At 39.1% G+C, this 144,179-nt stretch overlaps 1 protein-coding gene and 1 long non-coding RNA gene across 2 annotated transcripts; one reads left to right on the top strand and one right to left on the bottom strand.

Annotated features, from left to right (window-relative positions):
• The first annotated feature begins 68,187 nt into the window (after positions 1-68,187).
• On the top strand, positions 68,188-75,081 carry LOC131382570 (uncharacterized). The gene is made up of 3 exons (XR_009212139.1): positions 68,188-68,261; positions 70,985-71,025; positions 74,936-75,081. It is a non-coding gene; the product is annotated as an uncharacterized LOC131382570 (long non-coding RNA).
• A 12,769-nt stretch (positions 75,082-87,850) lies between these two features.
• Positions 87,851-126,315, bottom strand: LOC116463778 (TOX high mobility group box family member 3). The gene is made up of 7 exons (XM_058434842.1): positions 126,305-126,315; positions 119,944-120,091; positions 115,372-115,626; positions 101,729-101,998; positions 97,446-97,673; positions 95,714-95,794; positions 87,851-91,406 (listed from the first exon to the last, which is right to left on the bottom strand). The coding sequence occupies exons 1-7, from the start codon at positions 126,313-126,315 to the stop codon at positions 90,666-90,668; spliced, it is 1,734 nt and encodes a 577-aa protein (XP_058290825.1). The 3' UTR covers positions 87,851-90,665.
• Between the last annotated feature and the right edge of the window lie 17,864 nt (positions 126,316-144,179).

Here is a 144,179-nt window from a genome sequence, read left to right as displayed (position 1 = left end):
CCTATAAATAATGCCTTGTCTCTGTGGTTGCTTTAAAGATTTTTTTCTTTGTCTTTACTTTTCAGAAGCTTAATTATGATATATGTTAGTGTGGACCTGTTTGTACTTATTCTGTTTGGGGTTATCCCAGCTTCTTGAATGTGTAGTTTTATGATTTTTACCAAATTTAGACAGTTTTAAGCCGTTATTTTTCCTCAAATACTTTTTCAGTACTACTCTCTTTCCTCTCCTTCTGGTACTCCAATGATATAAATGTCAACTTTTTTGTTATTACTCCACAGACCCTGAGACTTTGTTCATTATTCTTTCATTCTATTTTCTTTCTGTTGTTTAGATTGGGTAAACTTTATTGATCTATACTTAAGTTTACAGAGTCTATCCCCTATCATTTCTCTGCAATACCATTTAGCCCATCTAGTGAGCCTTTCATTACCATATTTTTCAGTTCTATAATTTCCATTTTGCCCTTTTTATAACTTCTAATTTCTTTGCTGAGATTTTCTACTTGTTTATTTGTTTCAAGAGAATTCATAACTGCCTGTTAAAGCATTTTTAAGATCGCTGCTCAAAAATCCTTATCAGATAATTCCAGCATCTAATTCATCTTGATATTAATATCTATTGATTGTCTTTTCTCCTTCAAGTTGTAATTTTCCTCTTTCTTGGTGTGATGAGTAATTTGTATTATGTCTTGGACATTTTTGATATTATATTATGAGGCTCTAGATTCTATTTACTCTTCTGTTTTAAGAAGGAAGACCTCTCATGGCAGTGTAGTGCAAAGGCTGGGTGAATGTGTTTGTTCAGCTTTCCCCTGGGTTCCTTCCTTCAACACTACCCCAAAAATGAAGAAATGATTAATACTACCTCACTGCAGACAGATGGGGTAAAAGTTCAGTTTTGTCCTCAAACCACTGACATCTTCCTGGCAAAAATAAGGCTCCATTTCAAATCAACTTATTGCTTTTAAGTTGAAGTGTAAGCTCAGATCCCTGTTGGGCCCCACTGACACAGAGGGGAAGAAGGAGACAGATGGTTGAAGTGCCACTTTGTTGTTACAGCATAAGAATGGAAGCTCTGCTTCTTGCTGGTTACTGAGGAACCATGAGGAGTGAAATAATTAGCTCCATGGTCTACCACCGCATTCCATCATATTGATGACAATTGCGGGTGAAGACCCATAAGAGGGGAGCAGAAACCAGAGTGCTGACTGGCCCTGCCTCACACTGCCTCATTCGGTCTTCTTGTTGCAGGTGGGTGTGGAGATTCAGCTCTCCACTGAACCTTATTGACATTGGGAGTTGGGAGAAGTGGAGGTGGGATGCTGACTAGCTCCAATACATGCTACCTTATTCAGTCTCATTGATGCTGGGTGTGGGTAGAGATTCAGCTTACCACTGGACCAAGTCAAACACTGTAATTTGACCCCCAGTGGTTTATTTAAGAAGGGACGTAAATTAGTCCAAGAGAACACATTATTGGGATTTTGTGGGAACAATTGGGAAATATAGGGTTGTTAAGAAGTCCTCCCTCTTTCTGCTTCACTTGAACCTATGAAGACATCACCTGGTGACTGAAGAGACTATAGACTCATTTGGCTGCTTTATGTAGCAAACATAGAGGTTAGGCACACAGATTTGATTTCAAAGTCTAGCTCAATTATGAGACTGTGGGCACAATATACTACTGAATAAAATGGAGATAGTGAGGGTACATCTCTTACAGTATTATTTCAATTACTTGATAAATTCATATATGTACAGCGGTTCCACCAATGCTTGGCATGTCTTGAATTCTCACCAAATGGAGGTCATGATGAATAATTGACAATGTTGTTAATAGCAGGCTCAGGTCTTCCACTTTCTTTTATCTCTCATAGGACTGAGTTCATGGTAAGTGCTTAATAAATATACCAGCATGAACCAATGTATCAGAAAGGACCAGTTTAAACCCGGCCAACTCAATTTCCTCTCCCACTGCAATACTTGTTTTAATGTAAAGATTAGAGCTGGATGAAAAATTGCGTTCTCATAATCTGCTGTCACACAACATAACATCACTCTGTCTTCCACATTGGTCTCTCCAGAGATTCCTGTATCAAAAGAAATTTCCCGTGGGACTGACATGTATTTCTGATCTTTTAGATATCATGGAATTTCTTTTTCTACTGCACTAACACCCTATTAATCTATTTTGCAGAGTGTGACAGCTTACTTGTTCCCATTCCTATTTATCCTATCATGCTTTTGTTAACCTTGAGTAGTACTTCTCAACTAGAGGCAATTTTGTATATTTGGCAATGACTGAAAATACTTTTGATTGCCACAACCAGTCGGGGAGGGTAGGAGTTGACACTATTGGGATCTAGTAGTAGGGGCCAAGGATGCAGCTAAATATCCTACAATGCACAAGATGCTTCACATCCCCCATCAAGGAAGTATTTGGTCTAAAATGCCAATAGTGTTGAGGTTGTGAATCCTTCCATAGGGGCTAAAAACAAGATTATATTTTCAAGACATGCTTGAAGCTAAAGTTCTACTTGTAGTCAATTGAAAAGGAGAAGTGAGATCCATGAGACCACAGTTGTAAAGTCCTCCTATAAACTCATCAACAGAGATGTTTAGTTCTGCCAAAACCATAATTCTATTTCTAGTATTTGGTCCTTAGTTTCTGAGTGTTCAGTGTTAGATAACAGCATCAAGGTTTCTACTGAAAGTATCCCGCCTTATGTGATTCTTTTTTTACTCGGGTTCTTTGCTCCCAGCTGTGTGCCTTTAATCTTGTTTCTCTGGCCCTTCTAGAAATTCTTAATAACCTATAATAAATCCTTTGCTTCTTAAACTAGTTAGAGTGTATTGTCTGCAGTTAAGGACCTTAAGTGATACAATAAATTATTATAGACAATCAATCTTCAAGAAATTGAGAATAAGAGATTGATTATAGGAACACGTTGAGTTTGAAGTCAATGCAAATCCAGTTAGCATTAGAAGATGAAACTCTTGTAAGGTTTTGGAGGACTAAGTGTCAGCTGCTATAGACTACTGCAAGGCGCAAGGAATGGCAAGACGTGAAGTGGGTTGGTGTGGTGGAATAAAGATGATCACAAATTATTTGTCACTCACCCATCTATTCCTTCATTCCCTTGAAACTGGGCTATCCCCATTACTTGACCCAATGAATAGAAATATGACAAGATTAATTCTTTGTAACTTCAAAGGCTAAGCCTTAAGAAATCTATAATACCTACCTTTACTTCTTGGAGCACTCCTTTTTGGGACCTAGCCACCATGCTATCAGGAATCTCAAGCAACCATGTTGAGACGCTATAGGAAGTAGAACCGAGATATCCCTAGCTGACAATCTCACCTGAACCCTTAACCAACACCCACCATCAATTCCCAGATATTTTTGTCATTTATCTTGAATATTTCAGCCTCTGTTAACTCTCAGATGATTGTAGCACCAGTGGTCACCACTAAGCCCAGTCAATACACAAAATTGTGAGAGAAGAACTGGTTACTGTTTTAAACCACTAAGTTTTGGAGCAGTTTGTTACAAAGCACTATATAACCAAAATAGCTGACGACTTTTTTTTTTTTTTTTTTGAGATGGAGTCTTGCTCTGTTGCCCAGGCTGGAGTACAGTGGCGCAATCTCAGCTCACTGCAAGCTCCGCCTCCGGGTTCACACCATTCTCCTGCCTCAGCCTCTCCGAGTAGCTGGGACTACAGGCGCCCGCCTACACGCCTGGCTAATTTTTTGTATTTTTAGTAGAGACAGGGTTTCACCGTGGTCTCGATCTCCTGACCTCGTGATCTGCCCACCTCGGCCTCCCAAAGTGCTGGGATTACAAGCGTGAGCCACCGCGCCTGGCCAATAGCTGACTACTTTTAATTGCACTGACAATCTCAAAAAATGAAACAAGTTCACTTTTAAATTTGCTATTCAACGCACAGTCAGAAAATCTGAAGTTTTCTATGACTAACCTGAAAGAATGTGGGTACAAAAATAAGATGCTAATCCTAATCCTGTGGGTCGCTCAAAATTTCACATAGATTGAATAAACAGCCTCACTGGATGACTTGAATACAGGCTAGATAATTGTTTGAGAAATAATAAGATGTTGAGAACAAGAATCATGACATTTGGGGAAGATCTGCATAATTCTGAGAACCTCTGACCTTCCAAATCTGACCATTTATTGTAAACAGAAGCAGCCCCTCTTTCCCTGTCTGAAAAACCTGGCCCTGCCTCCTAGAATAACCAATACAGATGTCATATAAGATATTTACCCTCACAAGAATATCAATTATAATTTTACATCATATAAGATATTTACTCTCACAAGAATATCAATTATAATTTGCTTCAATGTACTACCTCTTATAGGATCCAGACTAAAACTAGAGTCAGATCTCAACAAGCCCTGAGGCATCAGTTATAGAATAAAACCAGGAAAAAAAAAAAAGAGATGCACTAAAAGAACTGAAAGCTTATGCTAAATTAGGTCAGAAAAAAACTTGGAAAATATATGTGATAAGATCATACATCACAGAGGGAATAACATAATTCTGAATGATGCTGAATTTCATGCTATTAGTTTATTTACCAGAGATTCTAAAGTCAGTGGGCTCACTCAAGCAGATATGAGTGGTTCCAAATAGCTGATAGAAATCTTGACTCAGTGGTGGCCTATTATAAATAAAGTTGATAGTCATGTAATTCCTTGGTATAATGTAGAAGGAAGACTCCAAAGATAGAGATAAAGGAACGTTTGAGCAAATTTATTATATTTCTTTCACTCACCCACTTTTGAGAGGGTTCAAAAACATTCCGTTTAGCAAAGCATTGAGAAACACACTGATGAAAGGAGTGACAGAGTCGTAAGAAGCACTTTAGTGGCTGCACTCTGTAAGCCAAATGTGAGAATTCAAGATGCTGCCATTGAAATGGACTTTCTGATTTCAGTAGAGAAGACAGAATGGCAGAACAAGCAGAAGCAAAATGGGCATGACTACAATAATAGTCACTGTCTTCGTCTATTTTGTGTTACTGTAACAGAATACATGAGACTGGGTTACTTATAAACAATAGAACTTTATTTGGCTTGTGATTCTGGAGGCTGGAAAGTCCAAGAGCATGGTGCTGGCATCTGGTCGGGGTTTTAATGTTGTATCATCCCACAGTGGAAGGCAGAGGGTAAAAGAGTACAAGAGCAAGGGAGCAAGAGGGGGCCAATCTTACTTTTACAAGTCCATTCTCATGATAACTAACCTACTCCCAGTCATGATATTAATTCATTCATGAGAGCAGAGTCCTTATGTCCTAATCCCCACTTATCAAGTTTCACCTCCCAACACTGTAGCTTTGGGGATTAAGTGTCCAACACATGAACGTTTGACACATTTAAATCATGGCAGGCACCATGATCATGAGGAGATGATAAGAATGGTTGGATCCATTGAACTCTAGCAATGACCAATTGATCATGGGGTTCTTAAGAGAGTTCATTAAGATCCAATTTGATCTGTATCATTGAAAAATTCCACATCTGGTATTAGAAGCTCAACTTGCATTCGCATGACAGAAGATAAAGTTTATGACCCAATTCTGTGGCCTAATTCTGTTTACAGACCCAGAATCCTTTGAATAAAAGAGAGACCCAGTATATTTGATGAAGAAGCCTACAATTATATCCACAACTGTGTATTGCAAGTCTTACCTCTATTGTTCCCCAATGGAAACTTTGGCCTCAAACATTATACTATGCAGTGGAAAAAGGAAGATACACAGACCCTTGCAGTAGCACTGGACTGAGTTATTGCGAATTATTATGAATTCCTGAGGACTAATTTTGGACCAAAGGTTGGACTGAAACTGATAAACAGTTTAGGCCTGAGCCATCTAACAGTGGGTTCATTGGATACATTAACCCAATTTAGTTATTTTCCCAGTTCCTGAGTTCATAGTAGGAATAATATTCTCAGAATGCCTGTGGAATGAGAGGTTTCTCAGAGAAGGACCAAAGGGAAGTTCCTAGAGCCCTCTGCCATATAATAATAGGTAGCCAAAAATAGTTCCAATTCCTACTAGAATGCAAAGATCAGGGCCATCAACTAAATCTTAGAAGATCTACCTTATCATTGTACCATGTACATTGCCTATTTAATCTGTGCAGAAGATAGATGGATCTGGAATAATTACAGTGGATTATTCTAAACTTAATAAGGTTTTTACTTCAATTATAGCTACTGTTCCAGATGTAGTCTGTATTAGTCAAAGTTCTCCAGAAAACAAAATATATAGGATATATTGTTAATATTGCATTATAGTACTTAAGTTACTGGATGTGAATAAATGTAAACATAACTCAAAGACTTTATCTCCTCTTTTGGGGAAGGAGTTCATGTGTTTTCAGTTGCATGCAGGATAGTTGTATCGTGTTATGTGGAATTATGACCTTATTATTGCCTATTTGGAGTCTAAGTATGATTTAAGGGATGCATATGAGTGCCAAGTTAACAAGAAGTGGACTTCTAAGAGTTAACTTTATGTTTCAACTTGACTGGATCATGGAATGCTCAGATATCTGGTTAAACATTATTTCTGGGTGTGTCTGTGAGGATATTTTCACATAACATTAGCATTTGAATTGATAGACTGAGTAGCAGTTTGGCCTCCTAAATACAGGCATCATCCAATCTGTTGAAAGCCTAAGCAGAACAAAAAGGTGAATGAAGGGAGAATTTGCTCTGGCTCTTGACTCTGACTCTGTCACCCTAGTGCTTGAGCTAGGGCTTGAATCTTCTCCTGCCCTTGGCACTCATGGTTCTCAGGTCTTCAGACTCAAACTAGAATCTATACCATTGGCTCTCCATCTCTCAGGACTTCTAGCTACAGCATCAGCCTTCCTGGGTCACCAGCTTGCAGAGAATAGATTGTGGGAATTATCAGCCTCCATAATCACTGAGGGTAAATGTGAACAAATATATGTGAATACACACACACATGGGCACACACACACTTCTATTGGATCTGTTTCTCCAAAGAACTCTGACAAATACTGATATTGGTACTGAGAAGTGGGGTGGTGCTATAACAAATACCTAAAAATGTGGAGGCAGTTTTGGAACTTGGTATTGGGTAGAGACTGGAAGAGTTTTGCGATGCATGCAAGAAAAAGCCAACATTGCTGTGAAAGGACTTTAAAGGTAATTCTGGTGAGGGCTCAGAGAGAAAAGAGTAGAGCTGTAGAGAAAGCCTCCATCTTCTTAGATAATACATAAATAATCATATACAGAATGTGGATAGAAATATGAACAGTTAAGGCCATACTTTTGGGATCTTGATAAAAATGAGAAGCACGTTATTGGACAATAGAGAAAAGGAGATCCTTGTTATAAAGTGGCAAAGAGTTTGGGTGAATTGTGTATGTGTTCTAATGTTTTGTGGAAAGCAGAAAGAGATAAAATTGGAAATTTAGCTGAGATTTCTTAGCAAAGTGTTGAAAGAGCAGTCTGACTCCTCCTGACTGTTTATTATAAAATGTGAGAAGAGAGAAATTTCTTGAAGACAGAATTGTTAAACAAAAAGACACTAGAACTTAAAAATTTGGAAAATTCTCAGCTTGTTCATATAACAAAAAGTAAGAAAGTGTGTTCAGAAAAGAACACCAAGCAGGTGGCTGATTGAACTTTCCATAGGGAGATTAGCATGGATATGAACCACTAACCTAATCAGCCACCTCAACAGGGGCCAGGAATAGAGATGGGGTTATACCAGCAAAGACACTGTTCATTTGAACTAAAGGGGACAGAAAAACCAGGATGAAATGGAAAAAAAAGCTGTCGAAATTCTTAAATTCTACAGGACCAGACCACAGGGATGTTTGGCTGCAAATATTCTTCAAGACAAGGGAAGAATAACCTTGAAGGCAATTCAGAGATCATCGAGGCTGCTGCTCTCACCACAGGCCCAAAGTGTATATGCCTTGGGAGAGTACAGATGCCTCCAGCTCAATTGCAAAGGCCAAGACCAACACCCAGGAGTGTGCGAGTGGGGCCATCATCTGCATCCGAGCAGGTCACACAGAGATGTCCAGAAGCTATAGAGGTGGGACCACTTGGATCCATGGAGCAGAGCCATAGGCATGTGAATTCCGACCCAGCAGAGCTGTGAAGGTGGGACTGCTGCCCAGTGGGCCCAGAGGACAGAGTATTTAACCAAAAAAGATTATTCTCACTCCTCAAGATATAATGGAATTTATCTTTCTGAGTTTTAGAACCCCAGCCCATCATCACCCCTTCTTTCTTTCCTATTTTTCCTTTTCAAAATGGGAATGTCTATCTTATGCCTGTTCTACCATTGTATTTGGAAGCACATAACTTGTTTGGTTTTACAGGTTCACAGCTAGGCAAGAATTTTGCCTCGAAATGGATCATACCTCAAGTATCAACCATAACTGATTTAAATAATATTTAGGGAGAATTTGTACATAAGGTTTTAGAGTCACTGGGCTGTTAAGATAGGATGAATGTATTTTGCATGTGAGAAGAACATAAATTTTGGGAGGGTGAAATGTTATGGTCTACATCTTTGTGCCATCTCCCAAATTCATCTGTTGAAATTCTAATTCCCAAAAGGATAGTATTCGAAGGTGAAGCCTTTGGGAGGTAATTAGGTTTAGATAGAATCATGAGAGTGGAGCACCCATGAGAAGATTAATGTCCTTATAAGAGGAGAAAGAAATAAGAGCACTTTTTCTTGACCATGTGAGCTGATTGTGCATCATGAGTTATGGAGTGAGAAGGCAGCTATCCACAAGCCAGAAAGCAGGCCCTCACCAGACACTGTGTCTGTCAGCACCTTCATCTTGGACTTCCCAGCCTCCAGAACTATGAGAAATAAAGTGTTTGTTGTATAAGTCACCCACTGTATGATATTTTTGTTACAGCAGCCTGAACTCACTAAGACAGAGTCTTTTTAGTGGAATAAATCAATACAGCCCCTGGCACCTATTGTGTAGATATCGATCTGTCTAATGCATTTTGCTCTATCTCAATTAGCAGAAAATACCAGAAGCAATTACTAAGTAACTCGTAAAACTGACAATTTATAAGAAGATTCAGAGCAAGAGAAGGCTCTCCAGCTAGTCCAGCTCAGCCAGTTAAACTTTATGATTCTGCAGACCCAGTGATGTTTGATTTGTGGTGGCTTCAGATGCTATATAAGGCTTGAGTCAAGACATGTTAGGAGAATCATAGTTGCAGCCCTTAGAGGTTGGTAGCAAAGACAGTCTCTTTTCAGAAAGTTGATGCTCTCCTTTTAGGAAGTTCTTTCTCAAAGCTCCTGAATGTCAAGAAGCCATGCAAACTGAGCTGTCTTCATGAAGTAGGAGTTGTCAGCTCCACCAAGCTATAGTGTCAAGAAGACTCTGCTGCATTCTATCATCCAGTAAATGTGGTACCTCTGGAATTGGACTTGAGGAGATCTTTAAGGTATACGTTATTCATAGGAGCCTCACACTCCCAGTATATTTACTCCTGCCCATTGCAGCCTCAAGACTCATGAGAAATCCCTATAATCAGTTGGCTGAGAAGGAAAATCGAGTCTAATCTTTGGTGCAAGTGAGAAATGGATTGCCGTGGCTTGTATTCCCACTAAAGGATGGCCTTGAAGGACAATGGAGAAAGGAAAGTTTTCTTGTAGAAAGAATTTTAAGTAGTCAATCTCATAATGTGAAGTCCAGGCTTTCAAAAAGAATAAGATTACAGGATCAATAACAAGTACGTTTTAATGAAGAAAGGGCATCTCTAAATGGATCCAGAATATGAAAGTACTTGTGTCCCATATTAAAGCTCAGCAAAGAGCCCCATTGTGTAGGAGGTTCTCAATAGTCATGTGGTAAATCAAACCCCTGTAGATATCTGTCAGCCTCTTTCCAGACACTCTTGTGAATGGGTTGATGGATAATGTAGCCATGGTGGCAAAGACAGAGGTGATGTACAGGTTCAAGAGCACAAAGTTAGTTTCAGGGATCACCATTACTGAGTGTACCAGGGTCCTAAACACTACATAACTGCCTGAGGACCAGCCTGCTGCCTGGTGGCAATTGATTACCTTAGATCCCTTCCTTTGGGAAGGGACAGACATTTGTCCTCTGGACTAGATACTTATTCTCTATATAAGTTTTGCGTTGTGTTCATAATGTCTCCCACAATCCCAAAAGGCATGCAGTCACTCAATGCTTTGTTCATGATCATAGTAGTACACACAATGCTGCCTCCTCGTTTTATAGCAAAAGTAATAAAGTATTATCTAATGTTCATGGCGTTTACTTGTCTTTCCCAGTACCTTACCTCCTAGAAGTAGTTGGTCTTGCAGAATTATGGAGTGGCTCATGGAAGTATAGGCTGTTAGAGACGACAATCTCTTGGGAGACTGAATAATTTTCCTAGGTAATACGTGTTCTGAACAAATGACAGACCAATGTATGATATCATTTCTCTCATAGCCACACTACAAGGCAGCAGGAAACAGTGGGTAGGAGGATGTGTGGCTCCTCTTACTAGCACAACTCACAATCTAAAAAAGTATTTCCGTTATATTTACACAATTCTGGACTTTGCTGGCTTACGGGTCTTGATACCTAAAGATGAAACGCTTTCTTCCACAAAGGTAATGGTTGGTCCATTGAATAGAAATGAGACTTCCTGCTGGCCACTTCATGGTCTTCGAAAGAAAAGTGTTGGCTAAGATAATCTTTCCTTATTACAAAGGAAATGCCACATAATGGGAATCAGGGAAAATAAAATGGAAGCCAGATGTTTCTAGTGCTGACATTTGTAGAGGTCAGTATTAATGGAAAATGGCAGAAACACTAAATTGATCATATTTCCAAGGTTCAAACCCCTAGAAATGAATGACCCTCCCAGAAGACCCCAAGAAGCTGGATGCTGATAGAGGCAAAGGAATATGAAATGGGACATGGAGGAAGGAAGTTTTAAATGCCAACCAAACCTCATGACCCATCTCAGAAACAAACACTGAAGAAGCTATCCACATTTTTCACTTGCCCTGGTATCTAGATATTTTTTTATTTATATTAACTATTTTTATTTTTCCCTACTGTTTCATATGGGATATGTACTTGGTGATTACCTTTACAAATTACACTTTAGCTTGCCAGTGTTAAGATAGAATTAAGACTAGAAAGTCTATTACTTAACTTGGAAATGGATGCGATGACTGATAAGAATTTGAGTCTTCCTTTTTTGGAAGTAAGGGTGAGGTTTTTTTGTTCATTCAAGAGGCAGGTTTAATTATATTAAGCAAGAGCATATTATTGATGCTATTCTTATTTTCTGGAAGCTTAAGGGGAATAGGAAGAGTAGGTATGGCGTTGAGTAACAAACGTGATGGACTGAGACAGAAAATGCAGAATAGCTCACTCGTTACTACTCCAAACACCTTCTCGCATTCCTTCTTCACAGCAGAAGCCACAAAGCTAAAGATGACATTTCCTTAGCTCTCTTGAAGCTATGGTTCTGCAAGTAGCCTTACTTCATCAAGTAGATGCATCATTATGAAATTAGAAGGCTGAAACAATATCGCATGTGTCTGAGGACACTTGGCTTTTCTGGCATGGTGTGAGCAAATCTTCCTTCTGTGGTAGTTGTATCAGTGTTTCTCATGTTCACTCCCTAGCTTCATGGGTGCTGAGATCAAACCAGTAGCAGAGGCAAGGGATCAGCTGGAATAGCCATTTGGTAGGGTAGATAGATTATTTCTCCCTGTGTATAGTATCCATGCCAGGTTTCCTAGCTCTCCCAGACCCAGGCCTTAAATAAACTACCTCATACCATGTACTATATCAGAATGGATCTGTCGTATGCAACTAAATCTCAAATATTCAAACAGAAACTATTAACAATATCTTTCTCTAGAAAGGCTCACTTCCTCTTCTTTGCACTCAGTGCCTGCTGTATGCTCTCATAGTTCATCATTTTTCTCACTGTAATATTTTTTATTATTGCTCAACTCTCTCTTACCTCACCCTCTAGAATGGACATATTCTGATGACAGTCCCCTGTAATTTATCCATATTCTGATAAAAGTATATTATGTTGCCTTTGCGAAACTCCACTCTCCCAATCTCAGCCCAGGTGGTTAGGGCATGTGACCCAAACATGGCCAATCAGCATACTCTATGACCTTGGTTCAGGAGTAAATTGTGATGCAGGGTCAGACCAAGGAGAGTATGCTTGGGACTTCATGTTAGAACTATTACAAATATGGTGTTCTTGCACTGGGCTCCCGTGGGTGACAGAACATAAGTCTGGGAGATCTTGACATATTAGTATCATTTAAGAAGAAATTGAAAATTAAACCAACAGAAAGCAGAACTTGGTGGTGGTGAAAGAAACATTAATTCTGATGACATTATTTGACCATATTTTGGAAAAAAAAAGTACAAACGAAATGTAAACATCACCTGAAATCCTACCACTCAGAGATAATCTAAGTTAACATGTTTATGACCAGGCTTTCATGTATCTCTAGGTAAAAACATACACATATAGTTTTTCCTAAATGCAACCATATTATGTATTATTTTTATTATAAGTGTTTTTCATTTTATTCTATAATTTAATTTTATTTACATCTTGCTATTCCCTCTTTTTCTCTCCCCAATTTCATTTCTCCACCCTACCTTCCAGCCACAAATGCTAAGGGCCCAGTGTTTTTGTTTCTATATATTTCTTCCTGACCAAAAAAATATAAATAACCGTTAATATACTTATTAGAATTATATTGTTATTGCTGTTTTTCTTGTTATAACAATGGCATTATATTGTATACCTACCTTTGCATGTAGCTTTTCTCCTATAACAATACATTATGGAAATATTTCAGGTTAAATGACACAAATTTAATTCATTACAGGTGCTCCTCAACTTACAATGTGGTTATGTCCTGATAAACCCATTATAAGTTGAAAATATCATAAGTCCAAAATGTACTTAATGCACCTAACCTACTAAACATCATAGCCTATCCTGTCCTACTTTAAACATGCCTAGAAGACTTACATTAATCGATAATTGGGCAAAATCATCTAACACAAAGCTTATTTTATAATAAGGCATTGAACATCTCATGTAGTTAATTGAATACTACACTAAAAGTGAAAAACAGAATGGTTGTAAAAGTACCTGAGATAGAATTTCTACTGAAGGTGTGTTGCTTTTGCACCACCGTAAAGCTGAAAACTCTTAAGCAGAACCATCGTAAGTCAGGGACTGTCTATTTTTTAATGATTGCAAAATATTACCCACTGTGGATGTACCATGTTTCATTCAGCCCTTCCTCTATCACTTGGTATTTAGTTTGTTTCATTTCATTTGTTTCATTCTTTTCTCTCTCTTCCACTGAAAAACATGCTAGAATAAAGATATCATTATATCCTGGTGTCTTTTTTTAATCAGCCAAATTCCCAGAAGTGGGATTGCAGGGTCAAAAGATCTGTATGTTTCACTTTAAAGGCATATTGCCAGATTGCTTTCCAAAGGGCTGAAATAATTTCCATCTCCATCAGCAATGTGTGATGCCTCTTTCTCTTTGGCATATCACCAGGTCTGAGTGATAATGCACTTAAAATATTTGCATTGTATCTTTAATTAGAAATGTTCCTGATTAGTATTGAGGTTAAGCATCTTTTCATATGCTTATTGACCATTTGGATTTGCTCTTCTCTAAATAAGCTCTTCATATACTTTTCTGTTGAACTGTCTTTCTTTATTACTAATGTGATGATACACAAGATGCAATCAAAATCACAAGATATTATTTTAGGAAAATATGCAACATACATATGTATGTGTATATTTGTGTGTATGTGTGTAGGACAGATAAATGGCTAATACTTATACTAAGAGGGTCTTTGTGATTCTAAACTTTTGCCCTTAGACAATAGAACATGGCATGGAGAAGAATAAAAAAGCTGGTTGATTTGCTCAAAAATCTATAACTGTCACAACAGCATATTTGAGAATTTGGAAGCCCAATGAAAAGCCCAGTGAAGAAGAGAAAGTTCATTCCAAAAATGAGAACAGAATAGGAAATGTGAACTGAAAATGATGAAGAGAAAAGAAGAGGCTGCAGCTTTAAATAATAATGAGCCAAGGCAGGGCTGTTCAGGCTCAAAGTCAAGGGCAGGGGTGAAACCCAGTCTGATAAAGTTCACCCCCCACCCTTTTATTCTGTGCCTCCTATGCTGTTCACCACTTTTAACCACAGTGGGGGCATCTCATCAACTACACCATGCAGAGGCCCAGGTCTTCACTTGCTTGTTATTCCACAGCAGATCTAAAAGGTAGAGCACCTTTGTGATCTGTACACTTGGCAAGAAGACCAGAGTCACAAAAGTGTTCGCAGTAACTCTCAGAGCCTGCTCCATTCTCTCTATAGCTGACAAGATTTGCTCATTGCCAGTCTGTTTTCCATTGTTCAAGTTACCATGACAATATACCATTCTTCGATATAAAGATTACCTTACTGATCCCCCCTTCTTCACATGGCAGTTTAAAATGGTTTCTTGCATGTAAAATGGGTTGTTGAGACATAATCACAGATATTAGATATGGAAGAAACTTAGAAACCAGCCAGGTTAATACATAGCATGCGCACGCACACACTCTTCCTGTCCACATCCATGGCAGACATCACCAATTGACCACAGAACCCTCTTCTTTAGAGCCTGAATATAGCTCCAAATTTCTCTTTCATTTGGTGTTCTTTAAAAATGGATCCAACTTCATATGTGAGATGAATACGATTTGCCTTCCCTGACCAACTTTATCTAGAGATAGTAAAGGTGAGGATCAGAGGGGAAATTGTCTAGTAGCACAAAAGAAGTAACCGGTAGAACCAGGGAGAATGGCATAGGGAGAGGTTTGGAAAAGGAAAGAAATTCAACTTACTGAATGTGTTTGTGCCATGTTTATTGAGGTGTTGTGCTTGCAGTTTTGAACATGTTATCTCAAGACAGAAAACAGTTCTACTCTGAGTGTGCTTCATTAGTTACTCTCTTGATCAGTGTCCTTTACAGATATACAAGACAAAGTGCCAAGATCATGGCTCCAGCTGTGGCCAGGGGCTGAATGATGCTAACTAGGACATGAATGCAGTGTGATGGAAGCCACAACCTCATTCCCCCTATCTCTGTGCTCCCAACACCTACTTCCACTTCAGTATTATGATTTTGAGCCTATGCCCAGAAAGAATGGCACTCTTAAAGGAAGCTGCTATGCCTCATCTGGTGATGAGCTCAGCCATGTACAGACTTAATATGTATGAGAGCCAGTTAGCTTGGCCTAGAAAAACGTGCTCTAGAACCACATGTTGTATTAATGGAAAGTACTGTACTTTCCACTTTGGCCAATAACTACCCTTTATCACAAAGAGCCAAATAAGAAAATGAGTAGCTCAGTACAACCCATCTGGTCTACCAGACACTGTCTAATCCTCTCCCTGACACAAAACATTACCACCATCGCCATTGCTGATATGTGGCAAGATTATGGCATAGATATAAGATTGCCATTGGTGATGACATTAAAGTTATCTAACTAATAGGCACTCTGTTCCTCCACTGTTTCATAGAATTTAATCACCATTTTCCCTATACTCTGCAATATCAGAGAGAGATATTTGGGGAAGAAATTCAACAGCTTATAGGTAATAAATATGCATGGACTTCGAGGTCAGACAGACATGGGTGTACATCCTGACTCTGCCACTTAATTATGTGACCTTAGATAAGTAACTTAACTTCTCTGAGTCTCAAGTGTTTCAACTGTAAAATAAAATGTGGGTAACAATGAGATAATGAAAGGAAGATATGAGGCACAATTCTTGGCATATAGTAAACTTTTCATGAATGCTTAATATTATTAAATATTTTCATATTAAGACTAAAAAGTAATGAATGGTAATAATTTCTACTATTGCTACTAGTAATAGTAATAGATATTTGCTTGTCTCCCTCAGCCCCCATAATTATTTATCTTCACCACCCTTGCAACCCATTCATAGCAAACTTCCCCAAATGAGCTTTAATTCATTCCATTTCTCAAAGAAAAGCCATCCTTCCTCCAGCCAGCCATAAGATGTCCTCTGGAGAGTCAAGTTCAATGTCTGCTTCTGAGAAGCTCTCTCTCACCACCTAGGAGATGCCCTTTGTTCCTGATCTTCTGTACCATGCCCTCTGGCACTTCTTTCAGTCCAGATACGCTTATTACATGTCTGTGTTGTGATAAGCATTATAATCACGCTCTCTGCTATCAAGTGAGATTGCATTTGGGCCTTTGATTTGCTGGTCTGTATTTGCTGTGTTTTCCTGCCTCCCCCACAAATTCACATGGTTAGATCTTCTCAGTTTTGCAGACGTCAGGTTAAGTGTTGCCTCTGCAGAGCAGCCTTCCTTTATCCTGCTCTTCCAGTAGCATTCCCCACCTCTCCACCAGTTACTCTTCAATCTTCTTACTTTCTTTTTTTTATATATATAACTTTTTAGTTATTTACTTTTTAGGCACAGGGTCTGGCTCTGTTGCTCAGGCTGGAGTGCAGTGGCACAATCATTGCCCACTGCAGCCTTGAACTTCTTGGTTCGAGTGATCCTCCTACCTCAGCAACTCAAAGTGCTGGCATTACAGGCATGAGGCACTACGCCCAGCTCAGTCTGATTTTCTCATTTGTTTTCATTTTTCCATATTTCTTTCCTATTGGAAGATAAACTTCATTAGAATAAGAATCTTGTGGACCGGGTGCCATGGCTCAAGCCTGTAATCCCAGCACTTTGGGAGGCCAAGGCGGGTGGATCATCAGGACAGGAGTTTGAGACCAGCCCGGTCAATATGGTGAAACCCCGTCTCTACTAAAAATACAAAAATTAGCTGGGCATGGTGGCACATGCCTGTAGTCCCAGCTACTTGGGGGGCTGAGGTAGAAGAATTGCTTGAACCCAGGAGGCGGAAGTTGCAGTGAGCCAAGATCACGTCACTGCAGTCCAGCCTGGGCCGCAGAGTGAGACTCCATCTCAAAAAAAAAAAAAAAAAAAAAAAACGAATCTTGTCTATCTTGTTCATTGCTGTACCTGTACCCCCAGCATGTAGAACATTACCTAACATATATAATGAGCTCAATAAATAGCTGCTGGGTAAATAAATAATTTTTGCTTTTTCCTTAAATATTATTAGAAGCTTCAGGACAATACCATCTAGAACAGGTATTACTTTTATAGTCAGTTTACTGTGCTTGAGACAGTATTACTCAACAGTTGAATAAAATAGCTGGCAATAACTAAATTCAATGGGAAGTATTGTTAGGATATGAATCCTTGGCATATTCTCACTAGATTATAAGCTCCTTGGGGGTAAAAGTCAACTCTTTTTTATTGCTGTGCTTCCTGTAGTGCCCAGCAAGCATCATTAAATGCACTTTTATAATAAGAGCTTAGCTATGTCAAATGGAATTGAACAGAATAGCACAAGCATCTGCAGAAATGTTCAAACACCCGCAAGAGGCAACAATAAAACTGCAAACTCATACCCGCTTCCTCTGCAGCATTGGCTTAGATCTTAGAAAAGCACTATCTATAATTAGGATTTTGTTCTTTTTATATCTGCAGTACAAGAAAGGAGCTCTTACTTTCTGGGTGGCTGGAAAAACAGAAAATAAACAACCATGTGAAACAAAAATGAAGATGCTCAAATTATTTTCATTTTATTACCGGATCCCTGATTAAATGTGCCTGTCTGCATTTCCATATTCTTCAATAGACCCTATTTCTAATCTAAGCCTTGTCATACCTGACCAAATATATCTTTTACCACTGGAAATTTAGGCTGATAACAAAGATAAGATAGGTTAGTGTCTAGGAAGCATCTTTCAGTTGCTGGGGCTAATGACCTTCTCATTAACTCATAACTCATAATAAAGAGGAAGGTGGTGGCTTCTATTTATTAAGTACATACTGTGTGGCCAGTGCCAATAATATGGTAAGTGAGCCACGTGTATTAACCACGTAGTATTTTACATATATTAAAAAAGAAAACGCCAAACCTGATACTGGTGAAATCTGAATACTGCCTAATAGTTTGGTTGATGTTATTGTACCAATGTCAGTTTCTGGTATTGATAATGTACTAATTTATCTAATACATTACATGTTAGGAAGCTGGCAGAAAGGTGCAAGAAAACTCTCTACTCTTCTTATAACTTTCTATGGATCTAGAATTATTTCAAAATAAAAAGTTTTTTTAAAAAATAAAAAAACAAAAGCAAATACTGGGATGGACACAAGGAGGTTAAATACCTTGCCTAGATCACAAAGCTCAAATGTGAAGGGGTGGGTTCATTTGAACCCAGGTTCACCTGGTTGGAGCCCATGGGTTAACTGCCATTCACTACTTACAGGCCATGCTCTCAATTTCTCCCCCTTATTTCTCTCAAATAACACAAGCTCCTTAGCTCCATGTTGTTCCTCACCTTGGCTACCAGGAAGCTCAGAGCTAAGTGATACTAAATTACATCATCTCTTCACTATTACTGGAATATCAGTTTCATTCCTCTTGGGTCAGTTTCCTTCTAACAGCCACCCACCTTGGACTTTCTTAGATTCATTTTTATCTTTTTATTTTTTTTTTGCTTTTGGTAAGTTGCAACTCCTTTGAAAAATGATTCCAGATTACAAATAAAGTTAAGGCTTTCTCCACAAGCTGTAACAATACCCTTACCTTCAAGTTTGTTTCTGAACCTAGAGATCAATTCATACCACTCGGCCAGTATCCCACAGTACTGATCCTAACACTAGAAATGTAACCAAGGCAGAAGACTAGGTATAAACCAACGGCTGTGTGATTGCAAAAGGTGACAGCCCTTTCCTATCTTTATTTTATTGTCTCAAAATTAAATACTTGGCAGGGTTTTCCTTAAGCTAATTAGCATCTCTTCTTAACATTTTAAGTAACTGCTCATTTAAAGCAGTGAATGATTGCTCTGAGATTAGAGTGTAGGGAAAATCTTTCTGTTGGGAATAATCTACTTATGAGGCTGTTTGTTTGAAGCAGAGATAAACAGAGATTTTTTTTTTCCTTCTCAACATGCCAGGCATAAGAGAACAGGGTGATTAATGAAACTCTGCTTTTCGCCAATAAATTTCTGACTTCAGATACAAGCTCACAGTTGCTGAATTTTTTGAGTCAATAAATTTTTTTAACCCACAGGAAAAAGAAAATGGCACCATGTAGATTCTAGAGCCCATTTAAATCTGTTACATTGTGAACTATTTTTGGTTCTTAAAATGGTTTAGGTAATTTTTCATTGGCTCTACTGGGAATGCCACTTTGTGCTCTGTTATTTATAATCTGCAGAAATTAATTATGCTGCTAATTAACAGCTTGCAAACAAATTATTGCTCAAGGAGGTATTTATTCAGTTATGAAAGCACAACTTCAGGGTTCTATGTAGATCCTTTCTGACAGCTCTTTTATTTCTGCTTTTGTTTCTGAATTTTTCTGCTTCTAAGATTCAGTGAAGTTCTACTTGGAGGGGTGGGGATTAGTCAGGATCTCAGCAGCCAGAAAGTATGTCAACTACTCTACTGGGAGGAGGAGAAAGGCAAAAGGGTTGCACAGCCGGCCTAGTGTGTACCCTGGGGTTGATAAAGAAATTCCTTATGTGAGTGGTGGTTCCTCTAACAACCACTACAAGGCTTCACACCTCCACTTTTGCATTTCCCAGGCTCGCAAGAGAGCTCTGGAGACAATACTGGCATCAGATAAGGGGAAGGTAGAAATGTAAGCATGTGCCACATAGATGACTACACCCCGTGCACATGCTCATGGCAGACAATAACTGATCAGATTCAGTTCCAGACTCTGAATCCTTCTTGACACAGTGTTCCAGGTAGGCATTACCTGCAGTAGGAGGAAAGCACCAGTGAGAGTGGGTGGCTTGATATTTCTAACTCATGCAAACAACTCTCCATCCATAACTAGGCTGTGGGATTGACCAGCGGGACGGGGAAAGTTGTAGATTAAAAAGCTCTTTTTCTCTCTTGGCAAGATCTCAAAGGGCCAATAAGGACACTGCCCAACTCTAACTGACCCCGCCGTGCCCAAAGAGACACAAAATTATTGGGTCCTGGCAAGAACATAAAGAGCTGGTATTAGTCTGTTCTCGCATTGCTATAAACAAAATCTGAGGCTGGGTAATTTGTAAAAAAAAATAAGTTTAATTGGATCATGGTTCTGCAGGCTGTACAGAAAGCATGATGCTGGCATCTGCTCAGCTTCTGGGGAGGCCTCAGGAAGCTTACAATCATGGCAGAAGACAAAGAGGGAGCCAGCCCTTCACATGGCCAAAGCAGCAAGGAGGGGAAGAGGAGGTACTACACACTTTTAAACAACTAGATCTCACGAGAACTCACTATTGCCAATGACTGCACCAAGGAGGATAGTGTTAAACCATGAGAAACCACCTGCCCCCATGATCCCATTACCTCCCATGAGGCCCCACCTCCAACATTGAGGATTACAATTCAACATGAGATTTGGGTGGGACACAGATCTAAACCACAGATGAGCTAGTCCCAGGGGATGGGCAAGTGGAACAGGCCATGACCCTGCAAGGGGCAAGGAGGCCACAAGAAAAAGTAAAAAGAACTCTGGGCAGGAGTTAGTCTATCTGGTTCTGAGTCCTTGCATGCCATTCAGTGGCTGTGAGACCCTGAGTAAGTTACTTCCCTATCTGACCCTTAGTCTTTCTCCCTCTGCCAAATGAGGGAAGTGGGCTCAGGGCCTCTGGGATCCTTCCAGCTCTGCTGTCCAATGTTCCAATGCTGCCGCCGATGTTGGATGCACCTGGAGCCACCCAAGGCCGAGTCAGTAAAATGAAGATGCTAATGAAGATTGTTCTGGCACCTAGATAAGGGAGCACAGAGCTGGGCTTGTGGATCAAATTGAAGAATGTTGAGGACAATAGGAGAAAAGCAGGTGCAAGTGTGAAGGTCACCATGTTGTCTTTGATGGTTGGCACAAATGTAGCAGCATTTACCCCCAAATTCAAAGGAACCAAATGCACCTTGTGGTGCTGGAGACACTTAGTCTCTGAAACTCCCTTCACTTCAGCATCCCTCCAAGCACATCTTGCTCTTTCTAACTAAGCAGCCCACCTTTCTTCCAATCTAGAACTCAAGGCCTTACCTATTCTAAGCAAATGGATTGGCTGCCTTTCAGCATCTGTCTTAAAGCCAAGAAACAAGGACCCATATTTACTTTATCAGAAAAACCCAGAACCTTGGTCACTTGTCGCTGCAGTTAGACGCTTCCATGCTGCCAGGACCAGAATTCTGCCACAAGCGAGACCAGATGTCCCTGCAGCATAAGCCATCCTCTCGCATCTCACAGAATTCAAGGCTGCAGGTCCCTGAGACAGTGCCCTCTTCCTGCTTTCAGACCTTAACTCTCCATGTTCAAGGAAACCAGATTTACTCTGGAAGAGTATTCTCTCCAGCTTACAGGTGACAAATTGTCAAGAGTCAAAAACTGAGTGACATTTTCTGAATTCCAACCAACAGATTTAACAATGTCCATGAATACAGCACATTTTTATCATAAAATTTTCCCCTATACATTATCTTCCTTGAAGTTCACAACCAGCCTATGAGCTGAGAATGTCATAACCCCCATTTCAGAGATGACCTTCGGAAAGGTGAAGCAAGGGCCTCAAGTTCCAAAGCTGGGAGGTCACAAAGCTGGGTCTTGACTCCATGACTTATGAGAGTCGATCCTGTTCTGACCCCACACCATGGGCCCGTCTGATGTGTCATTGCTCAATAACTGGCACTGGGAAATTGAGGAGCAAATTTCAGGCCAGTGAAGCATCCACGACACCTCCTTTTTCAGATCCCCCTCCAAGCAGTACCCCCGCTGTCTGGAGGGCCTTCCAGCCAAATGTAGCAAAGCAATGAATATGGACTGGATTTGAACTCTGGCCCTTACTTGATTAACTGACTGATGTCAGACAAGTTTCTTAAATGCTTTGAGTCAGTTTTCTTTTCTGGAAAATGGCAACGATAAACTCTTACCATGCACAGAGAAAAATGTACAAAGACATTGGTCACAGTCTTGTTTACTATAGTAAAAACAGGAAACAATGTAATTATACATCAGTAGGAGACTGAACAAATAGACTGATGTTTAGTCATAAAATGGAATACTCTGCCACATTTAAAATGAACAAACTAGATAGAGAGAGAGAGAGAGAGAGAGAGAGAGAGAGAGAGATGATAGATAAAATTAGGTGGATAAATCTAAAAAACCAGGAGTCAATACAGCAAAATGAAAACAATAGGAGGTATATAATATAATATATGGCATATATCCCATATTTTAACGTTTATATGTCTATCTACTAAAAGAATAAAAATATGATTGTGAATGATACTCAACAACCTACGGATATTGTCTCCTCTGTGGAGGGAAAAAGGTAAAAGCACATGAGTGGAAATGTTAATGTTTCTGACATAAGCACTGCACGATTGCCTTTAGGTCCGGTTCATGTTTCCAGTAAAGTTTCGGTAATTTGGGATTTTTCACGCTGAATCCTATTTTAGATGTACCATGTAAGATCAATATTTAAAGAAACCTTTGATAATTTCAGCCTTAGCAAAGAATCTTTCTGTTATATAATTAGTCAGCCCCTAATTCTGTCTATAGCTTAAACTAATACTTCAAAACTGTTTTCCAAAAGATACTCATTCATTCAATGTATATTTAGTGAAGGCAAACTGTGCCAGTCACTGGGCTAGGAGAGACATACAGAGATAAATAAAGTAAATATGGATCCTGCAGTCTGAGAGCTTACAGTTGGGGAAAAATTTAACAAGTAAACAAATTGTGCAAAATTCTGTGAAAGAAGTGAATACGATGTTATAATTTTATATATTAAATACATATATATTATTTTAGGTGGATAAATCCCAAAAACTAAGAGTGAGTAAGGCAAAATGCAAACAATAAGAGGTGTATAATACAACATATGGTAAAAAAAATCTCGTACTTTAACATGGCAGAGTCTCAGTTATCTATTGTTTGTAATAAATGACCTCAAAATTTAATGTCTTAAAATAGCAACTTTACTATGTCTCACAATTCTGTAGGTTGACTGGATGGTTCTGCTTTCTGAGGTGTTGGTTGGGATGTGGAGATGGCTGGAAGGTCCAAAGTGGCCTCACCCATAAGCTGGGCAGTTAGTGCTGGCTGCCAGCTGGGAACTCAACTGGGTCTACCAGCCAGGGCCCCAGTTCTTGCCCACAAACGCCTTCCTATGAGGCTGCCTGAGCTTCACCAGCATGGTGGTTGGGTTCAAGAAGGAGTGTTCCAAGTAGAAAAAATAGAAGCTTTGTACCTCCTAAGGTCCAGCCCCAAAATGACACTGGGTCACTTTTGCCACATTCTATTTATTAAAATAAGTCATGGGCCCATCCCAGATTCAAAGGTACGGAAATTCGGCTCTACTTGTTCATGGAAAGACACACAAAGACTTGATGGCCACCTTTAGTCCACCACCCAGAGGTAACGATTGCTTGTACTTAAGAAACACTGGGTACCATATCTTTTTCTTAGATATTAACCATGTTTATTATCAAAATGAAGTTTCTAAGAAGTCCTGAAGTAAAGATCATTATTTTACTTATCTTTATAAAAATATGTTTCATTTATTTCAACCTGTATGTATTTTTTACTTTTCTAACCCAGTATTTTCCAAAGTTAGTTGACCAAGGTGCTCTTTTTATTCACAGAATGCCTAGAACTAGCATTTTTGCACTCAGTATGAGAAATGACTGTTTTAAATGAAATAGATTTTTGTAGTTTAGAGTTGCTTAAAGCAGGGTCCAAATGACAGGTATCTTGTGTTCCTTGGAGTAAACGTTCTTCTGCATAAATCAGAAAAATTAATAAACACTGTGACACAGTCTGCACGACAAAGCCCAGACCTGAGACAGGGAGGGGCCTTCAGCAAAGGGGGAAGGAAGGGGATCTGGGTTTTGTCACCTGCTCAGGCCTCCCCGGACTTTCAGCATTTCTCTGTTAATGCCTCTGGCCTAGAAATGACAAACTCTAGAATTTAATTTGCATCTGGAATAAAAATCTACGAGTAAAATGCCATCAACCTGTAATACTACAACCACCTGGACAATTATTAGATATGAACTGCTGTGAGTCACATGGAAGACCACTGTACCCCTCTTGAACTCAATCCAGCATCCAGCAGACAGGCTGTGATGTTCAGCAGCCTCAGCGGCCGTGTTACAATTGAATTACAAGGGGGAAAACAGCTCTGTGCTGATTTCATAATTATCATGATCTACTATTATGATTCATCACCAACAGAGCAGTCAGCGAAGCCACAATAAATCATCGTTACTTATATTGCAACAAATCACGTGGAAGTATCATCGAGAATCATAATTCACCCTCGCTTCAGATCATAATTACCTATATATGACTGTCTAGGTATGTCATGAAGGTAACACCAGAAAAAAAAAATTATAACCCGTGCTGTCTTGAAGACTTGGTTTCTCTAAACAAGTTTTTAAGCTTTGCAAGGAGGAGAGCCAAGTTTTGCTATTTCTTTCCCCCAATATCTTTTCTGGGTTTTAGGGGATCACATCAGAAGTGGGCTGAGTTCTAGGATCCACCTTTAAAAGGAACACTGGCCAACATTATAAGTTCTTAGACTTGATACTATTCTTGTGAAAAACAGCTAGAGAGATTGGGAATATTTATCCTGGGGGAAATATGACTTGCAAGAATGAAATATTTGGAGGATTGTCCTACAACTGTGCTGCCTCAAGAGGAGTCAAGCTCTGTCTCCATCGGGTGTGCAAGTAGGGACTAGACAGGATTATGGCTCCAGATAAAAGCTGGTTAGATAAAACATTTTCACATATTTTGTAGCCACCAAATTCTCAGAATCAGTGACAGTGCTGTGCTGGCAATATTGGAGACTGATGAAAAATGAAATACCGATAATACTGATCTTATCTTCACTTAAAATATTACAACAAAATTGTGATATTTTGTTCATCTTTTTGCATTAATTTTAACGTGTAAAAATATTTCGGTGAAGTATTACTTATCTAAATTACTGGTTCTGAGGTGCTCCCTTAGATTTTGCAACCTAGATGAGTGCCACAGGTATTCATGCTAGTCCTATCCTGTTGAATTTTCTCAACAATTCCATAAAGTAGATACGATTATAATCCCTACTGTAGAGATGAGAAATCTGAGGCCCTGGCAGGTTACGTGACGCCTAAGCCATGCTCTGGACAGCCCTGAAACTTGCTAGAGTAAGAACAACTCACAGACTTCTTTTGTCTCCTTTACTTCTACACTATATTGCTGAATAATGAAGCTGAATTAGAGTGATTTTCAGTCCAAAGGAAGAGACCTAGAGTAACAATGGACCATAAATTAGAGGAAGAGATTGGCCGTACGTGCAGCACACTTCATTATTCACCATAGAGCAGGAACGCTTAACAAAGGGTCTACTACCTTTACGGGGTCCAGCAAAGAACAACTCCCCCAGTGTTATCTAAAAAGGTGTGTGTGGTGTGTGTGTGTGTGTGTGTGTGTGTGTGTGTGTGTGTGTGTTGGCAGGAGGGGGTCTATAGGTGTCATCAAATTCTCAAAGTGATCCTTGACTTCTGAAAGTTTAGAATCACAACTATAAGGATTTGGATAACTTTCACTATGAAGTCTTACATTAAATGATCTGGAAACAATCTTCAAATTGTATCTATCACAACCAAGGTGTCTCCAGGAGAGCAACATGCAGTTATTGGAACCAAATATTGTTCCTCTCTACAAGCTTAGTTGGGCATAAGTTATTAACAGTCCCCCAATAAAATAACCGTAGAGATCACCTAGTCTTAAAACCCAATCTTAAATTCATTTTATTTAAATGTCAATAAAATGCAGCTCAGATAAATGGTGTGACCTGTCCCCTGTCCCAGCTGAGTCATCACAGGGCTGAGTTAAATCTAAAGCTAGGCCCCTGAGCACCCTTCTCCATTCAAGCATCTGGCTTCCACTGGATGAGCACACCTAGGGCCCAGTTAACACAGGTGTGACTGACCAACAATACTGACATGCTCTAAGGTCTGAGCCGCTGGTGCACATAAGCTAACGCTTTATGTACCTTAGCCCCAACTCACCTGGCACTCAAACCCTAAGCCTCCACTTCTTTGCATCTTCTTTCACATATAGACAATTGTGAAGCTTTTGTGAAGACCTTCTGCACTAAACCAGAGACTCCCTTTAGTTTGGGATTTGGAACCAACTACCCTGTAATTGGCACCACTCCCCAGAATCTTATGACAGCCCTCTCAGGGCCCAATTTCTAAAGAATTCCTCTCTGAAGCCAACATGTATAGTGATGATTATTCTTTAAAAATAAAGAGAATCTGGCTTCGGAGAGTGCACGTGAAGCCTGGTCTCAGAAATGGTAAATGATCTCATTTGGAAATAAAATGGCTTGATAGCATGGTTTTCCAATAATTAAATTAAGGAATGCAAAAAGAAACAGAGCTGAAGATGGCAGGACTGGACAGATAAGCTTTAATGGGGTCTCAGGCCTCAAGAAAGAAAAACGATTTAACAAGGTATAAAAAAGGTATCAGACAAAAATCACTAATAAACATTATCAACAATTCGAAAGTGGTGAAGTTCCCGCCTGTCATGTGTTCAAGCTCATTGTGAGCCAAAAACTTCTGGGCACACTGTGGGACACACAGAGAGAGAAGAAATAGCCACTGTTGGCCAGGTGCAGTGACTCATGCCTGTAATCCAAGCACTTTGGGAGGCCAAGGTGGGTGGATCACCTGAGATCAGGAGTTCAACACTAGACTGGCCAACATGGTGAAACCCTGTCTTTACTGAAAATGCACTGTTGGCTGGGCATGGTGGTGGGCACCTGTAACCCCAGCTACTAGGGAGACTGAGGCAGGAGAATTGCTTGAATCCAGGAGGCAGAGGTTGCAGTGATCTGAGATCATGCCATTGCACTCCAGCATGGGCAACAGGAGTGAAACTCAGTCTCAAAAAAAGAAATAGTCACTGTCCTTGGGGAGTTTACAATCTAGTTGCATTGTTAAGCATAAAGCATAGCAATCAATCAGTGAATAATGTGACATAATACATAAACATGGTGCCATTGTCTTGGAGAAGAGAGTACCAGTATGAGTTGAAATGGCAATGGGAGGTAAGGCCTCCAATTAAGTAAGCCCTAACTATAATCTGCTAGGAAGGTATTTACCACCTCCCGTCCTGTGCCTGCACTTCTGCACTCTATTACAGTCCGAAGCTGTCTTCCAGTATCAGGTTAATTCAGGATGAACTTGTTGTATCAGTTGGTGCAAAAGCAATTGCAAAACTGAAGTTTTTATATATCCAAAGGCCAGAAAAGGGAAAAATGTGTTATAAGACTACAGGTATTCTGCTAGGTAGGACTGCATGGAGATTAAAATACAGCATTAGACCATTTTTTGAGAATTGTCTATTCATGTCCTTTGCTCACTTGTTAATGGGATTATTTGTTTTTCTTTTTTTTTTTTTATTTTGTAGATATAGGAGACCCCTATGTTACTCAGGCTGGTCTCTAACTCCTGGGCTCAAGTGATCTTCCCACCTTGGCCTCGCAAAGTGCTGGGATTACAGGCATGAGCCACTATGCCCAGCCTGTTTGATTTTTTTAATTGTTGAGTTATTTGGGTTTCTTGTATAGTCTGGAAATTAGTTTCTGGTCAGATAAACAGTTTGCAAATATTTTCTCCCATTCAATAGGCTGAAATGATAAATATTCAAAGTGCTAGATACCTCAAATACCCTGATTTGATCATTACATGTTATGCATGTAACAAAGTATCACATTTACCCTAGAAATGCATGAAATATCATGTATCAATTTTTAATGCATACAAAAATATTAGGCAGTCAGAGGTATTTTGAATTTCTTTCTCATATCTTTGAGATGATAAAGGAAAATAGAAAGTTGGCTGTATACCTGGAATAGAGCATTGCACCAATATATTTCTTTTTTTTTTTTTTTTTTTTTTTTGAGACAGGGTCTTTTTCCCATTGCCGAAGCTGGAGGGCAGTGGCATGATCATGGTTCACTGAAGCCTTGACTTCCTGGGCTCAGGAGATCCTCCCACCTCAGCCTCCCGAGTGGCTGGAACTACAGGCCTACACCACCACATCCAGCTATCTTTTTGTGTTCATATTTTTAGTAGAAATGGGGTCTCACCAGCCGGGCGCGGTGGCTCATGCCTGTAATCTCAGCGCTTTGGGAGGCTGAGGCAGGCGGATCATGAGGTCAGGAGGTCGAGACCATCCTGGCTAACACAGTGAAACCCCGTCTCTACTAAAAATACAAAAAAATTAGCTGGGTGTGGTGGCAGGCACCTGTAGTCCCAGCTACTCGGGAGGCTGAGACAGGAGAATGGTGTGAATGCAGGAAGCGGAGCTTGCAGTGAGCTGAGATCGCGCCACTGCACTCCATCCTGGGCGACAAAGTAAGCCTCCATCTCAAAAAAAATAAATAAATAAATAAAATAAAATTTTAAAAAAGATATGGGGTCTCACCATGTTGCCCAGGCTGGTCTTGAACTCCTGGGCTCAAGTGATCCTCCCTTCTCAGCTTCCCAAAGGGCAAGGATTATAGGCATGAGCCACCACACCCAGCCCCAACATATTTCTTGAAAGTGCCCCCTCACACTCACACCTAGAAGTAGAAATGTATAAACAGGAGGCTGGGAGAACCATGGACACCAGAGGAGGGTTGGGCCTACCACAGCTGGAGGAAAGCCAGTAAACCAGGAAGGAGGAGACACTGGAAAAAATGGAGAATTCTAGAGGAGAGAAAGAGTTAAAAAGACAGAGACACTGAAAAGGGAAGAGAGACATAGAGGGGAACTCAACAGGGCACGTGCTGGCCTCAGGTCTTGGTAGTGAGGCCACTGTGACTTCACAGAGCACAAACCAAAGCATGGATTGATTGGAGCACCACCACAGGCAGTTTTATCACCCTCTGCTGTCCCCTCTAAATGCCATCTTGCCCCTGTATGATGTAAATTTTTATCACTAGAAATATCAACAACTGAAGAGATTTCTGAACCTCTGTTTTTGTGTCTATGAGGTATGTGCAGCAAAAGTGATGAAAACACAATAGCTGAAGTTTTTTTATTGAGTTGGGTAAGTGCTCTCCATGAAATAACTCATTGAATCATCCTAGGGATCAACTAAGAGGGGGCAAATCACTGCCTCTTTCTCCATCAATGATCAGAAATTGAGATCTCTTTAGTGGGAAATTTTGGGGAAAAGGGTTCACTCTTAAAAGAGCCTCATCTAGAAATAAAAAAACAGTAAGATGATGGTCTTGTTTTCCTCCCTTCCTCATCTCTCTCCAAAGCATCCCCACCAATAAAGAAAAGCTTTAGAATCCCTATGGCCAAATAAAGAGCCTGGTACCAACTTAAACTCACAATTCCAGCCGCCTGCTCCACCCTGAGCCAATGTAAGCATTCCTCTGGTCTGTGAAACAAACAAATCAACAAATACTCCCTTGATCGAGACATACATACTTTGTAAAAATGTCCTTGACATAAACTCAAGTTTTCCTTTGCACGTGTGCACACACACACACACACACACACACACTCCCCTTATTGAATAAGAGTATCCTCCAGCCCTTGGAAATTTACTGTACAGCTCATCTTTTCTTATACCTGATCATTCCTAGAGTGGTCCTTATAGTTACCTTGCAGATAATGCCAAGATCTTACCAGCCCACTCCAAAGTGGTGTCCCAGTCACCCCATCTCTCTTCCACATCTCGATACTCTCAGCCAACACTGGGGACTGCACAGTCAAAAATGAGTACAGTTCATGTTCCTGACCATTGATCTGCCATCAATTTTTTCCAAGCCTGAGGCATGCGATTATCTGCAAAGCTGACTTACAAGATAAAATCCCCAGGCCTCTCCCCTCCCCCTCCTCCTCCAACAAGCAGACATTGATTTTACACAGAATGTGCATGGCTTTGATGGTGTTATTGCAATCAAGATGAAAAATACCACCACAGTGCTTATCCGGACGTCTCAGTTGTTTTGCCTCGTAGCACAAGTGATTGTTTAAAGAGGCTTGACACTGTTGGAGTCTTTTGTTTTATGGATTTTGCAAAGCATTGCTCTTTGTCTTTTGGGCTAGCAGAAGAGAGAGCTCTTTTTTCAAGGCAATGGGCAGTGCTTTTAGAAAACAGGATCCAAGGTGTGGACTGCTTCGGGGGTATCTTTAGCTCTCACACTTATGTGCAATTTTTCCTAAGGAAAGGCTGCACCTACCTGGTCTGTACATTTAACTTCCTTCCTCTGGCCAGATTACCCTCTAAACGTTTACCCCCATCTGTTCACCATGATATTCTGCCATCCTTATTCCATCCTGATCCTAAGCAACTAAATGGGCTGTCTTTGCCCCCTCTCAGTTTTCTCTCTCTACCTCTCTCTTTCTCTACCTCACAGCTGACCAATTATCTGACTCATCTGATCCCTAGCAAAAGTAAACAAAGAAACTTGGCACAAGCACCATTCACGTGCTACCCCTCCCATGCAGGCAAAAAGCCAGAGGCTGAAACTCCCCCATCTCTTCCCTGCCTGTAGCAACACAGGCACTTGTACCATTCTGTTCACCCACCTCTCCCATCAGAATAGGACCCCCAGAAGGCAGAAACTGTTCAACATGTTTTCTGCACTTTTCTTGGCTTGTTGCCCAATTAGTGCTGACTTTGAATTACAGGGAGAAATAGGGTGAAGGTAAGGATTTAATTGGAAAATTGTGAGGCCATATATCAGAGAACGATTGCTAAATTCTCAAGAAGGTTATTTCAACATAGGCACTATTGACACATAGGACCAGATACCTTTTTGTTGTGGGAGGATGTTCTGTGCATTATAAGACATTTTATCAACATCTAAAAATGTCTTCAGATATTACCAAATATCCCATGGGGGGCAAAATCACCCTGGTAAGAACCACTGCCCTAGTGTATCATGGGCATATGAAACTGACAATGCTAACACCATGTTCGTGAAAAGACGTTAGCGTTAGGAGAAAATGAGCTGTAGGGTTTCCAACATAGGATCATTTCACACCATGCCTTTCCCTACCTCTAGTCACCACATGACTCCCTACCAAACCACATAATGATTTTGACCCACCCACCCTTCTGAGAATCAGCATGAAACCATGCATTCCTATTGACCCATGGAACATCAAAACTTCCGGCTTTAAATTTCATCCCTGAATTTATTAGTCGGTGTTTGGGTCCAACTTAGGGTTCACAGTTTCTTAGAGTAGATGTAGAGAGCAAAGCTGGAAATTCCTGGGTAATAGCCTTAGAGAAACAGATCTAGGCTTAGAATCAAGGCAAGTGGCTATGGGGCCCAGATCTGACCCTGGGTGCCATGGGGCAGCTCCTCTTCCCTCCATGGGCTAGGCTTCTTTAGCTTTCATTCCACAGAAAAGGGCAGAAAAAGAAGAGGATGGATCAGATCAAGAGTTTGCTAAAGGTTATCTCAGGAGCCACATTAGGAGATGAGAGAAAACATGAGATGAAAGATTCCAGGCTGCCCCTTGAATCAAAGCCAATCAGAGTAATTTTCCTCTTAACTATTCTACATACTGGGCTTCTGGGTTAAACGTCCTTTCCACCCAAAAGAGTGTTTTAAGATTAAACATGCCCGTGTATGTGCGTGTATGTGTGTTTATACATACATATGTTATTGTTATTAAAGACTTAAAACCACTAGACTTGATAACCTCAATGAACCCGTCTAGTTGCAATATTCTAGAAAATCTCTCAACATAGAAATAATTTTATGTACAAAAATACTTCAATGGCCACTAGAAGTCAGACTTGGGGAGTGCAGGAATTTGACCCATTCCTCCTTCACTTTACCCATGGCCACAAAATCCCTAGGTGGCCCCATGGAAAAGGACCGAAAATAAGGTGCATTTTGGAAATCCTGAATTTAAAGAAAATGGGGGAGGGCAGTGAGGGTAGAGAGGGAGAGTTGAGGGTTTACCATATTTTTCTCCTCCACCATACTTCTCTCCCCCAGCGCCTTTACCTATTTGCTCAGAGCTTGCAGCCTCCATCTAGCAGTGCAGGCAACGTTTCAGCTTCCCCTAGCCCCTCCAAGCCTCTGAAGAGGACTGGAGCCCTCAAACTTATTTCTGAAGCCTGAGCTCTTGATAGCAGGCCAGCCGGACAGCCCTGACTCCACAGACTTTTCCCTGAACCCCGTGGTCCTCCTGTTTTATTTATACTGCACATAACGAGCAGATGCAGCCTGAGTGGCAGCTACAAAGACACTCATCTCCTAAAATGTGATATTTGATCACAGGAGGATTTTGCAGTGGGATAGCTTATAATCCCAAATTTAAATCCTTCCTGAATTTCAGAGGTTCCAGTATTAAAATCCTTTTAGGATTTTTCAAAGTGTGTAATCTGTTTAGAATTTTTTAAGAACTCTCTGGCCCATTCTTTCTCCAAAAATAGGCCTGTTACATTTTTAACTTCCTTTTAAAAAAAAAAAAAAGACAGAAATGTCTTTTTAAAAAATTATTTTGTTGTTTATTTGACTTAAGGGGCAACCGTTTCTAAGACATCCAATGAGATATTCTTACTAAAATAAAGTGAAACTTCTTTCAGTGACTGCAAATAAAACTAGAAGAAACATTTATTTTAAAAGGGATTAAGGAGAGAGAGAAACAAGAAGTTATGCTAAGGGAAAACAAAAAAATAGAAGTACACCAGAAACAAATACAGAACTCTCTTCTTCCGTCCTCTAAAACTCCCCATAACACCATGGAAAAGAGCAGGCTGGTGGCTTATTATAACTGAAGTGATACAGATTAAAGTGTGCAGAATAAGTGTTCCCTTGAGTCCAAGAGGTGCTGAATGAATGAAAGGGAGGAGGAAGCGGGGGGAGCAGAGAATGAAGATGAAGGGAGAGATAACCAAGGAGACTAGGCAGCTATTGCCCATGCTCAGCTATCTGAGCAAACCTCAACCCAGGGTAGACCTGGGACTTTCCTGGCTACTGAACGATTTAGAAAAGTGTCCCCGAAGACAGTCTACAGGTAGAGATTTCCTCAGAATGGCTGAACCTCATGGACAAATTTTTCCATGTGATTTTCATTCCATTTTCATCATCTGTTATAACATAAAATTTCATCAACTGTAAATGTCAGTTCTTCCCTTTATTATTTGCTAATGTCATAAAAATCTGAATTGTTTGCTTTGTTAAAGGGCTTGCTGGGCATTGACTTTTCCTTATTTGTACTTTACTACCCCAACTGTGTGGGGGTTATTTATTAAAAAAAAATAACATCCCTTTTGAAATGGGATTTAAATAACAGAGCAAGGTTTGCCATTATCATAAATGTATAAAGTGCTTCGTGAGTAATAAAATGGATCATGGATTCAGGATAATTCAAACTGAAATGTTATGTTCAGTATCAAGATTAGATTACGTTAATGCAGTTCATTTTAAATGGTTTAAAGGCCATCAGATGCATGTGAAAAGAATCTGTATCATAACTTAGAATAAATAGACTGAGACATTTGTTTATAATGTCAGTGCTAAACAAATCTATTACTACATTTCTGCATGTAGCGTTATATTACCACTGCTATTAAACAAACAGAGCATGAAGATAAATTATAGCTTTAATTATAAACATTACCTTTGCGTATTTATTAATTTAAAATGGAACAATGTTCAATAACCTTAGGTTATTTATATCAGCTAACATTTTAATTAACTTTGTTGTATTTATGCGACTTGGTAATTGTTGCTACCAGGCTCGTGTAGCTCCTTGAATGATGGAGGCAATCTAACCTATCCCTGTGAATATTACCCATTAAATGAGATGGTAACATTGTAACTCCTGCCAGGGAGTCAGACTCTGCTGCTCAGGCTCCCTGGGTGAGGAGCCCTAAGGCTACAAAACTTGCCTTTCTCCTTGGAAACCACTGACGGGGAGCACCTTGAATTCCTGGACAGACTATAAAGAAAGGTGGCAGAGGGGACAGACTATAATTATCCTGTGAATTAAGAATAGTAAGTATCTTTCAAAGAGGTTGAGCTGGAGAACCATCCTCGTTGAGCAAGTGTCCAGAGACCATGGTCCTTCCACAATTGTGTTCCAATTAAATATACCCATCACAGGCATGAATCTCAGTCATAAACCTCAGACAGGCAATGACTATCACAATTCTGTATTTTTCATTAATCATCTTAAATTTTTCCCCTAAGCCCTCATTGCATGATTGATGGACAAGCCTTTCTCAGTCTTGGCTGGAGTTATACCACAATTCTGAAAGTAGAACAAAAAGCGGGGAAGCGCTTAGACGACAGCCCACCGTGTTCTCTGCTGATAATCTCTTTGCTTGCCTTTCCATTGGTTTTTTTTGGAGCCTGGTTGCTACCCACTTTCATGCCATGAAAGGTCTGTGAAAGCCGTACAGTGACTGAGAACCCTATTCTTCCTAGTGAGATCCTGTACAGTCACACACGGCACAACGGTGTTTCGGTTAATGATGGACCACATATATGTCAGTGATTCTGTAAGATTATAATACTGTATTTTTACTGTACCTTTTCTGTGGTTAGATATACAAATACTACAATTGTGTTACAATTGCCTACAGGATTCAGTACAGTCGCATGCCTAAGAGCAATAGGCTACACCACACAGCCTAGGGGTGTAGTAGGCTACACCATCCATGTTCATTAAGTGCACTCTATGATGTTCACACCATGACAAAATCTAAAGATGCATTTCTCAGAGCACATCCCCCTCGTTAAATGACACATGACAGTAGTCATGCCCTCTAAGGCTTGCCTACTCCTTGAGGGCTGAATCGGAGCAGCACTTGGGTCAACCCTCCCAGGCCACATCCACAGCTCTCTCCTCCATCCAAACCCAGGGGAATAATCTCCACTCTCTCCTGTGTTCCCAAAGCTTTCTGCTTCTTTCCTAAAACATGCTTTTATTTTGTCATTTTCATGATAGATGCATCAGCCCATTAAATGTGAAGACCAAAGTATTCAAAACACAAAAATGTGTTCCCTGTTCTCAAGGGCAATGGGGACTTAATCTTTATATTTTTAAATTTTTAACTTTTTAAACTTTTATTTCAGGTTCGGGGTACATATGGAGGTTTCTTATATAGGTAAACTCATGGCACTGGGGTCTGTTGTACAGATTATTTTGTCACCCAGGTACTAAGCCTAGTACCCAATAGTTATTTTTCCTGATCCTCCCACCCTGCACCCTCAGGTTGGCCCCAGTGTCAGTCGTTCCCCTCTTTGCATCCATGTGTTCTTGTTATTTAACTCTTATTTATAAGTGAGAACATGTGGTATTTGGTTTTCTATTCCTGCATTACTTTGCTAATCATAATGGCCTCCAGCTCCATCTGCGTTCCTGCAAAGCACAGGATCTCTTTCTTTTTTATGGAGGGCTTAATCTTCATATGCCACGTCAAACTCCCAAGTAACCAGGGGAGAGAAGAATGTATGACTCTGCAGGAATAGGAAAAAAAAGCCTCTCTCTAAACCTTTGTCTGTCGCATTTGTGTCCCACCACATCCTTTACTCTCTCAACCCCAGTAGCTGCAACTCTACCCAAAGGGCCTCTGGATAGGGAGCCCATTGAAGGGAGGAATTCTTCCTTTTCTAAGAGTATGTCTCTAGAACTCAGCACACAGCTAAGCACATGGAGAATGCACAATATGGATTAGTTAAAAATTCTAGATAAAAGGTAATTCTCTTCAACGATAAAAAAACAAACAACCCAATTCAAAAATGGGCAAAAACTTGAATAGAAATTTCTCCAGAGAAGATATGCAAATGGACAATAAGCCTATGAAAAGATGTTTAACATCACTAATCATTAGAGCAATGAAAATCAAAACCACAGTGAGATACTACCTCACACCCATTAGGATGGCTACTGTTTAAAAACACATACACACACACACACATAGTCAACAAGTGTTGGTGAGGTTGTGGGAAATTGGAGTCCTTGTATACTGTTAATGGGAATGGAAAATGGTACAGCTGTTGTGGAAAACAGTATGATGTATCCTCCAAAAATTAAAAATAGTATCACCATACAATTCAGCAGTTTCCCATCTAGGTATAGACCCAAAAGAATTGAGAGTCTCAAAGAGATATTTAAATACCAATGTTCATAGTAACATTATTCACAGTAGCTAAAACATGAAAGCAACCCAAGTGCCTATCAGCAGATGAATGAATAAGCAAACTGTAGTTTATACAATGAATACAATGAAATATTATTCTGTCTTAAAAAGGAAGGAAATTCAGATATATGCTACAATATGGATGAATCTTAAGAACATAATGCTAAGTGATATAAGGCAGTCACAAAAAGACAAATCCTGTATGATTGCACTTGTATGAGGTCGTTTGAGTGGTTAAATTCATAGAGGCAGAAAATAGTGTGGTGGTTGCCAGGGCTGGAGGGAGGGAGAAATGTGGAGTAGTTAGTGCTTAATGGGTACAGAGTTTCAGTTTTACAAGATGAAAAGAGTTCTGGAAATGAATGGTGGTGATGATTGTACAATATTATGAATGCATTTAATACCACTAAACAATACATTTAAAAATAGTTAAGATGTTAAATTTTATGTTGTTGTATTTTACCATAATAAAAAATAAATTGAGCTCCTAACTCTCACCATATATGAAAATGAACTCTAAATAGATTAAAGACTTAAAACTATGAAACCACTAGAAGAAAACAGGGGAAACACTTCATGACATTGGACTAGGCAAGGATTTTTTGGGTAAGACTTCAAAAGCACAGGCAACAAATGCAAAAATAGACAAATGGGATTATATCAAACTAAAAAGCTTCTCCACAGCAAAAGAAAGAATCAACAAAATGAGAGATAACCTAAAAATTGGGAGAAAATATTTGCAAACTATGCATCTGATAAAAGGTTAATATGCAGAATACATAAGGGACACAAACAATTCAATAACAATAAAGCAAATAATCCAATTTTTAAAATGGGCAAAGGACTTGACTAGACATTCCTCAAAGAAGACATACAAATAACCAAGAGGCACATGAAAAAAATGCTCATCACTAATCATCAGGGAAGTGCAAATCAAACCAACAATGAGCTATCATCTCACTGCGATTGGAATGGCTGTTTTCAAAACAAAAATCGCAAATGCCAATGTGGATATAGAGAAAAGGGAAGCCTTATACACTGTTGGTGGGAATGTAAATTGGTATAGCCATTATGGAAAATACTATGGAAGTTCCTCAAAAAATTAAAAATAAAACTACTGTATGGTCCAGCAATCCCACAACTGGGTATATATACAAAGGACATGAAATCAGTATGTTGGAGATCTATCTGCACTCCCATGTTTACTGAACACTATTCACAAGAGCCAAGAGATGGAATCAGTCTAAATGTCTATCAACAGATGAATGGATAAAGAAAATGTAGTATATATAACAATGGATTGCTATTAGCTATAAAAAGAGAATAAAATCCTGTCATTTGCGGTGGCATGGATGAATCTCGAAGACATTGTGATAAGTGAAATAAGCTAGGTGCAGAAAGACAAATACCACATGATCTTACTTTTATGTGGAATACAAAAAAATTGATCTCATAGAAGTAGAGAGTAGAACAGTGGTTACCAGAGGATCGGGAGGGGAGGGCGGAGGGAAGATGGGAAGAGGTTGATCAGTTAGATAGGAGCAATAATTTCTGGTGCTCTATAGCATAGTAGTGTGACTATAGCTAATAACAATGTATTGTATATTTCAAGTTTGCTTAGAAAAGATGATTGGAGATGTTAGCACTACAAAGAAATAATAAATGTTGAAGGTGATGGTTGAAGGTGATGGATATGTCAACTACCTTGATTCGGTCATTATACAATGTAGACCTGTATTGAAACATCACACTGTATCCCATAAACCTGTACAACTATTATGCGTCAATTTTAAACAAAATTTTAAAAAATAATAATTTTAAAAAAAATTAATGACTCCTACCACAGGTATCAGTCAGTCCTGATAGTGTAATATAATCTGCAACAATCATGTCTCCACCTTCAGAAAACAAGCGGGTCAGTCCTAAAGTTCAGCATATCCCAGTGATCTGTAATGGTTCTCACTCTAGTCCTGATATTACAATAATGTCCAGGGCCAAAATGTCCAAAATTCCATAACAAGATTGTGAGGAGATCAAAATGGGACCTCTTTTAAAAGACCCACAAGAAGTATTTAAATAAGCAGTCTTTTTTACCTACATATTTTTCATTCCTTTTTCTCCCATCCCTATAAAAAATTCAGCCAAATGATGGAAATGCATATACATTCACACACACTCCAGTTCTCTTCTCCACCCTCCCACTCTCCCTGTTGACTTTATTATCATTACCTCCAGCTAGAAGGTCTGAATTTCATTTTTTCTGCCACTGGCCAATTAGGCAACCTCTGAACATCTTCGTTCTAAGATTCTATTTGTTCATCTATGGAATAACATCAATAATTTAATTCTTACCTACCTTCCCAGAAGGATCACTGTATCCAATGAAATGTGGATATGAACGTATTTAGGCAGAAATAATAACCCATCTAAATAAAAGCAGTTATTTTACTAAAAACAAAAAATCATTAGGAGGGCTCCTGAAGAGAGTTAGGAAGTTGAGGCTTTATGCTGAATTGAAAATTCTTACTAGAATTGAGAAGTTCTAGAAAGACTCAGTGTAGATTATCCACTGCTTGCTGAGTTATTTATTAAAGATCTATTTTCCAGAAATAATGACAAAATCAGTATTTTCAGATGCTCCCCACCCCGTAGAGTTTTGTTTTTTCAGAACACAAGCATTGGCTCTTGCCAATTGGTGGCTCTTGCCAATTGGTGGCTCTTGGGTCCATTTGCCTGCTAGTTACAGTACATCTCTAGGTGTGACTCACTACTCATTTCTGCCTGGCTTCACCCAGTGGGAGACCCTGGAAGATACAGGAGGGCAGGACAGAGAGAATTCAGGGTATTCCCTGCCTCTAACTTTACTTTCAGTGATGTCTCCAACAGGGATTACATCTCTCTCTGTGGCCCTAGTTCCCAGCTGGGCAGCCTCTGCCGTGGCTTCAGCCTCCATGGACAATCCTGGCACTGGGGCTTTGGTACTGCCACCTGCTCCCATTATTCTTCTAGCCCTAGGAGTGAAGGCAGTTTTCTGTTGTTGCTACTGTCTGGATTGCCTCAACTTTCTCTGTTTGTCTTTGATACTCTCCCAACCTCCTTATAACTAGTTGCCATTATTAATGTCTTCTGTTAGACTACGTGGCGTTGGTTGTAATTTATGAATGGATCTTGAGTGTCAGTTTCTCACTTCTGAGCAAGAAGGGAAGAATTACAAATGTAAATTGGGGATCCCCAACATTACACAGAAAGAAAAGTGGTCCTGAAAGGACATGGAAAGGGAGCTATCAACAAGCCAGAAGAGAAGCAGAAAACTCCATTCAGTGTTCCTGTGATTCGTCCTCTTTCTCCCATAGTAAATTTATATTTTAATCAATTCCTTCAAGAAATAGAATGTTTAGAAGCCAAATGAATACAGAGCAGCATGGTAGGGAGAAATTTGGAGGATGCCTCTCAAATGCCATCACATGAACACGGCCATCTGCCAGCACCCAGGACACTAGCTGTCTCTTGGACACAGGGGACCCTCAGCCAGGCATATTTTACTCAGTGGCTGGGCCAGGCTGTGTTTATAATCTTAATAACACAGCAGCTTAATCAAGTCAGCCTTACTGCCTTAGCTATCATTTAATTGCCTGTGGTTTATATCTTGCATATTCAGTGGTTATGTGATTGAAAACTTAACGATTGAGCCACTTAAGAAAGGAAAAAAAGAAGACAAATATTAACACACATTGCATGAGAAATTCAGATTAAATAGAGTAATTTTACATTTCATCAGATTTTTTTCCAAACTACTGAATAAAGCTTGTGCACACATGCTGAGAGAATATTCTTTCCAACCTGAGCTTAACAGTGTACTTTTCTCCCATCAATAAATCTGCATAGCAGTGCTTATAAAATCATCTAAGCGCACCTCATTAACCTATATTTATCTGTGTTGAGTACCTGGTGATCACTGATGTTTCTAGAATTGATTATCTCCTTCCAGGTGATTCTGAAAGAACCCTGAGCTGTGAAAACTTTAATAGATCTGTTGACATTTCCAAAGGATTTTGAATTCCAATTTCCCTTCCTTGACCACCAGTTCCCAATCATTTTACTTGTTTCCCTGGAAGTTTCAAATCGCTTTATCTTTGCCCCCAAGCAGAATCTGTGACCTAACAGACACATTTGACCTCCCTAGAACCGCCCCAGAACTTCTGCAGCCCATCAAAATGTGTGGTGGTCTCAATGACAGATGATGCTTACTGTAGTCAGGAGGTGAGTAAAAATTAATTGTGCTTTCAGGAACTGTGAGGTGACAGCAGGCTGAACCCAAGGCAGAGTCCATGAAACAAACACCCACTGGCTCAGTTTACGGCCACTCAAGCTTCCTTGGCAGTGTTCACGGCTGACTTAGCAGTTGGATGCTCCATGAGAGCAGGGACCCTTTCTGTTCCCCGCAGTGCTCAAACATCACTCATTGAATGAACTAATGAAACTTAAATAGTACGAATGTAACATAAATATGTTATGTAATATAAATATATGAATGGGAATACTAAACATTGACTACAAACTTTCCAATCCAAAGAGACTTAGAAATCATCTATGCCCCTACCTTCCCTTTGGAGGTAATTACGGCATCAGAATTAGCCACTGGAATCAAACAACTTGCTGCACATATAAAAGCTATGTCTCTGGGTGAGCGAGTCAACTTTTCTAAGACTCAGTTTCCTCATCTTTGAAATGGGCATAATAATGGTAGATAATAGCATATGTTAAACAAAAAGAAGAGTGGCCAGCCCTCAATATCTGTTAATTACTGTTACCTACGTCAGTAGGTAATCAGGTCAGGGAATTTGGTTTACTTTAGTTTAGATTTTTTTAAAAAAACATAGAAACTTATTTTTCCCAGACAAAGTCTTGATAGAGAAAGAGCTCATAATATAAAGCAGATTGAAGCAGAATTACCCTGGTAGATACCAATGGGGGTGAGGAGGCTTCGAACACTAGTCAGTTTTCTTCTTGTACCCTGAGGTGACCCCAGGTTCATCTCCAGTAAGACCTGGAGAAAATCAAATACTGTATTTGCCTGGATCACTCCTCTCATTCCACAGACAGGGACACTGATGTTCCGAGAGAGGAAGTTATCTGCTTAACATCACACAGCAAGTTTCTGACCCAAGTTTCCTGAATCTTTCTATCCACCTTCCACCACCTCCAGAATCTCATAGCTGGCAGGGCCTTTGAGAGTGGAACAATGTGGTCCTCTCCCTCTGTAATATGCCTTGTTCATGTTGGATGTCTCCCTTATTAAGAATTCTAACGCTAGAGAATTCTGGCTGAAATCTGCCTGACTGCAACTTTTGCTCATATGCAGTTTTTATTTCAGTACATTATACCAAATAACATCCTGAGATGTGTAAAGATAAGTCAATACCTCTCATTTAGCAGTGAGGAGACATCCAGGTCCAATGTGAGGAACTGCCCTTTTCTAGTATTTGTAGTTATGCAAATAAAGCAAAATGAAAAAGTCACACCCAAGTATCCATTGACAGAAGAATGGATAAACAAAATGTGGTAAATACATACAAAAAAATATTATTCAGCCTTAAAAAGCAAGCACATTCTGACATAATCTACAGTGTGAATGGATCTTGAGGACATTATGCCAAATGAAATGAGCCAGTCTCAAAAAGACAAATGTTGTACGATTCCACTTACATGAGGTACCTAGAGTAATCAAATTCGTAGAAACAAAAAATAGAATGGAGACTACCAACAGCTTGGGGGAAGATGGAATGGAGAGTTATTTTTTAATGGGTACAGAGTTTCAGTTTGGGAAGATGAAAGCGTTCTGGAGATGGATGGTGGTGATGGTTGTACAGCAATGTAAATGCACTTAATTGTACATTTAACAATGGTTAAAATAGGATATTACATATTATGTATATTTTACTGCAATAAAAAATATTAAGTTTCTTTTTCAATCCATATCACTGGAGTACACAATGGGAGAAAAATGCAAGTGCCTCTCCAACAATAAATCAACTATAGTTCTTTTTTTTTTTTTTTTTTTTGATACGGAGTCTCGCTCTCTCTCCCAAGTTGGAGTGCAGTGGCGCCATCTCGGTTCACTACAAGCTCCGCCTCCCGGGTTCACGCCATTCTCCTGGCTCAGCCTCCCGAGTAGCTGGGACTACAGGCGCCCGCATCACGCCCAGCTAATTTTTTGTGTTTTTAGTAGAGACAGGGTTTCACTGTGTTAGCCAGTATGGTCTCGATCTCCTGACCTCATGATCCACCCACCTCGGCCTCCCAAAGTGCTGGGATTACAAGCGTGAGCCACCGCGCCCGGCCGATCAACTATATTTCTACCCAAGACTGCAATAGGGGTTAGATGAAGTGTACTAGCTGCCAATGCACCTTCCACTAAGTCAAGTCCCCACGAGGAAGGAAGAGCAGAAAGAGCCTGGTCCACTGCTAAACCACCAGAAGGCATGTACCAGGGTCACAAGTTCTCCAAGCAAGAATTGGGGCTACTTGTTTCTCCCTTATGTGTATGATGATTTTTACCATCCCCGGACACATGACTACGAAGGAGCTGGATCAGCCTCAACTGGTAATCATTTTTCAGTGTTCATTACTGTAAGACCATTTCTCCAGAAACAACACCAGTCCCCAGCCCCTGTTGAACTTCTCTAGAGAAGCATAATATAATTGTACACCCTCCCTTCTGTAAGTCCAAATGATCTATCAAAGAACTCAGAATTTAACCTCTTCCAGGAAATCTTCCTGGCTTAATCAGAGAAGAAAAAAACGAGACAATCCAGTGGATATTCAATTTGCTTTTCCTCCCAAGTTGCAATAATGCCTCAATTAATTAGATTCTAAAAAGTTGTGCCATATTTGAGCGGCCACTGGGGCTAAAACATGAACAATACAAAATTTCTACCCCTAAGGAGGCAGGTTAGAAAGAAAGGGAGATAAATAAGCCATTTCTAAACAAGAGATTTTAAAACTGAGCTAGGGAGCTGAGGGGAAGAAGCACCTCACAGTGCTGCCTCTAAAAAGGGATTCACAATGGGACATCACAAGGGTATCATACTGGCTCCGTGCTGATCACAGAGTAGAAGCTTGGTCAATACTTGCTGATTATCTCTTCTGCTACCTTTAAGTAAGTTTAGAATATGCCCTCCCCTTAAGTGAGTCTCCTCGAAAATTTAAATGGCTGTTTTTCTATGTTTACCTTTCCCAATAATGTTTAGTATCACCTTGAGTCTTGCTCCAAAACAATATACCCCCAAAAAGTTCTTATTGGAATTTTCATTGAAATTGTATGCAATATATGGATTAATGTGGAAGAAACTGAACACTATCAGTTCTTCTCATTAAAGAGTCAAGTATGATATCCCATTTATTCAAATCTTTTCTAAACTACAAAGTTTCTATGCTAAGAAATTGTATGGTTTTCTTAGAGAGATGTTGCATATTTGTTATTATCTTTATTTCTTGTTTATTTGTGTAAATGTGGTTAATTGTTGTTATTTTAACTGATTATTTCCCAAATTTAGGAAAGCACATAATTATTTTTATTCTAGTCTGATATTTGTATTGAACTCTATTATTGGTCTTGATAGATTTTTATTTGCTTTATATCTGAGATGTTTTATGTATGTAATAATATTATATTATGCATATGTATATATGGATGTATTATACAAAGGATGATTATATTCTTTGCAATATTTATACCTCATTTCTTTTTCATATCTTGTTTCATTTGCCAAGATTCCCAAATATTGAATAATATTGGTGATTGCCAACATCTTTAACTTATTGTTGATTTTAATGGGACTATCTAGTGTTTTACTGTGAAATCTATTACCCATTGTTTGTTTTAAAGCTTTCTATATATTTGCATTTATGTTACTCAACTGTAGGAAGAGAAAATTATGCATAGAATTTAGAGCAATAACACTATAATACCCTCACTTTTCTGACAAGACATAAGTTATGGTATTTCCCTGGACTTGCTAAGATGAGAAAATAACACATACTCCTTAGGAAACATTTCAAAAATAAAAAGTTAAAAAGCAATAGAATTTTCCAAATGATCCTTATTTAATTCAGAAGTTTAAAATATGTAGAATTAGCCAACTGTTGATGCCGCCAAACAGGAAAAACTTGTCTCCTTGAGCAAATTACTGATTCTCTGAACCATAAATTTTTCACAATTGAAAAATAGTACTATCCCACCTCCTATGATTGTTTTTAAGATTACCCACCTCCTAAGATTGTTTTTAAGATTACTCACCTCCTATGATTGTTTTTAAGATTAAGTGAGATACAAGACATTTATATATATATATTGCTCATACTAAGCACACAATACATTTTAGCTCTTTTCCTTTGGTCAAGGTTCTTATATATAATAATCACTGTATAAATATGTATGGAAAGAAATAGAATTTACCATTCAATACATTTAACCTTGGTAGACTCGAATTACTCACCATCCATTTTTTTCTACAATAGACTCAGATTCAACACACACATTTTGAGCAGCTGTTACATTCCAAGTACGCTATACTAGTCCATTTAACATGTGTTCTCTAACAAAAACCTAACAGTAGATTTTAGATTACATAGTTGGAGAGATATATTAGTCCATGCTCATGCTGCTATGAAGAAATACCAGAGATTGGGTAATTTATAAAGAAAAGAGGTTTAATTGACTCACAGTTCTGCATGGCTGGGGAGGCCTCAAGAAACTTAAAATCATGGTAGGAGGCATCTCTTCACAGGGCGGCAGAAGAGAGAAATGACAGCAAGCAAGGAAAATGCCAGATGCTTATAAAACCATCAGATCTCGTGAGAACTCACTCAGTATCATGAGAACAGCATGGAGGAAACTGTCCCCATGATTCAATTACCTCCATCTGGTCCTGCCTTTGACCTATGGGAATTATTACAATTCAAGGTGAGATTTGGGTATGCACACAGAATCAAACCATATCAAGAGGTCTCCATGATTCTTCCTGTATGTTGTTCAGTACTGAATTGTTTGCTATTAAGAAATCAATGCTTTTTGGATGACAATCATTTGGAAAGCTCAGAGAATCTGAGTTGGAAGGGATGAAGAAAAAACTAGAGGAAAGGGGAGTTGTCCCCATTGTATCACAATTGATGTGGGTGTTAATAAGTGTGCATTTACTTTTGAAATGCAAAAAGACATTTGTTAAGCATCTGTCATTTGTTATGTGCCTGGCAATGTCTAGGCACTAGACATGTAGCTCTATTCAACAGTGACAAGGTTCCTGCTCTCTCAGAGCTTAACTCTTGTGCAAGAGACATCCGAAAATGCATAAAGAATTGAACAAGATAATCTAGATAGCAATAAATGTTGTAAAGAAAACAAAACAGGGTGGTGTGATGAAGAGTGCCAGAGGGATGTTTCATGAAAGGCCCCTTAAAGAGTGCAATCTGAGCAGAGACCAAGGAGACGACAATAATTTGGAGGGTTCTTGGACAAGTGTGACTCAGCCAGAAAAAAAGTATAAAAAACTTAAGGAAGGAAAGAGACTGGCATGTTACAAGAATATATAGAGGTCTTTAGAATGAGAAACCATTATTTGCAACATGCCTGGGCTTTTGGCATGTCAACTCAAGAGCCACAAGTGTCATAGGTCAGACTGTATCAATATTTTGCTCATAACCCTCTTAGAGCACCTTCTTTCACCCAGGGTAAAGGCCAAAGCGCTTCAATGCTCTCCACGTGACTTGCTCCACTGGGAGCTCTCTGACCTCATATCTACTGCTCTCATTCTCTTGTTTACATGACTCTAGCCATGCAGGCCTCCTTATTGTTTCCTGAGCATGTCAGGCAAGCATCTACCTCAGGATCTTCACACTTCCTGTTTCTAATATCTGGAAATCCCTTCTCCAAGATATTCATTTGGCTCCCTCTTTTAGTGTCCTTTAGGTCTCTACTCAAACATTATATTCTCAAAGAAGTCCTCCCTATTAGTTTGTCTAGAGGCCAATATGCCTTGGTCTGATCTTCGTCATGTGTCTAAATTTTTTAACATGCTATTGGTTCATATTAAACCTATGGACAGCCAAAACTCTAGGGCCTTTTTTCATATAGACGGTTTTGTCAGGCCTCTGAGCCCAAGCTAAGCCATCACGCCCCTGTGACCTGCACGTACACATCCAGATGGCCGGTTCCTGCCTTAAATGATGACATTCCACCACAAAAGAAGTGAAAATGGCCTGTTCCTGCCTTAACTGATGACATTGTCTTGTGAAATTCCTTCTCCTGGCTCATCCTGGCTCAAAAGCTCCCCCACTGAGTACCCTGTGACCCCCACTGCTGCCCACCAGAGAACAACCCCCTTTGACTGTAATTTTCCTTTACCTACCCAAATCCTATAAAACGGCCTCACCCCATCTCCCTTCACTGACTCTCTTTGCGGACTCAGCCCGCCTGCAACCAGGTGAAATAAACAGCCATGTTGCTCACACAAAGCCTGTTTGGTGGTCTCTTCACAGGGACGCGCATGAAATTTGGTGCCAAAACCCGAGATGAAATTTGGTGCCGTGACTCGGATTGGGGGACCTCCCTTGGGAGATCAATCCCCCGTCCTCCTGCTCTTTGCTCCGTGAGAAAGATCCACCTACGACCTCAGGTCCTCAGACTGACCAGCCCAAGAAACATCTCACCAATTTCAAATCCGGTAAGTGGCCTCTTTTTACTCTCTTCTCCAACCTCCCTCACTATCCCTCAACCTCTTTCTCCTTTCAATCTTGGCACCACACTTCAATCTCTCCCTTCTCTTAATTTCAATTCCTTTCCTTTTCTGATAGGGACAAAGGAGACACGTTTTATCCATGGACCCAAAACTCTGGCGCCGGTCACGGGCTGGGAAGGCAGCCTTCCTTTGGTGTTTAATCATTGCAGGGATGCCTCTCTGATTGTTCACTCACATTTCAGAGGTGTTGGACCATGCAGGGACGCCTGCCTTGGTCCTTCACCCTTAGCGTCAAGTCCTGCTTTTCTGGGGAAGAGGCAAGTACCCTAACCCCTTCTCTCCATGTCTCTACTCCTTCTCTGCTTTTCTGGGACAGGGGCAAGAACCCCTCAACCCCTTCTCCTTCACCCTTAGCGGCAAGTCCTGCTTTTCTGTGGGAGGGGCAAGTACCCCAAACCCTTCTCTCCGTGTCTCTACCCCTTTTCTGCTTTTCTGGGGCAGGAGCAAGAACCCCTCAACCCCTTCTCCTTCACCCTTAGCAGCAAGTCCCGCTTTTCTAGGGGGCAAGAACCCCCAATCGCTTATTTCCACACCCCGACCTCTTATCTCTGCACCCCAATTGCTTATTTCTGCACCCCAACTTCATCTCTGCACCCCGATCCCTTATTTCCGTGCCCCAACCTCTTATATCTCTGTGCCCCAATCCCTTATTTCAGTGCCTCAACCCCTTCTCTGCTTTTCTGGAGGGCAAGAACCCCCCACCCCTTCTCCGTGTCTCTACTCTTTTCTCTAGGATTGCCTCCTTCACTATGGGCAAGCTTCCACCTTCCATTCCTCCTTCTTCTCCCTTAGCCTGTGTTCTTAAGAACTTAAAACCCTTCAACTCTCACCTGACCTAAAATCTAAGTGTCTTATTTTCTTCTGCAATGCCGCTTGACCCCAATACAAACTTAACAGTAGTTCCAAATAGCCGGAAAATGGCACTTTCAATTTTTCCATCCTACAAGATCTAAATAATTCTTATCGTAAAATGGGCAAATGGTCTGAGGTGTCTGATGTCCAGGCACTCTTTTACAGATTGGTCCCTCTCTAGTCTCTGTTCCCAATGCAACTCATCCCAAATCTTCCTTCTTTCCCTCCCACCTGTCCCCTCAGTCCCAACCCCAAGCGTCACTGAGTCTTTCTAATCTTCCTCCCCAGGCTGCTCCTCGCCAGGCCAAGCTAGGTCCCAATTCTTCCTCAGCCTCCGCTCCTCCACCCTGTAATCTTTTTATCACCTCCCCTCCTCACACCCAGTCTGGTTTATAGTTTCATTCCGTGAGTAGCCCTCCCCCACCTGCCCAGCAGTTTCCTCTTAAAAAGGTGGCTGAAGCTAAAGGCATAGTCAAGGTTAATGCTCCTTTTTCTTTATCAGACCTCTCCCAAATCAGTGAGCATTTAGGCTCTTTCATCAAATATGAAAAACCCAGCCCAGTTCATGGCTCATTCGGCAGCAACCCTGAGATGCTTTACAGCCCTAGACCCTAAAATGTCAAAAGGCTGTCTTAGTCTCAATATACATTTTATTACCCAATCTGCTCCCGACATTAAATAAAACTCCAAAAATTAAATTCTGGCCCTCAAACCCCACAAGAGGATTTAATTAACATTGCCTTCAAGGTGTACAATAACAGAAAAAAGTTGCAATTCCTTGCCTCCACTGTGAGACAAACCCCAGCCACATCTCCAGTACACAAGAACTTCCAAACGCCTGAACCACAGTGGCCAGGCATTCCTCCAGAACCTCCTCCCCCAGGAGCTTGCTACAAGTGCCAGAAATCTGGCCACCAGGCCAAGGAATGCCCACAGCCCAGGATTCCTCCTAAGCCATGTCCCATCTATGCGGGACCCCACTGGAAATCAGACGTTCAACTCACCTGGCAGCCACTCCCAGAGCCCCTGGAACTCTGGCCCAAGGCTCTCTGACTGACTCCTTCCCAGATCTTCTCGGCTTAGCAGATGAAGACGACTAATGCTGCCCAATTGTCTCAGAAGCCCCATAGACCATCACGGATGCCGAGCTTTAGGTAATGCTCACAGTGGAGGGTAAGTCCGTCCTCTTCTTAATCAATACGGAGGCTACCCACTCCACATTACCTTCTTTTCAAGGGCCTGTTTCCCTTGCCTCCATAACTGTTGTGGGTATTGACAGCCAGGCTTCTAAACCTCTTAAAACTCCCCAACTCTGTTGCTAACTTAGACAATACTCTTTTAAGCACTCCTTTTTAATTATCCCCACCTGCCTAGTTCCCTTATTAGGCTGAAACACTTTAACTAAATTATCTGCTTCCCTGACTATTCCTGGGCTAAAGCCACACCTCATTGCTGCCTCTTCCCCCAGTGCAAAGCCTCCTTCACATCCTCCCCTTGTATCTCCCCACCTTAACCCACAAGTATAAGACACCTCTATTCCCTCCTTAATGACCGATCATGCACCCCTTACCATCCCATTAAAACCTAATCACTCTTACCTGGCTCAATGCCAATATCCCATCCCACAACATGCTTTAAAAGGATTAAAGCCTGTTATCACTCGCCTGTTACAGCATGGCCTTTTAAAGCCTATAAACTCTTCTTACCATTCCCCCATTTTACCTGTCCTAAAACCAGACAAGGCTTACAGGTTAGTTCAGAATCTGCACCTTATCGACCAAATTGTTTTGTCTATCCACCCTGTGGTGCCAAACCCATATACTCTCCTATCCTCAACACCTCCCTCTACAACCCATTATTCTGTTCTGGATCTCAAACATGCTTTCTTTACTATTCCTTTGCACCCTTCATCCCAGCCTCTCTTTGCTTTCACTTAGACTGACATTGACACCCATTAGGCTCAGCAAATTACCTGGGCTGTACTGCCGCAAGCCTTCACAGACAGCCCCCATTACTTCAGTCAAGCCCAAATTTCATCCTCATCTGTTGCCTATCTCGGCATAATTCTCATAAAAACACACGTGCTCTCCCTGCTGATTGTGTCAGATTAATCTCCCAACTCTCAATCCCTTACAAAACAACAACTCCTTTCCTTCCTAGGCATGGTTAGTGCAGTCAAAATTCTTACACGAGAGCCAGGACCGCACCCTGTAGCCTTTCTGTCCAAACAACTTGACCTTACTGTTTTAGCCTAGCCATCATGTCTCCATGCAGCAGCTCCTGCTGCCCTAATACTTTTAGAGGCCCTCAAAATCACAAACTATGCTCAACTCACTCTCTACATTTCTCATAACTTCCAAAATCTATTTTCTTCCTCACACCTGACGCATATACTTTCTGCTCCCCAGCTCCTTCAGCTGTACTCACTCTTTGTTAAGTCCCACAATTACCATTGTTCCTGGCCCAGATTTCAATCCAGCCTCCCACATTATTCCTGATACCACACCTGACCCCCATGACTGTATCTCTCTGATCCACCTGATATTCACCCCATTTCCCCGTATTTCCTTCTTTCTTGTTCCTCACCCTGATCACGCTTGATTTATTGATGGCAGTTCCACCAGGTCTAATTGCCACATACCAGCAAAGGCAGGCTATGCTATAGTACAAGCCACTAGCCCGCCTCTTAGAACCTCTCATTTTCTTTCCATCGTGGAAATCTATCCTCAAAGAAATAACTTCTCAGTGTTCCATCTGCTATTCTACTACTACTCAGGGATTATTCAGGCCCCCTCCCTTCCCTACACATCAAGCTCGAGGATTTGCCCCCACCCAGGACTGGCAAATTAGCTTTACTCAACATGCCCCGAGTCAGATAACTAAACTACCTCTTAGTCTAGGCAGACACTTTCACTGGATAGGTAGAGGCCTTTCCTATAGGGTCTGAGAAGGCCACCGCAGTCATTTCTTCCCTTCTGTCAGACATAATTCCTCAGTTTAGCCTTCCCACCTCTATACAGTCTGATAACAGACCAGCCTTTATTAGTCAAATAAGCTAAGCAGTTTTTCAGGCTCTTAGTATTCAGTGAAACCTTTATATCCCTTACGGTTCTCCATCTTCAGGAAAAGTAGAACAGACTAATGGTCTTTTAAAAACACACCTCACCAAGCTCAGCCACCAACTTAAAAAGGACTGGACAATACTTTTACCACTTTCCCTTCTCAGAAGTCAGACCTGTCCTCAGAATGCTACAGGGTACAGCCCATTTGAGCTCCTGTATAGATGCTCCTTTTAATTAGGCCCCAGTCTCATTCCAGACATCAGACCAACTTAGACTGTGCCCCAGAAAATCTTGTCATCCCTACTATCTTCTGTCTAGTCATACTCCTATTCACCGTTCTCAACTACTCATACATGCCCTGCTCTTTTTACACTGCCAGTTTACACTGTTTCTCCAAGCCATCACAGCTGATATCTCCTGGTGCTATCCCCAAACTGCCACTCTTAACTCTTGAAGTAAATAAATAATCTTTGTTGGCAGGACTATGCCGAATCTCCTTAGGCACTCTCTAATCAGATGTCCTGGGTCCTCCCAATTCTTAGAGCTTTTATACCTGTTTTTCTCCTTCTCTTATTCCATTTAGTTTTTCAATTCATACAAAACTGTATCCAGGCCATCACCAATAATTCTTCACAACAAATGTTCCTTCTAACAACCCCACAATATCACCCCTTAACACAAAGTCTTCCTTCAGCTTAATCTCTCCCACTCTAGATTCCCACACCGCCCCTAATCCCGCTCAAAGCAGCCCTGAGAAACATTGCCAATTATCTCTCCATACCACCCCCAAAAATTTTCACAATCCCAACACTTTACCACTATTTCGTTTTATTTTTCTTATTAATATAAGAAGACGGGAATGTCAGGCCTCTGAGCCCAAGCTAAGCCATCATACCCCTGTGACCTGCACGTACACATCCAGATGGCCGGTTCCTGCCTTAACTGGTGACATTCCACCACAAAAGAAGTGAAAATGACCTGTTCCTGCCTTAACTGATGACATTGTCTTGTGAAATTCCTTCTCCTGGCTCATCCTGGCTCAAAAGCTCCCCCACTGAGTACCTTGTGACCTCCACTGCTGCCCGCCAGAGAACAACCCCCTTTGACTGTAATTTTCCTTTACCTACCCAAATCCTATAAAACGGCCCCACCCCATCTCCCTTCGCTGCCTCTCTTTTCGGACTCAGCCTGCCTGCGCCCAGGTGAAATAAACAGCCATGTTGCTCATACAAAGCCTGTTTGGTGGTCTCTTCACACGGACGCGCACGAAAAGTCTCTCTCTCTTGCTGTACTTACAACCCCGAGATCACCATATGAGCAAGCTCAAGCCTAGCCCCCTGGAAGATGAGAGACCACATGAAGCAGAGAGAAGCTATCCCAGCTAAGGCCCCCTAGACTATCCAGTTTGCCAAACACCAGACACATGAGGAAGCCCGTCCTAGACCATCCAGCTGCAAACCAAAATGTGAGCTGACCTCAGACACCAGAGATCCAAACAGAGGTCAGCCAAGCCAGTTCGGACCAGAACCACCCACAGCCAGTTCATAGAATCATGAACTAAATAAAATGGTTATTGTTCTGGGCTACATTGTAGGGCTAGTTTTTATCAGAAAAAGCTAACTAATGCAGGTTGACTCAAGTTTTCTGGTTTTAGAAGCAGTGCTTTAAGGAATGTCTTTGCATATATATCCTGGTGCACCTGATAGACAGCAAGCCCTCATAATTGTGACTAAGGTAACTTAGGAAGTTGCACAGATGAGGAAACTGACACACAGCTAAAGTAAACAGTAATACCAAACTCACACATGGGGAGGAAGATATTTGGAATTAGTAGCCAGGTCTTCAAATCCCAATTTAACATTCATTCAAACCTAACATCCTCTTATTGATGGAGAAAAAGCAACACGTTTTTCAAAGTCAAATATTAAAGCTAGGCATGGTGGACTCATACCTTTAATCCCAGCACTTTGGAAGGCCAAACCAGGAGGACTGCTTGAGCCCAGGAATTTGAGACTAGCCTGGGCAACAAAGCAAGATCCCATCTCTACAAAAATAAAATAAAATAATTAGCCATGTTTAGTGGCTCACATGTGTAGTCCTGGCTACTCGGGAGGCCAAGGCAGGAAGATCACTTGAGCCCAGGAGATCTAGGCTGCAGTGAGCCATGATCTTGCCACTGTACTCCAGCCTGGGCAACAGAATGAGACTTCATCTCAAAAAAAAATTAAAGAAGTTCAAATTCAGTTTGCTGGGCTATAACAAGCCTACATTTTTTAACGTGTGTCCTTTAATCTTGACAACAAACTTGAGCTTGTCAGGCTTTTAGGAAAAGAGTTCCAATAAGAAAGACCACTGGGAAGGCTGGATTCAATTTCAATACAGCAATATTGCTGTCCCCTAGGAACAAAATGTAATTGACATAATTTCCCTGACCTGATTGGTCTAATACTGGCCACGCATTGTAAAGGGCTAAACAAAGATTACAAGCTCTCTTTAGCAGGGGATGGTAAAGTTTATTATTTTTTTTGCCCAGTCTGAGGAAGTACAAAAATATTATTTTCCTGGAACTTGGAAGGAGAGTTTGGCAGACAGTATGAATTTCAGGAAAATATTTTTGCCATTAATTATGTCATAAGCAAAAGAGTAAAATAAACTGTTTATTATCACATATAAAATGCTTTTGATCAGTCAACTGAAAAACTAATTTCATTTTCTCATTACACTGCCTCAGGCATCCTTTAACGTCAATTTTTATTATAGCAAAAGCAAGGAAATTAAAATGATCAGTATGGTACAGAGAGAAACATTTGCTTCAAAAATTTTAAAGGTAAGAATAACAAAGCACTGAATCTCTTTATCATTCATAATAATCACAACTCATCTGCAGGGGGGGGTAATTCTACTCCAAGGGTCTAGAAGATCATCTAATCATAACCCTCTTTGAACCCCATGGGATCCTCGGGGTTAGTCGGTACTGAGACAGATGCTAGGGGTCCTGTTATGTGTCTAGAAAAAAAAATGGAGTTAAATTTCCAGCCCAATTGGGCCTCCATAGATGGATCAGGGCAGAAGGGTGCTATATTAACACCCAGAGAAGCTAAAGAAGAATGCTATGCAAAGGGTTGAGGAAGGATCGGCTTGATTTCCATCCATTGGCCCAGCAGTTTATGTTATGGAAAGAAATAATTTTAAAAAGAAAAAATTTTAGGTGACAGGTTTTCCAAACTTGTCCCAGTCCCTTAAAAACTCTGTGAGGTGGGGGGCGTGGCAGGGGGCATTCTGAGACTGAGTGTCCTGGCTCAACACAGTGTTCTGAAGCACCAACAAGGCTATGTATGTGAAAGCACTTTGTAAAGTGATAATCAAAGGCTGTTTAACAATGACCATTAGCATCCTAGAATGCCTTGGCTGAGGCGGACCTGGGACTTGGGTGCTTCTTGTGGAGAACTGTTGACATTGAATGGCTCTCTTGCTTTTTAGCTATAGGAAGAGGAAGGTATTCTGGTGAAGGGTTGATGGGAAGAAGATAAAGAAGTCTTTGGTAATGGTGTGACAGCAGAGTCTGTGGCCCCTCATCAGCTTGAATGATCTGATTGACAGCCCTATGGAAGAAGGAATAGGAAAAACTAAAAGAGCTACGTCTCCATGAGATGTGGAGTGAAAGTCCTAATCCAGGGCATGGATAGTAAGGTTGTTGAGGGTCCCTAGTCCTTTCTGAGCCACTGCTCCATGCATAGCGTGGAACAGACAGCCTGACATGGTTGCATTTCATGAAACAGAGGTGGTGATGGAAATCTTGAGAAGATGGCAAAGGCAGGAAAAATGAGTTCACTTGCTCTTGATTAAACAAATTTTCTGCCCCAAATCTGGGCATGCCCTAAAAAGCTCAGTTAGATTTCCCTTATTATGACTGTTATGACTGTAAGACTTATTACCTAAGGCCAAGCAACTTGTACACTCTAGCTACCCACAGACACTGTGGAGAAGGCACTGTCTTCTGTAGAGAGGATTGAACAGGCCTCCCCACTTTCCCAAGACTCCAGAGATAAGGGATTTCAAGCCTATATGCTCTAAGCAGCTCTGCCTGCCAGGTGAGAGAAAGTAAGTCTCAAATAGACTTTGCTTTTAAGGATAAGTCAATCCACCAGGGAGTCCAAATGTAGCGAGCAAAGAGAAAACACTGTATAACTGTGTGGCTCCAGGTAAGAAAGAGGGACAATGTTGGGGAGGGTCTTCTGGGAGGAAATTTGGCTTAAAGAAGGATAAAGCACATTCTAGCATATAATATCTTATTCTTTCTGTTTCTGAGTTTTTTCACTTAAAATAATGACCTCTAATTCGATCTATGTTGCTGCAAAAGACATGATTTTATTCTTTTTCATGGCTGAATAATATTTCTTTGGGTATATACGCCGTGTTTTCTTTATCCAGTCATCCACTGGTGGACATTCAGGTTAATTCCAATCTTTGCTGCTGCGAATAGTGCTGCAATGAATATACAAGTGCATGTACTTGCACAGCATAAGATTATACAAATAAAATTTAAAAATCTGTATGTGCAAACTTTTCACAATAAATCCAAGGCAGAAAAAAGACCTTATTCTATTCTTGATAGCGATTTATTTTATTTTCCTTTTGTCCCACTTGCCTCTGAGAAGTCTGTGTTGATTGTACTCTTACCATGAACTCTAACGAGGAACTTGCCGATGAATCACTATATCCAGCCACTCAAGTGATAAGGCCAGTTAGGTGTCCTTATCTCTCAGCTTTGCCTTCCTCACCATTGGCTCCATTCTCGGGCACATTCTCCCATGTGTAAGTAAGAGGGCACCAGGAGTTCCAATATGGCATGATTCCAGCATCAAGAGAAAGAGGGCTTCTCTTTTCTAACAGTTCAAACACAAGTTCTAGAATCCAGTCCCTTTGGGCCTGGATGACCTCACTCGCATGGGTCAGGTGCTCATAAGAACCAATTGCTAGTCCAGGACAACATGATATCCTGATTGGCCAGGCGCAGGTCACCTGACCTTTTCTGGGCTGGGGTAGAGATAGGTCCTCCACAAAATAAATGAAAAGACGACCCTATACAATTGACAATAAAATTCTACACAAATTGTACAGAGGAAAAATGGAGAAAAGGTTCAATGGAAAGATGGCATCTGAAGAAGGCACCCATCAAAGGCCCTTCTTGCTAAATCAGGCCTGTTTGACGACAGCTAATTGCCTGGAGTTCAGGGTTTTCCCTCAGACCAGGTCAAGACTCAGATCCTCCTAATAGCATCATAAACCGTACTCCTTAGGCCATTTGTGAACAATTAGACATTATTATTTAGCAGTAAACTATTGATGTACTGGAACTGTTTTCAAATTTGGAAGCGCTTGGGCTTGTCTTGCCTTCTTAAGTTAATCATGACATGTATGGATACATATGGACTAAAACTAAGAAAAGGGTGGTTCCTCAAGAAAAATAAGAGTGCCCTTACTGGGAAAGGATGGCAGAGAAGCAAAAATCAGCAGATGGTTCTGTAAGCACCGACAGCTATGTTTAACCTTTTCCAAGCTTTCTTTAGGGCTTGGTTTGGAGCAGGGAGGAGGTCTCAGGGCAGATCCTGGATCTCCTCATGCTTGTGGCATTTGACAGGCACAGGCAGGTACCAGGTAAGTACAGGATAGCCCTGTTTTCCTCCAGCCAAGATAACCCAGCCAGATGAAAGGACAAGGCATCCAGCTGCCTCTCAGTAATCCCTCAGCCCATTTGGTAACCATCTGTCCTTCTCATTTCCAAATTTGGCCCAAATTAAAGGGGCCTGTATTTGCTTTTTTGGAAAATGTTATGATTTTTTCAAGTAAACAGTAGAAAGTGTATAAAGCCATGAGATTTATTGAAACTGCCAAACTGTCTGGACTTGATCAAACTGGTTTATGCTGGTTTAAATGTGTGTTCTATTCTCTCCATTTTATTATCATAAACAACAATTCCTATTTATTTAGACAGGACCAGAACTTCTCTTTATGTTTTTCACATATTATTTCATTTGATCCCACATACGGAACAAAGGTCAGTACTACTGTCAGGCCCAGTTTATGGATGGCAGCATTGGCAACCTAAATGATTAAGCGTTTCCAGAACTCAATTTAGTGGCAGCATGCAGGGTTTTGAGCCCAGCTCTTCTGGTAGAAGACTGTGTTCCTTCTGGTGTATCCTGTCATACCTGGACTCAGCCCACAACCATAACACCAATCACATACCCTCTGCCTCATTCTTTACCAATTCAATATTAAAAAGAAGAAAAGAAGGAATAAATTTAACAATCATTCACTCATTGTCCACACCTAGGGTTTGTGCTACTTACAACCTGGACAGCCCAGGTCATTATATTCAATGGACAGTTTTATTGCTTCTGTGGAAAAAACAAAAACCACTGTCCTAGATACTCTGTTAAGATACACAGATAAATAAGAAATGTTACTTATCTTCAAAATCTTGATGTCTAGTTGTGGACACAAGACTCATGTGAGAAAAAGATTAAAAATCTAAAGACAGTTTAAAATTTTATTGAAAAAAATAAAAATTTAGATAGGTAGACAGATTGATCCATACACACAGAGAGGTAAAAGAGCTTGAGACAAAATAAATGAAATGGCTACCTTACATGATTTGTGATAAAATCCCACACAAACTATACAGAGGAAAAATGGAGAAAGGGTTGAATGGCAAGATGGCATCTGACAAAGCCACCCTTCAAAGGCCCTTCTTGCCAAATCGAACCTGTTCGATGACAGCTAATTGCTTGAATTCAGGATTTCTCAAAGATCAGGTCAAAAACTGGACCCTCCTAAATGCATTATAAACCCTAGTCCTTAGGTCATTTGTGAACAATTAGACATTGTTATTTAGCAGTTAGTTAATGATGTCCTGGACTGTTCCCAAATTTGGAAGTGCTTGGGCTCGTCTTATTAATCATAAGCCTCAGCAGTTCAGAAACTTTGTTCTCTATCTTCCCTGCCCCTTTCTCACCATGCCTAGCAAGAGTTTATATTCATAGCCAAAGCTAAATACTATAAACTGGTATTAATATTTACTGGAAATAAAGTTAATTTAGCTAATGAGCTCTAAATACAGTATATAGCTTTTTAACCATGCAGTGTTTAGGAAACACTCCCTGAAATCCTGGCATAACTGAGAACTAGATGGGACCAAAGAGCAGCTGGGAAATAGCACATTGTAAGTGCAGGCTACCCTCAGTAGCAGATTCTCATTTTTCTTACCTTTGATTTTCCACCAGTAAACCATGGATTACCTTGAAAGAAAGGGAGGGATGAGTAGCTTGGCAGAAAAGAGAGTTACCTCAGACCCTTAGGGCTGGGGATATCTTTAATACCTCTCTGTGACCTCTATTCTACCCTAGTGATCTTTGTTTCATGGTCTTTTGAACCAAGAAAGGAACCCATTTCCAATGGACAGGCAATTGGAAACAGTATTGAGCACCATGGACTCTAAGAAGATGCACCTGAACAGGAACCAGCACACAGAAAAAATAAAATAATTGGAATTTTTTAAATTCCATGCTTCAAAGACTTCAGTTTTTTCCCCTCTTCTGCCGTGTTAGAAGCTTCCACTTGTGCTTGTAAGATTCCTGACTGAAACTGCTTTAATAAGTTATTTCTTTTCCAAGCAATGAGTTGATCCAGCCTTGTTTGGTACATCTATTATAACACATCACAGACTCTCATAATTATTCTTTTATTTAATTCTACACATTCTGATTAGCTGTGTCTGTTCCAGGCAAGCAGTAGGAGTGTGCTAAATGCCCTTCATTCAAAAAGAGTTCTTCAAAACACTATGAAGTGAAATTAAAGTAATTATTAAGTTATAGAAACTAAACACAATTCCATAATAGGCAGAGGGCTGGCAAATAACTAGCACACTGCAGTCAGAGAAATGTGTTTAGGGCTGCTCTCTGAAATACTTCCTGGTATCGGGTTCTTGGTAATGACACAGAGTGAGTGAAGAGGAAGGAAAACAGATTCGAGGGCAACTTTAAGATTTAAAAGGAGCTTTCTCCTCAACACTGATGGGGAACTCAAGAAGCAGTGTTCGAGAAGAAGAGATGTGTGCCATAGTATGTCCAGAAAATCCTGTCTTCTTGAGCTCATCTCTTTAGCTCTCACGCATATTCCGCGGACCAAGAAGTTTTTAGTATAGAAGAGACAATTAAATTCCAGCTTTTCACCATTGTATCTCTTGCACCAGAGTGAGCGATAGGGCATAGTGCAATAGACTTAAATTAGATTGCAGCAGAACATGTGTACTGACCTTTTCTCAGAGCAGATCTATTTACTTTATAATGCAGTTCAACTTGTAGGAACTGATGTACTCCTAGCTGGAGTAAAGGTTAAGAAATATGTGCATCTTAATTCATCTGGATTTCAACTCTGCTCTAGTCTTCTGCTTACTGTATAGACCAACATGTGTTGGCCCCAACAAAATGGAGAAAGCAACATGATTTGGAAGTTAGTAATGCATGGGCCCCTCTATCACTTAGTGCAGTGGTTTTCAAAGTGTGGTTTTAGGCAGGATTGTCAGTGTTACCTGGGGTCTTGTTAGGAATGTAAATGTTGAGGTCCTGTGCCAAACCTACTGAGTCAGAAACCCTTTGTTGTAACAAGCCCTTCTGATGCATGCTAATATTTGAGAACTACGTGTGTGTGTGTGTGTGTGTGTGTGTGTATGTCCCCACCAGGTGCTTTTGATGTGTCGCCAGAGTCAATAGTCACTGATGTAGTTTCCTGTCTCCTAAAAAATGGAATGCAGCAGGTACCACCGGTGACACACAAATGTTAAGTGGTAGACAAGTAACTTCGCATGATCTGGAAGGTGTGATTTAAAATGGCAGTGGAATGTAATTTTAGATAATATTGAATCTCTTGGTGAAAAAGTGAATCTTTTTCTACCCTTGTCATTGTTCAAAAAACTTTGTTTGTTATGAACAGAGACTCTATTATCTCTCTAACCCTTGTTAATCTCCCTTTTAAAATAAAGACAGAGCAGGGCCCAGGCTCAGAACCTCTAGTATTTAACAGCATCAAGACATAATACGATTAATATTATTAAATGTTATTTGAGTTATGTTTATGGATTGCTTTTTATTTATGTCAAATGAGACTGTTTTCCACGATATGATAGTGATGTATATTTTTCCTTTTAATTAACTTTTTCTCAAAGAAGTATGAAACATTTAAATATAAATATTTAGTAAGTCATTCAAATAATATATGGCTATCAGGAACTCACTTACAAGACAGAGAGGGAAGGCAATTTCTTTGGCAGTGTTCAGTTATTACATATTATGCCTAATTTCCAGCACTGGCTCCATCTCTATCTCCAGGCCTCGACCCTCAGAAAGATGACCTGAAGCCTGAGATATTTGCCGTCAGTGAAGAAAAATTTCATTATGTTTACTACACAATTTACTAAGATAGAAAAGTGACTCATACATTTCAGAACAATGTGTCATCACAAAATTTGAAATCAAAAGGGTTCTGAATTACCCAGACGATTAAAATGTCAAAAATAGCCCATTCCTCAAAATTCAGGGTAATTGAATTTGGGTTGATCTTGAAAAAAGAACTTAGCTTTTTTCATTTTTATAAAAGCAATGAGATTTTTCAATACAATATTTGGAAAAAATAGAAAGAAGAAATGTATCACATCATCCATTGTTATATTCCTTAAAAAGACAGTTGTACTATTAAGATTTTGGCCAGTTTTCTTCCAGTCCTTTTTTCTCCATTGAATTGTGACACGCACACACACACACACATATGTATATACACACACAATTCTATGCCTTACTTTAGCATGAGAGTATAACATTTTCTTTTATATTTTAATTAGGGTTTTATTGTATAGATAATAGAAGAATAAATAAATCAGTTTTAATAAGGGTCTCTATGTCCACAATTTCAGTACAAAAAGTACATCTCTTAGGTTGCTTTTGGCTGCAAGTAACAGAAAACCCAACTCAAAGTGGCTGAAACAATAAAGATATGTATTACCTCACATAACAGAAAACCCAAAGTGGAGTAGATTATTCTACAATGACCAGCTTGACAGTGACAATAGGACCTGGGTTCCTACATCTTCCTAGTGTGAGCTTCATCCTCAGACTGGTAGTTAAAGGGTTCAGCAGTTCTAGGTATCAAGGCCAGCTTCCCATGGGAAAAGAAAAAATAATATTTTTACTTATACCTGTCTTAGAAAAGAGAAAATGTTCTGCAGAAATTCCCCAACAGACTTCCCCTTACCTCTCATGAGATGGAGTTGGGTGACATGCTCACCACTTCTGACCCAGTCAAGGGTCAGGGAAAAGAACTTTACCTGATTGGCTTACCTCAAATTCCTTAGGAGGTGAATCAAGTACCTTTCCCTCCAAAAAAAAAAAAAGGAAAACAGATAGGGAGGTCTTTTTACCACATTGACATAGCAAATAGTGTGGTGCAATGTTTAAAGAAGATATTTAACATTTCTCAGTGGCTAATTGATTTTACATAGTGCATAAAATCTAATGAGCTTCTAGTTTAACTCCTAGTCCCCCTGTGTTTTAGTCCATTCTGCCTCTTTATCTTTATTTATTCACCATTTCCAAGATAATTTTACGTTCTAATCAGTCACTATTTTCCCTTGTTTCATAAGTACACATTTTCTTCCCCAGTGATGTCCTAATCAAGTTTTACTTCAACTCCCATTCCATATCCAACTCCTGATACTTCCTTATATTTGTAGAGCATCTCTTAGGTAAGCAGAATTTCCCTTCTACATTTATTGGTTTACCTCCTACAGTAAACATATCTTGCATTTGTCTGTCCAACATTTACTCCTCTAGTGTCTTGCTGATTGAACCCCAAATTTCCATGGAGAAATACACTTCCCCTACTTTCAATCCATATGACTTAAATCTCCAGTCAACAGAGAATCATGATCAGACAACAACAATGAATACTTCAAAGATGGACAATTGGGTTGATTAAAGTCTATTAGCCTGAATTCCGGGACTTTTAGAACTGATTTGCTTTTGGTTTGGGTTGCTAATGGGATTTAAATCTGGAAATCCTGGCAGCCATCTTGCCACCAAAGAGATGGCCTGCCTGGGAATGAAGCCAACATAAGTTAAAGAAGATACAAACCAATAGGTGGAGAAGATGAGACCAAACTCTTGGAACAACACTGGATTCCATGGAACCAGCCATGCTCGAAACACATTCACCTCTGGACTTTTCAGATATGAACAAAGGCGTTCCCTTTTTCACTTAAGCTAGTTTGAATATAATTCTATCTCCTGCAAACAAGAGAGCTATGGTTAATATGGCTCCTTCTCCCTCATTCTAATTCTATTCATCCTTCATCATTCTAATTCTATTTATCTTTAAAGGAGCAATTCAAATGGCATCTTCTCTAAGAAGTCTTCCCTATCCACCCATCTTTACTTCTCTCTCTTTTTCTGAACAATTTCATCTGTTTATTGCCTATTTGATTTTTTTGAATGAGTTTCAACCCTAAGTACAATATTGCAATTAGGGGCCATGTTTTATGTTTCTTTTTTATTCACCTCAAAACCTGAAACAGAGTTTAAAACACAGTAGGTACTTCCTAATTTATTATGTGACATTTCTCAAAAAACTGAACTAGAGATGCTTATTATGCAGAGTTCTTGGGAAGGGGTCAAGATGCTATTGAACTTTGAAAATACCATGTTGTAAGTTTCTGTCATTTGTCTGCTATGACCCAAGAGGACATATCTATTATTTGGGTCTCTGAGGGAGGTCTCTCAAACTAGAATCCCTCAAACTCAACTGACTTCTACATACTTTGAAAAAAACAAAGAAAATAAATGAAGGCCAAAATATCAGTCATAAATTAATACAGACCAGCATGGAAGATGACCCATCAGGAATGATCGTCATGTGAGCTTACTAATACTGAATCCCCAAATCAGGAAGACTTAATTTCCTAGTGTTGGCAGCACTGAACCAGGGATGCTTCACCTCCCCACTTCTTCTAGGGTAGAAGGAGAAGCAGAGAAATTATGCTCCCTGTGGACAGCTCACTTCCAAGATAAATAAAGTCAGGATGGAGCCAACTATACCCGGTTATTCCATTAACATTTACAATCAAACGGCATTCCACCTCCCCAGGCAAAGGATAGAGAGGGTAAGACCATAAGTGCCATACCTAAGGAGTTTCCTCTGCCTTGAAGGAAACATCAAGAGTAGAGAAGAAGCATTCCTATCTCTGAACACATACTCCCAGCCACTTGCTCTAGTCATACCTTAGATACATGCGACTGATGGGTGCTAATGGTCTCCTCTTATGTTCCCAGTGACAAAAAAAGAAGCCACAAAGAGATTGTGAGGAAATGATCTAAGAGACTGGGTAATATCATCCAGGAGAAGTAGACATGGTGTTACTTTATTAAAAAAAAAAAAAAATCTCTTTTTTCATTATTTCAGTCCTGACTTTTTCTTACCCAAAGTTTCTTTCTAAATCTTTTTTTTCTCATGTTTTTGGGACTATGCTGAAGTGGAATTTTATGCTTCAAGAAGAGAGTTGATGATTCATGGAAAGTGTAATTGACAAAGAGTTGGCATGTTTTTCACTCTTCTTTTTTCTGCATCAACTGAATAAGATTAGTGTTTTACATGGATTATTTTTTCAATAATAGGGAAGGCTATGTTGGCAACAAAAATTGCAAAACAGCAACATCATAAGCTTGCCTAACCATCCAGTGGAAGAGAATTTTCAACTTGAAAAACACTCTTGGTCTAGCAATCCAAGGACCTGAGTAACAATTACAACTGAAATCATTAAGCATCCACGTTTTCTCCTATGGAGAAATTGGATCCTCTAGGGTTCTTAGAGGGAAAATCAGAAACATTAGGGGAAGACCTTACATAATAACCTTTCTGTAAAGCTTGGATGGCACAAATGATTTTATAAGACATTCAAGTCACATGTCATTAATCAGAAATGACAGTCTTTATTCACATATATTTGACTGAGCTGCATAATTTTAGACTCCAATAGGTCTAGATAAATGACCCTAAGTATTGTACTATTTCAAATTGACAATGATTGATGATAGAGGGAAAAAACGAATGCTGAAAAGGGACCCTGAAGTAAACATTGAAAATCAGTCGCACTACTTTGGGGAAAAGAAGTTTTGGAATTTTCTTCTTCAAGACTTTTCCTCTTTCTTAACATCTCTGTCTCCTTAACTCTCAGTTTAATCAGTTATATATTGTCGGGATTTCACACTGCAGTGAAAAACAGACTCATTTAGTTATTTTTGTCCAAATAGGCAGAAGAGAAGATAATGATTAATAAAAATGTGTCTGCTCTGTAAATATTTCCTGAACCTTTTATATATCAGGCATTGTTCTAGGCACTAGGGCTTCAGCAGATACAGTTCTTGCTCTCTAAGAACACTCATCTTAGTGGAAAGAGATAGGCAATAGCCAAGTGAACAAATAAATAAATGAGATTATTTCAGAGAGTTCTATGTTGTATAAAGAAAATAAAACAGGATGATTTAATAGAAAGTGATAGAGATGGAGATTTCACTTGGAAGGTCAAGAAAAAACTTGCTGGCCAGGTGCAGTGGCTCACACCTGTAATCCTAGCACTTTGGGAGGCCAAGGCAGGCAGATCATTTGAACCCAGGAGTTCAAGACCACCCTGGGCAATGTGGCAAAACCCTGTCTCTACAAAAATTAATCTACAAAAATTAAGCAGGCATGGTGGCATGTGTTAGTAGTCCCAGCTACTAGGGAGGCTTAGGTGGGATGATTACCTGAGTCTAGGAGTTTGAGGCTGCAGTGAACCATGATCATGCCACTGCACCCCAGCTTGGGCAACAGAGTGAGATCCTGTCTCAAAAAAAAAATTTAAAAAAAGAGAGAGAGGCCTTGATAAATAGATGACATTTTAGCTGAATAGAAGCCAGTTTTTCAAAGAATATATTAGGCAGTGAGAGCAGCAAATGCAATGGCCCTGAGGCAGGGACAGCTTGGTCCATGGAAAGAAGAGACAAGAGGCAAACATGCCCCTTTTCCTGGTAAGAAGGGAGAGGTAGTAAGCCAGGACAGAGAGACCATCAGGGCCAGATTATATAAGGCCTTTCAGGTCGTTTTAAGGAGTTTGAATGTTGGGCTACATGAGGTTTTAATTAAGCAGAAGGAAACCTCAGTTTCACCAAAATAAGATCTATCATTGCTTAAACCCTCCTGAGCAAGGCATTGTGTCTCGTATACTACATTTCATTATACAACCTCCTTGCAAAGAAAAGTTATTGTGTTTTAAAGACAGGGAAACAACAAGCTCTTATCAAGGTTGCAGAGCTAGTAAGTAATAAAGCCCAGATTCAGATTCAAACCTCAGGCCATCTATTTCCAAAGTAAAATACTGCCCACTACCCCCCATCATATTTTCTTATTTTCTCAAAATATTAAAGGAACAAACACACAATTATATTCTTGGCCCCAATGAAGACATGATAATGTTTACTAGTAGTGCATAATAAAATAATTCATAATGTCTATGTCAAATGTTTATGTGCATTTTGATCCTTTTTAAAATTTTCTTAATAATTGCATGAGGCTATTTCTCGCTAATTCTCCCTGGTGAGTAGCTTTCCTTAGAAATAGCTTTCTGAGTAGAAGCCTGTGACGCGCAGGTGTTATCCAATGGCTATTGATTCAATCATTCAAAGATTCATGGAGTGGCCACTATGGTTCTAGATATGAGGGATACAACAGTGAATAGAACAGCAAAAACATATCTCTCCTCACGAAGCTACATTCTAACAGAGGAAACATCTATGTGTCACAATAAAACCGAAATTACTTTTCCACCAATGATCCCCACAGTACTAGTGTTCTGCCTTTCTTTTCTTTAAAAAAATAAAACTCATTCTTATTTTTTGTTATTATACATTAAGTTCTGGGGTACATGTGCAGAACATGCTATTTTGTTACATAGGTATACACGTGCCATGGTGGTTTGCTGCACCCACCAACCCATCATCTACATTAAGTATTTGTCCTAATGTTTTCCCTCCCCAAGCCCCCTAATCCCCCGACTGGCACTGTGTGTGATGTTCCCTTCCCTGCGTCCATGTGTTCTCATTGTTCAGCTCCCACTTATGAGTGAGAACATGCAGTGTTTGGTTTTCTGTTCTTGTGTTAGTTTGCTGAGAATGATGATGGTTTCCAGCTTCATCTATGTCCCTGCAAAGGACATGAACTAATCCTCTTTTATGGTTGCATAGTATTCCATGGTGTATATGTGCCATATTTTCTTTATCGAGTCTATTACTGATAGGCAATTGGGTTGGTTCCAAGTCTTTGCTATTGTGAATGGTGCCACAGTAAACCTAAGTGTGCATGTGTCTTTATAATAGAATGATTTCTAATCCTTTGGGTATATACCCAGTAATGGGATTGCTGGGTCAAATGATATTTCTGCTTCTAGATCCTTGAGGAATCACTACACTGTCTTCCACAATGGTTGAACTAATTTACACTCCCACCAATAGTGTAAAAGTGTTCCTATTTCTCCACATCCTCTCCGGCATCTGTTGTTTCCTGACTTTTTAATGATGACCATTCTAACTGGTGCGAGATGGTATCTCATTGTGGTTTTGATTTTCATTTCTCTAATGACCAGTGATGATGAGCTTTTTTTCATATGTCTGTTGGCTGCACAAATGTCTTCTTTTGAGAAGTGTCTGTTCATATCCTTTGCCCACTTTTTGATGGGATTGTTTGTTTGTGTTTCTTGTAACTATCATTTCTCTGAAAAAATATTTATCTGCTAAACATCCTTGGCTGAAAACAAAACAAAACAAAAACAAAAAAGCTACAACAATACCAAAAATCCTTACCTGATAGTGGCAGAATATTCATTAAAAAGTAACAAATTTGATTTATCAATTTTCTTTTTTTTTTTTTTTTTTTGAGACGGAGTCTCGCTCTGTCGCCCAGGCTAGAGTGCAGTGGCGCAATCTCGGCTCACTGCAAGCTCCGCCTCCCGGGTTCACGCCATTCTCCTGCCTCAGCCTCTCCGAGTAGCTGGGACTACAGGCGCCCGCCACTGCGCCCGGCTAATTTTTTGTATTTTTAGTAGAGACGGGGTTTCACCGTGGTCTCGATCTCCTGACCTCGTGATCCGCCCGCCTCGGCCTCCCAAAGTGCTGGGATTACAAGCGTGAGCCACCGCGCCCGGCATCAATTTTCTAATATTGTTACCAAGCAAAACGGGCTCACTGCCTGATGCTCTAGAAGCCAGTACAATGACACTGGGTTTTTGAGAAAAGAAAAGCTTTTTTTTGAAGGTCAACCAAAAAGGAGACAGGAGTCCAGCTCAAATCTGTCTCCTGGTGCCAGCTTCAAGGCAGTATTTTTATTAGAAAACGTTCAAGGGTGGATTCTGGCTTTAATACGTGATTGGGGGAGGGAAAGAGGAGGTCTGGAGAGTCCTCAAGCATGTACTGTTATCTCTTCATGCCTCCTCATGAGTCACACATGCAATTTCAGGAGAAGATAGTATGAACCATGTGGTGGGAATTTGGACTGTGATGTCAGCAAGTTCATTCTGCATAGACTCTAGTCAGCCATATTGGTTCCAATCAATTTCAGCCAGTTTTGTTATCCTACAACAGAGGGAGTTCCAGAATTTCAGCAAGTTGTTGTTTTTTTCATCTGTCATCCTACAAACTCAAGAATCTGTTAGGCATTTATTTCTTTAACTCTTTGGAGTACAATTTTAATATCAATTATAAATTAACATTTTTAAAGCACATATGGCTAAAAGTGCTACAAAAAAGCTACAGAGAAATGAATAATACATAGTCCTTGCCTTCTATGAGCTTACAAATCCGCCAAGAATTGGAAAGAACAAATAAAAAACTGAAAAGTTCAAAGATAAGGTGACTATTGGAGTTTCCAGTGCCAAGATTCCAAATCAGAACACTGGAATTATTTCATAGAGTAGCTATGTTTAAATCTCACTCAGTGGCATAGTCAAATACAGAGAGTATTACCTGGATTGTGTGGCATTAAAAGAGTAAGGTCAATAAAGGAAACAGAAGTCAGGTAAGATAGAGAGATGTGGTCTTAAATTATCTACTATGAGCACCATTGATAGGGATTCTCTTAGTTTTTATTGGGCCTACAAATACCTTTGTTTTTCTTCCTTTTTGAAGGATATTTTCTCTTGACAGAGAATCCTAGGTTAATGGGGAAGTTTTTGTTTGTTTGTTTGTTTGTTGGCATTTTGAAGATGTCATTCTATTGTCTTCTGGCCAGCATTGTTTCTGATGAGAAGTCAGCATTCATTCTTACCTTGGATCCCCTATATACAATGTATACTTTTTTCTCTTGCTGCTTTTAAGAGTTTCCCTTTATCACTGGTTTCCAGCAATTTGACTTTTTGTAGCTTGATGCAGTTTTCTTTGCATTTACCCTGCTTTTGGTTTGTTGAATTTGTTGGATCTGTAAATTTCAAGTTGTTATCAAATTTGAAAATTTGTAGGCATCTTTTCTTAAAACATTTTTTCTGTTCCTTTCCCTTTTCTGGGACTTCAGTAACACATATTAGGATTTTGTATATTGCCCCATAGGTCAATGAGGCTTTCTTATTTTGATTTTTATTATTTTTTCTCTGTTTCAGTTTGATTTGTTTCTATTGCTATAACTTCAAGTTCATGAATATTTTTCATCAGTGTCTAATTAAGCCAATCCATTGAATTTTTTATTTTCAATATTGTATTTTTCAATAAAAATATTTCAATATGTTTTATTCTTTTTTATATCTTTCATTTCCCTCTTCAACTGTGTGCATATTTTTATCTAAACTTTTGGGCCTATATATAAGACCTGTTTTAAAGTCTTGTCTGCTATTTAGGTCTTCTCTGTCACTTCTGAGTCTATTTCTATTGATTGATTTCTTGTAGTTATGGGTCACATTCCCGTTTTTCTTATCATTTCTATTATTTTGTAATTGGATTCCAGAAATTATCAATGTTACAATATTGAGTTTCTAGATTTTGATTGTCTTCGAACAGTGTTGAATTTTGTTTTACTAGGAAGTTTCATGTACATTTGCTTGTTCCTTTTGAGATTTGTTTGTAATTTTTGTTATAGAGAGTATAGAGAAGGCTTTACTTGAGGGCTACATCCCACTTTTAAGCTGTGGCCCTCTGGGCTGTCTACTGAGTGTAAATATTCAACAAATTTTTTCCATGTGATATGGGAAAAGTTGAACGTCTCTCAGTCCAGTGTGAGATCTAGGAATTGTTCAGCTTCAGTAGTTTTTCTGGGTTAATCTCATGAAGTTTCTTACTGTGTACATGCAGTTTAGTATTTAATCAAAAGGCTCAAGAACTCCTATGAAAATTTTGAGAGCTCTTTCTAAGCATACCTCCTCTTCTTCTGTACTCTGGCCCACAAATTCCAGCTGCCTAGGCCTCCCCAGTCTCCTTCTCCTGAACTCAGGGGGTCTGATTTGCTTCCACTGGGCTTTCCAAATTTATTGTAATCCATAAAACTTCTCAAGCAGAAAGTTTTGGTGATCATTGGTCTCACTTCATTGGTCTCGCTTCTTCCAGAACTCACAATCCTGTGCATTTATTGCCCAGTATCTGAAACCACGGTTAGATAGCAATTACTTTCTCATGGTCAGAAGTGGAAGTTCAGCACCATTAATATGAGAGAACAGTTTGAAACAGGGATAAATAATATTTGACAGAGAAAAGGATAGGTAAGAGGATCTCTACGGGAAGTAGTACAGAATTCCAGTAAAGGAAATAATTTTTAATGTCTGACAGATCTTTGTTCAAATGCTAGATTTGCAATGTGAATGGGTAAAGGGAGGATTAAATGAGATAATGCATGCTAAATCCATAGTATAATACTATCATAGAGAAAAACCCAATCAATATTGTGAGAAATAATAATGGAAAGAATAACTGGGTAATATCTGAAGAATTCAGAGTCTTATGGAATGCCTCAAATAGTGAGGAAATAAAGAATTGCACATGCACACAAAAGAAGAAATTGGTATAACATACAAATGAGAGATGACTTTAAAATCTTTTTTAACTAGATCAGTTTTCCCACATATTGCCTCTGATCCTGTTACTCACACTAGTGAAATATTAGTAACATGATGTTTCAATGATGAGGAAAATAAGAAAACAAGCAAAGAAAACAGCTTCCTAAAGAATAAGCAACTGGAGATCAAGAGTCATCTCTTGTTCATATGGCATGATTTCTAATTTAAAGCTGGGACACTATAAATAGCATTTAATATAAAAAGTACACACTAAAATCTATCATTTATGCATGCATTCAGTGAGTGTTTAATAAGCATCTTCTCTAGCCTACAACTACAGACCACATATGAATAGGCATTCTAATCCCCCTTCACTCTTGTCCAGTCCCATGACAGAAGCTATTATATAAATGTCTGATCTCTACTGTAGCAGGTTCCCTGGCAGCTGGGTGTGGTCATGTGATAAAGATCTGATATGAGAGAAAATTAATTTTTCCCTTCTTCCTTTGGATATTCTCATGTGAGAACTTGACACTTAGAGTACATACTCCATCTTGCAAATCTGAAGTGACAACTTTGAGTATGCAAAACCAAGAAACTATAGATAGCAGGATGGATGAACAGAAAGAGCTAGAGGTCTATGTATACCATTAAACAACCAAGCCATCCGTGAATCACTGACCTCCAGAACTCTTGTTATGTGAGAAAAGTAAACGTCTTCAGCTTTTAATCCAGTGTTAACTAGGATTTTCTTTCATTTCAGCTAAAATCATCCACATACCATCGAGACTACCAAGATGTCAGGTCAGTCAGATACTTTGATGGGGACCTTGAAACAGGAAGCTAAGGAATGCAGGCAAATAGCAATAAAGTTTAAATACAGGTTTTGAGTAAAATACAGGTTTTTAGGTAAAAAACAAAATGTCCTTCTGGGTCAGTCTTGGAAATCTTAGTGGAATACATACGGTTTAAACTAGAATTCTTGTTGAACCTCTAATATAATTCATGCAACATAGAAATAAGAAGTGCGGCACTATTCACAATAGCAAAGACTTGGAACCAACCCAAATGTCCAACAATGATAGACTGGATTAAGAAAATGTGGCACATATACACCATGGAATACTATGCAGCCATAAAAAATGATGTGTTCATGTCCTTTGTAGGGACATGGATGAAGCTGGAAACCATCATTCTCAGCAAACTATCGCAAGGACAAAAAACCAAACACGGCATGTTCTTACTCATAGGTGGGAATTGAACAATGAGAACTCATGGACACAGGAAGGGGAACATCACACACCAGGGCCTGTTGTGGGGTGGGGAGAGGGGGGAGGGATAGCATTAGGAGATATACCTTATGTTAAATGACTAGTTAATGGGTACAGCACACCAACATGGCACATGTATACATATGTAACAAACCTGCACTTTGTGCACATGTACCCTAAAACTTAAAGTATAATAATAATTAAAAAAGAAGTGCCACAAAGAAGTACAAATAATTATGTGTAAAGTTGGAAAAGGGAAAACTGTATACTTGGCACTTTTCAAGGCACTATGGAGCACAGAAAAAGAAAAATGTTCACTAACCTCAGGCAACTTTAAGTCCATACTGGCAGTTTATCAATGCCAGTACATTTGAAGAAAGAAAGATTAAAACATGTCAATTTTCAGAGTAAGACTATAAAGGGTTTATTCCCTTGAAGGTGAGATCTGAGAAGTCAGTTCAACAATTCAAACTGGGCAGTTTCTAGGAAAGTTTTATTGAGTTCTCAGCCAGTGGTCTCCTGCTTGCAGCCTTGGTCTATGGCACCTCAGTGAACTTCTCTACCATCCAGTGGGGTAGAACCACCTGCTCTGCATCAGGTGTGAATCTCATCCTATATTCTTTCTAGTTCTCTTTATTCCTCATTAACCAGTCCCCTGACACTTGTTAATAACAATTTTGTATTAAACCTTTCCAGTTCAAATGACGTTGTAGCTTCTGTCTCTTCACTGGACCCTGACTGATACCCATGACATTTTATGTCCACATCTCCCCACATCTTGCCCACGCTGTTACGTTGTTTCTTAGTTTAATAAATGCTCTAAGAGGCACTAGGTTAATTTGTTTAACTAGGAGTTTCCTAGGTTTGCTGGACCACAAGACATTTTTATAGCTAAGCACCTGTTATTTGAGTACCTTAAGTACACTGGTATTTAATGGATCAGTTTGGGAAATGTTGCTTAGGGGACTCATGGCTAATCTAATTGTTTCCTAAGAAGGTGAAAAGTGCTTGCAGCCTCCAAAGACACTAATTTTGATTCACTACATTATTGAATATCTACAGTGTTCAGGACACAGCATCACCAGAAAGCTTATAATAAATGGAAATGTGAATGTCAAAAAATGTCATGGGGAATTTTAGGATGCTGTGGAAAAATAAAGGAGTGAGAAATTCAATTTATTAGGGGAAGTACTAGGGAAAACTTTCTGGAAGCAAGGACATGTGAATTCAATCTTTGAGAATAAGCAGATTTTGATGGAGATGCATATAATGGAGTGAGCCAGGGTAAGAAAAATAGGCAGATGGGGTAGGAGGCAAAGACCTGTGGTTATTAGGACTCCCATGCTACCACTGACAAAAATCCAACTCAATGACTTAAGCAGAAAAATGAATTTATTGGCATGAATAATTAAGAAGTCCAATTCATGCTGCAGGCACAGCTGGATCCAGAGACTTAAATCATGTCACCAGACTCAGGTTTACTCTTTGATTTCCTGGTTTCACTTTTCTCAATTGGACACCATTTCCACTCATGGAATGTCTCTCCTAGAGTTAGTTGTTATGTTCGATTCTGAGCAACCTTAGAAAAACTAAGGATTATCTTTTTCCTAAGAGATCTAGAAAAAAAAAGCCTCACAGAATTCAGTTCCATAAACTGTGACTGAGTCACATGTCCATCTGTAAGCCTATTCTTGTGAGCAATAAGACGTGATGCTCTCAGTGGCCAGGCCTGGTTCACACATCTATCCTTGGGCCAAAAACGGAGTCGGCAACATCCATGCCACATAAATGAAGGAACACCAGGAGGCAGTTATCAAAAAAGAAGAATAGCTAACAGACAAGCAAAAAGAAAAAGAAAAAGGAGAGCTTATACTTCCATAGGGAAAGAGTAGAAGAGGGAATTTCATGATGCTGAAAAAAACTTGATGCTGAAACCAATGACCCAAAAAATTCAGATTGATCAGGTTTGTAAGTGAAATCATTTGATACTTGAAAAATAGAAAAGTCTTGCCTAACTCTAAGGCACACACATTAATCTTCTCAGATTAGCAAAACTAAGTAAAGATCTAAAGTCATTTTCCCTACATCAGAGGAGACATCAGGAAGGTTTGGATTTTCCAGAATGCCTGGAGAGAACATCACTCAGGTATTTTGTGAGCAACTTTAATGTTCACAAGGAGAGAAGTCACTAAAAATAGAACAAGAGATGGCATTGCTTCCTGACAGTGGGTTCGTACAGCTGATATTAGATACCAATGTACAATGCAAAAATAAGGACACCAAACATTACCCAATTTGAATGAGGTTTTTTCTCAATTTCTCATTACCTAGGAGGCTTAATATCACATTAAGCAACTAAAGCTGCCACAATGCTGATGGGCCCTGGTGAGGAACTGCTAACAAGATCTGAACATGCTTAATAAAATGACCAACTCTCACTGATTTATAGCCAACTAATTACCTGGCAAATATCCAGGCTGTGTTCTCCCTGCTGGAATTGATAGCAGGCTGTCAATGTGAGAAGGGACAAAAAGGCAGTTCACAGTTGAAAAATAAGAAGAAATGTTTGATATATTAGAGTGGACACTGTTACTCTCTATCAACTTATCTTGGGGTGTCTAGAGTCATACTGTCAGCCAAGTGCAAACTGGTATTTTTAGGGAAATCTAGAGTTACCTAGAATCCCATCCACATACAAAATATTGGAAAGGGGTGGTAAAGGCTATTTGTAAAGTTTGGCTCTCAAGAAAAAAGAAAACAGAAAGCATACTAGGGCTGTAGAAGTCAGTTGCCTTACTACAGAGATCCCTTATTTCTTACAAAGAATGTGCATTTGGGAAACCTCTGTCTGTGGCATTATTATTCATTTGGGGAACACTGCGTCACAAATTTTCTAATGCTCAAGACTGAAGTTTAAATGAAATATTTCTGGTTAAATAAAAGACTACCCAAGCAACTGACCACTAAAGTTTGGTGCTTTTGCAAGAACATCTATGTATGTTAGTAGACACATCTGACTTAAGCAGGCAGAAGCTAGCTACCAGTGGCTTGGAATTAAGAGACTGAACAAAAACAGAACATCTCACTGACTGTGTGCTCAAAAGCAAAACAAAACAAAACCAAAAAACCATTTGACCTGGCCTTTCTTGACCCAGCTGTCAAAGGGATCATGACAGGGGATCATGGTGCTTTTCCAATTTAGCCTCATTTATCTCATATATCAATGTTACATCTAAAGATGAACACAGGGCATCCTTGCACAAAGGGGATATTGACCAAGAAGGCTTGGGGCATTGGCAAGTTTCTGAAAATTAAATGATAGGAAAAAAATAAGGCGTCAGGCATATAATAGGTCACATAGATCTGCAAAAACAATAGCTACAGCTTGTTAATTTTCTTAAAAGGCCAGAGTCCCTCATTTATTATGTTTTTCTCCTTTCCAGGGAAAATGAATGTAGAGCATATTCTAGTATGAAGTCTTCCCCCACTCAGCTATGAGCTTTATTCAATTAGCTCATCTACTTCTGGCGTATGAATCTACGGTTTCTTTCCTCTTCTGATATCAACATGTAATACCCTTTGTCTGGTCCCTCAAGAAATGATATATTTTCAAATTCATAGTCTTTTATTGTAAGCAATAGAAATGAACACTAGTAAAGTAAATAAATAAAGACAAAAGAGGAGGTAGTAGGCTTATTTATGAAATGAAGAGTGGAAAAATTGCAAGGACTTGGGAAGGAAGGACCAAGCCTGCTAAGGAAATCCCACAGTGAAGATTCCTAAACCTTCTCTAACAAGTGTTTTCCAAGTCAATTGATGATAGGACTCACTTAGAAGTGTTTTGTTAAAACACTGATTGCTGGGTCTAACCCACACCTGCTGAATCAGAACTTTGGGCGGGGAAGGTATGCTGGAATCTGTACATTTTATAGAAAAGACCAAGAAACACTGAAGAAAGTGCTAATATTAACTCCACTCCATTGAACCTCAGGCTCTGCTCCAACTGGCAAGTTCCAGGAAGGGATAAGCTGATTGGCTCACCCAGGGACAGGTGTCTGCCCCTGAGTCCGTCAGCTATGGCCAGAAAGACTGTGTATTGAAAAACACTGTCCAGTGTATCGGGGGCCAGTGCCAGAGAAGGAGAAATCACCAAGAGCAGAGAATCACTGCTAAGTAGTGTCTATTACCAACAAAATAATCCAAAGCTACGTACATTTCACTATCCAGTCTTTAAATCTCATTTAGGGTTCTGAAATATTATATCAACTATTTTTTGAAATTATAAGATTATGCTGTGCTGGAAAATTGGAGGAAGTATCCTGGTGGCAAATCCAACCTTGATCAAGAGTTTGCATGGAGCAAGAGGAAAACAGCCAAGACACAGAGGCTTACAGTGATGAATGCTACATCTAAGACATCTAGGACACCACTTACACTATGGAAGGCTACCCCTCTTCCCAACTTCCAAGCCCACACCCTGAAATGTCCCCAAATTGGAGTGCAATCAAGTCATTAAGTCAGTGTACAAGCTTGGGAAAGCCCCAGCACCCCGCTCCTGGCTGGTTTTTGGGGGTTACCATCCATGTCTTCTGCTCTTCCCCCAGAGGCCCCATGGCCACTGATTTTGCCAAATGATGGCAGCTTAACAGACAGTCTTCTTTGTCCACAAGGTCTTAGTCACTGTGAAAATTCAATAGATAGTTTTGCTGCAGGCATATTTTCAAATGCCAGGAAAGCATCTGACAGTGTTGGATGTTTGGAGGGCTATTGTTAGGAAGATTAAGTGCTGCCCTATGTTCAATCATTTATTCAACAGCCACACGGGGAAGTTAACAAGAGGAGGCAAGTGTGATATGGATGTTTGGTGGGTTTTGCAAAGGAGAGTTTTTCTCCTTATTTTATGCATAAAGCCAAGGACAGGGAATCTGAACAAGAAGTGGGTCATATGGCCTTACTTTGAAGAATAGACTGTTGGAGTTGACTCTAGGCAATGTCCTCACATAAAAGGCAGGCTGAGAGTAAGAGAACACCTTCCAAAAGCCATAAAACTAATTATTTTGGCCTAAACCAAAAGTGAGTTTTTCCTTTTCCCAGACTCCTGAGAAATGCTTTGTTATCAGCCAACTCTCTGAAAAGAATTTTCTTTGCAAAAAGTGTGTCACATGCACTGTTAATGTCACCCAGCATCCACTCACTTTTCTTCTGACAACAGGGGTCTCGTTTTTCACAGGAGAAGCACTTCTCTCTGTTCTTACCCCATGTACTTCTCGTGGAGTTGAACCCATCCTCAGTTCTGGGGATGAGCATGTGACTTGAACCTAACCAATTAGATCAGTACCCTACACTAGCTCATCGTCATTGCTTTATACTTGAGCACAAGACCCAATTAGACCCAGCTAAACACAGAGATTTTATTGAGATGGTGAGAGAAGAGACCATTCTCTTTTCTGCTGGAAATGCTAGCAGTACGGATATTTGAGCTGGGCTTCCAGAAGTCATTGAGTGAAAACAGAGAATGGAAACACCCCAGTAGAAGTCAGAACAAAGATATAGAGAGAAAATTAGTGCTGATGACATGTTTGCACTCTTGGCACCAGTTGTGTCTGAAGCTACTTATGTCCCTGGACTTCACAGTTATACAAGCAAATAAATGCGCTTACTTTCCCTCATCCAATTTGATTTGGGTTTTTATCTCTTGTAATTGAGAGTACTAATTAAAACAGGAATAAACAGAATAATGCATTGTCTTAATTCTGTTTCTTTTAAAACTATTGAGCATGTGCTTTGGGCTTCTGAAGAAGTAGAAGGCATTGTCCTTCTGAGGTGCTAAAGGAAAAGACAGTGTTTATACATGCACAAAGTATAGCATAACATCAACTTATAGCAATAAAAAGGGGTTTATGTAGCAAATGAAATACAGAAGGGCTGAGGTGGTCCAAAGAGAAAAGTCAACATGGAAGGCAGAGGTATAGTTTTCTTGGAGGAGAGATAAGCTGGGTCAATGTCAAATTTGGTTATTTCTTCCCCCCTTAGCCAGATGGGCTTGGGCCAAAGGGTTTATGCTTGAGAAAGCAGTAAGAGTCTTGGCCAACACCACAGTCCTCTTAGATGCCACTGGGAAATCTAACAATTCAGCTTCCCCTCCCACGTGCTTTTTGGTGTGTTGGATTTGGAGAGCTCTCCAGATGCTCCAGGGTTAAGTCAGATCAGCTATAGTCATCTGAATATCCCCCTACAATAACTTTGAAGATGCACTATTCTTGAACTGTGCATCCTATTATTGACTTCACATAAAAATTATGTAGAAATCCGTCAATTAACATCTTTAAGCATCTACTGTGGGCCCACCTTGTGATGAGGGGAATGTAAACATTCATGTGTAAGACAAGGACCCTGTATTCCACGAGCTTTACAATCAGTAGTGACCTACATAACAAATTAGATTATCAGCAAATGCTTGTATGTGTACCCAATAAAGTGCAATGGTTAGTGTGAAAAGAGGGAGGATCAGAATGTAAGCTCCCTACATGATTCAGCCATAAAAAAGAATGAAATCACATCTTTTGCAGCAACATGGATGGAACTGGACGTCATTATCTTCAGTTAAATAAACCAAGCACAGGAAGTCAACCATCATATGTTCTCACTCATAAGTGGGTGCTAAAAAATGTGTGCACATGTGCATAGAGAGTGGAGTGATAGATAGTGGAGACTGGGATGGATGAGGGGATGGGAGAGAGGTACATGATGAGAAGTTGTTAATGGGTACGACGTATGTTAATCGGGTGATGAATACCCTAAAAGCCTTGACTTGACTGCTATGCAAACCATGCATTTAATAAAATTGTACATATACCCCATCAACTTGTACAAATAAAATAATAATAATAGCAATGATCATACATGTTAAAAAGCTACCTGAAAGCAAAACTTGCATTTCAGGCAATTTGTTCCCTGCTAGATCCAATACAGAACCTTACAAAGGCTCACTCCATATATTGCTGGGGATTATAGAAGATTTACTGAAGAAGGTGTCTGGCAGTAATATTTGGAATATACAGCCCAGAGTGATGGGCAATGCTCTGCTTCTAAATGTGGAAGATTTCATCGTGTGGGGAAAATGCCATAACTGACATTGAAGACTGTGGTTTGAATGGTTTGGCTGGACTTCCAAAGCCTTCTGTACATTCACAATTGAGTGAAAGATGAGAGGCTAAGTTTCTGTATATTGGACTCTGAAAACATTTCTTCTTTCTACCCCTCCTAGTCTTGTCCTATTCATTAAAAATCAGAAATAAGAGTGAAGATTGGACAAAAAACTGCAATGCATTAATTACTTTGGGTAAAGGAAATCAAAGGTCTTTAAGATCAAGTGACTTTCCCCTGCAATGGGAGGTTTCCTAGGTCATCTCACTCTCTCGCATACTATATTCTATCCAAGGCCAGAAATATCATTACTCCTTCACAGTACATCATCCCAGCATATTTTGGAATGTCCCTCTTTGCTGAGCAGTGGCTGGGTGGATTGACAATATGTGTGTTCAGCCCACCTTTCTATGTGCCCTATGTTCTCTCCTATCGCAGCCCTCACCAAACTGTTTTGTAATTACTTTTGTCTATAATTTGCTGGATCTGCCGGCCTCTGCACTTGTTCCTCTATGGTTTATCCTCAACCCAGCAGCCAGAATGATCTGTCTCAAACAAAAGGCAGATTGTGTCAGTCGACTGTTCAGAATTCTCCATTGACTTCATTTCTCACTCACAGTAAAATCCCAAGCCCTAAGAATGACCTAGAAGACCCTATACCTGTGGTTCTCCTACTAATAGGAAATTAACAAAACCTAGAGAGGCTTATGAAAAACAAACAAGCAAGCAATGTCAATGCTGCACCCAAAACTAATTACATCAATTCCTGGAGCTGTTATTTTTCTAAAAGTCCCCCAGGTAATTCTTTTTAATGTTATTATTATGGAGAATTTTGAACATACACTAAAGTAGACAAGCTAGCACTTTGACCTCTGTGTATCCATCATCCAGCCATCTCTCAACCCATGGCCAATCCTGCCCCCTCCACATCCCCATCCAGTTCCCCTGTCTTGTATTACTATGGAGCAAATTCAGACATCATCGCATTATCCAGATAGTCATTATCTAGATTATCGATATCTATAAATATTTCAGAATGCAACTCAATAAATTAAGAATTCATTTTTCTTCCAACGTAACCACAATGTCATTAACACATCTAAGGAAGAATGTACAGCTATTGCGATCCACTGCAAGGATGGAGAACCACTGCCCTACGCAGCCTGCCTTGGGGCTTCCCATTTAGACCTCATCCACTGCTTTTTCTCTCTTTCATTCCTCTCAAATCACAGGCGCTGCCTTGCAGCATCTCAAACACTGCATACCTGGGAGCCTTTAGTCACCTTTTCTCTGTCTAGGATGATCTTCTCCCAGATAAACACACAGAATCATCCTTCATCCATTGTCACCTTTTCAATAAGCCCCTCCTTGCCTACCCTATTTAAACTTGTAGCTCATCCCCTATCCACCCCATACCCTCTTTCTCTCCCTTCCGTGCTTATTTTTATTTATGGCATTTATTGGGTGCCCAAATACTTACTGAATAAAACTGCATTCCCCCATCAGAATATAACTCCATGAGAGAAGGCTCCATGTAAATATTTGCTAAATGAATGCATAAGTGAATGACTCAATTGGATAATATTATTTTGGCATGTAAGCCAATGAGATGATGGGATAAAGGGTAAAAAGTCAAATAAATAGATACTATATTTTATAAAGCTTAGAGAAAAACAGCAACGTTTGTAAACATGACAAGGTGAGAATAATTAATAGGTAATGCATTCACAGCAAGCTATTAATGGAAGCTAGAATGTTTGAAATAAAATCCTAAGCACTGAGGGTGACATCAGAAAGCACAATGGTTCTCTTTTATTAACAGTCCCTTGGGCTGCTTGCACCACAGAATTAAGCCAGGTTGGTAAAAAGTGGTACTATACAATCATAAAGAAAAAGTTGTAAAGTGTAGGTCAAACTTAGCAGTACATAAATATGTATGCGTGTGTGCCACCTGCAAAAAAATATTAGAGTGAGCGAGTCCAGACTCAGGTAGGTGAAACTCCAAGCATCCTTGCTCACTAAGCATTCACATTCTCTTTCTCAGGAACTCTGATCCTAGAGTTTACTGTGTGTGTTGTTGCTCTCATTGAGTCAGTAGCCTTCTTGGCCATCTTCCAGGTGTAGGAAACAGCAAGATAGCTGAGAATCTCTGAAAGGCTGAAGCTACACACTCAGGTGTAAAGGTACTAAAGCCATACTTCACTGCCTCCCTCCTCCAGGGCCAAGGAGGACATTTGGAAGCATTCTCTTTGGAAACCATACCTAAGACAGGTTGTTTCAGTTCAGGCTTGGAACATTAAGTCTTGGCTTCCAATGTAACGAGAGCTTACTCTCACTCTCCCAGGCTGCTAAGGCACAAGATGTCCTGTTTGTCATCTGGCAGATAAATATTCAAGGGCACCATCATTATGACAACAGAAGATGGGCTTGCACGAGTAATGGCCTCCAGCCTGGCATGTGCTCCTCTGCATTAGGAATCATGGAAATTGGAGAGGGGTCCAGACAATAAAGATGCTTCTCACTCTCAATGCTAACATAGCACATATTGGACATCTCTTGAAACTACTGTGTCATCAAAGCTTAGCAATTAGCCTCCAGAGTAACAGGCAAAAGTTTAGCAAAGGATGCCACCCATAAGTAGGAGCAAAGGACTGCATGATTTCCATTCCCATTACAGGTGTGTTGGAAAACAAAACTATCACAAAGTCATTTGTTCTAAAGTTCGCTTTCTGTGCTCTACTGTTCCCTGCATGAAGAGTTGCCATGCTTATGAACACAGACCTGTTTTGTATATGCAATTAAAAAGAAATGAAGTTTCACTTAAAACTCTAATGAATTTTATTTTTGGTTTTTTTGTAGCTTGGGGGTGATAGGGACATAGGCTTATCTTTCTATTAGAAAACATAGGAGATTATGCATATAACAATTAGACACTATAGATTCACCAATTTCATCCAGAAATATTAAAATAAGCATTATGCTCATGTGCCAATTGCCACAATTTGGCCCAACAGAACTCTCCTTTGCTGACTTGGAAAAAGCTAGAGAACTGTGTATTTTCCACAGAACATGCCCGTTCTTCTCTTCTCTTTTGTATCTGCCAAAATATTGTTATCCACATTCATTCACTCATTTGGGTGGTCCAATGCAGTTGACTTCTCAAGTCCGTAGGTGACTAGAAGGAGAGCTTGCTACTAAGGGTGAGTAAGGGCAGCTGATTCCCCTAAGGATGCCAGAAAGAGAACCCAGCCTTTTATATTTGCAACTTCGCCAAATCTTGTGTAAGTTTGTAAACACCATAAAATATGTTACGATGTTTACAGCATATGTCTCTTATTGTTAAGAACTATCGTGGAAGTATGAGTGAGTCTACTTCTTAAAATATTTTTTATATAATAGTTATGGCATTCAATTATACAATAGTAATTGTGAATAATTATACCAAACCCCAGTCTGTTTTATGACTACTTCTCACGCTGAGCTCACATACTCTATATAAACACCATCTGTATCAAACATAAAACTCTTAGTTGTTGTAAGAATACGGGCTTACAAAATGTAGCTTATTAGTTCTGGGGCCAAGCAGTTTCATGGCTATTGCCTAGGCTTCCACAATCCACATGAATCCAATGACCTTCTCCAGCTGTGTTCCGTTTCTTTGACTTGAAGCCTGATTACCTTGATAGCTTAGGATCACGGCAGAAATCATGGCCCACATGCCTGGAATGTTGACACACCTCTGCAGTTCTGTTCAGCATTAAGTGCACTTACTTTGTGCTACAGATTTCTGCTCATTTCCTATATGTGTGGTACAGATTTAGGTCCTTAAATTTGGCCAACAGGAATGCTTCCTAAATTTCCCTTCATGAAGTGCTATCAGGGTCTTTCGGTGCCCCTTCCAAGCTGTTCCTCCAGAATTCTCCAAATGAAGTTTTCCCCCTGAAGAGGCCCCCTCACTATGTAAAAAGTTTTAACAATTAAAGAGAACAGCAACTTTTGAAATATGACTGATCTCTGAACAATCTTTGGTCTAAGAATTTAAACCTCTATTGACAGCTATTTAACCTACTCAAGACAGCCTGACTTTGAGAGGACTGAACAAAGTAAACATTTTGTCTCCAATAGATAAGTGGTTCTTCAGCAGGAAACAAACTTCAGATACAACCTACAAATAAACAAAAATATCTTTGCAGAAATTTAACCCAATCTAAGAAAGATAAGTTGTGCCCATTCTCAAAAGTCATTCTGCTCAGATTTGTTGCTTGTCTTTAGCCATTGACTGAGCCCAATGAGCACATCTCCGGGTGTTTGATGATCTAGAAGTCAGTATCATTGTCACCTTTATAGCATTTTTTTTTTTTTTTTTTTTGAGATGTTTTCTCTCTCTGTCACCCAGGCTGGAGTGCGGTGGCACGATCTCGGCTCACTGCAAGCTCCACCTCCCGGGTTCACACCATTCTCCTGCCTCAGCCTCCGTAGTAGCTGGGACTACAGGTGCCCACCACCATGCCCGGCTAATTTTTTGTATTTTTAGTAGAGACGGGGTTTCACCGTGTTAGCCAGGATGATCTCGATCTCCTGACCTCGTGATCCGCCCGCCTCGGCCTCTCAAAGTGCTGGGATTACAGGAGTGAGCCACCGCGCCTGGCCTTTAGCATATTTTAGTCTTGAAAATTTTCCTTATTAGAAGGCCTGATCTCCCTGCCAACTAAGACTTTAGGATTTAAGGTACGAAAAAACATACTGTTTCTTCTCTCTTTTTTTTGTTACAAAATTTCTACCTCCAAGCAGCATAAACAATGGTTTTGTTGCATGCAAAAGGATATTGCAGTTCCCCCACGGAATTAGTTTCTGATTTGGAAAGAACTATAGCTATATTCACATTCTTTGGCCAAAATATTCTGAGCATCGTTTAAAAGTTACAAGCTAGGTATGCCAGCATTTGGACACAATTTATGAAAGTGTTATTATGGACAAAATGGTGCCATTCCTTCCAGGTAACAGTCCAAATATCGAAAAACGGATGTCTTAATTTGGCATCCAAAATACACACACGGGGTCAGACTGTATGTGGGTAATTTCCTCAGATGCTATTATTTGTCCCCTGGGATCCCACATACGCAATATCAATTATAGAGGAGAGGATTAAGAATAGGCAAAAAGGGTGAGGGCTGCAACAGCAGGCCTGAATGATTTGGACTAAGATCTTATATCAAATTTGCAAATTACCAATTAAGGCAGGTTTAGAACATGGCATCATTTTCGCTCACTGTGACAAACTGGAAATTAAGGCTCTCTCTGCATGTCAGAAGGATGACAGTAATGACACAACAAGAAATGCTATCAGAAGCCTCTTTCCTGGTAACAATATATCCTTAGACACAAGGCAAACTGCCTGGTAAGAAAAAATAGGCCAAAAATCTGAAAATAAACGTAAGACCTGAATCTCAAAAAAACCACTACTCAGTTGCCTCTGGATAAGTCACTCAAATACCTTGCAAATGAAAGCCTTAAATACCAGAATGCTCATACCTGGTGTCTGGATGAATATGTTCAAAACTGTCATTCACCTCTACTCAATTTTAGCAAGTGACCATTTGCAAGGTAGCTTTAGTGCACTGTTCATTTAAAACTAAGACAATAATAAAATCTTGTGGACTTGGGACATATCTCCTTTGACAAATGAGTGGTAGCATGCACCGCACTTAGTAAGGGGCATGTGGTCTCAGAAATTGAATGGTAACTCATGAAGCAGTATACAGTGTTGTTACTGCATAATTCCTGGGAAGATACATCCCCTATACTGTCTTAGATTTTTCATGCTCGACATTGGAGCGGTTCATTGGATTCCTTAAATAATGTTTAACAATGAACACCTACCCGATGCTCACCCATCTCAAGCTTCCTTAAATCTTGTTTTTCTTTTCAAACGTATAGAGGGATACTATGCCTTGGCACTTTTGTAGTACCTCCAGCCGTAACACTTGAACGCCACAAGGCAAAGCTGTTTGCTTGAATATAAAAGAATGACAGAGAGGTACGGAAAATAGACTGGAAAGCATTCACACCAAAAAAAGTGCCATGTGGCATTAAGCCCCACTGAGAACGTTGGCTACTACTTGTGGCACTCACTCTGCCTTACTGCCTGCCTCACCATGAGGAAAGCACGGAGTAATGTTTCTGTTCAGTGTTGTGATGGATGTGTCATCTAGCTAGCTACAAACACAAACATATATTTACACATCTTATATACAAATATATGATAGGCATAAATCTATATCAAATATATATGTCATACATATACGAATATTTGACCTAGAGCAAGGACATATCCATTCCATTTCTGGCTGTCCCTCTTAAAAACAAAGAGATATTGAAACAAGCTGCCACCACCCCTCTGTGCCTCAGTTTCCTAATTTGTTACATGAGGTTAACTCTACCCTATCTAGAAAGGGAACCAAATGAAGTAATACACAGAAAACTGCTTTGAAAAGTCCAGAGTGCTATACAAATGCCAGGGATAATGATATGTTTCACAAAAGAGCATTATTCCTTTGCTAAGAAGGGTACATCCACATTCACATTTTCTGTGAAGGTTCTTCTTTGAAATTAAATTGAGACCGTAACCAACATCTCTCCCAGTGCTGCCTGAGGTTTTACTCAGCAACAAAGCAAGGGCTTCTTTCATCCTTCATCACATTTGAGTTCAAGCACCAAGAGGTACTTTTTACCAGTGGTGAAAATAGCTTTCTTTTCACAGCAGAAACACAGAAAATGATCTCTCTCGATACTAATGGAAGGATAAGGCTTATTCTACAGTTGCCACCACACACACACACACACGCACACACACACACAAAAAAAAAACACCTTGATTGATTTGATTTGGCTTTGTTGATGGTGTGTTCTTGCACCAGGAAGATGGGAGTGGCATGAGAAAGAGGACAAAGCACATGAAGCGATGGCTTCATTTATCCATATGAATAATTAAATATTGAGATACATTTTCAAGTGGTCATCTTGTTCCATTTTTCTTTCAGCTTTCAGTGTCCCCTGGACACTCCCTTCGAAAAAAAATAGATTAAACACTTCAGCCTTCATACATTCAATTAATTCTCATCATACCTGCCTTACTTGGATGCCTTCAGTGCTTTTGGAGTTCATCATAATTCCCCAGCAGATTTTCTACAAATCTGACCCCACACTTCCTCTCCAGTGCTTTTCCTACTCACCTCCACAAAAGCTGTTTGTCCAGTTTTGTTTGATTCTCTTCGGCGGTTTTGAGGTGCCTGTGCTTTCAACCTGAATGGATTTTCTCTGCTCTCCCTTTGGCTGCAGATGTCGTCTACTTCTACCAGGATGACTTTTATCTTGGCCTGTTCAGATCCTACACAATCTCCAAGGCACATCTTAAATGTCCATAATTTCATGTAGCTTTCCTTAATACCCCTAACCAATGGCAATCTCTCCCCTTTCTAAATACATTTTAATTTTCTCAGATTAAAAAACACACTTTAAAAATGGCTCTTATGGGCACACAAATCATTGTGTCTGGTGGGTATCTTTTCCACCTCAATAAAAAATGAAAGCTCCTGAAGTTCAGAATGGCTTTATTTTATTTTTTAAACATTTATTATGAAAAATTTCAAACATATACAAAATAAACAGAAGGCACTTCTGTTTTTGCATCTCTTTGGGACCTATCACAGTGTTTTGCATGTAGCAGAGGTAAATTTAAGTAATTAGGGCCTTAGGCAAATGGAGCTCTCTGTCTGCATATCTGATGCCGTTGTCTTCTGGATGGTTAAGCTTTTCCTCAGTCACACACACACACAACCCACACACCTGTAGGATCACAACCTACAAGGATTAAACATGCTCACTGGCTTTAAAATTCAGGGAAAGTCTTTATTCTGAGGTCAGTTCAGATCATCAGTAAAGCTAACTGCATTCAAGGGGATGGGGAGAAAACATTTATATATTTAAGAATATTTTCTAAGAGAATTCAAGTTGGGTTGTATATCTGTTTGATTTTCTTAGTAAGGCACATTTTTTTATAAATGTGTAATACCTGAAGAATAATGTACAAATATGGAGGGCTTTCTATTAATACCAGGTTTTCATCACTTTGCATTCACATTTTTCAATGTCTTCCCTTCCCAAAACCTCAGACTCCTAAAAGTCTATTTTATGTATTTTTTTAACTTGCGCCTACTTAGCCCATTATTTGCTACTGAGTGTGTGTGTGTGTGTGTGTGTGTGTGTGTGTATTTGGGAGAGAAGTCAGATCCTTAAAGTGAACCAGAATTCAGGAGTGATAGATTACATGTCCATGCTGTGTCATATCCAATTATCTCAAATTGACTGTACACTGCATTATTCTGTTAGTGCATGGAAGATCAATAAATATGGGGAAAAGCCACCCCAGCTCTCCACTTTCCCATCCGATTCTAGTAGGTCTGAGACGGATCATGCTACTGTGATGTGTACGCCACAGCTAAGGCAGGCAGGTGGTGCATAGACACCATTCAAACTTGGCCTATTCAATCCCAACTCCTCTAACTCTCCATTCATGCATAGCAAAACACCATCTGGTCCTATTTTGCCTCCAGCAATCACAGCTGACCAAAAACGATAATAACAGCTGTTGCAAAACAAAAGCCAAACAAAGGGGGGTGGGGGGGCAGGGAGGAAAGGTTATATTGAAGTCCAGTGCTGAAAAATGCTCCATGAAGTGAGAAATGGGAAAGAAACCATTCAGATGTCTAAAGCTCACTGAATGGACACAGTGGAGGACTTCTACTTAAACTTGAGATATTAATCCATCTGTCTAGAAAGCCTTCAAACCTCCGTCAGGTGGTAATATATTGCAGAAATTATGCTGCACGAAGGCATTTAAGCTTTTGTTCTTTGACTCGGGAACTAATGACCCCATGTCAGCTAAAAATGAAAATGCCTTATGTTCTCTCATCATACAGCAGTATGGGTTAATGCAAAGAGAGCACATGTTTAGCCAGAGTAATAAAATAATGTCTACATGGCATTGGGAGAGACAAGGGGCATGTGTGTGTGTGTGTGTGTGTGTGTGTGTGTGTGTGTGTGTGTGTGAAATGGAGGTGGTGGGGGTGGGGGAGTGTCTGTAGACCACTTAAAAGGGAAGGCATTTAGGCCATTTAGGTATGACACTAATCAGATACCACATTTCTCATGTCTATTTTTCATTATCCTGATTTATTTCTGACCTGTAACAAAAGAAAAAGTGCACCAAGTACTTACTTAAGTCTCAGGAATAGAAACCAGTCATATGTATAAACTGAAATATAAATGGATATATAACATGCTTTGTGAATCCTGAAAACAATAATTTGGTAACAAGGTTGAGGAATTCTTTTCATGATTCAAGCCTTTTGACATTTTAAATGTATAATTTTGCCTGGTGATTAATTTTATAAACTGTAGTCATTAAACTTTTTTTTTCCTCTGGAATTGACCGTCAGTGGCTTAGCAGCATTTAATCAAATGTGATAAAACCTAAGATTTATAAAATCATTTAATAGATGTTACAACACCTGCTTCTAACTGCAAACAGTTGAAAACAGACTTCACTTGCAATTAAGTCTTATCACTAGTGACATTTTTTTCCAAGCAATACTTCATGGGTTTTCAAAATGACAATTACAGAACTAATACACAATTACTGTCATATGTAGTTTAGCAATTAATTTTGAAGACATTTGTCTAAAGGTTTCACAACAGAATATAAAATGGTTATTGTTATGTAATGTTAGTTTCAATTCACAGAAAATCTTTTACCATTCGAGCTCTACTTCTGATGGGTCTGATGCTAGCACATCATTTCTTTGTGGAATACAATCACTCCCTTGTAGATGTAATTAGGCATCATTCTAAGGCTGTTTGAACACTGATACCTGTCAACTAATACATCTTATGAAAAGCTTCAATTTAGACATAAATTTTTCTACAGCAAGAAATCCATAAATTTATAATTAGAATCTCTTGCTGTTCAATATTTGTACATAATACAGAGTAGGAGAGGATTATGAAATATTGAAAGCTGAATTCATTATTCATAACCCACAACATACAGTAAATACTCTCTGAAATACAACAACTTTGAGGGATCCGTATTCCATTATTTTTGAATGTCTTGCACAAAGTAGCTGTGGAGCGCACCACGCACACCCTCATTCTTTCCAGATTAGGATTCTGGTCAGGGTTGACACTTGCTGTTTTTAATTTTCATTTTATCATAAGCAGTTTAAGACTGTTGCCAGTGGTAATTTGCAATTTTTATCAAGACCTCTTCATTATAGCTTCTGACAGGACAGATGCTGTAATTAATCATGCAAGACAACTGGGGATAGTGGTCACACTGCTCTCAAAGAGGAACCGCTACAGAGCAAGAAAAGGGGGGAATAAATGGGCACCAAAATAATTATTTTGGCTTGAGAATTAGCATTCACCATCCATTTTAATAGCAATAACATCACAATACCCAGCTAGCTCTAGCCCCCTCAAAAAAGCTATTACTTTTTTCTCTATACTTACCTTGTACTTGCATCTTAAAAAAAAAAAAAAAAAAAAAAAAGACAATTACACAAATACTTCCAATACGTTGTTTTGGTTTTTTCAAGGATCTTCATTTCAGGCTATGCAATGCATATTCTTGGCCATAAATATCATATTTCCAATTGAAAAATGGAAGATGATGCTTGGGCTCAAATGAAACTTGGTATGTGGTGTATTTCCCCATCTTACATGTATTCAAGGAACCAAAAATGAAATCTGACATATCATTTTATTTGAAAAGTGAACAGTTTCCTTGTTGTTGCATCAAAATACAGTCCACAGTTTTTACTGAAATGTGTTTATTCTATAGCAAGATAAAAGCATTTTTGTTTTAGTTAAGCAAAATACAAACAACTTAATTGCTGCTATCATAACTCATAAAAAAGTATAAAACAGCATAAAAACACAATAAGCAACGTAGCAGTGAATGGTTTATGTCACCAGTGTTTACGTTAAAGCCTCATTTAGGAAAACTTTACAGCACATAATATGAAAACTTACAACTTTGAAAGAAAATATTTACATTGATTATTCAGATGTGGTGTGCCTTTTAAATATTCTACTGGTATTACATCATAATAAAAACTCTTGCTTTTTCTTTTTAAATCTTAACTTTTGTAATAACTGTTTTCATTTAAGTGCATTTCCCTTTTAAAAATACAGTGTTTTTATTTTTTGAAACTTGTCACTCAAAACACGGAATATAATATTCACATTTCTTTTCTTCTAATTGGAATGAATATAATGGGCTAACAGTGGTCATAGATATTGTTACAACATATACTGTGGTTTGTTTGATTTGGAGAAGTCATGGATAAAAAGTGGAAATTAGTCAATAATTGAATTTAATCACTTGCATTTTTTTTCTGGAGAGATTTAGGAAAAAAATAAGAGCTTTGGCAAAAGTCTGTGATTTACATTATTTTTTTCATGACAAAAAAATGCCATCAACTATTCACGTCATACAAATGTTTGTATGAAACTGGATCTTCATATTTCAGGTAGTTACAACTGTGCTTTTTATTTTTAGGGCTTCAGAAGTTCAGATAGCCTGGAAGTGTGGTTTACTCACTTCTGGAAAAATAAGGCCATTTTCTATGACTCAGAGAGGCCAGTTTATAGTCATCAGTATGTCCCAGGATTCATTAAACAGTTTGATTCACATATTGTAGGTATAGCCTGAATAAATAAAAAAGGCATCACATAAAAGAGCACAGCTTTTCTTGTTTAAAAACAAAGTGATTTATAGTCAGCTAAAAGATGTTACTCAGCTACACTGTAGTTCTTATTGCCTATCTAATAGACACTTGAGAGGACCGTTTGATCTGTTACACATTTCTGCATAACCAACACCAACTTACAGGTTTCAGCCACATATGCTTTTCCCTCCTATGCCACTCTCCTCGGTATATGCAAATCCGTCTGCCAAATGCGTCTTCAGAAAATACTGACCTGCGATAATACTTGAGTCTGTGTCTGAGACTGTATTTGCGACTGGTGCTGCTGAGAGGCTGGCTGGGGGCTCCCGATGGCAGGGATGGGGGATGTTATCTGAGAGGCGACAGGGGAGTGCTGCCGAGGAGAAGGCTGGGACTGGTGCTGCATGTGTTGCAGCTGCTGCAGCTGGAGGCGCTGCTGCAGCTGCTGCTGCAGCTGCTGTTGATTAATTTGCTGCTGGAGATGCTGCTGCTGCTGCTGCAGGTGCTGCTGCATGTGGTGCTGGAAATGCTGCTGCTGCATCTGCTGCTGGATTTGCTGATGCATTTGGTGCTGCTGGAGTTGCTGCTGCTGCATCTGTTGCATCTGTTGTTGTTGCTGCTGCTGCTGCTGCAATTGCATCTGATGCTGCTGGGTTTGCACCGAAGGACTCACTTGGGTGGAGGGTGCTGAGCCAACCATGGTCGTTCCCATGGAGCTTATCAGTGGAGCCCCAATGTTCGAGGGCATGTTGGCTGCAATGGTGACTGATGTGACAATCTGGTTCATGGGGAGTCTCATGGTTAAGGGTTTGGGAGCGATTGACCTAGGGAGGGATTGCTGGAGAGTCTGAGATGATGCTGACACTGTTCCATGTTGAGACAGTGGAGTGTTGAGAAGGAGAGAGGATGTTAGATTGGTCGACGCCAGGGTCTGCTGAACAGAACGGATGGTCTGGGCTTCTGCTGACTCAGCAGCAGCCTGCATTTTGGGGGAGAAAATTCCAGACTGTTACAACACATAAGTATTTAAAATATTTAAGCATTTTTAGATATTATACATTGATTTTTTTTAATGGCCACCATTATTCATGCCCTCCTGTATCTGTACTCTTTGTCTTGTGACTCTTTCACTCCTCCCAGAAGTGGAGTCAAATCCCCTACCTCCTTGAGTCTGGGCGGTTCTTGCGCCTTTGCTTTAGCTAACAGAACGTGATGACAGTGATACTGCTCCAGTTCCAAGATGAGGCTTCAAGCCTGCCCCTGCCATGTGCATGATGACAGACATGTGGCCCAATTACCCCCCTCAAGAGTCAGTTCACTGACAGCCAGCCAACTGTGATCAATGTGAATGAGTCCAGCCTCGTCCAACATGCAAGCTGACCCCAGACAGAAAAGCAAGACTAGCTGGTTCTACCAAGCCTGGCCTAGATCTGAAGAACCAGCCAACCAATTGGCACTCTCTGAGGATAAATGCTCGTCTTGTATCACATCACTGAGCTTTGGGGATGGTTGTTACACAGCATTATTGTGGCAAAAGATAACTGATACACATATTTAAGAGCAACAATTCTTCTGCATTTAAGTCTGTACTAACGACTTTACCATTGAGTACCATATGTTTAAAGACAACAGAGTACAGGCTGCCTGAGTTCAATTGCAGTTCTCTGACTTAACAACTTTGTGACACTGGGCAAGTTAATTTACTCATCTGTTCCTGTTTCCTTATCTGTAACATTGGGTTATACGGCATTTTTCTTTCTTTCTCTTTTTTTTTTTTTTTTTGAGGTGGAGTCTCACTGTGTCACCCAGGCTGGAGTGCAGTGGCGCAATCTCAGCTCACTGCAACCTCTGCCTCCCAGGTTTGTGCCATTCTCCTGCCTCAGCCTCCTGAGTAGCTGGCACTACAGGCGCCCACCACCACACCTGGCTAATTTTTTGTATTTTTTAGTAGAGACAGGGTTTTACCATGTTAGCCAGGATGGTCTCAATCTCCTGACCTCGTGATCCACCCACCTCGGCCTCCCAAAGTGCTGAGATTACAGGCGTGAGCCACCACCCCTGGCCAGGTTATATGGTATTTTTCTTGTGCAGAGGTCGTGAGAATTAAATGAACTGACATGTTAAGCATTTAGGAAAGTGCCTGGTCCATAGGAAGCAATAAATATTAGCTATTTTTATTAGTTAACAGTTACTATTACCAGAAAATGGCCACCGGAATACTTGAAAGCCCTGTGTTGTGTGATTATTTATTACGAAGTTCACTCAAGTATAAGAAAACCATTATTGGTTTCCTCAGAGATACCAAATTGAAGTTTTCACAATTTTAGAAATGTTTTAGTTCATCAACTATTTTTGAAGATTTCTAGAATTTATCAAAGGAGTCATAGATAAGGGGAAAATGTTCAACTTCATGGGACCAAATCGCCTGTTAAAAGATAAGCAGCAGATATAGGGCTGAACATAGGGAGAAACTATCTATTACATTTTGTACTAAAAACACTTCACTGCCTCCACAAAAAGAAATTCTTCCACTAATGCAACAGTGATAGGAATGATTCATTCCAGAGACGATTTTTTCCTTGTATTTTTCATTTGATTAGGATGTTTTTGGGGGGAGTGTTGTAGGGGCATCTAGAGACATCAAGCAGCCATCCATTATCTTTAATAATTTTATATTTCTAAATTTTTATGACTCTGATTTATAAAATCCTGCTGTTGGAAAGAAACTGAGATGTAACCTCATACAGAGAGTCATCCAGTGTAGGAAAAGCCATCTCTGATGTTTTCTATTTGAACACATGTCATCATTGTAAGGCACTCCCCTTCAGTGGACAGCTCTCCACATTACAAAACTCAGTGGGGCTGCATGTTCCTGAACCGTCATGTTCTAAGGTCTTAGGGTAAGAAGCAGCCTGTAAATATTCAAATTTGTCTTCAAAAAACAATTAAATCACCCATAAAGTAGAATACACACAATAAACATGTACATAATTCTTATATACTCTAGTAGTTAAAAATTAACAAGCTGTCTTAAAGAAAAAAAACACAAAGAAAGTCTGTATTTCAACACCTGGGCAGCTCAGTTGCACAATTGTGCCTTTAAGATGCTGCCTTAATGGTAAATGGAGATGGGTGGATGATTGCACAGAGTTCTTCCTTGCCTGCCTTCTTGCTCCTTTATGGTTTAATAGTAAGCGTCCATGAATTTCTTTGGTTGTTGTAAAGATTAAAAGTGATAGCAGAGTCGTATCTTAAGGGGGGAGGTCTGAGGCTCTGCGTGCAGAGGCATAAGTTAAATCTGCATATGATGCAACCCTATTGATATTTCTGATGCTGGGGCTGAACTCTCACTCCCTGTAAGCTCACCCCTTGGATGAGTTCTCCTCTCTTGGGCACAAAGATCGACTTCATTTCCCTTATATAACGGCCCTTATATTTGAGGACTAAGATCATATGCCTCCAAGTCCTTGCCTCCCTGATTCTTTCAGTTATTCTAACATGATGTGATTTTCAGTCCTCGCCATCATGGAGGCAATGCTCTAGAGAGACATCAATTGATTGTCATCTCTCTTTAAATTGTGGGATCCAAAACAGAACCAATTCTTTAGAAGTGGTCTAATAATCACTGTACAATTCGATGTTGCTTCCTGTGTGATCACTATATTAGCAGCTACTTCACACTTTGGGTTCAGGTTAAAATTATTCTAAACTTATACCTAAAGGACTATATTAGTTGCCTCACAGTTCTTTGAATAGAGATTTAGGATCCTCTCAAAGTGCTTTACTGAATTACAAAACAAACAAGCCAAACCTAGTATTTTAAATTTATTCCTTCTAAATTCTATCCTATTGTTTTTTTCTCCTTTTTGGTGTCACTGAATTCTGCCTGGAAGTATTTCTGAATCCTGATTCTAGTATGCAATGTATAAGTTTTAAGTTATCCCCTCTACGTCAGTCACAGGCTTCATGAGCCCGATCATGGTTAATATTCCCTGAATGCCTTTTGAGATACCGGATCTTGGTTTAAATCCATATACGGTCAATTATTCATGCTTTAATGCACAAAATCACCTATACCTGCTCTGGATAAATGAATGAATAAATGATCCACTTAAGAAGTACATGCACACTGTTACTCTATTCACTTCACTCTATCTAATTAACCACCAACTATACTTTAGTTCTTAACATCTGCAGCCCACACAGTCAGCTGTTTTCTACCAATGTGCAAGTCTGAGTACAACATCAGTATATCTTCCAGTATGTGTCTTCCAGAGTCTGAGAAAGAGGTTTTGCTATTGACCTGATAAATGTTTTCTCTAACTAATGAAGTGGGAAGTGTCCTAATAGCTGTCAATGAAGAGAGGAGGACCTCTGTTGATCTGATTCTGAGCAGCTGCAAATGGTAGATCTTGATACAAATACTTAATACAGATAATATAAAGAAGAAACAACTCAGGTGAAAAGAGAAAAAAGGGAATGAACCCTTTTAAAATGGCTTTGAGACCCTAGGTTGTACTTGAGACAGCAACAGTGACAATGAAATTGTATCTCTACTTGTCAGAAAAAAGTTATCTAGAGCAAAAATATATTAGATCAAATTATCCTTTCCAAAACCTCTAAAATCTAGAAAGGCAAGAGACAAAGCTAATTAAATGTTGATATAATGTAACAGCTCATATTCCTTTGGATTAAGGTAATTATAATCTAGAGTGACATTTGCTTGGGATATTGGTGCATTTTATAACACACCGGGGTCCACTGTATACCCTCTATATAATACATATAGGTTTTGTTTAGTACTTGGAGTATAATTTCATTTTCAATGATCATGAGGTTTATTTATTTATATGATATGGAACAGTTTGGTCAAAAATGCAACGCCCCCCTATTATAGTAATGTAACTACAGGAGAATTTATAATATGATGTCCAAAAATGCCTCACAAACATACCTCCCAGTTTAAACAGAGGACATTAGCACAGGTCTCAATCCCTGACCAGAAGAAGGCATAAGAGCCTATTTTAAAATTATGTATATAGCTACATACACATATATAAAGATCAGGGAAATCTTTCAGAAACAACTTAGACTCGGCTACTTAAATTAACTCATATTTTCAGATCATCATTTGGGTAATCTCTAATGGAAACACCTAAGTTTACAAGTTGTTCAAGATGCCTTTCCATCAACTTTTAGGGGAGCTGCAATTATGTTTTCAATGCTTGAGGGCTGTTTTCCATGCTGTAACTATTTCGGAGCCTGGCCGCCCCTGCCCAGGCTTACCTTAGAAACGAGGCTGGCCCTGTATGCTGCCAGGGCCTTCAGGTATTCCTTTTTGGCAGCTTCTGTTTTCCTTTTATATACCTATTAAAAGACCACAATTAGCACCACCTTTAGCGTATAAATTCTCAGCTATAAAATAACTGCTGCACAAATTAGGTCACATAAACACAACTCACATAAAAAGGTTGGTCTCCTTGGCTTTGATTTTTAAATGTTAGCGCGTGCACACACACACACACAAACACACACACACACACACACACGCACACACAGATATTAAAACAAAACAGAACCCTGCCACCCTCACTGGAGCACAATTTTTATATTTACTATCTCAAATAAGAAAAAGATTTCGGGTTGCAATACAGATTACTTGAGAATCACTTTTTCTTGAGAACAGCTGAAAACCTCATGCTAAGGCAATAAATAAGGTAGCAAGAAGAATAAGCTTTGCTGCAAATGGCTTACTTTAGAGAAAGTAATGCATTTCTCCATCAATGTCTTCTTTCCCTCAGATACCTTTCTAAACTATACCAAACCAGAGGATAAAAACAACAGGTAGAATGATGAAGACAGAAGAGAAAAGAGCAAAGCATTTCAACCTTGGTTTTCTTTTGGAGCAAAATTAAAAGTCAGAAATCATCCAAGCTAGGAGATTTCCATAAGTGACCCCACTGAGTTACATAAATAAAATTCCAGCATATTAAACATGATTTGGGCTTCTGCTTTTCTTAAGTGGTCTGATGGCTGGGTGTTCGATCAACATGCATCTTTCTCTCCAGAGTTTAAAAGTTAGGTGCTGCACTTTTCCAGTCCCTCGGAATTATATTTCTGGGACAGAAAATCAGTCTGCTATCTACAGTAATAAGCTCAGTGCAAACTAACAAGAAATTTCTAATGTTGCACCATCCCAACAAAACAAGCTTCTAGGAATGAGCTCCTGAAAAAAGTTCATAATTTGTAAATAAAAATCAAGGACTTTCCACTCTTCATTCTTGAAAACAATTATTCTATTTTATCACTCATAGGGGTTGATCTATTCTTCTGTGGATATGTAAAAGTTAACTTCTATTAATGGTAATTGGAGTTTCATGCAAGGAGCAAGTGGGGGGACTGACCCCCAAGGAACCCATTCTTCTCTTCATTTGTGTGGAAGAGTTGCAAGGGGAAGGAGAGGAGACGAAGCCCCTAAGGAAGTATCTCCCACCAGCATGGCTAATTTCTGAATACCTCTCATACTGCCTTGCTTTAAAATGAACTTAGAATAAAATTTCAAATGCCCGGTGACAATAATGAGACACGCAGAGGCAGCTTCAAAGTTTGGAAACCCACCAGGACAGCAAAAGGGTTCAGAAAGATGATCAATGGAAAGGCAAGCGGGATGGACCTGATCCCTTTGTAGTGCCCTTTTTGAACAAAGGGGAAAAAATTCCACATTATTTCAAATGAAAAGATTATCATCAAAAGTTTATGCTTGCAGGATACTGCCTGGATTTCTTCCAACCTTCCTCTGAATGGGTTCTGAACGTGCACCCATAAGCTGACAGAGAAATCAATATAACTGGAGAGTTGTTTAGATTTATATGTCTGGGTTTTTAAATTCCATCGCTTAGAAAAGGATTTCAAAAGAAGCAATCATATTCAGTGAACACATGCACTCGGAAAAGGTGTGAGGAATATTTTAAATGATCATGAGTTTTATTTATGGTGCCTTGATGGGTCTTTGTCTCACCTGCTTTTGTTCTTCTCCAAGGCTGTCCCACATAGATGCTACAATTTTTGAGACCTCTCCAAAGGTTGCATTGGGGTTTTGACCTTTAATTGCAGCCTGTGTGTCTCTGAAAAACAGGGCATATGCTGACACTGGCTTCTGTGGCTCATTGGGATCTTTCTTTTTCTTTTTCTTTGGAGTCTTGGGCTTCTTGCCAGAGTCTGGAGCAGCTCTTTTCTCTCCAATGGCCTGCAAAGCAGGAAGAAAATTCACTGCCTAGAATGTACTTGCAGAGAATGCAACAAGACTTAACTCAGATCCATAATTGTTCTTTGAAGGTTTTGTTAGGCATCATCAACAGATGAATCACCAACAAAACTGGGGGAGGGGTAAACTTGCTTGGAGTTAACCAGACAGCAGAGATTAGTGTTTAGAACATCGATTAATGAGACTCAGAAGTATCTTCAATACGTTCACAACATATGCTCTAAATGGCAATTATGAGTAATGAAAAACAGAACACTCTGTACCAGGCAATGCTATATATATGCTACACTACACATACATACATCAGCAAAATATTTTATATTTTCAGAGATTTTAGAAGTAAAACCTAAATAATATTCAGGATGTTGATCATATTCAAATATTTTAAATGAGGTCCCTAGCCATAGTCACATGCCATATGTGTGATCTGTCTGAATTGATTTTTTTTGAGGCTGATTTTTTAATTTTACCAGAATGTTACTTTGCTAATGGCTCTCCAGAAACTAAAATGGAAATTAGCTCCAATTTCTATACTTGCACCATAAGGAAAAAAGGTAATTTTTATTTTCTAAAATAACAATAATTTTCTAAAGATTAACAGCAAATGTAAAAATGTCAAAACTACTTTAAGTAGAGATAAAAGGGAAATTGATACTCTCCATAAAATTAAAAACCTGTAAAAAAAAAGAGCAATGGTTGATCTTAAAAATCACTAAGCAGACTAAAAAGAAGATGTTTGTTATTTATGGCAAGTAACCCTGCTCACAAGAATACTCCATAGAGACTCACACACATTGACCACATGAACTCTGAGAGATCAGAACCATAAACTGATACGGGTATAGTTTCCCAATTTAAAGATGACTAAGCTCCATATTCACCAGCTACCATCATCTAAGTTCACTGATGATTTAACATACTTATCAGAGAAGCAGGGAAATGATTTGTAAACCTCATTTTATTCCCCTAGATTACAATGTCGAAGATAATTTTGCAGTTAACTTCATCAAGAATCCTGCAATGTTTGACAAAATCTGTTTTCAAAGCCAGCCTTGGGCAAGATCAACCAAGATAGATTCAAGTTACTAACAGATTGGCTTTTAATGGCTTGAATTCTAATTCAAATTTTCCTAGAGTATTATTTACTTTCTAAATGAGGGTCATTTGGAACTTTCACTAAATTCTTACCACTTACTAAAATTCTTAGGGAGGAAACTGATAAGGAACGTTTCTTAGAGAGCTCTGAACCCTCAAAGTGTTAAGAAACCACTGGCCTACCTCTAGGTGAGCCTATTGTTTGCACTATTTAAGTGATAACAGCATCCACACTTTATCTGAGTAGTTTATAAGCTTCAGATGGTTTTAAGTCATATCTCACTTCTCCTCCAAAATGCCATCTTTCATAACTCACACAATTAATTCAATAATTCTCTAGAGCCCATAGTCTTTTTTCTAAATTTTCAAAATAAGTGACACTTGTTTAATTCTACTTAATGAATGTGAATTTCCAAGAGAGTCAGATGCCTTTCAGTTAGAGCTTCACTGGGAGCCAAGTTTTCCTTCAATGAAAAACATTATTTAAACAAGAAAAGCTATATACAGACACACATATTTCTAGTTGAGTCCAACAACTATATTCTTCTCCTGGAAGAAAATCTGGCACTGTTAGAGCCACAATACCCTGACCCATGGCAAGATGCTATTACTTTCCAGAGGAGCTTTTTTTCCAAATGAGAGGAGTTCAGTTTCATTCTCTGTAAAACAATATTCAAATGTCGACCACTTTTGATGCCTTTCTTGGATAACCATGATGTGCCCTAATCATTATTACTTTTTAAGAATAAACCAGAAATGTGGAGTCTCACAATTTAAATAAAAATTCAGAATTAATTTTCCTAAGGAAATTTTTGTGTCATTGACTTAAAAGGGTTGAGACAGAAAGCTGGAGAAAAAGCTTTACCCCAAAGAGACATAATCAATGATAGTTTTAATCTTCCTTTCTCAGCTAAGGTTCAATGAAGATAAATTGGCTGTATTGTCTTTACACAAAACCTAGACCCTCACTTAAAATGGAGCAAGCTAGGAGTCCCATAAGAGGTCCTCTTTAAGACATGACAATTTCAGTTTGGTACAGCGGCAAGTATGAAGATCAGTGGACGTGTGATTGGAGGGAAAGGAACCCCTCTGAACTGTAATGGCTAAGCTGTTACCTAACCCTATCAGATCATATCCCTCAAGAGTCTTTAACCATTACTTGTCAGTCCTCTGGACTGAAGTTCTGTGAATGTGAGAAGACTGTCACTGCATTTACCATTCCTGGGCCCAATGGGGGTGCTAACATGATGTTATAGAATAAACTCTTCATCTTGAAACCCCTTCGATTTCTGCAGCATCACTTGAACCTCCCTCCTCTGTTCCTCATCACTCTTAATCTTCTCTAGCTCCTCTTCTTCCTTTTGCTACTTATAAATAGATGATGCTCAAGGTTCTGTCCTTGACTTGCTCCTTATACTCTCTGAGAAGTCCTGATTACTTTCACGTCTTCTCATCCATGTGCTGATGGTCCCAAAATCTATAGTTCCAGTTCCCATGAACTGAGTTCTAGACTCCAATGTAAGCACCTCAGATTCAACTCTAACATCCCAAACTCTCATGTTCCCCATGGGGGAGAACACTCCTCTCTTTGTGGGTTGCTCCTCTCATTTGCTGATAGCCATTCTGGCTCTCAAACTAAAACCCAATTTGTCTCTTCTTCAAATTCCAGTGGATCACCAAATCCTTAAAATCTTTATGATTCTCACTCCTAAAATGCCTGCTAATCTGGTACCTCCTGTCCATTCCCTCCCTTGATGAAAGGAAACATAACAAAAGAGTCTTCTAATTCATTGCCTTTTCTTTGGTCCCTCCCTTTATAAGGCATTCTATATAGCCAAAGTTATCTCTCTAAAGCATAAATTACTTACGCCATTCCTCGATGCAAATAATTAATCAGCTCTCAGCTACCAACAGAAGAAAGACCACCACATTTAAGCCATTTCGTTCTTCAATTTCTATTTCTCTCTTCCCCCATATCAAACTTCACTATACCCATAAACAGCATGTACTTCCACTGTTCCTCACTAGCCCCCCACCAAAATGTTGGCCTCTGTCTTCTGCCTCACAAACTTTTATTCATCTTCTTAGACCTAATTCAAATATCGTTTTCTCAGTAAAGTCTTCCTCAAATCACTCTCCCAAGCAGAATCAATTAGAATCTCAGCACACCAGATACATCAGTTATATCACTAATCACATCTGGAGCTAGTTTTAAACATTGCTATTCATCCCCAATGGGAAGTCTCATGAGCAGTAATTCTCTTATAAATCTTTGTATCACAAGAACCAAACAAAATGCCAAGCACAGAGTAGGTATACAGCACATAATTAATGAGTGACTAATGAGTAATTATGTACTATTACAGTACCCTTTTTCATGATTCTAAGCATTTGGAAAAGTCATACCTGGAACACAGTTTTTATTTCAAACTTTGTATCATTTAAAATTATACATTTCCCATGACAAAGGCAAAAATGTAAGATGATGAGAATGAACTCAGAGATACATATCACTGAAGCTGCAAGGCTGTCAAATGTGGCAGCAGCTTGACCAACACACTGGATGAAACTTGCTCACATGGACATTAACTTAGAACCAGAGCAGTTTAGAATTTCTGGAATGTCTACAATTTCTGGAAATTTGTAGCAGGGAGTCCAAGCCCTCCTTTTGCAGATTAGAAAAATTGGGCCTACAAGAATTAAATAACATGTCCAATGCCTTACAGCTATAGTAGGAGAAGCCCGATCTCTCAATTTCCAGTCCAATATACTTTCTAAAGAAAATAAATGAAAGAGCGAAGAAAAACAACAAACCATTATACATTTAAATGCTACTCCAAATCCATGAAGAAAAACAAGGCAACACCATGAATGAAATTCAAACAGCATGGGGTAATCCCATATTCTCTGGCAGGTTGCACACTAAGGCAGCTCTAACTTACTCTGTTAGCTTCATCAGCATCCTCTTCATTGATGGAGCTGGAAGGGGAGGGAGTGGCCGATTTGCTTGCTGGAGGTGAAGGAGATGTGTGAGGCATACTGGCACCTCCCAAATTCAACCCCAACTGGGCGCTGAGCTGAGACTGGTTGATGGTGGTGAGCTGGGCAGGAGGCATGACCCCAGAACGCGCAGCATCAGTCATGTGGACGATGGACCGCATGATCAGGGAGGGATCCTGCCGGTACTGGGACACTTGTGTGTGGCTCTGATCCTAGAAAGGCAGCAACGAAGGGGAAAAAGATTTCAGTTTTTCCAGATATCAGTGAACTTATCAGGTTAGCATCTGCTTAGATAGGTTTGAACTGTTGCAATGTTGATAGGTCTGACCTATTGCAGGATGATGGTCTCCGTTCATTTATTAAATATAAGGACCCATGCCAAGAAGTTGAAGGGTTAGAAGCACAAAATCCAAATATCCAGCCCAGAATATTTCATTATAGAACTGTCAGTGGATGTGGAAGGAAGGAAGGAAGGAAGGAAGGAAGGAAGGGAGGGAGGGAGGGAGGGAGGGAGGGAGGGAGGAAGGAAGGAAGGAAGGAAGGAAGGAAGGGAGGGAAGAAAGAAGAAAGGAAATTAGCAAAACTAAATATAATCTTTCAGCTCTTGTTTCTTATTGAGTAAACTGGTGGCAGGGAAAGGGCTGAAGCAGAGACCGCACCCATTCAGGCTCCTGCATTAGTTTACCATCCTTCCCACACACGTAGCTGTTATGAGAGAAAGCAAAGCCATTCTTTATTTTATTCTCCCAGAAATGCATAGGACATGCAGAGGATGGGCCAGCAAAGCACAGAGCTTTAGTTGCACAGAGCTTTAGTTTCACAGAGCAAACATCTGTTTGCTTTAGGGCACCCTTTCTGTGAAATCCTCTGTGGTTAACCAGACGGTCATTCCGATTCTGAATTACATTGTCAGCGGCATCTGGAAGTCATTCAATGTCTTTTGGATTGGATATCACTTTTTTCACTTAAATCTACTTTGTTTTCTTTTGTTCAATCCATCATGATTTAATGTACTAATGAATTTTTTCATAAATACCTATAAAAAGATGGTAGAGATCATCAGAAATAGCTTTTTCTGAAACTTATTGCAGTTACTTCAAATGCAGCTTTCTCTGTTGTTGGTAGTCATACAGAAAGGCCTTATAGTTGTTACTGCTTATTCTCTATTTTTTTTTAATTCCAAAGAATCAAAAAATGAAGACATGTTTTTCAAATGACTTACTTTAAGACATGTCATTTGGAGTGAGTCTGTGATTTTGCTGAAACCAAATTCTCTTGACTCACAGTGACCCAGAATCTAATTTTATACACAAGCCTATGAATTCTTAACTGTTCCTTTTTTGAGTCCTTCTGATAAGGTTTATTTTTGCTCTTTAAAGAAGCAGAATGAATTGTAAATAACTAAATTGGAGCATTTGGTTTCTTCATATTAAATATATAAATGCCACTCAATAAGAAGATCTATCAAAGAAAACCAGTTGAATAAATTATGGTCTACCCATACGTCAAAGTGTTATGAAGCTTTTAAAAATAATGAATTAGATTTATGTGCATTGACCTAGGGCAGAGTTTCTCAATTTCAGCTCTCTTGACATTTTGGACCAGATAATTTTTATTGTAGGGGCTTGTCCTGCATATTGTGGGGGCTTGTCCTGCATATTGTAGGTACTCAGATGCATCCCCAGCCTCTTCCCACTAGATGCTAACAATATCCCTCCCCCTACCAGTCATGACAATGAAAAATGTCTCCAGACTTTGCCCCAGACGGGGCAAAACTACTCCCAGTTGAGAGCCACTAACCTACCCAACATACAGTACATAAAAGGCAAGTTAAAAAATAACTCTACAGGACAGCCTTGTTTTCTTTGAGAAAAAAAAAAAAAAGAAAGTGTATCCTAATGTTAACAATGGTTACATTATAAGGGGTAGAATGGGAGGGGCAAGGAGGAGAGAGTTTCAACTTTTTTTACGTACATGTGTATGCCGTTTTGATAAGCTGTGACCACAATACAAAAGTAAACAAAAACTAAAACACTTTAATCAGAAAAAAAAAGGAAGATAATGCAAGTGGTTAAAAGAGTCCGTCAACAAGTGTTAGAATATTAAATACATACATTTCCCATTTCTTAATAATTTCCAAATAATCACTGTGAAATCCTGGAGGAAAGCGTCACAAGTATCAGAACACCACACTCCCTTATATCACCGGCAATGTTCTCCTTTGTTGTTCCTACAATATTACGTTCTACTTGCAGGTGTCTTTCTGCAGATTGTGTGGATTTTATGTTATCTGTTCATCCTGATTATCTTTTTTATTGGAATTCTACCACATTTGCTCATTTCTCCTAGAAAATCTGAGCTATCTGTTCAGTCTTCCATGTTCTCTTGAAGTGTAACCACTGCTCACTGACATAACTTCCACCCCCAAACTACTGGTAATTATGCCATCCAGCTTATTCTAAATTTTCTTCTTCATATATGTCTTTCAGAATGCTTTTTTTTTTTTTTTTTTTTTGATGGAGTCTCGCTCTGTTGCCCAGGCTGGAGTGCAGTGGTACCATCTCAGCTCACTGCAACCTCCACCTCCCAGGTTCAAGTGATTCTCCTGCCTTAGCCTCCTGAGTAGCTGAAATTACAGGGGCGCACCACCACACCCAGCTAATTTTTGTATTTTTAGTAGAGACAGGGTTTCACCATGTTGGTCAGGCTTGTCTTGAACTCCTGACCTCAAGTGATCTGCCAGCCTCGGCCTCCCAAAGTGCTGGGATTATAGGCATGAGGCACCACACCCGGCCCAGAATGCTTTTTAAAAATCTTTCCATCTTATTTAAATCTAGATGTTTTAAAGTATCTACAGGCAAATTCCAGGGCACATTTAAATGAAGTATTTTAATTCTGACTGTATAATACTAAATTAGTTAACTGGTATGGCCATGAAATGTGATCATCTGATTTATGCAGTTTTCTCATTAGCAGAGAGTTACTTTGCTCTCTTTGCTCCAACGCTTGTGAAAATCTGCACGTATAGGTGCTCGATTGACTCACCCCACACCTAGAGCATTTTTCAGATGGCTCTCATGGCCAAACACAAGGCCAAGAAGCATGTCTCCTTGGCTTCGTCAGTCCTTCCTGAATTCCATCTGCAATTTATGCCTTTATTATGGATCTTGCTGCTGGGGAGCTCCTTTGATAGACAGCCAAGGTTCACCGTACTAAAAAGGAAGTTTTACTGTGTGTTTATTACTATGTGCCAGCATTTGTGCTAAGCTTAATACGTACTTTCTAATTTAATCCTCTGGATTGCTTTCTGCATTAGATACTAGTCCTATACTCATTCTTAGACAGATAAGAGTGATTCCCCAGGCCCCCAAGCTAGCTAGTGAAGGTGTGACAGAAAACCTGGGCCCTAGAGAGCCATGGTATCTTCATGGTAGAGATGTGTCCTGGTAGAGAGAGATAAATGAGACTCTGGGATTTCCGCTGCCATCATCCCCCTTTAACAAAATCAACTCCATTTCCATTTGTTTTATAAATTGAGGTTCCTCATAATATTTCATTACAAAAAAAAAAACAAAAAAAACAAAAAAACAAGGTTCTTTTGCAGGATGACAGTATGGAAACCATTCCTGAAGAGTACTGGTGGTGGGGCCAAGGCCCTGCCAAAACGTAGAGTCATCCACATAGTCTTCAGATCCAAAAAGATGCCATCTCCCGCTGGACAAGATACCAAGGGCCTCTAGCCTATTTTTAAAGTAACCTCTGACCCACGTAATTTACGCATCAAAATGTGCTACCACTCACCATGGTTCACAGTTATCCGATAATCACTTCCTATGAGTGAAGATTATAATGTAGGACGATTAATGGCTAAAGTGTCTCTTTGGAAATTCAAGCTCCTTTAGGGCCACCAATTTTTTTTTTTTTTTTTTTTGAGACGGAGTCTCGCTCTGTCGCCCAGGCTGGAGTGCAGTGGCGCAGTCTCGGCTCACTGCAAGCTCCGCCTCCCGGGTTCACGTCATTCTCCTGCCTTAGCCTCTCTGAGTAGCTGGGACTACAGGCGCCCGCCACCACGCCCGGCTAATTTTTTGTATTTTTTAGTAGAGACGGGGTTTCACCGTGGTCTCGATCTCCTAACATCATGATCCGCCCGCCTCGGCCTCCCAAAGTGCTGGGATTACAAGCGTGAGCCACCGCGCCCGGCCAGGGCCACCAATTATTAACAACTGCCTTGGGGAACTTGAGGATCCTCAACAGCTCCAATCATTTTCCATAAAAGTAACCTTTAAAAGATGTTACCCTTGATCTTAGGACTACCACATAAAAAGAGAAAGATGTCAGCTCAGTTTAAAAGTATTTATTGAGCACCTATTATGTATGAGGCCAGAGAAGGCAATATATCAAACCTTATATCTTTGAGAACCAGGAAATTATCATGTGATTATTTTACACATTAAATGAAATCTTGAATGGATGAACAAATTTACTACAACAAAATGTAGGCCAGAATAATTTTTATATACTCCCACCAAAATTGCTCACAATTTTTCTCAGTAGTAATGACACAATAAGGAAATGTATAACCATGAATATAGCCCAGAGAAATTTAATGTGCTTTTGTTAATATTACTTCTCACTTACAAAAATTAAGTCTTGAAAGATTTACCAGTGATCATTTAAAGGCAAAGCAGCTATTGGGTTCTAAGAGATTGCCCACTATCATAACCAAAAATAAGAGTTGAATGCTGGTAGCTTTTCCACTCCTTTCACAATTACATTTTATATGTAATGTTCCTTTATATAGTTTCCTAAATTTTTCAGTATTTGGGAAAAACTCATTCTCTCTTCCTTGTCTCGTTTTGTCTTCTAATTGGCGATATTAGATAAGAGTGTCTCAACCTGAGTGGTACTAACATTTGGGTCTGGATGATCCTTTGTTGGGGGCGGGGCATTCTGTGCGTTATAGAATATTTAGCACCATCTCTGGCCTCTACCCACTAGATACCAGTAGCCGCCCCTCTCCTACTGGGTTGTGACAACCAAAATGTATCCAGACATTGGCGAATGTCAAAATCCCCTTCATTTGCAAACTACTGTATTAGACAAATATCATAAAAATCATTTTCTTGGGGGAGTCAGGTAGTGAATGTTCAAAGCTTATGTTCTGTTCCTAAAAATAGAAAGCATCTACATAAACAAGACTCCAACTGTGATAAATATTGGGAAGAAAATAAATAGGTTATACAAAAAAGAGTTATTGGGGAAGTATGGCTACATTTGATTGGGTCAATAGGAAAGACCTCTCAAAAAAGATAGCATTTGAGCTGATGCTGAAGGATGAGGAGAAGCCAACTGTGAAGTGAAGGGAAAAGCATGTCTCATGCAGAGGAAACAGCATGAGCAAGGTCTGAAGTGGGAGAGATCTTGACATGCTTGAGAAATGAAAAGGTGGACAGGAAAGCTGGGTGCAGGGTAGGCAAGGTAAAGGGTGAAATGCAATAGGCTTGGAGAGACTGGCCTCATTGTGAAAGGTGGGGAAATCATGGGATGCTTCCCCGAAGAGGTGACCTACTATGCTGAGGTATAAAGGGAAGTAGAAGCTAACCAAGCCAGGGCATCCCAGACAGAGATGAACATGTACCTAAACCTGGGGCATGGGCAAACATACCACCGATAAGGAAATGACAGTCCAGAGTGACTGGGCCAGGAAGAGCACAGCTGGCTATGAGGCTGGAACAGCAAGTCATGGCCATAAAGTGACAAGGTTTATTGTCTGGGCTAGGAAGTCTGGATTATATTCACAGTGTAGAAGGCTGCCATTGAAAGTTTAAAGCATGGTGTATATCTAGTGGGACTATTCATTGCAATAAATATTAACTGTCCATACCTCATGGGCAACCAGCCCATCTAAATCAATTGCGGACATTTCTATTTCGTTTAAATATAAATGTATGGCCTGCCACCTCAATCTGTGTTTCGAAGAATACCCAAAGATTAATATTTGCAGTCGCAGAAGGTCACTCAGAATGGGTGGGCCATGGATCTCATAAAATGCTCTCACTAATAGGAGGGGCACTGCCTTCTATCTATTGGCCTGTATGATTCATGCCTGTGGTGTTCAACAAAGCCTTCTGGTTTCTGTATGTCTTGGTGGGGGTAGGGGAGTGCCTGGCAGAGGCTTGCCTCTCTCTCCACCTGATGAAAGAGCCTCTTTGTCTTTTTTAAACAGGAAAAATCCAATGAATGGATATTTTGGGTAGCAATCCCTCATTTTCTTAAATTGCCTGAAACCCAGCCTATTATTGAACATTAATCATTTGAGTGAATGGTTAAAATCTGAATAATGTTATATTAATAAGGAAACTTTAGATCACTAACATAAATGAAAAATTAAAATCACTCATGGCCAATGGAATGCCAAATAAACACCAGGAAAAGAAAATAATACTGTTATAGTCAGTGTGGATACCGGGGCCTGCCTGAGGCTCTGGGCCTGAGTTCTGCTTTCTTTAACTTAAGAAGGCTAAAAGAAAGGTGTGAAAGACTGAATTAGCCCCAAACTGAGTCTTTCTCCTGGACTTAATCAAGATTAAAAGAGAAATGAAAGGTGAAAAACTTCCTTACCGTGTAAGTCACTATGTTATAATATCATGTTTGTACTTCATATGAAGATATGTCTTAGGGTAGCAGGATATGAGAAGAGAATGGATAAAACTTGCTCTAATTTCCTTAAATGAGAAAACTCTACATATTTAAATCCTTCTCACTCATTTTTTCAGGCCTGGAGCAGTGCTACATTTATCTTTGTGCTGCACACTTAGTAGTACATAGTTATACATACTATGGTCTTGCTTTGTTTTGTTTCTTTTTGCAAATCTAAGATATAAGCTTTCACATTGACATTTTATTGTAAATATTATACATTATTATTCTATATTATCTGTTTATACTTATTACAATGGCACTTACACTTGGGTTGATTTCATCATTAAAAAATTTTTAAATTCTAATATGCAAATGTGTTTAATGCATCTTCTATCTATACTTACACATAAATATTCTCCATAACAATCCAATATTAGGTTTTCAAAATAGAGCATAACATCCAATTAAGAAGCAACTAACCCAAATATATTAGAGTGTGACTAAATATATTTTCACTGTGCCAGTTTTTAATCAATATTTCTTGAGAAATGAAGTAATTAAACAATTATCAGCAATAAAAATTACTTTGTATTCATAAATATCAGAGTTAACTGCAAATAGGAAATGCAGGCCAGTAATTTTATGTTCGATTATTTAGTTATGTCTTATAGCAATGTTAAAATTTTATTTCCAAATTAACAACGATCAAATAGTTATGCATAGCTACTACTTTTGTAACTCCAATGGACCCTGACACAGTCATGCCAAATGCATACCAATGATAATTACAGACCTGCATACCACCACCTTTATATTCATCAAAATATCTGCACTGAAATAGATCATTTTTACTTAATAACTACTCTCAGGGTTGTAATCAGACATACCTACCCATGAAAGTTTTGTAAAAAACAGTGTTCCCTAAAGTTAATTAATAGTTTCTTGGCAAAATAAAATTTTCAAGAGTTTATTATGAACACTTAATGGTAGTTTACTCATGTACCCTGTAACTGACTTTGTTTTACCAAAGGAACAGCTCCATGCTTATTTTATTCAGTCCTAAATTAAAATTTTAAAGAGCAATTCCACTTTTATAGCTGTTGATACTTCAAGCCCCCTCCCCTCCCCTCCATTTTAACTTAGCAGTCTAAGTATGCTCTTAATAACAAGTAAATATCCTTTCATTGCCCTTTTATTCATTTATATATTGAAGAAATGAAATATTTATTGAAAGTCAAGTATATTCCAGGCCCAGGGATGACACCAAACAGACCCAAGGAGCACTTGCCTTCCTGGAGCTTCTATTCTGGTAGGGAGGAGACAGATGGGAAGCAAGCAAAGGAAAGCATTGCAAAGGACGACAAGGGCTGTGAATAAAAGGAACAGGGGTAATGGTATACAGAGTAACTCTCACCTCTCCAAAAAATATTTGAGCCATCGTGTCAGTCTTATGTGGGAATCTAAGTGCTGTAAAAGGGTGTTTTTGCCGTCTCTGAACCATCACTAAGTACTACAACACTTAACTGTAGATGACCTATGTTAAAAAGAAGATACAGGGAAATAAACCACAGCCAGCCTTCTCATAACACTTTCCTTTAAACATTATAAACCAAACAATAATCATGTATCACACTGCACAAGGGCTAATTAGGTTTAGTAGAAGTTTGGAACACAGTCCTACTTTGACAGATGACCCTCAAGTTAACTCAGCCCTAAAGACAATTCTTATCTGTTCAGAGTCAGTAGTATGCACAGGCCAAGAATAAAGAATATTTATTTTAAGCTCAGTGTGGTACAAGGCTCTACAAAGAAGGCAGCTTGTAAAAGTGTCTGTGGCCTGGATATTTTTGGCAGACAATTATCAAGGTATAGTAACAGCTAAATTAAAGTTGGCTTTTGACAATAAGCTTCTTTCAGGCAGCAGTCAGATTGAATCTCTGTAATTCATTGAGGGGACACTGGTAGTCAAAAAAAAAAAAAGAAACACAAAACAATTTCACAAGCAGTATAATCAAGCTCTAATGATTAAAAACAGGCCAGGTGCAGTGGCTCATGCCTCTAATCACAGCACTTTGGGAGGCCAAGACAGGAGAACAGCTGGAAGCCAGGAATTCAAGACCAGCCTGGGCAACTGACAGCAAGGCCCTGTCTCTATAAAAATTTTAAAAACTAGCTGGACGTGGTGGCACACACTTGTAGTCCCAGCTACTCGGGAAGCTGAGGATCGCTTGAACACAGGAGTTCGAGACTGCAATGAGCTATGATCATACCACTGTACCTCAGCCTGAGTGACAGAGTGAGATCCTCTCTCTAAAAAATATGTAAAATTTAAAAAAAGGCAACAAACAATATACAGCACTTAATAGGTGCTCAGTAAATATTCATTGAAGGTTAATATATGGTTTCAGTTTTATAATTGTATAATTTAGACTTCACGCAGATAGGTCTTATTCCATTCAATGTGTATTTTTGCCTAGGTAAGTTGTGAGTTTTATATTGTTAATTCATAATAAAATAGTTTTTGACCATAACTTGACCAAAGTTATTCAATCTGTATGATATATTTGTAAGTATTCAATTTGTATGAGAAATTGCTTGTCCCCCCATGGCTAAATAGTCATCATCCTGTGGACTTTAGCTCCCCAACCTCTATTGACAATGGCAATGAATGCATTCATAACAATAATCAGGGCTTGTTTTAATAGAACGTTCCATGCATTAAACACCTTAATGACCCATGAAATAACCGCTTTATCTGTAACACATTAAGCAACATTGCTAAAAACAATGTATTAATTGAAAGTCTGCTATTTTTCTTAACGTAAGATTTTTTTAAGTATAAAAATGGCATGAAAGTCATTTTCTTAAAAACAAATATAATAATTCAATTTCAAAATGAGAGCCATTCCAAATGATGGTATAAAAACTTATAAAATAAGCCTGGTAATTTTAGATGTAATATTCTGATAAATTGCCATTTTTCTATCAACAATGATATCTGTCTGGATTATGACTTGAGTCTTACGAATATTTTAAAAGCTCATAATTTTCTTCTCTGCATAAGTGTCTCCTATAGGACCTTTTCCTCTCTTTTTCTCTTCCCTTTAACAGGTGCGAATACTACCATACTCAGATACTTTCCTTACTTCCATCTTTTTCAATTTTCTAATACTCCATTTGATATTGCTAGAGCACCACTATAGCATTTTCTATAAATATGTGTGATCACAATTAAATCCAAGGTAATATCAAACAGAAAATGTCAGTCCTGTAAACATGGAAATATAATATATGAAGAAAAGTATGTGAATTATCAGTGTGTTTTATAAATTCTCTTTTGGGGGGCATACAAAATATCAGACCAGAGACAATAATTTTACTGTCTGTTTCTTAGATATCAAAGAGAATTTTGAAATTCATCAAAGCTAACCTTCTGTTATGTACAACAGGCTAAGCTGAAAAGAATGTTAACAAGTTCAATTTTCATTCAATCAGCACTACTGCTCTCTGAAATGTTTCATTGCAGGAAAGAAATAAAAATAATCTATATGGTAATTATGAGGATGAATCCCCCAGTAACTTTCAGCTACATGAAAGGTCAGTTCTATTCAAGATATTTTATCAGTCCCCTGCACATACTCCTGTCCTGTCATTTTAAATCTGAACAGCATTTTATTTTCCCATTTACAGCTACCTGCAGAATTAAGTACTTAAGCCAAATAAGAAAAAAAAAAAGAAATGTTGAATGCTGGCAAAGGCTATAATAGCATAGAGATAAATCGTTCATCTGCTCTCTCTCAAGCCTCTAGGGCTGCAGATTTTTCTTCTCCTGGTGCACTGTGGGTATTCAAAACTTGTTCAACATGATTTCATTTCATTTCAGGCACTGCCTGAGAAAACTAAATTACAGAATCAATCATACAGAAGGTCAGAGTGAGACTTCATTACAAGTATTGCATGCTTGCATGAATATCTTTCATTTATGACTGACCCAATATGTCACAATAGCTGTCTAGTAAAAATAATCCACTTTCTGAAATTGATGTACTACTGATGTCAATGCTACTCAGCAGGCTGGGCAGATTATAGAGAGGTGTTAAAAAAAAACACACACAATCCTTTGGAACGCACATTGTAGATTTTTAGAATTGCAATCTTTTGTGGATTAAAACAATTTCCAGATGATCATCTGAACTGACAATAACACTTAGAGGTAACAAATTTTTAACAAAAATATACTGTTGATTTTGACTTGCCAACCACATCCTGTTTTAAAATACACGTATTTACGACAAGCAAATCAAGGTTGTTCTTTGAAGTCACAAATGCATCGACATTCAATTTTTCAGCAATTCGCTTTTGAATACTGGGGCATTATTTGCATATTTTGAAATGTGAATGCTAATCACTGGACTCTTTTTAATCCCCCTTTTTTGTTCCTGCCTTCTGTTTTTAAATATAATGGCATAAATTTAACGAAGATAAACATGTTGTGCTTGTTGCCAACAATAATGCAGCTAATCAGTAATGTGACAAACTGTCACTCTTTCTAAAGGAAAACCGATGAAGCTCTGAAGAAAAGCTGGTTCAATACAACATCAACAAGCTGGCTTTTCTTCTTATATGATAGTCTTAATTCACCATAGCAATCCTTAACAGACAGCCATATTCATTTGGATAATAAAACTTCTTACTTGCATAAGGTATGAAATATCCAACACACACTGGGAAGCTGAATGCATGATGTATAAAGTATTATTTATTATTTTTCTGGTGACTTTCCTAAGGGAAATCTCTGAGGAGGCTTCTGTGGAGTGTTATGATGTAGCCAGCCAACTCAGTACCCGCAGGGAGATATAGAAGAACCCTGACATAACCAATTTTCAACCATGCCTCTGGCGATTCTGAATTCAAGTTTATAGGTGAACGTGTCAGGTAGTACATAGAACAAAGCCAACGACACATTGTATTCATCATAATTCTGTCCTAGTACATTTTATTTTTTCCAACATTTGTGATTTAAAATCCCATGACATTTCTTCAAGGTGAAATTCTACTAGAATTTTCAACAAGATTAGTTTGTTTCAAGCCAAAATAAATATCACTCAGGTTCAGCAAAACTTCAAAAAGGCACCAATAAATGTGATGAGGTCCATGGAAATACCATGACAACAGCCTGCACTTAGCTAAAGTACCTATACTTTCAAAAGTCAATGAAATAATTCAACTGCTTTAGCGATTAGCCATACATTACAAAAGAAGCATTAAAAATTGAGTCCTCTTTCCCAACGCCAGTCTGTGAAAGCATTGTTCTTTAAGTGTATGTGAATATCATAATTATTTTATGATTCCATCTTTAGTTCTTTCCAATATAGTAAATTCAATTGACCATGAAATGAAATTTCATAGTCAAAATGCCTCCTTTACACTTTTTTATGGCAGCAATAACAGTTTTATAGCTTTAAGGCAAGGTAATTCATCAGATGTTTAATTTAAAGGCAGATTCTTATATTATTAATAAATATTTACCAATTTAATAAAGTACACATTTTAACATACATTTAACTATTTCTGCAACTTAAATGAGTCTCGCTGAGCATCTATGAATGACGGTGAACCCTGGCAAACTCCCTTGGTGACTAAACACACCCATTTTACTTTTATTCTTTTCTAAGCAAAACATTGCAAGCCTGGCTATAGAGAAACAGAGAATAGAACCCTCCATTCCAGTGTAAAAGGTACAAAAATATAAGAAAGTCCCCTGGAAACAATTATTTTGATGTCGAGTAACGCTTATGAATACTTAATGGCTATTTCCCGACTGTTCACTGAATTATTTTCTGACAAAAAAAAAAATAAAGTAAAAAATAAAAACCCCGATGTTCAGCTCAAACACAAAAGATCACAGGCAAAGAAAATTATGTTGCTGCAATCCTATTTGGGAAAGTAATCTTATATTTCAGAGAGCACATTGAATCTTTGCACCACTAATCCACTACATATTTTGCAATCATACGTTGTTATCTGGGGAATTAACAATGAAGCCAATAAACATCACTGGCATGGTCCTAATGTGCAGAGAAATATGTAAACAAGCAAAAGGATTTGTTTTTTGTTATACCAACACATCTGTTTCATTTTAACAGGGTTTTTTTTTAAAAAAAAAAAAGCTCTATAAACTATTAATCTTGTTTTAAAAATGTCCACTTAGTACCTCACCTAGATAGACACAAACGCATTATATGCTATGATGGAAAAAAAAGAAAAATCCCAGCAGAAGAGTTTAAAATACTTAAGCAGATTTACTCTAGTGATTGCTGACTATAATTGCACACTAAGAAAAATAGAACCAAAATTATTGCATTAGTTATCTTGGCTCCCTGGAGTGCCTTAATCGATGTTTATGACAATAAATAACACAATTAGGTGTATTTCACACAATCGCTTGTTCTATATTTTTCTCTGCTGGTTATAAGCAATTATACTTTTTCCCTTTTTTGGTATCTCAGTTTGGTATTTCATTTGCAGTAAGAGTAAATGTATCGTAAGCATTATAATACTAAAAACTCAAAAGACCTAGGCACCTGATAAGGACTTCCATTTCTAAAATCTTGCCTGGGCAAACTTTCAACTCAAGCACACCTTTGTGTTAAACCAACAGCAAGGGAAGATTGGCTACTTCCAAACCAATCAATTAGACTTTTGAAAAAATCACTTTAAATCAGCAGAATCTTTTTGGATCATCTTCTTTTTGGTTACTGTCAACCAACCCAATACCCTTTTGTTCAATACCAGGCAGCGATCCAGTACCTGCATGTAAATAGCACTAGGATCAATCCACTAGGAACAGGCAAGAGCACGTTTCAGAACATGGACTCTCAGATCTTTACTATGATTTGTGCAAATGATAAAAAATAATTTCAGTAATAAATGTGGTGCCTACCATATGCAACCCACTGCTATGAAGCACGCCATCTTGTTCCACGAGATTTCTTGAGATTGTAATGGAAGGGAGGTCCAGGCTTTGAGGGGGAAACTGGGGTGTGAATTCACTTCCCTGGGAAGGTAATGGATCACTGAGGGCTTGAAAGGGTAGCAGTACATCCGGCATGCCTAGGGCAGGGTCTGACTCTGGAGGAGGCGTGATTGGTGGAATTTCGAATTCCTCATCCCCAAGGCTTGGTGTATGGAATGTCTGCTAAAAGGAAACAAAATACAGATATATTCTTATTCTGTTCCTATATCTTATTCCTCCTGGGAGAGAAAGAGAAAGACATTGCATGAAAACACTACAAACATATCTAGGCCAAATATTTATTTCTCAAATGAAAACATCTTAAACACAGATTTCCATATATAAAGTTTTGCTGATCATTCTGATTAAAGATTTAATTCTCATTATCATATGGTTTTAATGGAGTATCAGTATTAACAGTTTTTTAATGCCTACTTAATTAGCAACATCTGTCTTTGTTGTTAGTTGGAGTATATAACAAATTGCTACTTTATTGATATGTTAGTGAAACAGCTCAAACCGCTGACACTATCCACATGCTTTATGAAATGCTGATGATTTTGTGGCACACACACACACACACACACACATTAATCCAGAACTGAACATTACATATATTTACTTTCTGCCACAACATATAAAACAAGTAATATTAAATTTGTGGTTTGCTTTTTTAATTTCCTCATTGGTATATTCCCAAGTGCAATGACTACTTCTATGGAAATTGTTACTGTGTGTAATACAATGTTTTATATAAGGATTATCATAGCTCATATTAAAAGATGCCAGTGCTTTTATTTAAACTATAAAGAGGGTTATTTTCTTTTACATGAACATTTTAATATGTATTTATCTGAACATTTTCTACCAGTCTTCTACTTTTTAAAGATGATCTAGAGAGCATACAGCTATATTGATATAGAAATACTAACTAGATTTGATGCTGTTCGCTTACTTAGACAAGTACTATATCTCAAGACCTAAGTCTTAATGCATTGTTTTTCTTCACTGATACTGAGATTTTTTTTTTTTTTTGGGTGGGGGGTGGGGATAGAGTCTCGCTCTGTCGCCCAGGCAGGAGGGCAGTGGTGCCATCTCGGCTTACTGCAAGCTCCATCTCCTGGGTTCACGCCATTCTCCTGCCTCAGCCTCCCGAGTAGCTGGGACTACAGGTGCCCACCACCATACCCGGCTAATTTTTGAATTTTTTAGCAGAGACAGGGTTTCACCATGTTAGCCAGGATGGTCTCGATCTCCTGACCTTGTGATCCACCCACCTCAGCCTCCCAAGTGCTGGGATTACAGGAATGAGCCACCATACCCAGCCAATACTGAGATTCTTAAAGGCAGTGTTTTAAAATAGGGCCTCGTGATATAAATCAGGCTTGCTCCACCCAACCACACTAACCATTTTCCAGGGGATTTTTTTGGCGAGAGGTTCTGGGAGAGTGGCAAGGTCTAGGTTTTTTTTTTGTTTCTTTTTTTGTTTCTTTTTTTTTTTTTTTTGGTCAAGTGAAGGGTTTGGGGGACTACTCATATTTTTTATTCCTAGCTCAGAGGGTCAAACTTATAGTTCATTTATTATTAATAGTATTTGAAAGAATGAACTGGTGCAAGATAATTTGAGTCTGCTATTATCAGTTAAGAGGACTAATTAAGTGCTGAAAATCATCATTCTTCAAGCTATCAATCATGATATAACGTAATGACCACTTGAGAGAAAAGAAAAACTCAAGAAAAAAAAAAGCAACAAAAAACATTTCTTACATATAGAACCTGTCAAATGTTATTTGTATCTCACCAGAAAAAAAGAGGTCACAGGCTATGGCAGTCTATGGTGGGACAACTGAACATCTTGAGGTTCTTAGCAGGCTCAATATATGCAAAACATCGTAGCAGAATAATACATTTGAATGCTAGACTAAAATATTGGATTTTCTGACACATGCATTCTAATAATGACCCCAAAAGCTGTCAGTTTCTAACTGTGGAACCCCTAGTTCCCAAACACAAAGGGATGAATTGGCCACAAACGTGGTTGGCTAATGAACATAACCCTATGGTTGCATTTGCCGTTATTTTGGCACTAATGTGGTCTAGTAACAGATGCAACTGTAATTTGTGACTCATTTGCTACCCCATTACTGCTTAATGAAATCTAACATATCACATTAACAATACGGATAAACACTCATTCTTGATATGTGGCATTTGGCTGTTTTCATTACCACTGTAATTAACACTTGAAATATTATTTCAATAAATATTTAAAGTACTTTAAAAATGGTCAGGGTAATCATGACACAGACAGAAAACATAAAGCAAATGTGTGAATTTCAAACTCAGAGTATCCTAGTCCCTGTAGTGTTATCTACAGGACAATATCCATGTGAAGGGAATTGGTTTCAGGCACAATTTAGACTTTACAGCATGCAAACCTAAAGACTTCCTGAATTAGTTTACACTCATTAAAATGTTAAAAAAGCAAGTAAATTTACTTTTAATGCAGTGTCTGGGAAATTAGGCACATGCTATAATGTAGCATTAACATTTACTTGGGCTTTATTTTTTGTTCAAGAAAAGATGTACAGAGAAATCATTACATAAGATTACTTCCAAAACTAACATAAAACATGTCTATGCTAAGCAGTCACAATTAGGAAGGTTTTTATTTTTGTTAAGGAACAGATAGAGATGTCATATGCAATATGTCCCTATGGTATAATTTTTTAATGGCAAATTAATTTCAATTTAGCATATTACAATATCCTAACCTAATATAATCAATGAAATAACCAAGAAAATGTTAAAATGTTAAACTACTTTAAAGGCAGGTAATATATTAAAATTAAGCTTTCCTTAGAGAAAAAAAGAATCCAAAATGCTGGATATCTGAGATTATAAAAAAAAAAACCATATATGGCAAAAACAACAAAAAGACACACTGACTTTGGTAACTGTGCCATCTGACCAATATCAGATTAATCATTTAGAGTTTGCGTGATTATTTTTTACAGATACTGACTTTTCAATGTTTACCTTGAACATGTTAAAGTAGTATGTTCATGGTTAAATACCATCTGTACTGAAATGTTCAAAACATTTGTTCCTTTTGATAAAAATGCAAATCTGGAGAACTGTTGTATCAACATATAACAGCCAATGTCTGACATGGTGAATTATCACAGCTGGAATTAAATTGTCTCTGAACAGCTGCTGGCAGTAGAGCTTTCATCAATGTTTGATTCAAATGTAGGGAAAAAAATCCTACAGAATGAAACATCATGTTGTCCTTACAGATGGGGTTTGTGTTCATTATCACAAACAACACAGCAGCCAGTGCCAAACAATATTCCCTTATCTAAGCTGTCTTCTTGGTTAGAGAGATGATGGTCACTATAAAAATGATTAATCCAGGAATACCCTTAATTCTTGATTCCCCATTTATTCTAATAATTTCTCAAAGTTAATTTCTTTCATAACACTTGCCTCCCTTTACCAAGATCATTTATGAAGCCATTATTATTTTCATTCTCTGGAGTCAAGCTAGTTCAGTTTCCTGTATTTGAACGTATCTGGAAAATGAGGACTTTATATTACATGAACCGCAAGAGGAAATGTTCCATTTGGGCCAATTTCACTTCTGTTTGTTCTTGTTCTAAAACCTTAAATCTCACACAGTCTACCATTTTGGGGAAACCATGTTTTATCTAATCAAGATTGAGGTTTTTCTGGAGGGCAGGCCAATGAGACCAAACAGCAGCCCAAAATCAATAATAGGAAATGCAGTAAAAACAGCAGCAAGAAGACGATGCTTGTTTCATCTGCACCCGTAAACTGAAGACAGACCCAGAGACAATGAGGTGCTGGATTTAGATTCCATCACCCAGTTTCCCCAGCTGCAACCAAGTTTTGGAGCATGCCAGCCACTCATTCATTCATTCTATAAATATTTATTGAGCACCTACTACTGCCAGGCACTGTACTGGGCTATGGAGATCTAGCAACAAATTACAACACTCATTTCACATCACCCCAAGCCCCAAGAAACTATAATACTCTTCTGTCGCATAGTTTCCCAAACCATGACAACCTAATGACACTTAATTATCCCTAGGTATAGGTGAAGTTAAACTATTTTCCATTAAAAGTCACTTCTAGCCTGGTTTCTAAAAAAATAACCACTTATCTGCTTAGATACCAACACTGTGTATGTGTGTGTGTGTTTTAACATACATTCTTATATATTTACTTTCTGTTTGCATTATTTTTTAATCAAAAGATTTGTATGAAGTTACTAACATTAGTAACAGTCTACAGACAAGTGATAAAATACTTATCAGGTTTTCTTTTCCAATAAGCTTTTCTCATTTCTCCTCCAAAGTCGTTACCTTGTGCCACATAAGAGACAAATTTGATACTTTGTTTTTCCCTTCAAGCCTATTAAATTATCTCAATAACACGAAAAACAGGAACAAACACATTAAGACAGTCACCTACCTCACTGGCAGCGAAGAACGCATTGTTCGCCTCAGCCATATTCATATAGTTATTATTATTTCCAAACTGAAAGAAAACAGATAGTTTTACATTAATACGCGGCATAATAAAGCATTCTGGCTGTGATTTGGAAAGAATGCTGGTGTTGCTAAATAAAAGAGAGTTTTATCAGCCCAAATGCAAAACATGACAAAGGTTTCAAGGCACTATGCTATACTGTCAACTGGTTCCCTCAGAAAATAAAGCACAGAGTTAAGCTAACTCAATAATTCTATAAAATAGTTTTGTTTCTCATCAAGACTAACTGTGAAGGGAGAGGATTACAAACATTAAGCCAACTGGTCACCAGTGTGTGTTGCTTATTGACCTGGCATTTGTGAGAGGTGAGAGGGAAAAGAGTTTCCAAGAAAATCACCTTGACACATTTTAAAAGCACATAAGGATTTCATAGCTTAGTTTTCAAGAACAGATGTCACAAGTGTGGGTAGGTTAAAATGTGAATTAAAGGGAGTAAAATTCAACTCCCAGGACTCAAATTCTATTTTCTAGTGAATGGGGTGTGGCATGAATATAAATAAATTATAAGACTAAAGAATATTTTTAAAATCTCCAGAGCTTAAAGCGATATCTATATCCATCAGAGCTGCTGAAAACAGTGATATTTAATCTCTCAATGTAACATTAAGTGCAAAGAGGTTTAAAAATAAGCGGGATCTCATGAACACAGCAATTTTTATTTCATTCCCTAACACAATGGGCCATTCATATCATCACAAATAAGACCATATCAGCATTTCAGACTTAAGCTCTTTACTTCTAGGGACCTGTTATCAAAATGTAAAACTTGGATTTTGGCAGAAATGTATTTTCAGGTTCAAATGGTCTAAATCGGCACATTTTGTTGCTTTAAACATTGTTATCAGTCTGGCAATATGGAAAGGCTCTGTGAGTATAATAATCTAGAGCTATATTATTTTCATGATTTTTAACTGGTAAAAGAATGTCCTTTTTATAAAGTGTATTATTTCCTTCCTTGAATGCATCAAATAAAACATAGGTTTGGTCTCCAAAGGGTGAAATGTATATATCTATTCTCTAATATAAATAAAGCTAGTAATTATTTAAAAATACAATTTTCCCAAGGAGAGCGAGAGATGGATGGATGGAGATAAACGGGTAGGTACATAGATACACAGATAGATATCGAGAATAAATAGAATATGGAGAGAGATACACAGATATGGAAGACTCATATAATCCTCTTCCTCAATAAACTAACACTTATTTCTGGGGGGCTCTCAATCCCTGACTCTGAAGGACTTGCACCCAGAAGCAGGATTGACATGCTACACTTTATCATGTCAGGGATCCAAGAACTAAGCAGCATTTATACGAAAGACGCTAATGGTTCCAGAGTATCCCACAACAGCCAACATATCTAAATGCACATACAATGAGCCATCCGACAAGCTCTCACTGAGCACTCAGCTTCATTTAGGTAAATATCTTTATAAGGATTTCTGAAAGATGAACTGGCGCTTAAGAAAAGACCTTTATCTGGTTTCTCTGAAGGCATGTGATATCAGAAACATGTGCATGGCTGCACATGGGCACACACACACTCACACACATATTTTCCCTTGTTTTTCTACAATGTTAAATACATGCAAGAAAAAGTATTTTAAGTATTTTATTTTCTATCATGAAATTTTTGATGAATGAATGATGCTAGAGTTAAAATCTCAGGTCTCCATGCAAATGTTCCTTTTGGATATTTATAAGAACCTGGGCTCGAGATGAGTATTCCGTGCACCAGTCCTGGCCCCCCAAACCGCCTAACAGCCTATATCACAACTTCAACGTTATTTAAATGTAGGTTTTGTTGGGGAATTAGAAATCCATTTAAAGCAAACAGCTCATTATCACAGAGTATTTTTTTTAAGATTAAACTAACTTATTATCTAATAGCACCTAAAACAACAAAGAAAAATAAAATGGCTATTAAACTAAGGGGCTAAACAATTCAAAAAACAAATTAAGCTTAGAGTGAAATAAGAACTGGGTTAGAAATCCTCTTCTGAACAGTTAGTATGCGAATGTAATTACTGAAGAAACTACAGCTAATCAGCTGTGAATTGTATCCATTAATTAGTATTTGCCCTGGAGAAATGAGAAAAATCAGTAACAACGCTGGCACCGCAGCGCACACTGATGAGCGGAGCAGGCCACGCGGCGTTTAGTCAAGCAGGTGGCTCCAGTGGTCCAGGTAATTTGAAACGCTCTCACCTGAAGTACTGAGCTAGCATTACAAAGCACTTCTTGCATATCTTTTGTATCTATAGAAGGCCTTAATTAATGGCTTTTAATTTGGAAACACTTGCCGATCAGGCGGAAACAGTTATAAATCATTTCAAATAGAAGTAAAGGTTTCTATTCTGTATTGGGTAAAACAGCCCCTCTACAAAGGGGGCTTTAAATATTGACTTGTTGCAGGCAATTGTCTTTCTCCTGCACAGGTACCTGGGACCCTAGTTCAGTGTGGCAAGGTAGTTAGATAATATACAGGACACCCAGTTAAACTTATCAAATAAACAGCAAATTTGCTTTAGCATAAGTATATCCCACGCATTATTTGGGGGTATACTTATATTAAAAGAACTATTCTTTATCTGAGATTCAAATTTAATTGGGTGCTGTGTATTTTTATTTGGTAAATCTGGCCACCCTACCGTGGTGGTTAAACTAATCAGAACGAAAGGGTGGCATTTTCATTTGATTACCTTACCTAGTAATGCTAGCTTGATCTTATTTATTTTAAAATGTCACCTATGAATCCTGCTTTAGTCATTTGGTGTAAGAACAGATCTGATTCTGAGAGAAAAAGTGCTCCTTTGGGGCAGGTCTCTAATATAATGACCTCAGAACAATTAACTTTAAGTGAATTGTGTACAATTAAATTTACTTTATGTTCTAAGAGGCAGTGACATCAGTAAACACATGATAGTACAAAACCCCGTAGGTCCATGGGGAAGGGGCCTTAACTGTGTTCACTGACATCTCTCCCAGAACTAACAATGCCTGGAATATTATAAGCACTCTAGTATTTGTTGAAGGGAGAGAGGGAGAAAGGTTGATCACACATAAACTTCAATGCCTCCTAATCGCCCATCCTAACTGGAGTCATTTTCACTTACTTTTTCAAAGATAATAGTAATAAGTATTTAGCCCAGTGACACCCTCTACATTACTTTATTTCATTTAATTTTCCAAACTGGAACTAATCATAATCTATTTTCCCAACACCCAGTAAGATAATTATCATCCCTATTTTATGGATCAGTAGACTGAGGCTTCTAGGGCTCGAGTAACTTGCCCAAGGTTATAGATTCAACCACGGAAGTCTAGCCTCCTCCCTACCTCATGATCTCTATGATTTACATTCCGGTATACGCAAAAGCTTGAATATTTCACTCAGTGATCAATTCAGTTTTACTTTTTTATCTATTTTACTCAAAGTTAGAATTTCCCAGAGGTACTCAAGTCTAGTAAAATGCTCCTCAAGAAATGGTTCCATGGTCCAGTAAGTTTGGGAAAGGCTGACTTCCCTTTGATGAGTCACAATGCTTGCTATAAAGTTAAAGTCTCTGAGAAGTCCCACAGTTCCTTCATCCAACAAATATTTATGTGCCTATTATGTACAAGGGGCTGTGCTAGGCACTGGAGGCAATATGATGGAAAAGATGACAAGTTTTCTACTCGGATGAAGCTTACATTTTTCTTTAAGGGAGAGACAGGAAACAAACAAACAACAAGCTGTGGATCACTTCCTTTTGTTTCCCCTGCAATACCCTGTGAAAACACAGTTTGGGAAGGCTTGTTCTAAACCCTTTATTGACAATATTATTTTATTTTCCCTGAATCTATCTTAGGAAAGCTAATATCCTAATTTTACACCCTGGTAAAATGTGTTTGTTTTATTAATATGAATCAACTAAATAAGAATTTTTAATTATTCATTCTAAGTCACCTTAACTTGGTCTATTTCTCAACTTTCTAGATTATAACCCACCACTGACGTTCCCTCAAAGATCCCCTACTCAACCATATATGGGGCCTTCTATGCAATTTCAAGAGTCAAAACAAAATATTCCAAATAAACTAAATGAATATCAGGTGAAGTAGTTAATTGTTCTAAAGGTCATATACAAACATTTATTAAAGAAATCAGCCAATTCCAACTGTTTTAAAGACACATAAAGGGTCGCTGAGAATCAGGGGCATTTGGCATTTATGAGGCACACTGGTGGTGATACGTCCTTTTCCATGCAGATAGGCTCTAATAGATGTGATCCCCAAAGATAGAGTCCCCAAAGATATCATTATAAAGCAGAACTAAATTACTCTGCATTGAACTTCTGTATCTTAATAATTTCAAAAAGAACATCTTCATTGTACTTGGAAGTAGATTTGCTTTTGCTGCTTGATGAGTAATTATAGCTTGGGCAAATACAATTTATGAAGGACGTCAATTAAAAAGGAGCACCGCAGGATTTTTTAGAAATTTATTAAGGACCATCGTGTTCGTGGCCTGTTTGACCGTGTGAAGTGCCAAAGTAAATTAATGTGGATTGCTAAGTCTAGCTAGTCCAGCAAAGGGGCCGGAAGAAAGTGGAACAGCCCAGACAAAAACCCATCTGTAATCACAAGACGAATACTTCAGCTTGATGCGTCCACACAACATCATTTTCACTGAAATTATTTTGACACCCATGTGAAGAATTGTGTAGGCTTCTAATAAAGCAGTATTAACTACAGGGTTTCAAACAGCTAAACAGCACAAACTTAATCCTAATAAAAAAAGATAATCCTCTGAATTCTCTTTTCTTTTTCCCCCATTAGATTTGTTAGCAGACACCATCCAACTTGATGCCTCACTATGGACATCTGTCAAGTCACCTACACAAGTGAACTGTGCCATGATGGATCAAGTGTGCCAAGCACGGTCACATGCTGGCGGAGGCAGGACTGCAAAGTCCACACACCCGTGAAGGCTCGGTTAACTACCCCCTGGAAGAGAACTTAGGAGAGACTATCAAGGTTCAACCATTTTCAGCATTAGTAATCTGTTTCAAGACACAAAGTCCAAAGGAGTGAAAACAAGCCAATACGGCGGATGATGATGAATACTGATGATTATCGTGGATGGGTCTGGAGCATCGCATTAGGAAGCAAAGCATGACTTTGTGACTAAAGACCATCTACACCAAAGGCTGGAGGTTCAACAATACTTTAGAAACAAAACATTGCAAACAACAAGCTATGAGGTATAATATAGGAATCTATTTGTAATTATATATAGTTATGTGTACACACAAGCATATATGCACACAATTCTGCTAATTATGTACATACAATTATATAGATTTACACACACATACATATAATTACACACACACACGTCCACATGCTAAAACTCCTAGATGAGGATCCCCTGAGCACCATACTCATACATCTAACTGTCTACAGCCCTTCCAATTGGATGTCAGTAAACATCTTAGACCTATGTCCAAAACTGAATTCCTCATCTTCTCCTCAAAGCCTGCTCCACCCACAGTCTTTGATGGGGAAATGACTCACTTTTGGTGACTCAGGCCAAATACTATTCTTGAATCCTCTCTCTCTGTCTCCCTTCCTTCATCCAGTCATCAGGAGATTCTGTTGGCTTATCTTTCCAACTGTACCCAAAATGGACCATGTGTGCCTGCCTCTCGGGATCCACCCAGGCCCAAGCCATCCATTTCCTCCTGGACCTCTGCAACTACCTCCCCAGCAAGTCCCTCTGGTTCTACCATACTTCCCAACAGACTAGCCTCAACACAGAAACAAAGAGGGCTTTCGAAAATCTAAGTTTAGCCTGGGCAACATAGTGAGACCCCATCTTTACTAAAAAAAAAATTACAGGCATGCTGGCACACACCTGTAGTTTCAGCTACACATGAGCCTGAGATGGGAGCATTGCTTGAGCCCAGGAGTTTGAGGCTGCAATAAGCTATGACTATGCCACTGCACTCTAGCCAGGGTGACAAAGTGAGACCCTGTCTCAAAAAAAAGAAGAAAGAGGAAAGGAAGAAAATGAAGGAAAGGAAGAAAGGAGGGAGGGAGAAAGGGACAGAGTAAAAGAAAGAGAAGGTAAGAGACAGAAGGAAGGAAGAAAAGAACTAAGGAAGGAGGGAAGGAAGGGAGGGAGGGAGGGAGTAAATTTAACTCAGACCATGTCACTCTTCTGCTCAAAACTCTCCAATGGCTTCCGATTCATTCAAGGGAGATGCCCAATCCTTACAATTGCCCCATTTCTTCTTACCTTTTGGCCATCGTCCTTCCCCTTGCTCACACTCCTCTACCCTACTGGCTTCCTATTGTTCCTTCACCACCCCAGACATGTTCCAATCCAGGGCCTTTGCACTGGCTGTTTCTTCTGTCTGGACTATTGTCCCTGTAAATGTTCCCAGGGTTCATTCCCTGCCTGCCTTTGGAGTCTTTTCTCAGATGTCACCTTCTCTCTGACTACCCTCCTCCACCTCCAACACTCTCTATCCCTCTTCCCCAAGTCTACTTTTTCCATGAATAGTTTTCAACATCAAATAATATCATTACTGCCTTTCTCTTCCCACTAGAATATAAATTCAATAAAGATAAGAATGTTTTGTCTGTCTTTTACACTGATGTCCCAGTAAGAAGAAGAGTGTTTGGTAAATAGTAGGTGTTCAATAAGCACAAATGAATTTCTGGGTGCAAAATAATGATACTCAGAACTGCTGTCCAAGCCCATCCAGACACAGTACTTGAAATCCAAGTGAAAATAAGATGTCCAGCAACCAACACCACTAGTCACTCCCCAAACTACATCTATGGGAAAAATATGGTAACATTAAGGCTTCTGTGTTATAATAAAAGTCCTATTTTGAATCCCAGAACTATCTACCTAGAAAAAGGCTTTATTCTAGAAAATGCACTAACCTTTTTATAGAGCCCTAGGTGGATGGGGGTTGGGTGCTAGGGATAGGTGCTTTCGGTGGCTGAGCACAAACTGCAATGAACAACACAGATTCTGGCCTGCAGGCAAAATGCTGAGAGAAGAGAGAACCAACAGCATAAAGTCACTGGGGGCAAGGATTCAAGTGTTAGATTTGACAGCTAATTTTTTTTCTAATTTAAAATTTCCTCTTCTAAAAAAATTGCTTTATATTATAGGTCAGGGTTTCTCCAAGTGTTGTGCTAAGGACTGCAGAACAACCAGATGGCCGTTAAAAATGCGCATTACCCGCTCCCCACTCTGGATTTACTGTAGCAGAATCTCTAGGCGGTGGGACCCTAATACATGTATTTTTAACCAACTTTGAAGGAACTCCAAAGCACTCTAATATTTGAGAACGACTAGCCTAGTTCATTTTAGACTAATGTGGAAATTCCTTTTTTTAAAATAAACGTTTCTACACATCTCACAGAAATGCTGATAGAGCACAAGCTGTTTTGTTTATAGCAATGAAGGCTTGGCACGCATATTTACAATCTCCTCTCACTTTCTTGGATGACAGGGACATGCAACCATTTGTGAGGTGACCATCCAGCCCCTTCTACCCATATCACCAGGAGGAAGGATGGGAACATCCTAACTTGGATCAAGAAGGAACACAAGTTCCACTGTTGGATTCTTCAACAAGTTCTGTGGACCCACACAAGTAACAACAATGCCTAAACATATGGACTCTGCTCAAACACGGAGGCCTTGGGATTTTCATGATCTGGACACATTTGAGTCTGTGAATCGCATAACCATCTGGACTAGTTAAAAGTGGCAAGAAAGAAAAAACACCCTCTCAAACCCAACTGCACTTGTTTAATATCAGGAAAACAAATACAAGTAGGAGTGGATACTAAGGTTCCAGAATTAAGGGAGCTTTTTTGTTTTGTTTTGGGGAGTTTTTTGTTGCTTTTTTTTTTTTTTTTTTAGCAAAAATGGGGCCATCTTTGAGATTGGCCAAGCAACCAATCATCACCAATATTCGGAGAACAGGAAGAGAAGGCCTCTGATCTCTGGTTCTCTTCAAATACATACCCACAAAAAAAGCCAGTGGTAACACATATGTTGCGAAGTGACTACATCTTTTGTGTTAATTCCAGTTTGTCTCCCTGCCTTCTCCCTGAAAGCCTTACCAACACTTAACTGAGTCCCTATTAAATGCTACTTAATAGGATATATTTAGTGGAATGTATTATCTACTTCTCTGTAGATGCAGAGAAGTAGAAGATACGATTGTTGATTTTAAGGGATGAAAACTCAGTTGGGGTGATGAGACAAAAAAATATATCAAGCTAAGGGCCAACTCAGTGACAAGTGGCTTGCAAATCTAGGAGGAGGAGTCAAAAAGGAATGGCCTTTCAGAGGAACAAGTCTTTTTTCAATATATAATCTCACCTTTTATTTTAGATTCAGGGAGTAGAGAGGTACATGTTTGTTACATGGGCATATTGCATGATGCTGAGGTTTGGGATATGAATGATTCCGTCATCTAGGTACTGAGAATAGTACCCAATAGTTAGGAATAAGTCTTTAACCAAGAAAGAAGGCAGACAGAGGGGGAGTCCCAGGCAAAAAGGAGGGAGTGAGTGAAGCTTCAGACCTACTTGTACACAGGTTATGTTCAAAGAACAAAGCAGAGAGCAATTTGGCTACAGGAGAAAGGGTAGAAAGCTGGAAGAGATGGTAGGAAGCCAGGCTCTGGTGGGCCTTGAAGGCTAACCTAAATATTTTGAAATATATTAAATAAGAGTGTCCACAAAGGATTTTGTTAGAGGAAGGAGGCAGAGACAGAGAGATGTAAAGCCCACACCTGAACTTATCAATAGTGTGAGATGCACAAGAGTAGTATTAAGAAAGGCTGGTGCCAAGGAGACCAGTGAAGAACACTTCAAGGCTGGTAGGAGGTTGAAAGTGTCTAGACTGGGCAGAGGCAACAGTAGGAAGAACAAAATTCAGAAAGCACTTTACAGGAGTCAGACTAACTTTGAATTCCAATCCTAGCACCAAACTAGTTGTGGGATGGCAGGCAAGCTGTCTTACGTGTCTTAAGAACAAGCTCAGCTTCCAGCTGAACTACTTGCTAGCTGTCATTGTGTACAAGCTGTTTACTCTCCATGTGTTTCAATTTTCCCATCAATAAAACAGGGATAAGAACAGTATTTGCCACACCACAGGGGTTTTGAGGATTAAATGGGTAAGTGTGTATAACGTCACCTTTTCTTTTTCAGAAATTTTTAAATTTTTTAAGAGACAGAGTCTTGCTCTGTTGCCCAGGATGGAGTGCAATGGTGCTATATCATAGCTCACTGTAGCCTCAAACTCCTAGGCTCAAATGATCCTCCCACTTAAGCCTCCCGAGTCACTTGGATTACAGGCATGTGCCACCATGCCAGGCTTAAAGCCACCTTTTGTATCTATACTAATGGCCAGGTGACATTTCAGTGAGTTTTGAAGAAACCAACAGAGACCAAGCATATCTGTTTTACAAACTACTATAGCTTATATGACAGTGCAAGAGAATTTTACTATTTAGAGAACTCCAATGGCTTCCCAAAGACACCTAGAGTAAAATTCAAACTCTTCGCCATGGGCTACAAGCCCCTATATCATCTGGGTGCTGGCTCCTTCTCCAAACTCCCTCCTAAGAGAGCAGCTGCCACCCACCAAGCTCCAGAAACACTGCACTGCCTGGTCCTCAGTTCTTTCTCTGGGCCACTCATTGCACCTGCTGTTCTTGTCTGGGCCGCTCTCCCTTCTATCCCTACTTTATGTAGGTTTCTGCTCAATATTCACTCCTCAGGGAGTCCTCTCAGGTCAGCTTAGCTAAAAGGACCTGCACATGCTCTCCCTGTCTCTTGCCCATTCTCTTCCTTTATATCTCATCAGAGATACAAAGTCACTTATCACTGACTAATGTACTGGATTTATTTGTCCATTTACTATTTCTCTCCATTCTAGAATAGACAGTCCATTTGTCTTGTTCAATGCTGTTTCCTTGGAAGAGTATCTGGCCCACAGGAGATGCTCAGTATGTTTCTGTTGAATGCATAAGTGAATGAGAGAGCCAGAAACACCCAAATTCAAAGCCCAGCTCTACCACTTACAAGCTGGGTATCATCAGGTAAGTTGCTTCGTGTTACCTCTCTGAACTTCTGTTTCCTCATTTCTAGGGAGGAAAGCATAGAACTATATGGGACTGGGCTTTGCAAGAAGAAGGGAGACAACACAAACTCCCAGGAAAGGATGTCATACAGAGAGGCACTTGATAAATGTCAGAGTTGGAAATGAGAAGCCTGGGAAAACAGAAGTTCAATGATCTGGGGAAAATGAATGGGTCATTGAAACATTCTGTATAACATTTATTAAGTGCCTATAATATAAAAGATACAATGGTAAATATTGGGCTAAAAATGTGAATAAGACCCAGTTTCTACCCAAGAACAGCTTTAATAGGAAAGACAGATATGACTCATGACAGGTACTACATGGAGGAGATATTTGAAGTACTCTCCCTTGAAAGTCAGCAGAAGTTTTCAAATAAGAGGAGCCATTGGAATGGGGTCTTGAAGGATGTGTAGGATCTCACCTATAAGACAAAAGCACTTTGGTAGATAAAACTACTTGGGCAAAGGCGTACCTAATGACATCAAAGTGAGCCTTGCATACGAAGAAATGAAGATGTATGCATTCTAGGCAGGAAGGACAGAGAGAAGGCTGATATAGGAGCCCGCAAGTATACACTGTGCTTAGGGGAGGCTTAGCTTGAACATGCTTATGACTAAAAGGAGACTTGTGAATGTTTGCAGGTAGAGAAGAGACTAAACACAAAGGAGAAGGAAGATCAGACCATGACAGCTGAAGATAAAATTTGAGGCATAATTTTCAAAAGGTAAGAATAATGTCTATTCTGCATGTCTTATATTTGGCAAACTACTGGGCATCTCTTATAAAATGACAGCAACTTACAAAAGAGATGTGCTTGGTCTGTTTTGGTTTTTATGAGAATCACTGAAATGACAGCTAAGAGAATCCATTAGTCCAGATGGAAAAGGTGGTTACTTTCTCTGATGTTGCTAGAATTGAAAAGACCCCTTCTCCATGGAAAGATATGATATGCAAGCTTCTATCACTAGTAGTATCCTCTCTTGGGTTTAGAAAGGGTTGTGACCTGTTATAAATCCCAATATCGCTGGGAGGAATAACAACTTAGCTGTCATCTGCCATGGGCACTTTAGTGTGAATTCGTTCATAATAAGTAGTTCTACTGATGCACACAGTAGGTATCATCTTCAAGGATGCTCAGAAAACAACTCTTTGGAAAAGCCTTCCTTGGCACCACCTTCCTCTCCCCTAGCTGGACTGGATTCTCCTACTTTAAGCTCCAAGGCAACCTGTGCATTGCTCTAAACTGTGTTAAAATGATTCCATTTCAGTGTCTGTCTCCCTGCTACAGTCCTTGGGGGCAGAGGCAATGCCTCATTGGCCATTGCAACACCAGGGCCAGGCACACAATAGGTACTCAGTTGATAATGCAATGGCCTCAGGGTCAACCCCAGGGAGGCTCGCACTTGGCAGCTTCAATGTGGTTAAAGACACTTGTTACTAAGCCATTTATTTTTCTGTGCACATGATGCAGCCCACATGAAATTCAGGTGAACCACTGCTATTATGGTTGCCAAAGTACTGTCAAGCCTTAAAACAAAATAGAAATAAAAAGTCATGTAAGATAAAATCTGAGTTATTTTCCTTGTACTGCCAGACTTCGTAGTTCTTGCTGCAATCCAATGAAGTACCTTAGAGACTTTCTGCTGAAAACAAACTTTCAGGCCTCTAATGACATGACATATTTATACTGGACACCCCGAGTAAGTCTCCTGGGCATCACTTCTTGCACAATCATGTGAAACTTCAAATGTAAAAAAGGAACAACAAATTAAATAAAATGTTCCTCAGTATTTTTAAATGAAAACCTTTTAACTAATTACAAAACTCCCTTAGTTCAGTAACTGAACTCTTTCACTAACCAATAGTAAAAACACATGCTCTCTAATTTCAATAAATCCCTTTAATTATGAGTTAGTGTGAATTCCACCAAAACATCAATGACTTCCTATACTATCTTCCATCCTTTGATTTCTAAAGTATAAAATGTAATACTCTTAAACCATAATCATGTTCAGGTGCCAAAAACTAATGTGCTAATACACAGATGCAGACAAAGTTATAAACAGTTATAAACAGATAGGTATAAACATCAGTGATTCTCTACCGGGGCAATTTTATTCCTCAGGGGACCTTTGATAATGTCTGGAGAGAGTTTTTTTTTATTGTCATGACTTCTGGCATCCAGAGAATAAAGGCCAGGGTGTCACTAAACATCCTACAATTCACGGGGCAACCTCCCACAACAAAGACCTGCCCTATCCAAAGCGTCAACAGAGACTGAGAAAGTCTGATATAGATCAATCCATACATTAAACATAAATTCGAGACGAGGTATTTTACAATAAATATTACAGAATCATTGCTTCTACCCTATCCAAATACAATGTGTTCTTTCTTCAAGAGGGCATTGTGTTGCCTTTGGATATATCTATAAGACTACTGACTGCAATTAAGGATTCTCTTAAATGTGTTTCAAATATATATCAACTAGTAGGTTCTCAGCAATGAAGTTTTCCATTTATATAAACACCCAGTTGCTTTTTTTGTTCCTGCTGAGAATAAGCCAGAAACAGAAATAGTTTAACATGTTCTTTTAAGGCTAACATTTTTAAAAGATCAATAAACCGATAAATTCTTCCTTAAGTATTATAAGGGACTGAATGTGTTTATTTTCCAGTCTTAATCATATTTGATAAACCAAATACCTAAAGCCTACTTAACTCACAAATCATCAATGATAAGAAGTTCATAAGCATATATAACATATAATCATTTAAGCCAAACAGAATTACATCTGAGGTCTATTAATGTCTCTTAATTCACATTTATCATTGTTTAAGAGCAAGTCTAAGATAGCTGATAAGAAACTATGGGAATCTATGAAACCACTGGTACCAGTCTGGCTTTAGAAACATGTCGGGGCTAATGTTTTACTGCATAGTGGCAGAGAGCTTTTGCTCACACTGCAAGAATATCTTGATTACATACATTTTTCTGTGATTTTATGATTGCCGGAATTCTGTAGGGACAACTTTTTACCAGATGGGTGATCATATAGCTTTCATTAGTTCTCTGTATTTTACCAGTTGTGTTTATCTAAAATCTTTTACTAGAAAAGAGCTCACATGAGGCTCTAAATCCCACTTCTGATGAGGTCTTAGGGCAGGAAGGACAGAAATCACGTTCCTCCCAACCAACTATTCCAAAATCTGTAACTTAAGATTTTATACCTTATATTTATTTTAAAACAAGGTTTTTTGCTAAACCTATATTTTAATTAGTTTGAGTATGTGGCTAATGGTTTCTTAAACATAACTATAAAATAAAATCCCTTCAAAGTAGGGGATACTGGCTTTCATCTTGAAGACAAATAATGGAATTCAATCAAGATGTAAATTTTAATCTGGTGTTCAGCTACAACTTATTTTAGCATTTTATATAAAATAGCCATTAATTTAAGTATTCCTAAATAAGGGAGGCATTTTATTCTTGGGATCCCAAACAGTTACTGTATACTGATACATTTAAGATTACCTTAACATTTCCTTACAAACATTTAAAAAGATGTGATTATACAGCAATTTGTAAGTAGCTCTTCTTAAATCATATATTAAATTTTACTCACTTCAGCAAAAATCAAATTCTAAAAGACTCAACTGTATTTAGGCAAATTATATCAAGTTGTAAATGCAAAAGTGACCAAAAGGGAGGAAAAACAGATGTAAAAATTCTTAAAACAACCACAAAAGGACATCAGTTCGGGTGCATTTTAAGCTAAAGACACTATATATACTATCTAAATATTTATTAACCGTCTAGATATGCCACAGTTAAAAATGCAGCATATTTGGAGAGAAAATTCTTGTTGAGAAGCTAAAAAAAGGGAGGGGGGACACACTACTTACCTTTAAAGTAAAATGTTAGCACCTTATTTACAGCAACTCTTATACAAAGTGTACATATTACCATACACACTGACTCCATTTATTCCTAACAAAAAAGAATTATTTTTCTCATCGCTACTAGTGGAAAAACATATATGGCACACAGGAAAAATTATGACACGTTCCACAGTGCTGGTTAATAACTGAGGGGAATAGTAGAATCCATCTATAAAGCCAATCTATAAATTTCTTTGGCCATAATAAAAATAAGTTAGAGGTATGATTTTTTTTAAAGAACTGCAGCTGCCTTCATATCAAGATTAATATTGAAAATAAACCCTGTATAACAGGGCCCCTGGGATAAGTAACAGATTCCATAAGGGATGTCCATCTGGCACTAGCCATAAGCCACTCCCTTTTCCACTGTGCTAAATACTCCAGACCAAAAATATGCCCTCCCAAGAAAACTTCCCAGGAAAACCACGCCTTCAACAACGACGCACATCACCCACACTGTTTCACTTCCATGTTTTAATGACTTTAATAAGATTATAAAGTGGTGACACTGAATATCTTAATGCACAACTGAAAATAAAAGAGTGCATATCAAAGGAAAGCTCTAGACACAAGGGATCAGAATTCCCCAAGGAAAAATAAACCCTCCAGAGAAAACAGAAAACACATTATATTAAGTCAAAGTTCTTGACTCTTGCATTGCCTAGAAGGGGACAGCTGGGAAAACACCACGGGCGTACCTCATTTCAGCACTGTACAGTTATAAACTCCCTTCATGTGCCTTTGTGAAATGAGCTGAGATGAAACCTACATGTTGCCTACCCATTCACTGTTGGGTAAAATGGTAAAGTTGCTTCCTCTACTAGACAGGGCAGTTTGTTTTTTTGTTTGTTTTTTTGTTTTTGAGACAGAGTCTTGCTCTGTCACCCAGGCTGGAGTGCAGTGCTGCAATCATGGCTCACTTCAACCTCTGCCTCCTGGGTTCAAGTCATTCTCCTGCCTCAGCCTCCCGAGTAGCTTGGATTACAGGTGCCTGCCACCACACCCGGTTAATTTTTGTATTTTTAGTAGAGACAGGGTTTCACCATGTTGGTCAGGCTGGTCTCAAACTCCTGACCTCAAGTGATCCTCCCACCTTGGCCTCCCAAAGTGCTGGGATTACAGGCATGAGAGGAGCCACAGGGCAGTTTTTTTAATACAAGAAAAGTAACCTTAACAAAGAAATATTTAATTCCTAGTGGTAGAACCTGAAGTTAGCACTTAATGTGGTTAACTGGAACTATATACAATGTTGCTTTGTAAAAAATACTAACCAAGGAATCCTCATACTAGCCTTGAGAAATTGGAATGATGGAAGATCCAGATAATAACATGGGGTTACATAAACTGGCAGTAGTTACTGAAGCAGAAAACATATTTTTGACCCTAAACAAAATGTAATATATTTTAAAAGGAGCCTAAATTTCATCATACCTTATGGACTCCAATACTTTAGGGAAATTTCTTTAAACAAAGTCTTTCCAAGAGTTTTCATTCATCAAAGATAAATATTCTAGAAAGGTTTTGTGTCTCAAATTTGTCAATTTAATTTTAAACAATTCTGAAGCAGTTTGAATGACAAAGGAAAATAGTCATGGTGTAACAGAAAAACATGATTCAAAACCATACCCAGTTTGATAGAATTCTTTTATTCTTTTGCTTTTCTATGCTTTCCATGTGTTTTAACATTAGGACCTACTAGTTCTGCAATCAGAAAAAAAGTATATATTTATTTATAATGAAACTGCTCAAGAAGGATTTCATTAATCTCCATCGGCATGAAGCATGTAAATAAACATAAGTTCTGAAAATAACAAACAGCAATAATCAAGTTTTACTGTTGATTCATTTACTCATTCTTACAACAAATATATTCTGACTAACTCCTATGTGCCAGAAAGTTTGCTAAGGTAGTGAAAAAACATTAGAAAAAAAAAAATTCTATGCCTTCATGGAGCATCTAGCCCAGTGCAGAGAAATAAGATAACAGTCAAATAACTACAGATATAAGTGAATAAATGAATGAATGTGAGACTTCTCCTGTGAATTATGCCATGAAGGATACAGCTATTGATGGGAATGGAAATTAGTTCAATCTCTATGAAAAACAGTATGGAGGTTTCTCAAAGAACTAAAAACAGAGCTACCATTCAACCCAGCAATCCCAGTACTGGGTATCTACCCAAAGAAAAAGAAATCATGATATAAAAATGACACCTATACCTGTTATGTTCATTGCAGCACTATTCACAATAGCAAAGTCATGGAACCAACCTAAGTACACATAAGCAGCTGACTGGATAAAGAAAATGTGAGATATATATATATACATATGTGTATATATATATATATGTGTGTATATATATACACATATATATATACACACACACACATATATATACATGTATGTGTATATATACATGTATGTATATGTATATATATACATGTATGTATATATGTGTGTGTATAGATATATGTGTGTATATATATACATATGTGTATGTGTGTGTGTGTGTGTGTATATATATATCTATATATATATATATAGATATATATATATGTCCCCCATGGAATACTATGGAGTCATAAAAAAAAATGAAATCATGTTCTTTGCAGCAACATAGATAGAACTGGAGGCCATTATCCTAAGTAAACTTAACTCAGAAACAGAAAACCAAATACCACATATTGTCACTTAACAGTGAGAGCTAAACAGTGGGTACACATGGACATAAAAAATGGAAATGGCAGACACTGGGGACTCCAAAAGGAAGTCGGGGGGTGATGAAGGCTGCAGGATTACCTATGAGGTACAATGTTCACTATTTGGGTAACAGGTACACTAGAAGACCAACCCGACCAGTTGGGTTGCAATATACCCATGCAATATACCCATGTAACAAACATGCACATGTACCCCCTGAATCTAAAATAAAATAAAATTAACAAAAAAGGAAGCATATAGGTGGAGAATAAATAAGAGTGAGCACTGGCAGATCAGTTAGGAAAATTGTGCATCAGACCAGATGAGAGATGATGATGGCATGACCCCAGATGGTAATGAAGAGAAGAGAGCGAAGATGGGGAAGGTTGAGTCATGGATGGATCCCAGGAACTTCCTTAGGAGTGTTTTCCCTGGACTTGATGATGAATTGAGAGGGGTGAGGGAGAAGAACCATCAAGGAAGCTTCTAGGTTTGGGGCTGGCATAACTGGATATGTGGCAATGCCATTCATCAACACAGGGGAAGCTGAACAGAATCAGTCTTCCAGCAGTGGGCCAAAGCACGGGTGCATTTTAAACATTGTTGGGGTTGAGGTGCCAAGAGATGTCTGTCATTTACCAGAAAAGTCTGGAATACAGTGACCTTTTCATGTGAGACTCTTTGTGAGACACATGGGTGCTGGTGTTCAATGAATGAGGCCCCCCGTACTGAGACTGGGAAGGGAGAACATCCCAAGTGAGATGAGAAGAGGCCTAGAGGAGAACCCTGAACAGCAACAACGTCTGATGACCAAGACACAGATCCCAAAAAAGGAGCCTGAGAAAGGGCAGCAAGGGATGTGGAAGGGAAGCCTAGCAAGGGTGGGATCCCTGACATCAAGAGAAGACTTCACTAAACAGAAAGTGATTAATAATGTTGAATGCTGCAAAAGCTTGAAGTACAATGAGGCTGAAATAGATCTGTTGGGTTCAATGACATCAAAGACACTTTGGTATTTATCAAAAGCACAGAGAAGAAGTACAAGGGAGGGATGGCACCAGCTGCCCTCCAGGAGTTGTGAAAACAGGACGAACATGCATGTACCTACACAGAACCGTATCAAAAAGAAATTCAAATACTCAACTCCAGTGTTGGTGGGAGAATGGAGAAGTGGCTGAGAGTAAGAGGGCCTGCTATGGCCAAGGAAGAATTACAGATATAAAGAAATTGTAGGTCGGGTGCAGTGCCTCATGCCTGTAATCCCAGCACTTTGGGAGACCTAGGCAGGAGGATCAGTTGAGCCCTGGAGTTCGAGACCAGCCTGGGCAACATATTGAGACCCCTGTCTTTCCAAAAAATGTATTTTAAATTAGCAGAGTGTGGTAGTGCGCGCCCATAGTCCCAGCTACTCTGGAGGCTGAGACAGGGAAATCACTTGAGCCCAGGAAGTTGAGAGTGTATTAAGATATGATTGTACCACTGCACTCCAGCCTGAGCAACAAAGCGAGCCTCTACATCTTTAATTAATTAATTAATTTTTAAAAGAAAAAAAGTGGTGACCATCCACCGTATGATCTTGCTTTGTTCTAAGGGGAAAAATAATAAGCATTATGCCCCTAGCATATAAATTATCCCTGTGTAGATAAAGAGTCCAAAATGGTACATAAATGGAAATCCTTGGAACAAATGGACAAAAACTATTGTCTTATAATAAAGCAGAAGATGCATCTTTTGGGATTAGTGAGAAGGCCTTGTTCACCATGGGATGACAACAGCTGTACAACTCGGAAACTGTTGGCTTCTGGTAGTGACCATGCATGGCGCCAAGCTCACCCCCTAATCCCACATTCCTCTCCATCAGGAAGACCAGAGCAGCTGAGTCAGATGGAAAAAAAAAAAAAAAAAGAAAGAGAAAAAGAAAAAGACATCCCTTCATCATGAATGGTGGCAAAAATGAACAAAAATAAGCTTCCTCAATACCCTTTCACTACTAGGGAGTATCATATATCAGAAGGTAATGCAGATTGCTTTCACCTCAAGAACTAATAGCTCTAAAGAAGGGTCAGTTCAAAACTAAACACATATGTACTGCGTGAGAAACACCTCCATCCCCAATTTTATATACCCATGTCCTTTAAGTAAGAGAAAGTATCTGAATGTGTTCATAAGAAAGTGACATCTACTAAAAGAAACAGGACTAAAGGATTCTTTTCGTCTCCAGGACAACAAAATGTATAAGCCCCAAACTACTGTTGTCCTGTATCTTTTCAATAAGGTCTTAAAAACAAGAGAATCAGATGAGGGTTTGCAGTTAAAGTTAACACATGAAATATTAACTGGAAATTTAAAGAAATTTCTGACAAAACTTGAAACCATTGTTCAACATAATTTGGTTGTGATAAATGTTGATGTTGGGACCCTTTGAAACTGACAGTTGTGTCTGTGGAGCAATGTGAATTTAAGTTTGTGATTTTTGGAATCAAATATTTAATGACTAATAGGGAAAAGCAAATTTTTCCCCACAATTCTGATACGTCTAAAAAAATGAAACTGACCCACATTGAATCCTTTCCCCTTTCATCTGAGGTCCTATCAGTTATCTTATAAGCCAAAGGGAAACTTCCAAGTGCCAAAACTTGACAATGAGTAACTAACTCACTGTGCTTTCTGCATATGGATATATCTGCCTATGTATCCTGGTATGTATATTTTATTTCTTGACCACATTCCATATTTTCCCAACTTCAGGCTTTCTCTTCCATTGGAAACTCTTCTTCTTGCCACCTCCATTCCAAAACACTCTGTCCCTAGCCAGTGGCCCCCTGCTGAAATTCCATGCTTTCATCAGTGTCCCGTGTAAACCACCTCCCCTACTGCAGGAACTTTGCTCAGCTCAAGCTACCAGATTTACTGACCCCCTTCTCTGGAATGTCCAAAGCTCTTCCTTTCCATCTCCTTTTATGACACAGCTTGTGTTGATAATGGTTAATTCTTCCTCTGCTGCATCCCACAACCCCCATGCCCACTACAGTGAAAGCTTCTAAGGGCAATGACCATCTTGTTGCCATGACTTTTCTGCAAGTCTAATACTTTATCCATAGAAAAGACACAAGAAGTGTTTGGATGTAATTTTTTCTTCTTGCATAAACTTTCTTTTTAGTGGAAGAGGCAATATCAAGTATAGAGAAGGAAAACAAAAGTCAAAAAAGTAAAGCAGACTCAGGAAAAAGATTCAAATCTTGGCATTATATTTACTTGGGTTCTAGGAAGTAGACCAAAAAAATTGTCCACAAATCTATGATTGACTCATTTATTCAACAAATGGGTACTGAGCTCTCAGTATGGAATAGATATACACACAGAGAGAGACATAGAGATACACACACGATTAATATACCTTGGAGACATAAGCATCAAAAATGTCTCTCTAACAATAGGCATGAGCTTTTTTATTGTTAGGTTTCTGACTCAGCAGAGCCTCTCCAAGCACTCAGCACCTGTAACTTTTCCTATCCCATTTCCCCACAGCAGCTCTGCCAAGCTTTCAGCACCAAACCTCACCCACTTGTCAACTAATGGACTTTGTCCCTCAATGAGTAAACAGAGGCCATGAGGTATACAGTTCTTTTGCAACTATCACCCCAAACCAGAACTTCAAATCATCCCTTTTTTTTTCCTTTGCCCAGCAAAACATATTCTTCCATCTGTGTTCTGAATCCCACTCCACCATGGTTTGGTTTGGCTCTGTCAATTTACCTCCATTTGATTCTTCAACTTTTCCCACTCCACTGTTTCCTCCTAGCAAAATGTTCCAGTCCCATTCACCCTTAGAGTTAGGGGAGCAAACACTGCTGGGCCCCTCTCAAATTAATCTTGTACCTCCCTCCCCCAAACCCACTAACTATGTGTCCGTCTCCACATTGTGATCTGTCCCCCTTCACCTTTAATCCTCCTACAATTTGTCTTCTTCTATTTAATATGCTGTGATCATCAAGTCTACTGTGGACTTCTAATCTCCAAAGCCCATGGACATGTCCCCCATAGTATCTAGGTCTCAAATGATTACTTTTCCTCCCCTGACACTTTCAGCTATCACCCTCTGGAAAGAGTTATTTTCATTTGGAAACAGTCACTCTAAGCCAGTGGTCTTATCCCCTGGAAAGGTTCTCAGATTCTTCTTAACACATCCTCTAACAATTCATCATGTCCCAATGCATCAACCACGAACACTCTCCAGTTTGAGTATCTTTCACTATACTGAGTTGCAAATTTCTAACTCCTTCTGAATATTGCCTTGGATGACTTACGAACAACTTATATTCAACAAATCAAATACAGAGCTTATCTTTACCAATCTCAGACATGCTCCCGTCCAGAAATCAATCACTCTATTAAATTTCCTTTCCAAAGCCACCACCTTTGATTCTCTCTTATCCTCCACATGTGGTCATTCAACTACATCAACCACACAAACATCTTTCACATCACTGCATATCTTTCTAATGGTACCACCAATCCTAACCGATCTTCAGATGCCAACTTCCCCCCTTCAAACCCATCCTCCACACTGCACCTGGAGTTACCTTTTGATATGGTTTGGATTTGTATCCCTGCCCAAATCTCACGTTGAATTGATGACAGGCGTAAGCTACCGCGCCCAGCCTATGATGTGATTTTTTAACACAGTATGCCAAGGTAGGAGGCGACTGCATCATGGGGGAAGATTTCCCGCTTGCTGTTCTTGTGATAGTAAGTGAGTTCTCAGGAAATCTGACAGTGTAAAAGTGTGTGGCACTTCCCCATTCACTCTCTCCCTCTCTCCTGCCACCATGTGAAGAAGGTCCTTGCTTCCCTTCCGCCTTCTGCCATGATTTTAAGTTTCCTGAGGCCTCCCAGTCATGCTTCCTGTTAAGCCTGTGGAACTGTGAGTCAATTAAACCTCTTTTCTTCATAAATTACCCAGTCTCATGTAGTTCTTTATAGCAGTATGAGAATGGACTAATACACCTTTATTTCCATTTGTCATTTATATTTCATTGTTTAAAATAATGGAAAATACTGGAAAGCCTGAAGACTAACATAAAAGGCATTTCTCACCCCACCCTCAAGATGAATACATCACAAGGGGGAACCAAAAAGTATATTTGGTATATTTTTTAAATTGAAAAGTATTCTGTAATCATTTTCTTCACTGAGACCTTCTCGGATGTATTTTTTTTTTTTTATACAGGGTCTTGCTCTGTCACCCAGGCTGGAGTGCAGTGGCATGAACACGGCTTACTGCAGCCTTATCTTCCTGGACTCAACCAATCCTCCCACCTCAGCCTCCTGAGTAGCTGGGACTACAGGTGCACACCACCACACCCAGCTAATTTTTTATTTTTTGTAGAGACAAGGTCTCTCCATGTTGCCCAGGCTGGTCTCAAACTCCTGGGCTCAAGCGATCTACCAACCTCAGCCTGCCAAAATGCCAGGATGACAGTTGTAAGCTACCACGCCTGGCCTAAGATGTGATTTTTAACACAGTATGCCAAGGCATGGCTAGAGCATAATTTACTTAATTGGTTTTCAGTAGGGTTAGTCTTCCAATACGGAAGTCTGATCATACATGTCACTGTCAGGGTTAAAATACTTCCACAGTTACCCACAGCCTAATTAAAACTCCTTTCCTCATTGAAGGAAAAAGCCATTTACAAATCAACATCACTTTGTTTATACATCCTCATTCCCTTCTGTTCCTTCTGCTCCTCTCCTCCATTGCCAACCTCATCACCTCTACTCTCATAATCCTTCTCTTCTTCTTGGTTCTTCCAGTCCCTTCCATAGAAGGATCCTTTTCTGTTAACATCCAATGGGGTGAGCTCTCCTTCCTCCTGCCCCTACACTGAAGCCCTTTCACACTGGACTATGATTGGTTTATTTGTCTTTCTTCCTAATTAAGCTATGAGCGCCCCCAGTAGACATGTAATCTTACCACACAGCTAAAGACTCACAGCAGCTCCTCAAATCTGTGTTAAATAAATGGGAGTAATGCTTTATTTCATTTAGATTTGTCAGCAGAAAAGGACTTATTGTGTAATATTTCCAACAAGAGCTCACACATATTGAGTGCTAAGTATGTGCTGGTATGTATAACCTTGTTTGATCATCAGAGTTGCAATTTTACATGTCTTTGGGTAATTATTGGACTGATGTGCTTGTCCTACCCATGGACTGGAAATGTCACAAAGGAATTACATCTCTTTTTGCTCCCTCTTTTGTTCTCAGTATTGGATACACTATGTGGAAAACTGTTGATGCTAAATATGTATTTTCTGCATAGATGAAGAAATGACCCTGTGAGGTCATTCACAGTGTTATCTCCATCCTTAGAGAGGGGAACTGAAGCAGAATTTCTTTGGTTGGGTTTCACAACAGAGATGAGAAGATGACATGCCAGTACGTTTCAATATTCCGTTCTAATTTTTCTGATGGTTTCTTGCCTCTCATGAAAGAAAGTACCACGGCCACAGATGAAGCTGTGCTCGGGGCTACACACCACATTGCCAGGAGCAGTAGGAAGCATTGAGCTTTTGCAGGACTCCAATCTGAACAGCTTTACTAGGCCCCTTGACACAACAAAGGCTGACTCTGAAGCATTCCTCTTCAGTTGTTCCTGTCTTTGTAAGTGAAATCTATTTCTCAAAATGGGTCTGTACGATGAATTCTGACATCAAAATTACTTTGTCAATATTTGGGAAACTTTTTAATAGTGCTGCGTTATTGGTCATTTTTCAAACTAATATATGTATATTTATATTATATATTATATAATATATTATATATATAATGGTTGAGAGGGAGGAAAAGATTGTCTATAAATCTCTATTTCAGTATAATGAAAATTGGATATTACATTTTCTTCCATTTATTCTCACTAGAATTTACTCTCACCTCCATCCCATCATCAATTATCAAATATTATCATCATGAATATTATATATAATATATATATTAGTTTGAAAAATGACCAATAACACTGCACTATATTAGTTGTATATAAATATGTATACATATATATATATATATATATATATATACCTTAATTTTTTCCTTTCAGGTAAATGAGAAACTAAATTTTCATATACTGAATCTGAGACCTAAGACAGATGGCCAATCAAAATTAAGTTACTCTTCATTTTCCCAGCTGAGTTAGGGCTCCACATGTTACCAGGTGTTATCAGATATGACAAGAAAAGAAAAAAAAGACCCTAACTTTGCTTCTGATTTGCAGGATGATGAAAAGCCCCTTCCTTTTTTTCCTCAACAGTAGATTCTTTCAACTCCCAATTGTGTTTTCATGAGAGGC

Source organism: Hylobates moloch, unplaced genomic scaffold (assembly GCF_009828535.3).
Source record: "Hylobates moloch isolate HMO894 unplaced genomic scaffold, HMol_V3 SCAFFOLD_62, whole genome shotgun sequence".
NCBI lineage: Eukaryota > Metazoa > Chordata > Mammalia > Primates > Hylobatidae > Hylobates > Hylobates moloch.
This window is presented reverse-complemented; position numbering and strand designations above follow the sequence as displayed.

Bases quoted from the DNA above. Each gene is read 5' to 3' on its own strand.
- LOC116463778 (XM_058434842.1), bottom strand. The intron at 101,999-115,371 runs GTAGGCACCACA...CTGCCTTTCTAG, and splicing joins ATAGCAGTGGGTTGCATATG to GATCAGAGCCACACACAAGT. The intron at 97,674-101,728 runs GTAAGTTAGAGC...CCTGCTTTGCAG, and splicing joins ATGCTGATGAAGCTAACAGA to GCCATTGGAGAGAAAAGAGC.